Here is a 144,179-nt window from a genome sequence, read left to right on the forward strand (position 1 = left end):
TAAAATTATTTTGTATAGTTTAAGTAGTAAACATAAATAATAATAATACATTTATTATTTATTGCGAAAAACATGAAAACAATGTTATAGCAATCGTCCAGTTGTTTAGCTAAAATTTTGCATTATTCTAGCACCGAAGTCCCTCTCAAACATACAATTTTTGCGTTCACTCTCTCTCATTCATTCGAATTTATCCACCACTTTCTTGGTCAGTCAACCAATTAAGAGGTCTCCCAATTGTGTGCCATAAACTCGTCTATACTGTAGAACGCGTGTGAAGTCAATGTTGTTTTTAGACGAGTTTTGAATGCCTTCAGCATGAGGACACTTCGGCAAGTTGTTGACAATTCGAGCTTGCCTGAGAAGGCAAATGCTCGTGAGCTACCATCCTGTGTCTCCCATTTCGGTAGTCATCCCTGCCTCTAGTTGCTTAAGAGTGTAAATCACTACCTCTTATGTGTATTTGGATTTGAAAAAAAAGTTTCCAGAAAAAGGCAAGGTAATGCCAACAATTTTAGATTTTTGAAAGCTGGCCTGCACGACTCTCTCCATTGCAGTTTTGCAATTGTTCGAACTGCTTCTTTTTAAGGATGAAAGTTCTGGAAAAGTTTGCGCTTGTGCAACCTCTCCACAATGCCAATCCGTAAGAAAGGTGTGAGTAGATCAGTCCATAATATGCCGTCATCAGTACCTGAGTTTAACAGTCAGTATTCGGACAGTTTTCTCAAGACATAAATGCCTGAGGATAACTTTGAAGAAACATGGTTCACATCACGATCCCAAGTCAAACCTCGATCTACGTGTTTTCCAAGGACTTTCATTGAGTAGACTTCTGTGATTTCAGTTTCGTCTAACATGACTGTTGGACTACAATCTGAATCTATTTTTCACAAATTGAATGAATTTCGATGTCAAAGCATGTGTTTTGAGGTTGAGCTCATTGAAATTTTGAACTGCACTGTTGAGCTCAATTAAAGTAATTTTTTCAAGTTCTTCTTGTGATTTTCAGTTGAGACAGAGTCGTATCATCCTCAACACACAGACAACTTATTAGAATTCTATTAAATATGTTAAGATATGCTGCAAATGACATTGGATCACATTCATAGCACTGTAAAATTCATAGTTTCTGACAGTATATCTACTACCAAAAAGGTTCAAATACGGCTGAGAATGGATGCACTGTCAATCATTCCTGAAATGACTTTAATTATGCTTTAGGATTAAATCACATTTGTTGAAAGTGTTTTACATAAAATATGACATACATGAAGTATCAGCAAAGACAAGTACGACAATATTGACAATAATATTTGTCACAGATTTTGAATATTGTGAACACAAAACAGGTTTTTTAAAATATTTTTCTTCGAAATTACATATTATATTTTTTGTGATATCTGTTATTTCTGGAGCTCCAGCAAGCGTGCAGATGACATTATAATTAGCCCAATAAATTATAACAGAAAGGTATTTTGTTTAAGTAATTAAAGCAAGGATTTATTGTTTGGAGACATTTCATATAATCCATTGTTCACCAATATTATTTACTTTATTTATTGATACAAGTATGAATAAACTCTTAGCTGTCCTTCAGCATCTCGTAGCATACTGTTGTTGAAACCCCTTCCCAATCTTGGATGTTAGGGCACAAGAAATTATCGAACAGGTTAATAAAATTCTAGGCATGATTTTTTTTATGACAGTATAATGTATGGGTAAAGACTTAGTAATCAAACAAGCAAAGCGAATTCTAACTAAAATGCTAAGAAAGTGACACCAAGAAATGCATGCATGAAATGAAACTTTACATTAAAGTCAATTGAAAGTTCTTTTTCATAATATTGAACTTACATTTCACAAAATGTAATCGTAAATATGTGTCCTAAAATATAATGTTCATGTATATCAACGACCTATACACATCTATAGTGTTCTCATTGTGAAACACGGGATTTTGAATGTACAAGGTAAGACAAAAACAGATATGAACGATTGTGAGTATAATAATGTAATAAATCATCAATTTTACCTACAGATCCAAAAATCATATAAGTATTTATCTAAATATAATGAAAATTTCTGCACAGAAGGACACATAGTACATGAAATAGAAAAAGTATCATGGTATTTTTTGCATCCATTATGCATGGGTGTGTACATATAAAATTAAAAGTATGAAATATTGCATACTCATTAAGATAATTTACGAACGTTTGAAGGTCAAACTATCAAACTTATTGTGACTAATGCTATATGAATAGGAGGAAGTTCCATCTTTCGTTCAAAATGTAGAAATCTGTTTTTCCTTAAATAATAACAGGAGGATATTTTTACAAATTCCTAAGTTAAAACGACAGTATATTCATATTTAATGAAAATTCCAATTAAGGAACACTCAATATTCACCGTGGTGGTTATCTGGTCTTACAACAATCATGAAATTAAAGACCCAAAAAATGTCTTTTGAAAATCTAAGTAGACGCTCACAGACCCATGAAGGACAAAAATGTATAAACTTCAAAACACGAGTTACTTAAAGGACACGATGTGGATACTTCTATCATATACGAGTATTTTTAATCAACATGGGTAATAAATAACATGAAAAATGGATTGTACCGGGACTAAGACTAAAATCAAGATGGCCACATGTATAGCTAATTCTTGAGGGAAATATAGCAATACGAAATAGTGCAGAAGAATTGGTAGTCCTGGATTCAAAATGGCTGACCGGCACAATGACGTAATTTATGTAACTGCGTAATTAATAAAACCGATTTTAACAGAATTAATTATGCACTTATTATGTTCAAAATAAGAATAATATGTTATATTATAGGTACACTTTTTAATTGTATAATTCAGGCTATTAGAATAAAATATTTTGATTCTGGGTTGGAGAGTGTCCCCCTCCACTGCTTGAACAGCTACCGCCTCTGTAAACTCGTCCACTCTTCACTCAACTTCTCGTGCGGTCAGTTCAGTGCTCGTATACTCGTACATCAACACTTCCACAATGCAGAACGCAGCAGCTCCTCGCCCCGGGCCTCGCCGCTACAGATTCTTCGGTCTCGTTCCCCGCAGATTGCCTAATCTTCAAATTGACATCTACGGGAATGGGGTAAGTTCTTTTACGCGCATTTGACAAGGAAAAAGTGTTTTAGTGTGTCCGGCTACAGTGTTCTAGGCATTCTAATAAAAAACACACGTAATAATAATTGGTTTTTACTATCATTGGATTTGTAAAAAAAAATACTGTCAATTTTAATAACATTAAATTTGTATTTAGGTCTCGTGTGTGGTGACTTTGGTACACCACTTCAGAATTATGAAACGGTATTAAACATTTTACAAGTTTCAAAATATAATGTTTAATAATTTCTTAATATTAATTTTTGACACCTATGCATCGATATTAAGAATAGAAACTAAAAACCTAATGTGTAATTTCGATTTAGGGAAATATACATACGCGAGTTTAATTGGTTTTAGTTTATAGTTTTTAGTAATTTAAAGATAATTGGGTAACATTTTCCCCTTTAGGATTTCGTTTTCCAATAGGTAAATTGTAAATTAGCCATTTTGCTACGTTCTATGACCATTTTCTATTTGTATTTCCCCTTAAAAAGTTGTATATTTATACATATAAAAGAGTTAGAACTATCTACATTTAAACTTAAATATCTGTAAATTTAAAAAATCTTTACGCAAATTTAAAAATCGCCCTATAAATACGTTTTTAACAGTATTTATCTTCTTTTTATTTAGTTTTTATTATTACCACATAAATTCTTTGTTTATTAGTCAATTAATTTGATTAGCCTGCTATAAAAATAGCTATTTTCTTTTAGTATTTTAGCCATTTTCTATTTGTATTTCCCTTTAAAAAGTTGTATATTATAACATATAAAAGAGTTAGAACTATCTACATTTAAACTTAAATATCTGTAAATTTAAAAAATCTTTACGCAAATTTGAAAATCTCCCTATGGATACGTTTTAAGCAGTATTATTTATCTTATTTTTATTTAGTTTTTATTATTACCACATAAATTCTTTGTTTATTAGTCAATTAATTTGATTAGCCTGCTATAACTATAGCTATTTTCTTTTAGTATAGCCATTTTCTATTTGTATTATCCATTTTCTATGTATTTCCCTTTAAAAAGTTGTATATTATACATATAAAAGAGTTAGAACTATCTACATTTAAACTTAAATATCTGTAAATTTAAAAAATCTTTACGCAAATTTGAAAATCTCCCTATGGATACGTTTTAAGCAGTATTATTTATCTTATTTTTATTTAGTTTATATTATTACCACACACATTTTCGTGTTTATTAGTCAACTAAGTTCATTAGTCTGCAATAAAAATAGCTATTTTCTTTTAGATTTGTCAATTGCGTTTTAGGTTTATGTTGTTCATGGACGAACAAAACAAACTTATTCAGATGATTGCTAGGCCAATACAATACTATTATTAACTTCTTAATGATTTGAAAAAACGAGTTGAAATTTCGAATATAATAAAATAAAAACTTTTATATTCATATTTGGGGTTAGTTCGGCTATATGCCGCTCCTGGGCATTTAAAGAGATGTCCAAATGTAAGTAACACGCGGTTTTTATCGTAACCAATGTAAACGATTATGGGAACATGTACAGTATACACTTTTCGTACATCAGTATAGTAACTTAACTGCTTATTATACTGTTTTTTATTCATAATTGCGAAGTTGCACTCAATTCCCTCACATCTTTCTTGGAAGAAAAATTACCAATAATTTTATACGGTGAACGGCAAAGTACTTTTTATCAACATGCCTTTCGTAGTATCAATCACTAGCTGAGCTAGGAGCTGGAAAAGTTTGATTGCTGTCTGTCAGTCCTCATAATATTTCGAAAACAAACTGACCCACACACACGAAACTTTGCATGAAACTTTATTTTTTATGGGCACAGCTGAGTTCGTTAGCAAATGTATCTACATTGGTCTTATGAGTAACCATAGTGGCAACAAAAAATAGCAGAATGAATTAATTTGCAAAGAAGCTGATTATAATCATATTTAACATGTGACATAATAACGTAACATTGTAAGGCGTATCTCTAATGCAAATATTTCTAATGAAAGAGTTATAGACAAGAAATCTTGCATGATGCTTCATTTCTATGTAGGTAACGCTGAATTGGATGATGGTACATGTTACTCCATGGGATTTTGGTGTATGTCACTTCATGGCCTGTTGAGAACCTTATTAGCATGTATGTTGCTTGTATAAGGGACGGTTATATAAAAAGACATTAGGAACACCGCAGTTAAAAAAATTCAAATAATATACGAAAGGAAATTTTTAAACCATTATCTTCTGTCGCAGGCTAGGAATGCTCCTACGGATACCTATGTCTCTTATTCAAGGAGTGCTGCTTCGAGGCTGAAAAAGAGTTTGTTAAGAAGCTATATCAAATTTGGCTATGCATTCCTTTACGGCCTGCTCATGTCAATGGTCGCTTTCTTTCTGGCCACCGCAATTTGTAACTACATCAACTACACAAAATGCTACACACACCGTAAGTATGTCTGGTGTTTTAATATTGTAGTCTACTAGTTTCTGAGAAGTCTGATCTGAATATAAAGATGAATTAACTATACATAAAATATGATTTATTCTAATTATAAAAACCACGATAAATATCGTACCGTTCCAAAGTGATCGAAAATACAAAAATTCTTTAAACTTTAAAGACTGAGACTTTTATTTTTACAAAACTGAAAAAAACGGATTGTTATGGTTTCAACGTTAGGTTATGTTTATGACTTTTTTTCGTCATAACCTCCTAATTGATCTACAGTACAACTTATAATAAGTTATTAATGTAAATTCAACTTTCTTTTAGTGGAAGATGGAATGATTATTATATGCACTTTATTAACATTTCTGATACAAAACCGGTTCAATCACTGCTATCTATCTGTAGATACGAGTATATCTATGACATTCTATTTCAGTACTTCGATACAAATTGTTGCATACTTACCGCAGCTTGTTACAAAAATAGGATACTTTTCAGAATGGGAATCTGTTTTATTCTACAGTCATCCAAAAACGTTAAGAAATAAAGTTATGCGAACAAAAAAATGGATAACGAATAACTAGTTAATGGGTGACGATAATGTCGCCTAAATTATTGTTAAAAACAAATGAAGTCAGTCACAAAACAATTTTCACTCTTCTTTTTTGACACCTGAAGAAGATGACAGATTTCCATCCTAGAAATGAAGTGCTCTATTTTGTAAAATTAATTATAGCAGATGTCTGGAAAAATTGCAATCCGTTCAAACCATTCATAGTTTATTGTAAACTTGTGAATGTGTTCAACACAGATCTTTGAGAAGTTAAAAAATGTTATTGAAAACTCCATTAATGTCACTTTTTAACAATTTGTGGATATATGTATTAGTAGCCTTCAGTCATCGGAGTGGATTTAAACAATGTTCAACCAATAGAAACTTTTACTTATCAATTACATAGGCGTCGCAGAGTGGGAAGGGATTTGCTGTAAATGACGAAATTAGAATCACTCAATTAAATACATAGTTTGAAACCCGTTATATTCGCATGTGAGTATTTTATTTGTCAGTAACGTCTTCCAATGTGCGGTTTATAATTATAATATTAAAAACTAGCATTCAACTATGATTATACAAGTCTGTATAGTTATACCTCCCTGAGATAATATTCTGAGTACGTCCTAGACCATAATTAATTATGTATAAGTTAAGGTATTTTTCCTTCGCCAACAGAAACCTTAAGGATGCCTTTGGCCTGCCAGCCTTCACACATGGACTTCAAAGAGACCGAGGTCAACGTTACGATCACTATGGACACTTCCTGCAAGCCTGAACGTTCCTACCAAGAGCCGATACCTATTGACTGCGAATTAGGTTAGTACATGCATGCATTAGAGCTTTTTGTAATTGTTCATAAATTTATTTGAAAATTCTCTACTTTCTTCTGAATTTCATATCACCACAATCAGAACAATACAGTTAACTATTGTGTAGGTTATGAATCATGTGTAACTACATACAACACTAGAACATTATCCAGCCAGAATGGACGTTACCATAAATAACATTAATGTGTTTATGTGTGGTGGGTATTGTTTATAGTTTTATGCTTAGTTTTCAGTTTTTTTCAGGAATTTGTTTAACAATTGTAAATACCTATTGATTTAGTTAGGCAAACACCAAGCACATTGTATTACAATGAAAAATATTTAAGAAGTTCTTTTTTTACTCAAGGAAGACAGGAATTGGTTTCTAGCCATTCATCTCCAAGGGAAGTACATCCTCCCTTTGGTGCGAAACTGTAAACGGTAAACAGAAAGAGAATCCTCAAAATGTCGCATATTGCGGTAGCACTTGTTTGAGTTTAACGGATTAAAATATAATCCATACTGTATGAGTTATTATGGAAATATAATAAAATTATACTCTGCTAAAATTTTAATACTTGTATTTTTATGATACTTTGAAACAAATAACCATGGGTTTGAATAACATTATAAATAACTATGAGCTAATGTACTTTACAAATGTAACATTGTACCCTAAAACTGTTCTGTTTCACAAATAATACAGATATTTATCGGACGAATTTCCTTCGTTTTCTTATTAAAACTAAATTTAACACATATTAAAAAATGACCAAATATAATATTAGTAGGCAATCCATTCTGAGGCTCATGCTCTTTTTCATGTTAGGAACCAAACTGAACCAATCAGTGAAGGAACCAGGCCAAGTCTCTTGTTACATCCAGATTGCTGAATTCAAGAGGTGGAAGGAGGTGGTGGTGCGAGGTGCAGATTGTGACGTGGAACAATCTATGACTCGAGTCGTCGTGGGTAAGGATTTTTATAAACTTTTTACACCCTTGTTGTACCTTTTACATCATTCAAGTTGAAATATCACATATCATTTAGCTTTGATGCTTGATAATTAATGACTAAATGAATCAAGAACCTCAAATATTTCATCTTACTGGAAAAGAATCATTTTAGTTGTTGACGTTCCGTAAAAGTTTGTTTGTGAAGATGTTTTTCAGGAAATCTACTATGTTTTGATATTGTCTTTACAAAAAAAAAAAAAAAAAAAAAAACTGATTCACAACTGAATCAGGTTTTATTTTTGTAAGTTTAAATTCCAGAATATTTGTTTCTAATTAAATTTTCCTGAAGATAAAATAATAAAACTGGTTTATTTATCCACGTATATTATATAACCCATATATTATCCATATACGAGTATATAACTGGTGATTTTGTGCAACCTTTATACAAGGTTTAACCTGCACTACATCTTTGGTTTATGATTTCAGGAAACAAAAGTTTTTAGTTAAATGTAATAAATTCAATAGAACATAGTTTTTTAACTCTAAAATAATTTGTACAAAATAAAATACCATGACTTTATTCAGTTACATTTCATGTACATATTTGAAAAATCCTTTTTTAAGCTAATTTTCTGGTTAAAAATGCTTCAAAATATTATTTGAAATGCATGCAATTTCTCATAGAATGAGCATCCATTTTTCTTGCCTTCGGGAGATAAATTACTGCGAAGAAAATTTCAAAAGTATAAAACATAGCTCAAACATGTATTGCACCATTTTAATGTATTTTTACGTATGTAATATGTATAAATATATTTTATAATGTTAAAAATGATTGTATTCAGCGACAGTCCAAAATGTTTTTGTGATATTTCACACAGTTTTATTTTATTGTAATTATGATTCAATTTATCCTGTAGTATATATTGAAAAGTAATTTATTGTTGACGCAAAAATGTAATTTCCAGATAAAATAACTAGTAAAATAGCTTTTGTTAATTGGTATGCCAAAATATACCAATTGTGTTCAATAGTTATTCTTGGATAATTATTATTTCAAACACATTTTACCTCTGTTATTAAAAATACACATCTGTTCTTTACAAAACTGCTGATTAGGTTTGGTTTCGAAAGTTTTTGATTGGTAATTAAATTTATAACATACATTAAATATATTTATTCTAAATTTCTAATAACTATTAATATCTATCAAATGGTTTGTTCTGTTCTCAGTAGTATATATCTGTATATATTTGTCGGTTTTGCTAAATGGGACTTAAAATGTATTATTACATAAAAATAAAATAAGAAATTGTTAAAAAAACCGGTATATTATTTTGCAAAGCTTAAGTTAAATAGAACCGTTGGTCATACCAGCCGGTTAGCGCCGGTTTAAACATCTCGACCAAACATAAACTATAAACTTTTGAAATGCACTTTCTTTAGAATCAAACCAATGCTTAAGAATGACATACTAAATATTAGCCATGGTGAAATGTGTATAATAATTCCAACCGCTAAATAAATTGTAAATGCCGTCTAAAGTATTTTAGCACAATTTACATCAGACGCATATTTAGAAAGTAAAAAAATTAAACATACAAAATCGAAAATTTAAACAATTTTTGTGCTTGTTTTTCGTATTAAAATGTATTCCTCTACTTACAAATTAAACATCCTAGTCACGTAAAACGTTAATGTGAAAAACTTGCAAAAACTTCAAGTCTTTATATACACTTGAAAGTAGCAAAATCCTTGAGAATGTCCAAACCCACGCACAGAGGCACGCTTGTGGTCTATGATAGGCGTTAATATTTATTACTGAAAACACACATTTAGGCCCAACAACAATACTACAATAATTCAACAAAAATTACACACAAATTTCCATGGACTCAAAAACAGGTTGTATTCGCCTTTTCTATACATGAATTAAATATTCATTTATCAATAGTTTACAAGTAAAAAAAGAATTTACAAGTAATGTAATGACCTCCGTAACATCTTAAAATGTAAAAGATTCCAAATATATTTTCTGTTGTAGTCCAAGCTCAGTGAGCAGATATTTCTAGAACTAAAGTCATGCTGAGAGACACCCTGTCTAGATAATATGTGACATAATCACTCTACTGTGTCCTCAGATGTCACAAGAATGTACTACTACCAATGTGCCGATACCGGGAAGTACGAAAATGAGGAGCATATCCACATCGACCACGTCTTCGTCACCGACAAAGCTGCCATCATAGAAACCTCTCCTAAAGCTAAGAAATTAATCTCCTACCAGATGTTGACTTTCCCGTGGTAAGAGATGTGGTCAGGTTGATTTTAATATTTTGGTAATTTGATAAGTTTATGTTAAGTTCACTCTATTCCAATACAAAGTGTAGTGAGAAAAAGATATTATTTTTTCCAAAAAGTATTTGTGCAGTTAACTTTGGAGGCATTCTTATAAAAGTAAGTGGGTTTTTCTAATATAAATTTGATCTATGTGATTTTTGTACTGGGTACTGCTGTACTAAGTAATCAATAATATTAGTGCACATTATCTGCACAGGATAGAAGAATAACTTAGGATAGTGGAATACATATATCAGAAGTAAAATTTGTTTTAAAAATATTGTAATTTTTTTACGGTCGATTCTCTGAGGTTAAAATAATATTGTGAAGAAAAACACACTACTGATAAGAATCCGAGATTACAAATTAATTTTTAGTAAACTATATTTTATAAACTAAAATTTATACTAAATTTTAAAAATAATATAAGCATTTAATTTCAAATATCCAAAAATGTAATTTATGAATTCTTGTCCAGACAGTCAGAATTATGTTTTTATGCACTTTTTCTCACTACCAGATCATTGCAGTAACTTGCAATTCTTTATAAGACTTTCATAATCGATTTAAAATTTTGCTCTGAATTTCCTGATGAAACAAAATTATTATTACATTATCATATTATCATTACATATCATACATTATCACGTCCTATTTGACATACCGAATTTCTATTTAAAAATTTCGCTCTAAAATGAAAATGCCGAATACACTTCAGAATTATGCAATAAAGTGTCATTTTGAAATTTCCATCCACATTGGGATTTTATAGACCATTTATATATTAAGATGTCACTTAAATAAGTGAAATTGGCCTTTGGAATACAATAATTTAAAAATACTGCATCAAACTTGTTTTTTTTATTAGCAGCATATTTATTATCATTAGTCAGAACCTCTTACAGAATTCATAATATGAATATTGAGGCATTTTCATTTGGTGTCAAACAGAAATGTTTTAATTGGAATAGAGTTAGATTTATAAGAGCATTTAACGTTAAGTTTATTTACACACTTAATTTTAATTACTAACAATGTTTTAATATTTGTTTTACTTCGATATTATACAGGTGTCCCGAAAGTCTCTACACAAAGATATACCAATTTATTGCTCTAGTCAAGACAAAAACATTTCAACATATGAACATGGGGTTCCAATACTTAGTTTTCTATATGTATGTCTGAATTTGTTTTATATAAACAAAAACCATCTTGAAAACTAAAATAATTAAATTACACGAAATTATAGCCAACAATACAAAAGTGAATAAACAGCAGCTCCAGAATAACTTATGCTTATTGTGCTTAGATCCGAGGTTTTTTTTTATTTAAAGTTATAATGTTCATTAAGATCTTTTGCCAAGTAAATTTTGTTTTATCTTAAAGAATAAAAAAATAAATAGACATATTGTAAAAATCATATTAAGAACAATAAATCTTTATAATAGCAAAGAAAAACTAAACAAAACTTTTTAATAATTAAGAGTAACAAACTTATTTATTTACATTATTGCTTCCTTTATTTAAAACCACCGTTAAAGGAACCAAACAAAAGTTACTTTGACTATATTGACATCTGAGTATCAAGAGTATTAAACAACTAGCCCAATCTTACTGTAGTTTTGAGAATGTTTTTATAATTGGAAACTCCATAGGTAAGCTGTTTTATTGGGAAAGACAGGTGTTAAAAATAAAATATATAAACATAACCGCTAAAATAAATTCAATGAATATCAGGTATTTGACGCTAAATTAACCTTAGAAAATTCTGAAGTTTGTGTTTTAAATTCTTTTCCTTAAAAAACACAAAGATTTTCAAAAGTCATACTAAAGGTATTCTAAAGGTTCTGATTATTCAGTTTTTATATGTTGGCTGAAAACCTCAATGTGGGCCATGTTTATTTATTTCATTATCATGTTGTTTTATTTAGAAAATCAGCTCTAAATCAGTTATTTATGATTCGATTTAAATTATTTTGGTATCATTAGATTTCTGATAAAATTTTCAAAACAAATATCTTAGTTGTATTTCTTGAAAATAACTTATTTTTAAAATGTTTAAAGTTAAAAATGTTTTGATGGTTATCATTGTGAAAATATTAGAGATAACAAATTTTTTCAGTAATTGACCTTTGAGCTAAATTTGTTATAACTTAATATGTTGTTTTTAAGATAATAGTTGTTTTAATAAAGATCCTAAACATATAGACATATGGGAAACTAAGCATTCGAGACCCATATGTACATATGGTGAAATGTCTATGATTTGACCTGAGCAATAACGTGGAACAGTATACCCTTTTTGAAGAGAGTTACGGTACACTCTGTATAATAATCATTTTACCTAAGTTACTATTTATATGTTGTGTTACTGTGTTATACTTATTTAGTGGACCCAAAAAAATAATAAAACAGCGATAAAATAAACACATTTTATAGTAGTAACTATTACCATTACTAACATTATTTTATATTTTGTTTAATTTTTATGTTATTTAATAATTGCTTTTCCTATTTCCTTAATAATATGTTTTACTATGTTGTTATACTTATTTAGTGGACCCAAAAAAAATATAAAACGCTGATAAAATGTTCTTCATGTGTGTGTAACTTTTATTTGATCCTCTACTCATGTAACTTTATTATAACATCATATACTACTCAACTGTTAGGTTTTGTGCTTATTTCTAAAATTTCTGCTTAATTTCCAGAAAATAAAGTTAGATCAATGAAGAGGAAACATACTCTGATCTTCAAGTATTCATAAAAAATCGCTATTAATTAGTAACTGCACTTGAGTATTTATGAGAATAAATAATTTTTATTTTGCCTACAATATTTTTAAAACCGATGAAAATTCAGACCCGCTATATTTATATTTTCAAAATTTAACTTGTATTCTGAATCGCCAAGAAAATACTTTTCATTTTTGTAGTTTTTTCATATACATTTAAAAATGTTTTTATATTGTCAATACTTTATTTTACATTGTTTTTAAAAACATTCCACACTTGTTAACATTTTTAAAAACAAAAATACACATGTAGAAAGAAAAACTCAGAAAGAAATGAAAGGTATGAGTAAAGCGCATTGTAGGAGTAAGTATTGTGTAACAGGCTTCGCTTAAGTTGAATTCAAAATTTCAAGTAAACAGCTCATTTCATTAGGCTTTAGGCGTTACTATGTCATATGATTGTTTGCAAAATATTTTTCTGTGATTTTTTCGTTGGCATCATGGTTGCCGATAAAACCAATGTAAAAATATTTGCTAACGCTCAGCCAAATCCCACAGAGCGAAATTTACCATCATTGAACTCGGTGTTGTTTAATATAAAATACCTAGTCTGAAGGGTAGTCCGTTCTCGAGATGTCGGGCGGACAGACAGAAATAAATTAAAATTTTCTAGCACCTTGAATGGTAGGCTTTGCTAATGAATATCCATATTTAGATTGTTGCATTTATAAAATGTTTAGTTTTTGGCTGAGAGAAATACAATTTTTAACTGTATAATTCTGTTAAATAAATATAAAGTACCTCTATTTGTTCTAGTTTCGTCAATCCAGCAAATATTTCTAATTAAATATCTCGGGCCTATTATTTTGAAGTTCTTGAACGAGTTAAAATTTTGAAATTTGTTTTATTCTGCAGAAGCACTTAGTTTGAAAATGTTGCTTCCTAATTATGAAATATTTAGCCACAGTCTTTCTACTTATTAAAAAAATAATTGAGTTTTAACAAAAATATACATTGTATTAGTATGTTGAAAAACCACAAGTATCATAGGTCTTCTCACCTGTAGAATTGTTTAGATAAGTACGTTAGTTAATAATTTAAAAAGTATATTTTATATTCTATATCATTCCCCATTAATATGCTAAAAATTACATGTTGATTGTTTTATGTACACCTCACCTGTCGCCGTAAGGGATTCATGGCAATTTATACACTTATTTAGGTGTCTTATGGGACATTTACAGTCATGGGATTCCTAAAAACACCATAATTGTTGAATGGAATAAAGGATGGTTAGTGTTCTAGCAGTGCAAATCAGTAACAGTTTATTTTGAACAAAGATTTAGATCACGTCCCTCAAAAATGTCACTTATTTCAACATGTAAGTACGTATATATGTATGTATAACGTGTTTATCAAATCAATAATATCCTTATAAAAAACATATTAAAAATATATAGTTTTATTACATGATATTTGATATTTAAGAAAATCATAATAAAATATAATATGCGTCCCTCAACAGACTTGTAACTCATGCACGTGATGTAAAAAGTTCACTATTTCTATCTTTAGAAGATTTTATTAGGGCCTCCATATAAAAGTGACTAAACTACTGCACATGCCTGTTATTCCTCGTGGAGAGGATTATATATATATATATATACATATAAAACAAATATTCCCTCATATTAAAATCGATTGCACCACCTTAAAGAGTCGGAATTGGCTTTTCGATTGTTAACACGCGTATTACTTTGGGGCGCACGCGTGTTGCCAGTGGATCGCTAAGACACGATTTTTTGCATTTATAATACGAGTCTCAGTAAATATTGGCTTGATTATTAGTTGAAAGCTTTCTTTTTAATTTTTATATTCATCCGGTCAGAACTATGATCAAATAGTTCAGGAAGAGATAAATGCAAGTTGATGTCGCTTATTACTATTAACATTGCCATTCCCAAGTTTAACAGACGAATTTTTAAACAGTAATGATAAACCTGGTACTTGACATTCTTAACTGACAGCTATCTTGAAAATGGTTCAGGTCGCGAATTATTCTAAGTTTTTTACATCAAGAGCCTAATACACTGCCAAAAACCTCAAGTTTAACTCCCTAATAATAATGTTAAACCTCAGACACAGTCTTACGAGTATTGCTAATCAAAGAATGATAGGAAATGTTTTATTTAAAGATACAATCAGTATGAATTCGTTTTATTTTTGTAATTTATATGGTTTACTCCGATAAAAGATCTCTAACTTCTAATAGTTCATTATTCTAATATTCCAAAATAGAGTTGTTTAACTTTACAAGAAAAATAAAAAAAAAAACGTTTGATGTCCATTATTCATATCGTAAAAATTTAGTATTTCCCATATTTCTGTTACAAAATGCAAGGCTATACAAAAATTAGCAACGTTGTCATGTGTTGGAACTCATGGTAGTTTCACTTCAACAAGAAACTCCTTAGGGCTGACTGTTATACGAATAATATTGTTAATCCAAATTTTTACATAAAATATATAATATGTTAATCAACATTGATAAGTCAGCTCATTCAAGATGGTTTTACCTTGCCGTAAGAACATTTTAAGGTAGTTAATGCAAATACACTGCGCATAGACTTACCCCTGCTGTCTTTTTACGTGGTAATACACGACAATAAACAGAACAGAAAATGTTACGTTGATATATTTTCTATGTTCCAAGTGATGTTGGAGAAAAAGACACAGATTTTAGGTTACATATATAACTTTGAAATACCTTTGATATAGACAATATTCAAACAAATCAGTGCTCAGTTGTAATTAGATACTGTATTTGAAACTTGTTTTAACTCATTTTATATATTTTACCCCTTTAAATATTTAAGTTTTTCCGATTAAAATAAACTATAGATTTACCACAAATATTTATTTAATGGGAGGATGATCCCATTTTAAGTTTTATTCTGCGAGTCTGGCGCCAGTAACCTGTGCTAGGATCTCATCATTCAGAAAGGAGAGAGTCGATACAGGGGAAAATCGATGGTAGGCCTACTGGTAAAAGTTCTATGGTCACAGACAGGATTTGAACCTGCTCTATCTCTAGCTCAAATAAAAATCCAACAAATAGACTGTTTGGCAATCGGCGCTACCAACTTTGTTATACTGAAATCTTATTATCTTACCAGATGACAGGAAATGAATATGTACATTTAATCTGTGCACCAAACTATAACATCTATCTAAAGTTCTCTACTTCATTTATATTTTACAAGTAATCTAACTGCCACTGATAGCTACTGGATATCAGCTTCAGAAGAGTCGAGTCAAGGCAGCAACCTGAGTAAGTATCCGCTGGAGAACAGAACTGGAGTCCTGGACAATCAACTTGTAGCTGGAGGCTAAGAGGATTACGATGACGACTCTACCGGATTGTTAGATTTATTATAGCTATTAATCTTTCAGTTTCAGGGTTGCATATTATTTGAATTTTACAGTTCAAATACTCTTTTAGAGCTTCAATTTGGATATCGTTATGAAAATTTATTGGCAGAAATACAAATCTTTTATTCTTTATGTTTTATTCTAATTTAATTTATAGAGGAGTTGGAAAATGTAACTTTTTCTGCCAGTCTGCCGGTGCACTCTATGTTTTGAAAACGAAATCAACTATGGATTTTGCATGAAGCTTCTTTTTTATAAGGACAACGACGAGTTTGGTGATGAGGGATGTCAACCACATGCAATTTGGTTGAGCGTTAGAAAAATTCTTTATATTGGTCTTACGGGTAGTCAAAATAAATGTATACAGAGAGTGATAGTAATTAAATAAATGTTTAACACGTGACAAATAACAAGTGCAGCCTAACCATCTGCAGGATTTCTATCCATGAATGGATGTTATGAGAAGCTTATTAGTCAGATAGCTGGTACAGGTTTCCTTTTGTTTTCTGGTGGGAGGGGGGAAGGGGATGTAAAAATGTATCTTCTTTACAGTTATGTGTACAGTATCGGTCTGTCTGTCCGCACGACACGATTTCTGTTACGTAACACGTGGTGCGTCGTATTCCTACCATGTACATTTAAATGCTGGATGACAAAAAATATTATAAAAATGAAAAACATCTTAAAGGCAATTATTTGTAGTATCGAAACTCTAAATAATATTAAAAAGTACTTTCAAATGTTATACTGCTTAATGCACCCACATAGCGTACAAATACATATTTTAATTTAAAATAACAATCAATGGGATAAATAATGAACGCTGTGTGACAGCCGTAATTATTTATAAATGTCACGCTTAATCCTGTAACTGTTGTTGCGTTATACCACTTCAAGCAAGGTTGTGGATCCGTGCTTGCAAGCACACCTATCGCTTGACGTAGCTACGCCTTCCGAGGTCTGGTAGACTTTGTAAAAAATATCACAAGGGAAACTTTATCAGATCTTTACGTATATAAGCTGTGTTATTACAGATCTACCTTTTCCGGGTCTCTAAGGGCAGTCTGAACAAAGATTTTGATTTATTTTTAGGTTTAGAGTTTTGTCGATTGCAATGATGTATAAAAATATAGTTTAAAGACACATTTAATGGTGGAAAATTCTTTTTGAAAAGCATGTTATGAAATCTTTGCAAAAATGTCTAGGTACTGGTTAGGTATTGTACTATTTATTTTCCAATTGTTATTGTTTAGGAAATAAAAATATGTGAAAAAATTAAGTTAAGTTTAGAAGAAATAATAAGTTTTGTTCTAATAGTCATATAAGTTTATGCCTTTAAACAAATATAGCAAAAGTAAAGTTATAGCAAAATTAATTTAAGCTAATCAGATACATTTTAATACAGCGTTTGTATATTATACCAAACACGTGCCAGGTACTAGGTTCTCAAACTTCGCTGAGGTGCATGAAAAATTTCAAATCTATAGCTCATTTCATTCTTGAGATGTCATGCAGTCAGATAGACCGACAATATAGAACAGTAATTTTTAAATGCCCCGACAAACAAACAAGAAATTGTGACAGCCTACCAATTGATAGACTTCAATGACGCTCAGCCAAATTCCATGGTTGGACATGCAACAGCATAGAACTTCTTCTTTATGTAGAATTGAAGTTTCCTGTAAAATTTAAAGTTTATAGATGATTTTCATTGATATTGCCTACTACATGATACACCTCGTTTTTCTTTATTGAGTTAGGCTTTTTCATACTGTTTAAATAATAAAAGTACCGATAAAGTAAGGAGAGTACTACAACAAAAGAGTGTGGTCAAATAAGTTGTTGTCGCCAACTTTTAACAAAGACTTCATACTATGACTTTTTCTTTTTACCGTACGAGTAATATACATGTGTTAATACGTCACATCGTAAAGTTTCTTACGATTTTACTCGGCTTTTTTACAAGTTTATTTATTTTGCTATGTCCTTGTTGCTACCTTGGTTATCTATAAGACCTATGTAAGTATATTTACTAATGCTTAGCCAACTCCCATGAACTGTCATACACTATCATCAAACTCAGTATTGCTAATCTATAATCGAAGCAGTTAGTTTTAGAGATATAGTGAGGAGAGACAGACAGACAGAAATTAAATTTTTCCAGCCCCACGTCTGATAGGCTTCGCTAACGCTGAGCCATAATAAATTAAGTAGGCTACAGCAATCTTTAGTAAATCACTCTACTCGCAACTGGAAAAACATTAGGCTGACAAGTTGACCTGATTTACAGCACAAATTGACAGGCACAAGATTAAAATACAAAATATATGGACTTTCAGTAAACATTAACCTTTTTAGAGCAGGGGAGCAATAAAATACAATTTATACTGGAAGATGTTAGGTTAAATTTAAAAGGTGCTGCAGTGAAGTCACTGTTAAAACCCTCTTAGAATAGTTTGATCTATTAAGAAATTACTTAAAACTAAATAAAATTTTGATACAGCTTAAACTGATGAAGGGGCTTATCAAATAGCTTTAAGTGTTTGTAGCTACTAGGTTTAGAAAATCTGTGATGGGAAGGAGAAAGATAATGTCATGTGATTGATAGACACTTTGACTACTGTTTCTCTAAGTAGTCTCTTACGTAACTTAGTGTAGGTGGATGGTATAAACACATGAGTTAGAGTATGAATGTGAATTTTTACGGTGCTAATTTTACCTGACCGTTTATTTCGAAGTACTTCAATAATATAAATTGTCTTTTTTCTGCCAATTAAATACTTTCATAGCTATCCTGGAGTAACTCCAAAGTAGAATGTCGTAACTCAAAAAAGAATAGAACGGACCATAGTAAGTTAAGATAAAAATGTGAGAGATGATACTGGATTTTAATTTTCTAACATATACATTACACGTAAGAGGCACAGCGAATCAAATTTGGTTGTATGATTGTGTTGAAAAGTGAGAAAGTCTGTAGGAATACATAACGTTAAGTGTTCAAAGCCTAATATTAGTGAGATTAGCCTTATGCCCAAGCCCAAAATCTAAGGAAAAGCTGATTAAGAACATATCCCTTTATGAAACCCAAAGTTAAAGTTTAAAAATCATTTAATGAACATAGTTCTGTTGAAAATAATATTATTTGGGGTATCTGCGTGACACTACTACAGGAGTTCTACAGCAAAATCACAGAATCCTAATAAGTATTCAAATGATATTATTTATCCAAAAATTCCAAAAATAAAATTGGTAGGTTTAAAAACCTTGAAATTCAGCACCAATAAATCTATACTGGGAAATATTGAAAGGGAATATGGAAAAAATAAAGGGGTTCAGGAGAATAGGGCTTCAAGATGTAGGCTCTTCATGATAAAAACTATGAGACAGCTCGAAAGGTCAGATCCGTTGTCAAGAGGAATTAAAAAGAATTGAATGAGAAAAAACTTGAAAATTGCTGTGCACTACTAATTGTTTTTGAGTACACAATTTTTTCCATATTTCCAAAAAACGGAGCTCTTAAACTCAATGCACATTTTTTAAGAAACAATTTAAGTAATCTAATTGAAGTTTTACTTATAACTTAGTTCTAGTTCCTTACACGAATTAAAAAAAATTATGGTTGCCTGTAAAGTCGGTTTTACGGGCGAAGATTTTACGTGACAACGTCTTTTTCTCGGTAGAATATTTATTGATATGAATAGTATTAAATTGCACAATAGGAACAAGGAATTGAATGAAAATAAGAATTGCACAAATTTTAACTATAGAAATATATTTTGTTTACTAAAACATTGTACATAATTTGAAATTAATTAAAATTTGTTATTGTAAATGGTAAAGTTGAATAAAACATTTACTAAAATTGGAATTTGAAAATCTTGCTAAACACAGTTAAATTCTAACTCCGCGCGTGGTGATTGGTCGGTTTAGTTCGTTTGTTTGGTCGCACTGTTATGACAGGTTAGAGGTTATAATTTGTTATTTTAAATGTTTGACTAGCAATACGCGCTGTTTCTTCTCAATCGACTGAATTACGATTGATTGCAGAGTGATTTAAACTAATAATTTACTTAACACTATCAACATTTGTCAATAGTATGACATAACCTATAAACTCAGTTTCTCAACTTTTGTGTCAATCTAACAATTAATCAATCAATCATAGTTTACGATAATGAAATATCAGTGTACAATTATTTACCTTTATTGTTGTACATTTGTCAATAGTATGACATAACCTATAAACTCAGTTTCTCAACTTTTGTGTCAATCTAACAATTAATCAATCAATCATAGTTTACGATAATGAAATATCAGTGTACAATTATTTACCTTTATTGTTGTAGTTGTTGTAAATGACGAATCTAAGCACTCCACATTTTCACGAATAAACATAGTTATCTGCTTTATCCCGTGCGGCGGACCCACAGTTATCTGCTTTATCCCGTGCGGACCCACTGGACGGGCATCGTAACGTTACCGGGCGTTACACTTTTTCATGAGTGACTCCGAGCCGCAACCTAATTTAAGACGTTGTCACGTCAAAAATTTAAATTTTAACTAGTAACATTTAATATTTATTTTTTCTTTTCCTCTAAAAACGTAAAATATTTTTAAATTCATCAATAATTTATTTTGAGTATAGTTGACAGTCCATGTGTAAGTCCATGAAAAAGTTTAAAATATTACGCTGTCTCAAATAATTACAGAGGTATATAGTATTGAGCCAACATTGAGTTAATATAGCATTGGGATTCTCTGGAAACACTGTTTACAAATTACTTTGGACTGGTTTTCTCCATTCCGGATGTAGAGAGCAAATTCAACGGCAATCAGTTCACACTCGTTAACACTCAGACACAGCTTGTCATATAATAAAATCAAAATGATTGCACTTTAATGGCTGGGACTAAATATATTCAGAGATAATGTTTTATTTGATTAACACTCGCTTATTTAAAAAAAAAGACATTGTTAATGTAACTTGTGTTGTTCCCACAAATTTGTAATAATATATGGAATTAGTCAAGTTAAAAGGCATTTTACTTGCAATTTAAGTTAAGCCTATGGTTTTTATTTAAGTTTGGTCTAATACGTGTAGTATTACTGCAAACTTAAAACAATAGGTTGGTTCTGATTATAACCAACATCAATAAAAGTAATGACATACAATTAGGAGCATGTTAGTTTTACACCACATAAATATTTTACGAAAACAGCTCTTTTTTAACATCGCTACTAAGAAAAGTTATGAAGTGATAACTGTTATAATAATTAAATAATTCACAATATTGGATGCAGAGAAGGTTCTTTTACTGGAAACACCACATTTGTTTTATAAATATATGGAAAAATCTGGAACAACCAGAGTGTTTATCCATTTACATTCATTTAGGACAATGCATTTTACATGTACAAATTTGGAAGAGAATCAGATTATATTCACCCAAGAACATGGGCAGTATAGCAAGTTCATTTAAAAGCATTGAAACTGTAAAATATTCACTCTTTTTAAAGAGAAATACAAACGAGAAAATATTCATTGTCGAGCAATTATTTATCACAAAAGGTGTCAGGAGCCGGTAACAATAAGCCTCCCATTGTACAGGAGTAACAATACCTTTATCTGGAGTACCGGTCATTAATAACGCTTAAGCCTGGGAGAGACTGATGACAGCCTACGCACGTCACAATCCACTTCACTGCCGGTCAACAATATCATCTTTTCAATTTATATAAATTGTGCTTTCAAACGGTAAGACTAAATAATGCTGCGAACATGTCACTGTAACTAATAACGCTTAAGCCTGGGAGAGACTGATAACAGCCTGCGCACGTCACAATCCACTTCACTGCCGGTCAACAATATCATCTTTTCAATTTATATAAATTGTGCTTTCGAACCGTAAGAATAAATAATGCTGCAAACATGTCACTGTAACTAATAACGCTTAAGCCTGGGAGAGACTGATAACAGCCTGCGCACGTCACAATCCACTTCACTGCCGGTCAACAATATCATCTTTTCAATTTATATAAATTGTGCTTTCGAACCGTAAGAATAAATAATGCTGCAAACATGTCACTGTAACTAATAACACTTAAGCCCGAGAGAGATGATGACAGCCTACGCACGTCACAATCCACTTCACTGCCGGTCAACAATATCATCTTTTCAATTGATATAAATTGTGCTTTCAAACGGTAAGACTAAATAATGCTGCGAACATGTCACTGTAACTAATAACGCTTAAGCCTGGGAGAGACTGATAACAGCCTGCGCACGTCACAATCCACTTCACTGCCGGTCAACAATATCATCTTTTCAATTTATATAAATTGTGCTTTCGAACCGTAAGAATAAATAATGCTGCAAACATGTCACTGTAACTAATAACGCTTAAGCCTGAGAGAGACTGATGACAACCTACGGATGTCACAATCCACTTCACTGCCGTTCAACAATATCATCTTTTCAATTTATTTAAATTGTGCTTTCGAACCGTAAGAATAAATAATGCTGCAAACATGTCACTGTAACTTATAACGCTTAAGCCCGAGAGAGATGATGGCAGCCTACGGATGTCACAATCCACTTCACTGCCGTTCAACAATATCATCTTTTCAATTTATATAAATTGTGCTTTCGAACCGTAAGACTAAAAATGCTGCAAACATATCACTGTAACTAATAACGCTAAGGCCTGGGAGAGAAAGATGACAGCCTACGCACGTCACAATCCATTTCACTGCCGGTCAACAATATCATCTTTTCAATTTATATAAATTGTGCTTTCGAACCGTGAGACTACATAATGCTGCAAGCATGTCACTGTAACTAATAACGCTTAATCCTGGGAGAGACTGATGACAGCCTACGCACGTCACAATCCACTTCACTGCCGGTCTACAATATAATCTTTTAAACTTATATAAATAATATGTAAATATTATGTTGAATTTCTTAATGATGAATCATAACTGTAGTCTTTCCGGCTCAGTCGGAAGTTAAAATAAACTGCACCATATTTTTGTGACAGTTTTTTTACCATTTTGTACCACAAGTTTTGATTTTTTTACCAGTCAAATAACGGTTCAGATAAATATATAAATTTTGCTTACCATGATGGAAGATAACTAGACGTTCCGTTGCCCATGCAATGCTGGGTTGCAGATAATTAGTTGCAGGCGCGTGACTGACCTACTTGCCAGCCGTGGTGTCATGTACAATTTATGGTGATTTATTTTATTTTATTATATTATTGCATGTGTTGTCAAAATACTTAATCCATTCGGGACACCCTGTCATACACATTACATTCTAATGTATTTCATCCTGATATTTATAACTTCAAAAAATTTAGCATTAACTAAAAGTATTTTATTAATTTCAGTGACTATATATGAGTATACAAATATACTAACAGTCCATCTAAGATTTAAACTACATATACTTTATAAAACAATTAACAATAACATTCATAAAAATAAGCCGGTACTCCCGGAGGCTGAGAGGTCCTAGAGGTTAGTAGCTGTCAGAAACTAGTTTCAGTAAGCGTATAGTGTTTCAGAGTTAGATTAATTTATATTATACAGGGCCAGTGCTCATAAATGTTAAAGTACTGTTCTTATGAACTAAAACGGAGTCCTACGTATAATCTTCTGACTACTTCACACCATAACGTGTTGTTTATACAGGGAAATCCAGACCACCAAATTGTAAATGCCAAGTTCAAGTGCAGATATAAGAAACAACTTTTTTACGGCTTTTAGTTTTATGTGGAAGATTTTCATGAGAATGTTTTGAGTTATGGACACTTTAAAATTTTCAAAAAATTAAATTTTACGGTTTCCTAAAGCATTTGTTCGATTTGGCTATGTATGGTATTATTTGAAGGCACGCATCATGAAGTATCGAAATTGATATTAGTTATCTTTTTATACGAAGATCTGTAAGCTGATCTTCTCTTGGTTTCTGTAAAATTGTGGGATGTAGTTCGTACGAGAGTATTTAAGAAAATAAAAAGCATTCTTCTGTAAAATGTTCAAAATAAATCGTAGCAATTTTCCAATTGTAATCGTCCAATTAAATACCTCATTATATTAAACAACTCGGTATGGTAGAGTATTATTCAAGTGCACAAACATAAATTACATCACCTTAACCAATAAAAAATATCACCAGTAACAATAAACACAAACATTGATCACGGCTATCAATTGACATTGCTTTAAGTCGCGCCTGGAACTAATCAGCTGCAACCAGCAGTACACGGGTACGGCACGTTTTGTTGTCTCATCCATCATGGTAAGCAAAACATATATTTTCATGAGCCGTTATTTGACTGGTACAAAAATAAAAATTGGTGGTAAAAATGGTACAAAACTATGATGTAGTTTATTTTAATATACGACAAAGTTTTTTTTTCAAAACGTAGACCTGTGAACCAACTTTTAAATGGTTAATAACTTTTTTTAGTGATTGGTACAAAATTGTATTGTGTGGTAGAAAAAGGTATAATAAAGTAAAAAATTGTGATATACTTTTTAAAATAATTCGTGACGGTCGGCTCACAGCTCTATATAGGTAGCTATTAATTTATTACCATTAAATCCCTACCTTCAAAAATAGTTTATTATTGGCTTTTAAAATCTTTCATTTTCTCAATTATGTTTTATTATTTAGGTCCTTAATTTGTGGAGTTTGAGTAGAACGTCCAAATTCCATCAACAAACCTTCACCTACTTTGTTGTTCCATGTTATATCAATAAAATCTCTGATGAATAGGCTACTTTAACTCTGAAAAAATCGTACTGAGAAGCAGAATCTCTGTACTAGATATTCCACATGTACTCCAACTGATGTGCTATCTCAAAATATGAAGAAACTTAAATTCTTACCTTGCATTACTGCATTCAATCGTAGTCCATGGAATTAACTTTCTTAGTCAGAATAATAATCTCTTAAAAACTAGGATATAAATCACGAAACATCCTGTAGTAACGTTGAAGGCTGCTATTTTCGTTAATTAGCTCACAATATATGTATTCTATCCTGTCTCATACTGTAGCTAAACTAAGTCCCAGTTTGCTTTAATCTTACGCAAAGTAACACGTCGACTCATACACCAAACTTTAAATGATGATAATATGAGTAGTAAGGATTTGTATGTTCTAGGACAACCGTTACACGGCCAAGGTCACGTGACATCATTACAAAGGACAATGACCCCTCTCCCCCCCACCCCCTCGCCCACAGAGGTCAATCACCCCTCTCCCCCCTCCACCACTCGCCCACAGAGGTCAATGACCCCTCTCCCCCTCCACCCACAGAGGTCAATGACCTCCAAGGTCATCCGATGACCTTGACTTTGGACGTCAAGGTCACACTATGACGTCCTTGGATTTCAAGGTCACCCGATGACCTTTACCTTGGACTTCAAGGTCACACTAAGACCTTGATTTCAAGGTCGCTTGCAATGACTTTCCTTGTTAAGGTCAAGGCTGTATCATCGACTATAGTAACGCTCTGATCTCCTGATACTTGATATACAATATATATTTTTTGCTAAGATTAAAAAATCAGAGTTGCATTATTACGTTAGGAATTTTGTGTGATGTAATATTTATGACGTAAATATGACATCATTGTAATAGTTTGTGGTATTACTAATATTGTATGTTGGTACAAGACATGCGCAGTAAGTTGTTTACCTTCTGGAGTTTTTGATTCATTAATATTAATAAAGCGGATGACCAGAGTGATTAAGCCACGTGCAGTGCAAGTTTGTTGCAACAGTATAATAATGAGTAAACAAGTGTAGTTATGCAACGTGTGATGCAGCCTTGAGGTTTCTTTATAAGCTGAGGAGGAAGTTTGTAGCCAGCAGTGTTCTGTTCGTGCTTTTCAAGACACTCTAATATACAGGTCTGTATTTCATACAATTACATTCCATTATTTTCTTTAAGTTTTTAGAAAAATATGTTGTTTTTCCAAAACTAACTATTGGTAAATTATTTACCAATTGTGTTAACTAGTATTAATTTGGTTTTTTTTAATTCAGTCCATTTATTAAAAATTAAAAAATATTAAATTTCGTTTGTATTGATTATTAATGATTTTAATTTTGTGTTTTAGAAATGAATTCTGAAACAATTGTTGACTTGACACAATCCGAAGAGCATTCTTCGATACTACGTAAGCTTCTAAGTACTCCTCCACCTCCACCACTTAAACAGCAACAGCAACAGCAGCTGACACAACAAAAACAACAACAACAGTCTACTTCTTCATCTTTTGGTACGTCAGCAATGATGAGTTTCTTAACATTGACACAGATTATAGAAAATTTATGGATGATTCAGATTTTCTATCTTCATACTCTTCTAACATATAACATTTACTAACCACAGGATTGGAAAATGATACTGTTCTATAATCAAGTCAATCAGTTGTATCTTCATCATCATCAAAATTATTATGTCTCAATCTAAATTCAGTATCAATAACAGAAAAATATTTTTTAAACTTTTTCCAATTATCAATATCTAATATGAAAGTTTGATTGTTTAATTGTAAAACAACTTTTGTTTTATTTAAATGTTCTCGCACAAAAACTTGAAAAACATTGGTAAGTTGAAATCGCCTTTCTTTAGGAAGTTCCATATGTAATTGCCTGTATTAACACACACACACACACACACAAACTAAATAATCACTATATGAAATGTTGTTTGTTACTAATGATTTCGTTCACAAACAACTCGGTTTTATACTAAAAGTATGACGTAAATAAAAAAATATTCTTATGAATCACGATTTATAATTAATTTTAACCAATCATATCAATCCTATAATGTATACTTATATAATAACATATTTTAATCACCTGATATCTCTGGCGAATGCAAAGTACACAATTATTAGTATGCTGATGCAACAAAACAACCTTGCACTGCGCGTGGCTTAATCACACTGGTATTTTCTATGCTGATGCAATAAACAACCTTGCACTGCACGTGGCTTAATCACACTGGTATTTCCTAGTCATGCGCGTTTACACTGCGCAATCACCTAAGTTTTACATCGTTACGCTAACGTCACAGTTGTATGACGTACATCATAAGTAAACTACGTGTAGTCATGTGTTGTCACAGTTGTATGACGACTCAAGTTATATGACGAAATGTTCTTACAACTCAAGGTCAAGGTCACTGAGTGACCTTGAAGTAAAAAGTCAAGGTCATCGGATGAAGGTCATTGACCTCTGTGGGCGAGGGGGTGTAGGGAGGAGAGGGGTCATTGACCTCTGTGGGCGAGGGAGTGGTGGGGGGAGAGGGGTCATTGACCTCTGTGGGCGAGGGGGTGAAGGGGGGAGAGGGGTAATTGACCTTTGAGATGATGTCACGTGACCTTGGCCGTGTAACGGTTGTCCTATAACATACAAATCCTTACTACTAATATGTAGAAAATATATTCCATCTCGTTGCCCATTTAATGTTCAAAGCCCTGCTAGAGGAATCCTGTTAAAGGAGAAACATTCGCAAGTGTCACGGTGGTAAGAAATGCTTTATTGAAAAAGGAATCAGCCCTCCTTACAAAACTATTATTTAAAACATGTTTAAAGTAAAGCTGTAAAACTATACATATTTGTAATAAGTATAAATTAACCGTATAAACTGAAAAAAACGGAATTTATATTTAGATAAACGACTTTACGTTTAAAATCTAGTGTTACACACGGTTACTATAATAAACGGTCTTTACGCTAACCAAATGTTTTCCTGACTACGTTCTTGTATTCCAGTAATCATATTTTATTTCTAATCTAATTCATTAAATTTCCCTGATTTATTTTAAATTGTTTAAGAGCAGTTTTTATAGTGACCCATGCATTCATTTATTACTAAAGCAATATTGAAAGTTATCGTTTTAAACTCGTTTTGTATGGTTAGTAATTTTTATCAGTTAACAAGATTCTCCATAGACAGTATAATTTTTTGTATCATATGTGTACAGGGTTGGGCAAAAGTATGGAAACGGCTGTATATCCCCGGAACGGCATTCTCTACAAATACCAAATTCATCACACTATAACAACTAAACAAATGTGCTTTTAATGACCTTTAGGACTTCGTCCCTTTTTCCAAAATGGGGGATATGGGGTTTAACCCCCAAATTCCTCATTAGAAAGGTCTTGTTAAAAGAAGACAAATAGTGAAAACTAGAGGTTTTCATCTTGTCCCATAGCAAAAAGACGCTTATTTGAATATCAAAAACTCTAATCATATTTGTATCAGTACAAAACAAGGATAAGGTATAAGAGAATATAGGGATTACCTGGTAATTAAAGTAGATGCTCAAACTGCTCTTCTTGGACTGTCTGGCAGTGTAGCCTGGCGAATAAATGTGAAACAGCGAGTGCAAAAGATTCCTGGGAAAAATGTTTTCTCTCATTTTCTCAATATTCTGAGGTTTGTTTTGAAGACATTTGAAGGTATTTTGGTTTTCTAAAAGCACGCAATTCTATCGCACAATATATTTTTTTTATAATTTAAAAAAATACAAGGTAATATTATAAGAATACAATTTTTTTATGTGCAGAGTTCAGGTCTTCTTGATGAAATGGTTAAGAAGATAAAAATGCGTACTAACGATGCAAACGATTCAAATAAGCGCGTTTTTGTTATGGGACAAGATAAACACTTCTAGTTTTCACTATTTGTCTTCTTTTAACAAGACCTTTCTAAAATGATGTATCGCGTGATGGGGCGTGCCATATCTCCCATTTTTGAAAAAGGGACAAATTCCCAAAAGTCATTAAAAAGCACATTTTCTTAGTTGTTATAGTGTGCTGAATTTGGTATTAGTATAGAATGCCGTTCCAGGGATATACAGCCGTTCCGACACGTTTGTCCAACCCTGTATAATTTATCTTACTATGTATATGCACATGTACTTTACCTACATTATTAAAACTCAGTTTGTGATTACATATAAATTTAACCGTATTAAACAGTATAACCCTGATACGTTAAAACCTATCGTTATAACAAGATTGTTACTTGCTGAAACAAGTTATACTGATTGCCAAGTATAACAGGATGTGACGTGAAACACACCAACTGTTACCAGCCCAGACTCTGCCTGCTGAGTTGGCAAGCAGCTGTCTGTTATAGGCGTTGTTTGTTGACTGCCTATTATCTTCGCCGAGACGAGTAACAAGAGATAATGAATTCTGGTAATGAGTTCCTTGGATTCTATTTCCAAGAAATGTTGCTCAACAGCTCCTGCTGAGTGCTGGCCCACGTTTGTCGGATATCCGATATCTTCTGCGGGACACGACCCTTGCCCCACATTCATGGTTTTGTGCTGCCTACTCGGTTATCAGGAGATACACTATGATGTTGTACAGTATGTGGAAATTTGTGTGTATTTCTTCACACATTACGCACACAACTAGAGTTGTTTATACTTCATATCAACGTGTTAGGAGTACACTCTCACCCGTGCCGTTGTCGAATAGGGCTGAGAAAGAGTTTACCTGGCGGTACTATTATTTTATTTGATGTATTCGGTCATAATAAGTTTTCCTACTTTTTCACAGGTTTTATTGTCAAAGATAAGTCCATGTAAGATGATTTAGTGTAATTACTACGAAAAACACCGACTGCAGTTTAGAGTGCACTAAAGTGATGGAGTCCACTCCAGAGATTTGCCCGGGCGCATTCGGGGCCTTTGACTAGGTCCTAAGAACCACTTCAAGACCGTTTGACTAGGCCCAAACAACATCCTCTAGACCGTGTGACTAGACCTAAACTTTGTTTGAAGGTTATTTTTGACGATGGAAGGATTGTGAAGGAAACAGGATTTTTCCGGACATGTTGGTCCGAAGACCATCATATGAATTGGGATGAAGCCCACATAATACATCGGGAACCACATTTCTTCAAAAGGAAATTAATTGAGGCAACATACATTAAATTGGCAGACCAACCAATCAGTCAACCATCAGTCGAGATTAGGCCGCTTTGGTTTGCCAATTCTAAAAAATGAACTAAAGAGAATACCAAAAGTATCAAACGGATCGGATATTTGCAATAAACCAATGCGGAGTCACAATATGGTTTTTAAGAAGTTCATCTCGCATGAACCAATAATAACGAAAGGGCCCATTCCTGTTCCCCTTCCCTTGTATTTCCGCCATCTTGTTTTAGCCGGCCGTCACGGTTACCATTGGCTACCCCCTCTGGTCAGTCGTAGATGGTTAGTAGACGAGTGAAGACATATTGTGACCTGTATTCCGTAGTTTAGTTTAATGATTGGTGTTTTGTATAGTTTTTTTATTAAGTGCATGTCTTTAGTGTTAGTGAAGTTGACATACAACATGTAGGTTGTGATTCCTGACTCAGGCGTGCCACAACGCTTTAGTAAGATTTGTTTATTTTAACCTAGTTTGTAATTATGTATTAGGTTAGTTCTTTACCTGAAGAAGAGATCAGATTGCAGATCTCGAAACGTAGTGTTACTGTTTTCTTGTTTCACTTAACGATGGCAAATGTCCGGAAAAATCCTGTTTCCTTCATAGACCTAAACAACCTCCTCCAGATCGTTTGACTAGGCCCAAACAACCTCCTCCAGCAGACCGTTTTATTACGTATAAGCAACCTCCTCCAGACCGTTTGACTAGGCCCAAACAAACTCCTACAGATCGTTTGACTAGGCCCAAACAACCTCCTCCAGACCTTTTGACTAGGCCCAAACAACCTCCTCCAGACCGTTTGACATGGCCCAAACAATCTCCTCCAGACCGTTTTATTACGTCTAAGCAACCTCCTCCAGACCGTTTGACTAGGCCCAAACAAACTCCTATAGATCGTTTGACTAGGCCCAAGCAATCTCCTCCATACCATTTTATTACGTCTAAGCAACCTCCTCCAGACCGTTTGACTAGGCCCAAACAACCTCCTCCAGACCAAGACAAGGCGAGTCGGCCTAGAGTGAGAGGAGGCGAGAGCACCACGTACCCTCTCACACTCGCCTTATTTCAGCATGTGGTCGGTGAGAGTGAACTATGTTGAAATTGAAGTACTGTCTTAGTAATACCATACGACTTACCGAAGTGTAGGTTATTTGAGAAGACTGAAGCTACAAGTACTTTTTAATTATGATTTCTATTTAAAATTCAATCGTAATAAAACTACTTGGAGCAACGCATTGTATTACAAATCTTCCATATTGTACAAAGAGTTTACAACATAATACTCTATATAAATAAAAAAATGCCACCGTAACAAAATCACCCTGTGACGTTCCCATTTTCATGCCGACATGCGAATGATGGTATGAAATGCGATGAATAAGTCAAGATAAATTGGACACATGCATGCGTGTGTGTTTGTGTGTGTGTGTGTGTGTGTGTGTGTGTGTGTGTGTGTGTGTGTGTGAGAGAGAGAAGTTTCCAAAGCTAAATTTTTTATGTATTTTATGATAAATATATTCTTGAGATTGTTAAGCTACACAAAACAGTTTTTTTTATTGTGGACCATGTAGACAGAAGTAAAATACCATTGTTCATCGAATGATACCAAACAAGAAAACAAAAAAAGTATTATAATTACATTCCTTAAATTTGCAGTACATATAGTTTCAAACTGCACGATGAACATTCAAAGTTGAACCATACAATCTTGAGCCTTGCAGATTTCAAGCAATATTGAATAATCAATAAATATCAATTAAAACTTTTATAGCGGAATTTATTCACATCCTCAAGGTTGAATGCAGAGCCCGTCAGTATTTTGGTTGCAGAAATAACTTAATCTTCCAGTGTACAAAATCAATTAAAACCAAAAGAAAGTAAATTTCTACAGAATGTGCTAAATTGGTGTAAACAAAATTAAAATTTACGTGTACGATACTATTAGTTGCTAGTAATCTCTGACTTAAAAGTGAGACTACAAGTGTACGTATTTAGCCAAAATTTCATAATGTGCCTACTATTAAACTTTTATTTACGTTCCTGACGTTGAGTTAAGAATTAAGCAAATAATTATTTAAAAAAATAATATCGTTTTTTTTAACTCTTTCGATAATTTCCCGTTTAAAACATACCCTGTACGATCCCTGACTGTAAATACAACATATCTCATTTTATCAACAAATTTAAAGAATCGTCTTTATTAAATATTTTGAGAGAAAACTTGAATATTGACCACGGGCAGAATAAAACACAAATACTATACCAGTACAAGAGCTGATTGTGCAAAATGGTTCTCAAAATCTGATTTTGCTCAAACCAATAAAATAAGTTGTTCTGCATTCAGAACTGGACTGATATGGCCCTTTACCCAGGAAAACAACTATTTACAAGTAATAATACGAAGGCAAATTCCAAACTGATACAATGGTTTTAGTTATCCATAAGCGGAATTATTAGCTGAACTTTAGCGTAGTCTATCACTCGAGAGACTAGAAAAATTGCATTTCTGTCTGTCAATCATGACTGTTCACATATCTCGAAAACGAAATGGCCAAAAAACATGAAATTTTTCATAAAGCTTCATATATATAAGAGCAACACTATGATCGATGATAGTGTATGTCACGCCATGGGATTTGGCTGAGCGTTAGCGAATTTTTTACATTTTTATATTGGCAACCAAGATAGTAATGAAAAATACCAGATTTATTAAATTTTTAACCATCATATGTCATGCGAGTACAATAATATGAGATTTTAAAATGTAACATATTGAAACATATACCTTATTGACACAGTAAAAAGGAAAAAATAATAGATTTTGATGTTAAACATTGGTGACTTTGCTTTGTTTCAACGCAATTTATATTTATCTTTTATATTATATTACCTCACCGAAACTTTTATTACATTGATATAAAAACTGGCTCAGTTTCCAAAAATGTAGGTTTCTCGAGAGAGATCAACTGTAGAATTTAAATGCCTTATGAAACTTCATTACTACATAGACATCATTGACAAACATTAAGGGAGAGTACTACTACGAAAGAATGAGCTTACTTTAGTCATTGGCTTCCCAGTCTATAATCTTTTTATATTTACTCTGTAAATAAAGATATCACAACTTAAAATCCCATAGATATGAACTCAGATTGGTCTCAAATTTATTTTTTCTGACATTTTCTCGTTACCTTTAAGGTACCGGTTACACCAATGTACAAGTATTCTGTAACACTCAGCCATATACTGAGTTGAACTCAGTGTTGACTTTGTAGAAATGAAGCTTCATGCACACTTTCATGTCTATGGATCAGTTTGTTTCAGAGATATGTGCGGATAGAGTGAAAGGCAGAAATACAACTTTTCAGCCCATCGCCTTATAGGTGCAATACAATAAATACTGATTAAGTTTTTAGTATTGTAATAAATATATGTGACAATAATATTAATGTAATTTCATAACTAGTAAATACTCGTATTCATAATCACTTTTGACTAAATTATTTTATATTCTATGAGCATTTTCTTAACACTTACATTACATTTTCTGTAGAGCTGAAACGTTGATGGGTAAATAATATACAGAATGACATTATTAGATTTATTCTTACAATACTTAAATGAAATGATACAATATCTCTTTACAAGTACTTAAAATATGAAAATAAAATGTGGAATATAATTATTTAAAACTCATTTTAATTAAAATTTGAATTTCTCACTCATTTTGTCAAACAGTTGTCCATTATGTTCCCACCCCACAGGTTCATGGTGGTTATCTAACGATGATGCGTTCCTGATACCGTCCTACGGTGTATCATCGTTTGGTCTGGAAGGAATATTGTCCGGACCGGAGGTATCACCGATATCACTTTCCATGCGAGGAGAATCAGGAGGTATATCTAAAGGACAAAGCAATTAGTCAGTTTGTTTATGAAAAAAACATATTAGAATGAGTAGTATTACATTATCTTTAAATAATTATCCGTACCTATCAAAACGAAAATATATCTTCCATTTACGTTTCAGAGACTAACTTACACAGACTTTATTTGCGATCTGTAAAGTGCGTTCTTCGGTATTTTTGGCAGCGTCTTTGCCGCCAAATAATCCTCCTAATATCGGCAGAAAAGCGGTGGCCGAGTTTTTTTGAGTAAGTCTCGTACCCAAATATTCACTTGTACACAATCAGTCTTTCAAATGGCAGCGAAAAAGATTACTTTTTCTTTTTATAGAAAAAAATAAATCAATATTGAGGTCCAACCATTGTGTTTTGTTCACTTATGACAATACGCAGAGATACCTCTCAGTACACTTAGTCCTAAAATGACCTTTGCACTTGCTTCTGGCGTGGAAGGATACTTAAGATGTATAAGGGTTCTTTCAAACGGAGAAGATGCAGAGAAGATGCATATGCGGATGTGGGGCTTAAATATTGCCCTCTTCACACGAGCACATAATAAAATTACGATTTTTATCTATCTATCTAACTACATCTATCTACATCTGCATCTAAAAAGAAATCGGAGGAACAGGAGGTTATGGATAGCCCTAATTATTGTGTCTAGACCAATTATATGTGGTGTGGTTAACATTATGTACGGAAATCTGGGGAAGAATATTGATGTTATTCAACTTTTACATATGTCAATAGAGTGTGTGGTGATCTGCTGGTGAAGCTACAAACACACTTGCTAAAAACCCATGAGAGACAGTATTCAGCCAGTGGATAGACTAGCCATAACGTTGAGGATAGTTTTGTTACCAATAATGAGCATATAAACGGGTCAAAAATTACATTGCAAAATATTTGTGCACTTTAAACGACAATGCTCTATTTCATAAATTGACTGTTGTTGGATATTATTGGGTAGTGTGATTGTTACGAGGTTAATATCAAAATTGCAACCAGTAAACCCGCCTCATAATTATCTCTCTAGGTGCAATCAAGAGAATTGTAGATTTCATATAGGGCTGTCATTTCGAAGTATCAGACTAAAGATGAGTAATTAGTTTTGAAATGTTAATTTGTACAAGACCGGTGTTGACTCTTTAATATGATTGGTAAATAACTAATAGGCAATTCGGATTATAGGGGTTTAATATTTTTATAGCGATATTCTGGGAATATTTGAAAATTCTGAAATTCTGCCATAGTCAGGATTGCATATTGCAGATTCGTGACAACTCTTCCTGGAAGGATTTCATAACAAATGGATGCAATCGACTAGTATATTCTAGTATTTTAAATACTTCCAAAGAGTTTTATTACTTTTCTTAAGTTTCGTTTTACTTGTGTGACATTTTTATACTATTGAGTGACATTATATAAGCAGGTTAAGTGTAAGAAAGGGCCATGCGGCCCTAAATTAGCCTGTAAAAATAAAGAATTTTTCATTTCATTTTATATAACAGCTTATTAGAAGATATGTCATCCAACGTTAAAATCAGTTGTCTCTGACACGTTTTGTTTATGCTATTTTTAGCAGCAAAAGACAGAAACAGTAAATTTAAATATATTTTAGAAAATAATAAACATTTTATACATCATAAACTTTGACATTTTCAAAAAATAAAAAATATTTAATAAATAATTCATTTACAGATTACTATAGAAGATACGAATGGATTGCAATTCTACTCGTATAAGTATATTTTTGGTAATTTTAAGTATTTGTAGTGTGCGATTTCTATTCTCTACACAAGTTTCTACTTACAAATATATTTTTCAATTCAAATTGCCTTTTGAAAAAGCAAAAACATTAAACATATTTTACACCATCCCCTGAGTGTAATGATATGTTATTTAAATTACTGATTTTATGTAATAAGTAACAAAGTGTAAAAAAGAACTTAACACAAATTTATATATGAAATATACACCTACTAATGAATTAATATAAGAATTATCTGACTACATTACAAAGTAGTGAACTTTTTAGCAATAGGACTATTGCGTATGTGAAATTAGAATATAAAGTTTAATTTCTTATTAGATTAGTAGTAAAATTAGTTGTAAGGCTGGATTAATACTTGAATTATAATAAAACCATAGTCCAGTCCATTAATAAGAAAGAGCAAATCTTTCCCTAAAATAATTCTGTTTAATCCGGAAAACTACTACTACTGTATATACTTTAAATTTTTTTTGTAAATAATCGACTTGAATAACTTCAAATAAATGTAGGTATAACTTTATGATGGGTTGATGTTATTAAATAACTCTTTTACCAGTAAAACTATTGATACTTATGTTCACACTACAAGTCAAGAATTAATAAACGACATTGACAATTAACTTTAACTAAATTTTATTAATCGTTACAGCTTTTTTGATAAAAGCATTTTAGTCTAGGGGCAGAGAGTCTACTTGCATTGTGTATGATTGCGCACAACCTAATTTTACATGAACTAGATTGAGGGACTTCCTTTATGAACAAATCTTTTGTAAACCCCGTTAGTTCTAAAGGAAGGTGGAATTTGGGGTGGAATGGAAGGGGCGAAGAAAAGGAAACTAATCAAAGAATAATTAACTGTTTACAATATTATTCAAAGAGCGACACACGAAAAATAAAACTGAGAGAATAAAAATATAACAGTTATATTAACGTGTCAAGTTGAAACAAAGAGTATAAAAGTTGTCATATTCAGCCTTAAGATATCGGTGTTGAAATGGTTTCCTAGCGCAGATATAAATTTAATTTTTGTTTATGACGGTTGGTGTTAAGTGTTCTTAAATCTTTTGATACCTTCCATTTCAACCCCCATTGTGGCTGACAATTGATTTCATTCGTAAGGGAAATTCCCGATACGACGAAAACTATAGTTTGTGTGCTCATACAATATACGTTAGTTCTCGGGTCCTGGTTCACTACTAATAGGTAAATAAACGCTCAATATGTCATACCATTGTTCTCAGCAGGGCCATTGATGTAGTCGCCTTCCATCGTCAAGCGGTTCATCTGTCCTGTTGGCATAACTTTTTAATTGTATAATCTTGTTAACTTATAACTCAAATGTAATAAATAGGCTAAAACTTCAGCATTATAAATAACAAAAAATATAGTTAAGTAAATCCTCATAGGACGCAGGGTTTGCTACTTGCTAATGGCAAGAGCATACCTCCACTGAGTAGGGAGGACTGCAAAAAAATTGTAACGCACATCGGAATATTCTCAAAACCAATCGATTCACTGCGTATTAAAATTTAACAGATACCTTCCAACATGTCAGACTTTATGACAGGCTTCAAAGAAAAATAATGATCTAGCATGAAATGTAAACGTAGGGATTTAATTTCTTGATTGGATATGCGTCTTTTTTGTTGAAAAGAATTTATTTCGACTATTCTGACTCTTAAGGTCCAAATTTATATTTAATTATTAGTTAAAGGGCTCTATTAAAATCGGTTTAAAAAATGGTCTATTTCGTAGAAAACACTATTTTAAAAGTGTACCGAATGGACAATACACATGGGGTTGGATACCGCTGAGGTTGTAGTAATGAATACTTGAAATTCGAAGTTTACGTATATATTTAATATTGGCAAATAAACATAAAAGGACTACTTTATTTGGTAAAATAAAAAAAAGTATTGCCACCTTGCTGCCAAATAGAGTATGAATGAACTAAAATATTAAATCATGGGATGGGCTTAAATATTCCAATGTTCTATGGATTGTACCTTCGAAATTAATAATAAAATTATTAAAACTTTAAAAATAACTTCCCTTTACGATGAACTCGACTCACAAACGCGGGCGTCAGCATTATTGGCTTTACAATACAGCTGTAGTCGGAAAAGGGGAAGATTAGTAGACTGGATGTCTAAAACATGAAGTAATTGGGCTTGAACTCAAGAAGTGAGCTCGAAGATCGAACTGCAACTCGCGGACAAGGCGCGCGAGATGTAGCTTCGGTAGCGACGTTCGGCAGCTACTAAGTTCCCGAGAGAAAAAAATAATACGCGTGCCAATTAGGTTATCAATCCGCCAAGAATTTAGTTCCAAGAACATCGGATGTAACTTATACTAACCAGTAACAAGTAACTGGGTTGCGAAAATGTGTACTATATGAAAGTGAAGTAAGCACAAGTTAAAAGATTTCTCAGTACATCGCATAACATTTGTCATACATATAATACACGGTAGGTTACGTGTCACGTAACAATATTAGCTGATATTGCATGCAAAATTTAAAATACATATATAGCTTATTTCATTCTTGAGATATCCTCCGGATAAACAGATGCAATTCCTTTCAGAAAATGTTTTTATGTATTCCCGATGTTTTGTCAGTCTGCTTCAATGACGCTCAGCCAAATCTCACTTGTGCCTATGTATCACGATAGAAATTATTCTTTTATATGTAAAAATGAAGCTTCATGCTAAATTTAAAGTTCGTAGGTTATTTGTTTTCGAGATATCGGGCGGAAAGACAGAGAACATAAATTAAATTACAGCTCACAGATTGATGACTTTTACTTCTAGTCTTTTATATATTTATCATCAAAACATATATTACTCATTGCTTCATTGTTAATTATTCGTCCTGTTATAGACAATAAAGTCGATTGTATATTACAATAATAAATCACGTGAACTTTAAGTGCAATTACAAAATATTAAAAGGTTTTCTAATTTTATAGAAACACAAAATATTTAACTAACATTTGATTGGTGTTATTACTTGCCTTCAATTTCAGGTACATTATTCATTGCTTGATCGTTGAGGTCACTTCCTGTTAAAGACAATAACATCGATTATATATATATATATAAAATATATATATATATATATATATATACTATATATAATATATATACTATATATAATATATATACTATATATATTGTATATATATACATATATATATATATATATATATATATATATATATATATACTATATATACGCATTATAACAATGAGCCATGTAAACTTAATATGCTACTATAAAATATTATCTGTTTTCCTAATTTTATAGAAATACAAATTATTTGACCAATATTTGATTGGTACAATTACTTACCTTCAGGTTCTTCTTCATTATCCATTTCTTGATCGTTGAGGTCACTTCCTGTTAAAGACAATAACATCGATTATAAATATTATAACAATGAGCCATGTAAACTTAATATGCTACTATAAAATATTATCAGTTTCCTAATTTTATAGATATAAAAAAATATTTGACTAAAATTTAATTGGTGCAATTACTTACCTTCAATTTCTTCTTCATTATCCATTGCTTGGTCGTTTAGGGCACTTCCTGTAAAAGACAATAAAATTAACTGTATATTATAACAATCAATCATTTGAACTAAAGATGCATATTACTTTTACTTTGTCTTGGTATGTAAAAATATTAAGCACTTGTGAAATCACGTATTACAAAATAACTGTACAATTTTCATTGAAAACAAGTAAAAATAGCGATTTTTTATGTTTTAAATAAACATGTTATACAGCATAAATTCTGATGATTACAAAAATATCAAAGTTTTTAAATCTTATTCCTTAAAACGAGGAATAAATGCATTAAAACGAATGGATTGCAACTCTACTTGTATAAGTCTAATTTTTGTAATTTTAAGAACTTGTAGTGTGTGGTTTCTATACTCTACACAAAATTGTTTTAAAAATCAAATTGCTTTTTATAAGGGAAAAACAATAAACATCTCTTACATCACCCTTTGATTATAATTGCACGATATTGAGTTCTATGCAATAAACAACGAATAGTAATAAATCAACTAATACAACTAATTGACCAATATACGAGTAATATACATCTATTAATGAATGTATATTATGTATAATAAACAGTATCATTTTACAACATAAAATAGTGAATTTTTTAGCAATAGGCCTATTAGTGTATATGAAATTGGTATATAGTCTATAAAGATTTAATTTCTTGTTATAATAGTAGTAAAGTTAGTTATAAAACTGCACTTTATGCTTCAATTATAATCACGCCGTAGATGAGTCCATTAGTAAACAAAGCATATCTATTACTAAAATAATTAATTAAATCCCGTAAAGGTACTATATACTTTAATTTTCTTTGTGAATACTCGACTATATTTATATAACTTTATTACCGGTTGATATTATTGAATTTCTGTTCTGTCTGTGAAAGCCCTTGTTAGTAATGTTCACACTAAAAGTCAAGAATTAATAAACTACATTGACAATTAACTTCAACTTAATTTTATTAATCGTTACAGCTTTTTTGAAGCATTTCATAAAATCACTTTAGTCTAGGAGCCGAGAGTCTACTTGCATTGTATGTGATGCGCATAACCTACTTTTACATGAACTCAATTTGGGGACTTCCTTCAAGAAAGAGGAAGTTCGTTCGTAAGCCTCGATAGTTCTGGTGAGGGGCAGATTTGGGGTAGCTAAACATATTAAACAATAATTAATTTTTTTAAGGCAGACACTCTTACAATCGTACCCTCAGATTTATAAATATTAGTTATATCAACCAGTCAAGTTGAAACGAAGTGAATCAAAGTTGCTACACTCAGATCTACGGTAATGGTCTTTATATGGGTTCCTGGTGCTAATATAAATTTAAATTTTGTGTTTGAAGGTTTGTGTAAAGTATTTTAAGCAATGCAATTCCAGATCAAATATCATTTTATGTTCTTAAACCTTGTAATAGCTTCCATTTCGACCCTCACCAAGATTATTTTGGCTGAAAATTGATTTATTTCATACGGGAAAATACCTATACGACGAAATCTAGTTTGGAGCTTATACAATTTACATTGACTCTCGGCTTTTAGGATTACTATAATAGTTAAGTAAACATTCAATATTTCCATACCACCGGTATAAGGTATTCCATTGATGTAAATTCCTGGCATCGCCGGGTTGTTCTCCTGTCCTGTGGAAATTACTTTGTTTTAATTTTATAACTCACATATAAAAATAGGTTACAAATACAGCACTATAATTATTACATTTACAAATAATAAGAGCAGATAATTATGTAAATATTCATAAACAGTAGAGTTTGCTACTTACTAAGAGAAAAGGTAAAGGTAAGAGCATACATCCATCGAGTACTGAGGATTGCAAAAAGTGAATTTTTAATCGGGTCAGAATATTCTAAAGCCAATCGCTTTACCGTTTATTCGACAAATAGCTTCAAAAATTTCAGACTACATAACAGACTTCCGAGAAAAAGAATAATCTTCCAACAAGAAATTTAGACAGAGATTTAATTCGTTCAGTGGATATTGATTTATTTTAAAAAATTGCTTTCATGGTAATGATCTTTAATTTTGAGGCAAAACTATAGCTTTACTCTGCTATGTTTGATTTTAAAAACTTTACCTAACGTATATCAGCTTAGAATGCCGCAGAAGTCGTTTCATTTTATCTGTAAGGTATTGAAACCCATCGATTAACGAGTGACCTTAGGACGCCTCGTTCTTTTATGGCACAACGCAGAGTTTCCATCGCGGCTAAGGCACAAAGCGCCTCCAAACTACTGACATGAGCCAAACCTAGGGATATCACGATCTACAGCAAATAATAATAGCTTTTAAACGTATAAATAAGTAGCCACTTTTCGATCCTTGTCATGGATTTGCCCAATTGTACCACTAGTAGACTCAATAGATTGTAATTTTCTAGCACTTATGTTATATAATAATTTTATTTATTTTTCAAATAGCATATTACAAAAACTGATATTAGTGGACCCCGCTGACAAGTTCTAACTTAGCGGAGCCAAATGCATGTATGATTGGTGAATAAATGAATTATACTCTATTCTATATATCACTGTTACTGAATCAGGAATCGACGTGACATATAAAAAGTGAAGAAGGCATTATCTGACTGAAATTCCAGTAATGATTAAAACTCTTAAACTCTGTTGATCCAAAATAAGAACGGTCCACCATCTGACCTCAGTTCATCGGGTACTCATTTATCACGAATAGCTTGACTCTTCTGTGTTTTATTCTCAAAACATTGCCTAATATATCTCACCTTAGAATACCGCAGAGGTTGTTTTACTCTATCTCTGAGGTTGTGAAACCAACGGATTAACGCGTGATCTTGGGAACGCCTCGTTCTCCAATGGAGATAATCGCGGTGAGGCTTCAAATAAAATTTCACGTACAACAGCTAATAGTTTTGTGATAAATACATCATGATTGTTGCGACGCTAATGCTATAATGCTATTGTAAGCAGTGGAGGAGAGAAATCGGTCCTCCGATGTCGCTGTAAGGGAAATACAGACCCACTATCTTGCCGCACAGTATGGAAAAACTACTCATTAGCCTGGAAACTCCCAAAAAATGAAGTAATTCTTAAATATTTTTAATCCTAAATATTCTTAACAGTTGAACTTTAACAATATTCCTGCAAATATATGTCATTTAAAACAAGATCTGTATTTGCAATATGAAAATAAAAGTTGTATAATTTTAAAATTTATTCTGAAAAGCTTTCATTATACTGAGCTTTAATCTTGCGTTATAGATAGCTTTACTCTTCTGTGTTTTATTCTCAAAATATGCTAATTATAGAATAAAATTTGTTACACTATATTTCCTTATTACCTGGTTATATCTAAGTGTAATTTAATCAGTAAACTAAATTTTATATCTTGTAAAACTATGATTGTAGTATTTTAAAATTTTTTCACAAAATATATTTAATTTCTAACGGGGTCGATATTTGCGATATTGCATTAATAGATACTCGACCATTTGGTATATACGAAATGTGATTTAAAAAAAATCTAAAATGGGTCTGTTTAAAAAATACGAGTAAGTAAAATATTAAAAAATTTAAAAAATATAAAAATATTCTTTGATTAGACCGGCCACGTCGTCATGTCCTCGCCCATCATCACATAGATCTATTCTGCTTTTCCTTAAAGCGTTCTGCGGTCTTAGTAGCTGACAAAGTGAACTACAGTAGGTTGGTGCCGAGGCCAACCTTCAGTCTATATTGTCTATCGACCCTGTATGAGCGATTTATAGTCACCACGGTCTTCGATAGCTGCCATAACTGGGAGATCACAAGAGTGACTTGGGAATCCCGTCATCCTGGGAATCATTCGATGGACGGAACAAGTTCTTGATATCCGATCCTACGAAAGCAGCGGGTGGCTTGGAAATTCCTCGAAAGGAATGGGTTTTATTGAATCGTTTTCGAACTGGGGTTGGGAGAAGCAATCACTGGAAATTCAAGTGGGGTATTACTGACGACCAGACGTGTGATTGTGGCGCAAACTCTCAGACAATTGAGCACATTGTAAACGACTGCCCTTTGCGATTGTTTTCTGGTGGTCTGGCTGGTCTGAGTGGTTTAGAGGATGGGTCTCTAAACTGGCTCAGTAATTTGGATTTAGCTTTGTGACGGGAGATTTTAATATTATTTTTAATTTATGACTCAAGAACTTTGTTCTTACGTACTTTTTAATAATTGTAATTTTTAATTTATTTATTTATGGATAGCTGCCTTTGTCCCCCATACGATATATATATATATATATATATATATATATATATATATATATATAGTCACCACGGTCAATTCCACAGCAGAGCTGCACATTATCTGTGTCTCATCAACGGATTCGGTAACGCCGTATAATCAAACGCGGTTCCGTCGCCAAGGTTATCCACTCGACCCATTTGCACCTTCTTAATCTCATATATCAACATCGTTACCGCCAGTTTTCACGGTTAGCTGCTGTGAACACAGTAGTAATCAATATCTCAACTGCAACTGTCAATTTAGCCTCAAAGTCAATTGATTATCGGGGGCGTAAGATGGAGATCAATTCAGACATTACAGGTGACTAGAAAGCAAGTGAATCAAAAGAGGAGCGACGCAGTCTTACATTTTGGTAAAGACGCACCAAAATTAAAGTATGGGGAGGGGTTGTTTACAGATTAGGGTAGATTATAGTTAGGTTTCAGGTTGTTGAGTGGAAATAACTAATGATAATTTACTTCCAAATCAATGATGTTTTAATCTGAACTCTCATACACAGAGGACGCGATTGTCCGGAATGGGATTATCCGAATTACATTACAAGAAAGAAATTTAACGATCGTTATATATAATAATCTGATTTGAAACAGAAATGTACTGGACGAAAAATTTGTATGAATAAAAAAAAAATTATATCTATACATTATTACTTCAAGACATTCGTATTGTCTGACTGCAAAATGTCTTTCGGCAGTGAACAAGGCATAATTTACTACTGGAGGCAGACAATTGTCTGCCGGAGCGATTTTCCGTGCACATCTTGAAATATTAATATTTTTTTCTGAAAACATTGCCTTATTTTGTAAACGTTCCTACATAAATAAGTCATACTTAGTGCTGTATATACTAGTATGCTATTAGCCAGTTTTCCGTTAGAAAGTGATCATATTCTAGGGTTATCAATTGTAACACCGAACTCAGTGTAGAATACACGTACGTGTGAGTGACACCACCTCTTTCATCTTCCGAAATAGCCTGAATCTTCACCACAGGATCTCCATACTTAGAGCCAATCATCTCCAAAACGTCTACCACTTTCCTCTAGAAGTGTAAAAAGCGTGCCAGAGGCGGGAGCGTTGCAATGTTCGCGACAGTCGTACCATTCATTCGGTAAGACAGACTACTAGCGAAATTCAGATTGTTGCAAGGCCACTGCTCCAGTGAAACCTTTTACTTTTCCCATGTTACGATTCCGTAAACAATCCAGTAACAACCCATGACGTGCACTTGTGGTTGAAAGAACCCACACTTATACTTTAGTTTAAGCCTAAATAATATAATTGAGGTAAAATAAACTGTAGATATATCGTAATATATAATAACCTAGATACAGGGTGTTCATTTTAAAACTTCAAACTCATATTAAAAGACTTAAAGTCCAAGTATCAAAATTCTGTAAACGGGAGTCTATAGTACTAATTGGGTACTAGGTTAATTATAGTACAGCATTTTTATGAGCTTCAATTTGAGGTGTCACAAGGTATTAGTTGCCATTTCAATATTTTGGCTTTGGGTACGGGGGGCCCATGCACCACCCCATGGTGAGCACCCCCATTTAAAAAATATTTGTTTGTTCTCCCAATTAGTGCTATACACTCCCGTTTACAGAATTTTGATACGTGGTCTATATAAGTCTGTAATATGAGTTTAAAGTTTTCAAATGAACACCCTGTATAAGTGTGTGATGTTTCAACTACCACTGCACGTCATGAGGCTATTAATGGGCTGTTTACGGAATAGTAACATGGGAAAAGTAAAAGGTTTTACTGGAGCAGTGGCCTTACAACAATTTTGATACTTGGGCTATAAGTATTTTAATATGAGTTTGAAGTTTTCAAATGAACACCCTGTATAAGTGTGTGATGGTTCAACTACCACTGCACGTCATGAGGCTATTAATGGGCTGTTTACGGAATAGTAACATGGGAAAAGTAAAAGGTTTTACTGGAGCAGTGGCCTTACAACAATTTTGATACTTAGGCTATAAGTATTTTAATACAAGTTTGAAGTTTTAAATGTACACCCGGTATAGCCTAGAACTAGTATAAGATATACTACTTATTCAGCGTTTCTATATTTAGCCTGTAAGAGTGTACTCTCATTACCTACTGGCAAGGAAAACGATTCACAATAATATTTCCAATCTACAAATATTCCGCTTACTATACAAATAATCCAAGCAAGGAGGAATAGTCTAATACATATCATAACAGGCTTCGCAGAGGTTGAATGCAAAATTACAAATCTATAGCTGACTTTATTCTTGAGATGTCTTACGGACAGACAGACAGGAAATCTTGCAGAAAAGTGTTTTACGTCTTTCTGGTAGACTGATAACATTGTCAACTTGCTGACATATATTATAACAATGAGTCATGTGAACTTAATATGAATTACTTGTTTGTCTTTTTCTTAAGTATGTAAAAATAGTAAGCACTTGTTACATCACTTTTTATAAAATAACAGTATAATTTTCACACCAAACGAGTAAAAAACGCTAATTTTACCTTTTCTATTAAACATGTTTTACAGCATAAACTCTGACCATTAAAAAGATAAGAAATTTCTAATTCATTATACGAGTAATTAATAGAAGAAACGAACAGATTTATAAATCTACTGGTGTAAGTATTTCTCTTTTGTAGATTTAAGTATTTAAAGGGTGCGGTTTCTATACTATACATAATGTTCTATTTACAAACATATTTTTAAATTCGAATTGTATTTTATGATGGAAAAGCAATAAATATCTCTTATACCACGCTCTGATAGTAATTACACGTTATTTAAATTACTAACCAACGAAGTGTAAAAAATAAACTAATAAAACGAATTTACATATAAAATATTCTCTCAATTATTAATGAGAGAATATAAAAATTATTCGATTACATTATGTAGTAAACGTTTTAGCAATAGGCTTACAGCGTATATGAAATTTGAAAATAATATCAACATTTTCATTTCTTGTTAGGTTACTAGTAAAGATAGTTTTATTACTTCAATTATAATAACAATTCCTCTTGTAAATTATTCTTAGTATCATGTTAAATCCTTGCCTAATTAGCACAATACTCAAATAAATTATTTTATGTCAGTTTCTTAGCTAGCTTGCACTGTTATGTATCTATTAGATTTTTTCGTTCGTCAATCACTTATGTTTTAATATTCATGTTAAAATTGTGTTGTTTGAGTGAGTTTGAGTTATATTGCTGTTAATTTTATTTTTATATCCACACTGTTGTACTAAGTAGACATATTGAATTGCCACCTGATGCTTTCCTACAACTTGCATTATAACTAAGTTAGCGTATTTATTACTTTTTAAATTAATATTTGTATAAGTATTTTAGTTTACAAATATGGGCACTTGTATTTGCATGTAAATTGCTATAATAGCTGCTGCCGCTAGAAATAAATAAAGGACCCCATACACCTGCGAGTCTGCGGCCCCGGACCCGCTGATTATTCACCATACACCTACGTATCTTGCTCGCCCAGTTGCAAACATGAGTTTTTCGAAGAAGGTTGCAGCTGCGGTCATAGTGTTAGATAAGCTAGGTGTATTTAAGAAGAAACGGAAGAAAAGGGCAATGTGGTCAAAGAATTGGTTACTAAATAGAAAGAGAATTAGTCACATGAATTTATTGAATTTTGTTAGGAATGATAGTCACCAAGACTATCAAACTATTTAAGGGTGTCAGCTGAAAGTTTTAACATGTTATTGGACGAGGTTTAAACCGCTTATAACAAAAAAGATACTATACTGCGAAACGCTATATCACCAGAGGAACGCTTCACTGCTACTCTCCGTTTTCTGGCTACCGGACGGTCCACATAATAAATGCTATCGGCAAATTTCGATACTCTTCAATAAATGTTGTTAAAAAATCAGGGCTCATAAATAACTTGGAGTCAGCCATGTTAACTCAAAACAAACAAAATACCTTACCCTTGGCGGAACGAGTGGTGAGTAACGTTTGGCGTACAGTAGTGAAAACGGAATGAACAGATTTTTCGGTGGTGGGGGCACGAGTCAGATCCGTAATGCGCCATACACTGGCGAACTGATACTCGAGCCGAGCCGAGCAGAGCCGCACGACAAGCAGTGGCGGATCCGACTCGGCTCGCCTGAATTTGACTCGGCTCGGCTCTTTATTTTCCATACACTGACGGATTTGGTCCATTTCTAGGCGAGTCGAGCCAGGCTCGCAAGCCAGACTCGCAGGTGTATGGGGCCCTTTAATCACCCCACAGCCGAGTCCATTGGTAAAAAAGTACATTCCTAAAATTAATTTTAATCCCGCAAAGGAATGTTATATACTTTAATTTTTTTTGTACATACTCGATAGAATAACGTCGAACAAATGTTGATACAACTTTATGGCCGGTTGATATTATTAAATTAATGTTACGTCTGTGAAATCCATTGTTATGTTCTCACTACAAGTCAAGCGTTAATGAATGACATAACAGCGTTTTGGAAGCATTTTATAAAGACACTTTAGACTAGTAGCCGAGAGCCTACTCGCATTGTATGTGATACGCATAACCTAGTTTTTACAAGAACTCGATTGAGGGGCTTCCTCTAAGAAAGAAATCAGATCAGCCTCGTTAGTATTGGTGGAGATGGAATTTGGTGTGTATTAAAAGAAGAAACTTATAAAACAACATAATTTTGTATAAAATTTCCAAACTTCAACACTTCTAAAATAAAATCGTAGTTATATCAACGGAGCTTGTAGTTATAACAAATAGTATCAAAGTTGCCAAATTCAGCCTTAAGATATCAGTGTTGAAATGGTTTCCTTGCGCAGATATAAATTTAATTTTATGTCTGACGGTTGATGCTACGTGTTTCAACCTATAATATATGGGATCAGAGGAAAAAATATAAGTTGATGTACTTAAAGCTTTTGATAACTTCCATTTCGCCCCACACCAAGACCATTGTGGCTGACAATTGATTTCTCTTGAACGGGAAATTCCTGACATTACAGTTCATACAATGCGTGTTAGCTCTCGGTTTCTGGGTTACCATTACATGTAAGTAAACGTTTAATATCTTCATACCACTGGTATAAGGAATGCCATTGATGTAGATGTCTTGTACCATCAAGTTGTGCACCTGACCTGTGGACATAACTTTGTTTTAGTTTCATAACTCACACATAAAAATATGTAACAATACAAATATTCTAAATATTATATTTATAAACAACCAAAACAGGTAATTAAGTAAATGTGTATAGGCAGTAGAGTTTGCTACTTGCTAAGAGAAAAGGTAAGAGCATACTTCCATTGAGTAGGGAGAACTGCAAAATATGTATTTTTTATCGGGTCAGAGTATTCTAAACCTAATCGCCAATCGGCTAATAGCTTCCAAGATGCCAGGCTGTATGTCAGGCTTCAACGAAAAAGAATGGTTTAGCAACATGTAATTTCGAAATAAGGATTTAATTCATTCAGTGAAATAATTTATTCTAACAAGAATAGCTTTCATTATAATAACCTTTAATCACGTGCAATAAATGATATGTTTTATTCTCTAAATTTGGTAAATATAGCATACATTTTTTATGCTATATTTCTTTATTATCTGGGTAAGTCCACGTGTATTTTAATTTAAATATTGTATCTTGTAAAACTAGGATTGTAGTATTTTGGCATTATTTCAGCAAATATATATATATATATATATTATATATAATGTTATTAACTCCACTTATAGGGTTATCTATATATATATATATATGTATAATTTCTAACGGGGTGGATAGTTGCGAAATTGTATTAATAAATACTCCTCAAGGTATCTTCTCAAATTTGTCATGTTTTAGCCTTTTGTCATATTTTAACCTGTTCGTCAAGCTAATTCTCTTCTTCGTGACTCTGTGAGAGCGACTTATGGACACCGTGGTCGATTATATATAAGAGGATATGTTATCCAATGTTAAAAAATCTGTTCCCTCATGAATCGTATTGGCTATGCTCTATTTAGCAGCAAACGACAAGAAACAGTAAATCTAAATATATTACAGAAAGTAATTAAACATGTTATACAGCAAACCCTGACAGTTACAAAATACACCAAAATTTTAAATGTAATTCAATAACACGAGATCATTACTAGAAGAAAGGAATGAATTATATAAGTATATTTTTTATTTTTAAATATTCATAATAATATTTAATATAATATAAATATAATATAATTAAATATTCATAAATATTTTTTAATATTTCAGACTGTGTTTTATATTCTCTATACAAGGTTCTACTTACACATATATTTTTAAATTCGAATTGCCTTTCAAAAAAGCAAAAACAATGCACATCTCTTACACCACCCTCTGATTGTAATTAAATGTTACTTAAAACTAAATAATACAACGAATTGTGTTAGTTTCTTAGTAGAAACCTTTCTGTCCCTAAAATTGATTTTAATCACTAAAAGATAAAATATGCTTTAAATTTGTTTGTAAATGATGAACTTCGAATAGAAGTTGATATAACTTTATTGTCGGTTGATAATTTTAAATTACTGTTCTGTCTGTGAAAACCATTGTTAATCATGTTCTCAATACAAGTCAAGCGTTAATAAACAACATTGAGAATTAATTAAAATTTAAGTAGTTTATTATTTATAAGGGCCTATATTCGTAATTTTCTAACTTGTTATAGCTTTTATGAAAGATTTCATTAAAAACATTACAGTCTAAAAGCCGAGAGCCCATTTGCGTTGTATGTGAATGCGCACAACCTAGTTTACATGACATCGATTGAGGGAATTCCTCTAAGAAAGAAATCATTAGTCTAGTGGAGTGCTGAATTGGGAGTGCATTGAAAGGATACAATTATAAAACAATAATTAATTATTTATAACATTTAGAAAAGCTCGACAAATCTGTCAGATTTATGAATAATAGTTACATAGCCTGTTAAGTAAAATATGTCCTTACCATGGTTATCAGCATTGCCATTGAGGTGGAGTCCTATCGTCATGTCAATGTGTGGGGCATATTCTTGTCCTGAGGATAAAACTTGCTTTTATTAATAAAACTCACAATCCTTTAACATTAAATACTACTGGTTTAATATATATATATATATATATATATATATATATATATATATATATAAAGTGAAGATAGAAAGTTCTTTTTAACTGTATACCCCCTGTTTTGTGATTAAAGAATTCGATACAATTATTTGGGGAGTTTGGTTTTTAGTATTTTTTAATTTGGTAGGGGAAGCACATGGTGTTAAAAATGTTTTGAAACAACTTTAAAAGGTTACTTTATTGGACAACTTATTAATCTCCTAATAATGTTACCCAAAACAGTGGAGGATCTATCCTTTAAAACACTAAAATTGTATTCCAACTGTATATCAGTCGGTTTCGGCTCTGAAGGCAAAAATAACAAATTTAATTAATTTTTATTGTTGTTTTGAAATAATCTTATCCAAACAATCAACTCTCTATATGGTCTTATAAAATTGTTGGAGGTCCTGACACCCTTACCATCTTGCACTACAAAGTCCACTTACGGAGGATATAAGTTAATTTGCCTTATCTTCATGTTATGTTTTTAGCTTTTTTGAAATTTGACAATAATAATAATGCAGGTTTTTTCATGTTTATAAAACAACCTGGGACACTCATTTTGAAACACCCTATACAGTACCGAACAAAGAAATGATAGCTAGGAAGCATTATCTTTAACAATTGTTACTCAAGCATCAATTTTAAAGCTCAGATTCTATGATTCACTCACCTAAAAATTACTGTAATTTTGATTTGATTATAATTTTATTTATTTAAATTGTATAATGGCTTACACTAGTGTGGGAACGTTTGATATGTTAATGGTTTTGGGTGAGTGGTATCAAAACTTTACTGCAGCAACTGCATTGTACGTTGAACGCTTTCCTGAAAGATATTACTACTCTATAAAGATATTCGAAGCTTAGGTGACCGTGTTCGAGAAACCGGAAGTGTGCATTGTGATCGTAACAAAGATAAGAATACTACGAGGCCAGTTCGAAGTGAATAATCAGCGGATGTTTTAGCGGCTGCTCCACAAAACTTCTGACTCACTTGAACCCATAATTGGTCCCCACTTCTCTGAAGGTAATTTAAATTGAAATATGCGCAATTTTGTCTATTTTTGTATAGTTTCTATCTTTAGTTGTTATACTTTTAATAATCAGTGGTCCTGTGGTCTTGTTCATTCTGCATAAAGAAAAAGGCAAAAACCTAACAACTCCAAGCAATAAAATCATATAATATTCATTCAATAATATACCGTGTAGTCGTCATTTATGGCTGATTTACTAATAAAGCATAAACAAGTTGCAACGGAAACTATTGTTAATTTCCCTATCGTAAACACGTATAACTTTTAAAAGACTTACAAAATGTATTAGAAAGATAGTTTATTTGTAATAATTTCAACACAACGCAAGTCATTGTTTCTTTGCGTTATATATTTAAAAAAACAATTGATTGGTTAACGACCATAAAACCATTAAAAGTAACCCATAATTTACGTAACAGTTTAATGCGACTCTTTAATACGATTGTTAAATAACCAATAAATAGCCTTATTCGGATTATGGAGGTCGTATATTTTTATAGCAATGTTCTGGGAAAATGTGATAAAACCTGAACATTACGCTATAGTCGTGATTACAAATGCCAGATTTTTGAGAACTTTTCCTAAGAGGCTTTTACAACAAAAACACATTATCAATTAGCATATTCTAACATTGTAAATATGTCCAGATAATTTTATTTGCTTGAAATTGGTCTACTGTTGAATGACGTTATGTGGCAGTCGAAGACTTACCTTGGTGTTCAAGTGGAAAGGTAGCCGTTATATGGGGGATTCCATCTGTAACAAGATATTAGATGATATGGTAAGATCCTTAATCATTAAAACTCCTTCTAACTCCAGCAATAAAAAATCTACTACATATCCCGCCTGTGTAGGGTACGGTAATTGAAAACATTCCGATATATTTTTTACATTTTGTCGATGGATGAATGATTTCCAAACGATTTTTGTTATATATCAATAACAAGTTTACAATATTTTTTTAAAGGTTTAATTCACAAATTTATTACAAGGATCTGTTATTTGTGATCATTTTAACACCACACAAATCAAAGTTCGTTGGGTTTTAATTTAAAAACAATTAGTTTCTGAACGTCAATAAAATCTTAAAGGTAACCCATACCTGTTTAATAAAATTTGAGCCAAGGAGGCGTTTTCTCTCCGTATCTCTAGCAGCAATAAAGAGAAAAATACATTTCATATAGGCCTGTTATTTCAAAATAACAGACTAATAATGTATTATTAGTTTTGAATAATATGTACAAGACTGATGACATGTAGACTCTTTCATACGATTTTAAAATAACTAATAACCCAATAAACATTGAGTAGATTGTATTATTTTTATAGTAATATGGTATGAATATGTAAAAAATCTGGAAAATTTGACATAGTAATTTTAATAGCCAGATTTTTGAGAATTCTTCCTCAGAGGCTTTTACAACAAATACATACAATCAACCAATTTGTAGTATTGTAAATATTTTTAGATATACCATAGTTAAATTATGTGTAACAGTCGAAACCTTACTGTGTATAGGTATTACGTTAGCATCCACTGCGACCGCATCTGTAAAAAGAGCATTGATGATATATTATGATCCTTAATCATTCAAAGCCCTTCAAACTTCAGCAATAAAAAATCTATCAAATATCCCTTCTGTATGAAAAAATTGAAAGTATTCTTTATTTATACAGACAAAGTTAGGGCCGCATGGCCCTTTCTTACAAATAACCTGTGACAACGTACAATTTTAAATATTAGTTAAATTTTACCTTTAAAGAATTAAAGAACAGCAAAAATAAAGAAATATTTAGATTTAAACAAGGGAGTAAACTTAATTTAATATTTTAACATGTTAAAATTAAAATTTTACAAAATCCACAACCATTACATGGAATTACTTATCAAACTCTGCAGTCTTGTGCTGAGGCATTATCAAAATGTATGAGCCAGAGCGAGTGCTTCTTACACCTAAATGAGACACAAATTTAAAATATTCCGAAAAATATCTTGGAAAAACCACATTTTAATGTCAACTGGTTTTAGAATTTTGATAGATTTTTGATCTTTTAATTTTAGAATATTTGACTGAATGTAGTACAGTGTGATGCGCTGCTCCCGTCTCACATCGTAAACGTAATGTATACAATAGTTTTGAGTTTTTGCAGCTTCTCATTAAGTAATACGGTCATATTATTGATCACGGAGTTACAGTAATTGAACTGTGGAAGTACAAGTGATTAAGTCAAGAGCAGCTTCATATGTTCTAGTAAAAAAACGTTTTAAACGTTTGAATGAATGAATGCGAAAACCTGTTTATAAATCTCCGCAACAGCGTCAGTCCAAGTCAAAGATATTTCACCTTGTCGTAGTACGGCAGAGTGTTACCATTTACAGTTGGGGTTTATTGAGTTTCGTAAACGAGAGTGACAAATAATGATTGATTTCGTTTTTGTATGGTTTAGTCTCAGGCCATGATTTTCGGACCACATAACCAGAATCACTATTGATTTTGATGATACATTCATTAATTGAGTTATTTTTAAAGTGTGAATAGTTATGTAGGTCATCAGCATACATCTGATATGAGCTATGTTTAAGTACAGAATGAATGTCGTTCACGTACAGCACGAATAATAAAGGCCAAAAATCGATCCTTGTGGCACCCCACAAGTAACAATTTCCCAGTCCGAAGTCATGGCATCAACTTTTACACTCTGCCGTCTCCCTGACAGATAAGATCTCAGCCAAGTTAATACATGACTAGAAAACCCTATTAGCCTTAGTTTGGCTAACAATACTTTATGGTTTACGCTGTCAAAAGCTTTTGAAAAGTCGAAAAGAGTGAGAATTGTGCCCTGTCTGTGATCCATAGCAAGTCTAATGTCATCGGTCATCTTTAAAAGTTCAGTTTCTGTATTGTGGTTAGTGCAAAAATAAGATGGATAGTCACTAAATATGTTGTAAGATGATTCAGTGAGTTGGCAGTGCACAATTCTCTCTAAGCCTTTAGATAATGCAGGAAGAATATTTATCGGCCTATCATCTGAACATGATGCTGGTGCTGAAATCTTATTAAAAGGACGGACAGAAGCAGACTTCCAGTGTGATGGGAAAACGCCACTCCTAAGAGACTATTGGAAAGACAGCAAATAAAATATTCTTTATGAGGCGTATTGGGATGCCATCGTACCCAATAGCATTACTGCGAATACGGCGTATAGCTTTCAACACGTCACCTTGTATCACAGGTTTAAAAGTAAACTCAGGATAACAACAACTACTATAAAGTAATTTTGGAGATGTTTTAAGTAGTCCTGTATAGTGTACGCTATCTGCAAAAAATATCAGCACTATTTGTTTCATTTTGTCTATGGATGAATTGTTTTCTAACGATTGTAGAATTTACTTTGTAAGATATTATATTGGTGATAATATCAACAAAACGCAAGTCAAAGCTTCTTTCCGTTTTATATTTTAAAACAATGAATTTCTTAACGACCATAAAACATTTAAACGTAACCCACAATATATAACTGTTTAATTCAATTTAAGCTAAGGAGATGTATCTCTGCATAAATATATATTTTGTAGCAAAAAGTAGAATTGTAGATTTCGTATAGGGCTGCCATTTAGAAATATCAGACTAAAGATGTATTATCATTTTTTAAATGGTAATTTGTACAAGATGTGAAATGATTTTCAAATAACCAAAAGCCCCAATCGGATTGAGGAGGTCGTATTATATTCATAGCAACATTGTGGGAATATGTGAAAAAAATCTAAAATTCTGCCATAGTCGGGATTGCAAATAGCAGATTTCTTAAAATTCTTTCTGAAAGGATTTACAACAATCTGAACTAACATATTCTATTATTGTAAATTTTTCAAGATCGTTTTGTATTTTATGTCTTTGACATTGTTTTACTGTTGAATGATGTTATGTAGCAGTCGGATACTTACCTTGGAATCCAGGTAGGAGGTTAGCCACTACTTCGGCGTTCACACCTGTAAAAAGAGATTTCATGATACAATATGATCCTTAATCATTCAAACCCCTTGATTCCAGCAATTAAACCAATCTAGTAAACATCTTAGATTTATAATGTACTGCCACAAATTCTACATAACTATTTTAATTTTATCAGTAAATGATTATTTTTAATCTACGTTCAATATTTGTATCTATTTATTCAGCGACAAACATTGTAATAAATCTGAAAAAATGTATTCTTCCAATAAATTTACGCAATAAAAGAAATAATGTACCTAAATACCATACTCCAATACTTTTTTACTTAATCTTTAGTACGTAAAAATAGTAAGCATTAATTTGTCAAATCAGTTGAAATAAAAACCCCTTAAAGCAAGGAAGCAGAAAAGTGATGCATGTTTTATTACATCTAAATTTGCTCATAATTATTAGTAATAGTCAAACCATATAGTTCTAACAAAAAAAGGACTAACGTAAAAAAATGTAAACATACATAAAGAAAAAACAAAAAGAACCTCAAGCCACAGTGTTACTTACGAAAATTTCCCCCAAAATAAACACCCCTCCCTAATATACTCCTTACAGACTTTTTGGTGGATTCAAATAATTTTATCGAAATCTTTGGCTATAAAATAAGGGAGGTACAATTGAAACTAAGATTTCATTTTTACTTGTTATACCGCAACAATCAGTGGTCCTGGTGGACCGGTTCGCCCTGTATAAAAAAAAACAGAAAGCTAATTCATTCAAGTAATAAATTCATATAAATCAATATTCACTTAATAACAAACAGTGTGGTCGGTAATAACGGCTAATTTACTAGTATATTGTTCATAAGTTGAAACAGAAACGTAAGTTAATTTAATTGAAAAATGTTTTATTTGTGATCATATCTACAAAACTCAAGTCAAAGTTTTATTACGTTTTATATTTTGAATCAATAAATTTGTGTATGTCCATAAAATCCGTAAAACTAAGCCTTAAGATAATTGTTTTATGAAATTTGAGCCAAGGAGGCGTAGAATTTCTTCTGTAGTCGGAATTACAATTGGCAGATTTCTGAAAAATTCTTCCTGAAAGGATTTTACAACACATACACTCCATCAATTAGTATATTCTGCTATTTAAATATTTCCAGATCATTGTTTTTGTTTTATTTTAATGTTTTATTATTTGTCTGACATTGTTCTACTTTTGAATGATATTATGTAGCATTCGGATACCTACCTTGATGTTCAACTGTCAAGTTAACCATTACGTCGATATCACCTGTAAAAAGAAATTTTATGTTACAATATGATCCTTAATCATTTAAACCTTTTTAACTACAGAACAAAATGTATCAAATATCCCATCTGTATAGTGTACGGTTTCTGCAAAAAATTCCAGCACTATTTTTTTAAATTTTGTCGATGGGTGAATTTTCATTCAATCTACGTTAAAAATTTTTATATATTTATTCAGTACAGGTATGAAACACATTTTAATAAGTGTGGATAAGATTTTTTCGTCCAGTAAATTTACACAATAAAGAAATATAGTACCTTAAAAACATATCACAATACTTTTTTGTCTTAATCTTGGGTATGTAAAAATAATAAGCATTTGTAAAACCATACAAAATACCTGCAAAAACTTGGAAACACAAAAGTAATCTACCCCAAAATCTACCCGTTACAGATTTTTTGGGCTATTCAAATATTTGACAGTCAACCTTCGTCAGCTAATAAGGTGTACATTGTTCTTCTTGTAGACAATAGCAGTAATGCAGGTTTTTAAATTTTTATAAAACAACCTGTTGCACTAATTTTGAAACAGCCTGTACAGTACCGAACAAGCAAATGATAACTACGAAGTATTAATTATCTTTGATGATTATTACTCTTGCATCAGTTTTAAAATTCAGTTTCTGACACTCACTCGCCGTAAAATTACTATAATTTTGTTTTTATTGTAATTTTATTTATTTAAATTGTATAATTAAATATTCCATGGCGAAAGCGTTTGACATGTCTACGGTTTTGGGTGAGTGGTGTCAAAACTTCACTGCAGCAACTGCATTGTACGCTGAACGCTTTCCTGAAAGACAGTACTACTCAAAAGATATTCGAAGCTTAGCTGACCGTATTCGAGAAACCGGAAGTGTGCATTGTGATCGTAACAAAGGTAAGAATACTACGAGGCCAGTTCGAAGCGAATAATTAGCTGATGTTTTAGCGCCTGCTCTACAAAACTGCTGACTCTGGGTTGAGTGAAATGTTAGTTTTGAGAATCCTTCATGAAAGCAAGAACCCCGCCAAGATATCGGTATATCAAGATCTTAGCGAAAATATCTTCAACGTATAAACCTTTGTTTATGGGCATAACAGAGAATGAATGAAGACTAGATTTTTCACTCATGTCCTCTAGTGTGCTGAGGCAACACTTAGAAGTAAAGACGAGGTGAATAACATGCATTATTGGTCCATCGAGAATCCACATTGGATGCGCGGGGTAGACAATTAAAAGAATTGGGCGCTGAAGATGTGGTGTGGCATAATTGGAAACAGAATAATTGGCCCTTACTGCTCTAAAGGAAATTGAAATGGAGATATGCACAGGTTTTCCTATCTTAGTTTCTACCTTCACTTGTTATGCTGTAATAATCGGTGATTCTGTGAAAGTCTAGTTCAACCTACATTAAAAAAAAGAAAAACTAACAAATTCAAGCAATAAAGTCATAGAAATCAATAATAAAGTGTGTAGTTGTCATTTACCGCAGAATTACTTCCTTCTTCCCACGATTTTTTTTAATTCATCAATTTATTAGAAAGATATATTCTTTGTGGTCTTTTTACAAAACACAAGTAGAAGTAGTATTTTGTTTTATATTGTATAGCAAGCCTTGAAAATTAAATTCAAGAATTGTAAATAATCTTTACTTAGAGATATTATTTTTTAAGAAATTACTAAAAGTCATCTTTATATTATTCTAATTACAAAAATAGTTACTTCTTTTAAACCTTAAAAAAATCACTTGGTCGATTCTAAAACCTTCATCTTTTACTTTACGTCTGTAAATACACGTTTTTTCACCACACATTTTTTGGGCTCGTGTGTAAAGATGTGTATATATTTTCCCCAGGTAATGACGTGTTTCTTTAAAACAAACTCGGCCAGTTCTCTAAAAATGTTGTGTGCAGTTGTGTGAAGTAATTCGTATGAAAAGAAAAAGTAGTCGTGGGAGTCCAATTGCTTTTTTCAGATAAAACAAACTAAGACCAAAATTATCGACTGTTTTAATATCTATGAGCTCATCAAATTGCAAAGCTTATGACACTATAACGCTTAGTGTTAGTCTTGCTAATAAATTATCATAAATATTATTTTGTGAATATGCAATTCTCCGTTAAAAGAGTTATTGTATTGTGGACCAGTAGTTCAAAGCCTAGTTCCGAAATCACCCATCATTGTCTAATATTAATTAGCAACATCAAGTCTTTAAATATACGGGATTTTACAGTCTTTGAATTTCATTCAAACTTACTCCAGCACATTATCTATGTTTTTTTAACTCGACCGTTAGTTTTTTAATTCCAAAGATTTACTCCAATAATGTCTTATTTACAGATAACAATGAAGCTTGCAAGGTTCATGATCTCTTTAGAAAGTGTTTCAAAAGACAAGTGAGACTTGAAGGTATCTTCACAGCCCTTGAATATGTGAAGCCGAACACAAAATATTATCCGTAGTATTTTGTAATGTACAAATAACACTAATATGAGCAAGTAGTGATTCGCACTACAATTCTACCAATATTTATCAGACAAAACAAGAGTAATAATAACATATAAGTGTTCTCATATGCTGTTCACTTAATGTGTTAACTGTCTCTTTCGTTTTGAGTATATACATCAACGATATTTTTGAATCTCCTAAGACGGACGTGGACTCCAGACTCCAGACATCAAGTCGGTGACAGCGTCAGATTTCAGACACTGCACTTACCGGGAGATATAGTGGAGCTGACTCAACATTCGCATCGAATCAACCCTTCCTACCGCAGCCGTATCTTTATAGTTGAAAACCTAAATATCCGAGAATGCGCACTTATTTAACATTTCGCGGAACTCTGCTGAGGCCCGTGGACTCCCGGGGGTATGCGAATCAACTCTTTGGGAACCTCTGTATCGGAGAACATACATCGCAGTTGTTAAGGGCGGTTGTACAAGTGGTCACCTTGATTATATCTGCTGTTAAAAATATCTGCTTCGAATCAGCTGTAATTAAAAAGGAATGCCCATCATGCAATTTACAAATAAATGAATAAACTTCTACTTATTTCATTCTTAAAGGCCGACTGTAGAGAGACGACACGAGATTTCTCTTATAAAGACAATGACATTTTATGAAATTAATTATATGTATGATGTTTAACTTTAAAGATTTGGTAAATACGCACGCAAAAGCTTTTTAGTATTTTTTTTAAATATTTTATTTCATATTTATAAAACAAATCTCAAACTTTAAAATTTCCGGGTTGTTTATTATTACAGCAATAGTTTGGAAATATGAAAAAATCTTTAAATTCTGGCACAGTCGGGATTGCAATTGGAAGATTTCTGCGAACTCAAGAGGCTTTTACAACAAATGTATCAGCTAACATACTCTTGTATTGTAAATGTTTCCAGAGCGTTTTATTTATTTTATTTTGACGTTTTGTCCATTCATCTGACATTGTTCTACTGTTGAATAAAGTTATGTAGAAGTCTAAGACTTACTGTTAAGTATTATTGCATTAAATAACTTGTTTTTTATTGCCTAATATGAAAAGGCTACTTTTATTGAACAATAATTATGTATATATTTTTTGGGGCAATTTATACTCTATATTTGCCTTTATTTTACTAAACTGTATATACTGCATTAATTCTATATCTCTTTCTGCGGCCTAGTGCCTACAATACCATTCCTTACTGGATTAAAATATTCACGTACAGTGACAGACCAATGAACCATTGTTTCACGAATCATCTGTTTACTGTACACTCACCAACCAATCACAACGGTTGACTTATCAATTGCCCACCTTGCAAGCGTAGGCACGCTTGCTCATTATACTCTCGGTCCCGCCTGGGGCACTTATGTACACTCTAGCCACTGCTGACCATACTTACTCTCTCCCCCATGTGTTACTCTCTCACTTAAAATATTAGTTTATCTCTATTTGTTGTACATTTACATTAACATTAAAGTCAGTGCTCTGGATTGGCAATCTCTACCAGAATGTCTCTGCTCCCGGACACCCGCGTCTACCGTGCTCTACAGGACTGGCCACAGTGTTATGAACTATTCGTTTGCGGTCGTATTGTGCGTGAGTGAATCCGTGAAGGACATCTTCCGTCTTCACGCCTGCCTACAAGACAGCAGCCTATTTCCACACTTACTGATCACAACCTGGCCCTCAACAACAGCAGACTACGGTTACCCCTCATGAAAACAAAGGTAACTGTTTATTTCCTACACTTTCTTTGAATATGCACTGTTCATAAACTCATTATGTGTAACCTGGTGAACTCTTGTTAAAATCAGTGTGTTCGGCGTCTTCACTGCCTAGTGTGAAGTGGTCCTTCTTAATCGAGCCTCTAAAATATTATCTCACGGTTCTCATAACCAAAATTCATTCTTTTCACTTACCTTCGATTATCTGAGGATCTTCATCCATAGCAGCGACTGAATTGGTGATCTGATCTGTAAAACGAGATTTTATGATACGATATGATCCTTAATCACTCAAACTCCTTCACACCTCAGCAGTTAAAAAACAATCTAACACATATCCCAGCTGTATACTACTGCACGGTATCTGCAAAGAATTTCAGCAATATTTTTCCATTTTTGTAGATGGTTGAATTATTCTTTTTCTTAATTTTCAATCTACGTTCAACATTTTCATCTATTTATTCAGCACACACAAAAATTTTAATAAATGTGGAAAAGATTTTATTTTTTCAGTAAATTTACACAATAAAAGGAATAATGTACGTTTGAAACATATCCGTATGCTTTTTTTACTTTGTCTTGGATAAGTAAAAATAGTAAGCACTTGGCAAATCACTTCGTATAAATTATCTGTTAAAACGATCAACCACAAATTATATATAGCTATCCACCAAACAAATAAGAATCTTTTAAAACTTATGACTGTTCTAGAATATCTAAATTTACTCAGCATTTAAAAAAATAACAAAAAAACAAAACAATAATTATTTGTTTTTGTAATGTATGCGGGTCGATACTGTACTCTCTATGGGGTCGGGAAGAATAATTAAACTACACATTTAGAGTAACATTGCTCTAGGACCGCTCGTAAAGGAAACGGACGGGACGCGGAGGTTACATGACGGTGTCTGGTGGTGGACTCCGGGTGGACTGCTGGCTGGCCAGCTTGGACCGTTGGGTTGTAGGGTAGTGGCTGATGTGACGTCACAGGAGAGCAGCCTATGAGCATTCTTTATTCTTTAGACCACATCGTATGTTACATCGCCTGACAATACATACTGCCAACATCACTGGTGCAGACATTAAATATCACTATGGATACCTACCAACTTAGTACTTCTCACACTAAATACACTACAATCCTCCCCCTTAAATACATAAGTCCCCTACAATTTTAGAAATTTATCAATTACAATTTGTTTTACAATTCTCCAATTTTAAATCAATTACAATGAAATAAGAAAATTGAAACATTATACTCTTTTTATTTTTGTAAGTATAGATTATAGAGAACAAAATACAAACTCAATATAATCATTTAACACAAACACAAATCCACAAACACTTCAATCAAAACCAATAAATCAGAATATAGCAATTAATAACACATTGAATGAACACAATTAAACAAATCGATAATAATAATGCTTAAACAATATTAATTATATACAAGTCACAATTGGGTTGTATTTACAAGTCCATTTTGACTAAAGGTTTACGATCCCTTAGTGGGTATCGTCTAACAGGTGTCATTTGTTTGGGTGTGAAACGCTGGAACTGTTATTGTTTACATTTGTACGTGGGCTGGGGCTTTGCCCCTGAGCGTTTTCTGTTATTGTTATGGTTTTTGCGGAGAGGGGGGCAAGGTCGTTGCTAAAAGTACTGGCGACCTTGCGCTCGCTCTGTCCCGCGACTGTATATCGATCGTTTCCTGCGTGTGCTCTGTTGCCACGCTTGCGTCTGGGAGTCTAGGCATTGTTGTCAACTCAGACATTTCCGGACTACAACTGTAAACCTACCAACTGGTCGATATGTCGTTTTTCCACCTCATGCCCGTATTCAGTTCAACTAAATACGTGACTGGTCCTAATCGTGAAACTACCACACCTGGTATCCACTTATTTCCTACCTCTGTAATCTCTGGCTATGAATTGGTTGTCCAATAGCTAACTGTCTAGTTTTACTACCCCTATAGTACAAATCGTTATTTTTCTTGATTATCTGACATTATTGCTTTAACATTTGGGCGAATTAAATCTAACCTAGACTTTAGCGATCTGCCAACATTAATTGAGCTGGCGATAGATTGGTAGTAGAATGCACTGTATTTCTATAAGTGAACAGGAAGTTACTCAAAGCTAATTCTAAATCCTTGGAATTATGAAGAGCTGTTTTCAATTTATTTTTAATAGTTCTGACTGACCGTTCTGCCAAACCATTGGTTTCTGGGTGGTATGGTGGTGAAAACGTGTGTTTGATACCATTTGACATCAAAAATTCTTTAAAACTCTTGACTGGTAAAAGGTGGTCCGTTGTCGGACACTATGTGGTCTACAATACCATACCTACTAAATAATTCCCTTAATTTCACAATCGTGTGAACAGCTGCCGTTGAAGCAACGGGCAACACCTCTGGCCACTTAGAGTACGCATCTTTTACCACCAAAAATAACTTGGACTGAAAAGGTCCAAAAAAATCAATATGAATTCGAGACCAAACTCGTTCCGGAACATTCCAATGATGCAGGAAAGCCTTGGGGCGGTTTTGCTCGTTCCTCCAAACAGGCTGCACAGCTGTTAGCTAGTTGTTCTATGTCCCGGTCGATATTAGGCCACCATACATATGCACGGGCTAATGCCTTCATGCGAACAATACCTATGTGTGAAGTATGCAATTCGTTCAGAATGTTTATTCTGAACCTTTTAGGTATTACCACCCTGTACCCCCACATTAGGATTCCTTGCTCCAAGGTTAATTCCGACTGTCTAATTTCAAATGGCTTTAGATCTGGTTCAGTTACAATAGGCCAACCTAATTCTACATAGGATATTACCTTTTTGATTTCACTATCTACCATTGATTCTCTTTTTATGTCTACATAGCTTAATGGTATGTCATTTTCAGCTAAACACTGCAAATAGGTACCTATGACATTAATATTAAGGTCATCATCCGAGATTTCATCTTTAATCTCACTATTTACAGGTAATCTAGATAAAACCATCGGCATTGCCATGGTTTTGGGACTTAACATACACAATCTCATATTGGAAACCACTTAAAAACAAAGCGTATCGTTGTAACCTACTGGCTGCGAAAGCAGGGTAACCCTTTTCTTTGGTCCAAAAATAGCCACTAAAGGCTTATGATCAGTCTTTAACAAAAACTGTGTACCATATAAATATTGACTAAATTTCTTAAACACCAAATACAATGCTTAATGCTTCCTTATCTATTTGTGAATAGTTTTTCTCAGCGCTATTTAACACTCTACTTGCGAATGATATAGGTCTTTCTGTACCGTCGTATTGAATCTGACTCAAAACTGATGCAATGCCATATGGACTAGCATCACTGGCTACCACTAGTGGTAATGCAGGATCATAATGCGCTAAAACTTCAGCAGAGATTAACTTTTGCTTAATCTCTTGTAGTGCCTTCTTACATGCTAAATTAAATACAAAATCGGTATCCTTTCTTAACAACTGATACATTGGGGTTAAAATAGTGGATATCCTAGGAATGAAACGTGAATAGTAATTAACAAGACCAAGGAAGGCTTTAAGCTGTGTCACATTTTGAGGTTCAGGTGCCTTGACAATTTGCTTCAACCTTACTAGGTGCGGTATGCAACCCTTGTTTACTGATAACAAAACCTAAATATTCTAAACTGTCACAGAAAAATTTACATTTGTTTCTTGCTCACTGTGAACCCATTGTCTTCAAGTCTTTGACACACTAGTCTAAGTCTATGCATGTGTTCCTCATTGTTATTTTTTAACCTGTTACTAGAATGTCATCTAAAAAATACAGTTACCCCCGGGATACCTTGTAATGTTCGTTCTATTATTCTCTGGAATATTCCCGGTGCTGAACTGATACCAAAACATAGGCGATTGTAAGCATACAATCCTTTGTGTGTGCTAATTGTACAATACGTTTGACTATCTACATCTAGTTTAAGCTGCTGATAAGCTGAAGATAAATCTATTTTAGAGAGAATTTTTCTCCGTTTTGTAGGCTGGCAAATATTTCTTCAATTTTCGGTAACGGGTGTCGGTCTACCTCCAAGAAAGGATTTACAGTTATTTTATAATCCCCACAAATTCTTATTTTCCCATTAGCCTTAATAATTGGTACAATGGGAGTCCCCCATTCACTGGGTATCTACTGGTGAAATAACGTTCTCTTGTTTCTAGTCTAGTCAGCTCGGCTTCTACTTTTTTCTTTAAGTGTAAAAGGTAACGTCCTAGGTTTAAAGTATTTTTGGTACTACATTTTCTTTTAACTTTAATTTAACTGGTGCACCCTTGAAACATCCCAACTTATCCGTAAATACATTTGGAAACTCATTGTACAGTAATTCTACTTGTTTGTTGTTGTTGACAACAGACGGATTGACAGATGTTTGTTTGTTTACCTCTACAAGTGTGTTGTGGCTTCCACTGACAGGCGTGCATGCGTCTGCCGCGCTGCCGCCTGCAGTTGGCACAACCCCCACCATGCTCGTGCGATCAGCTGACTGTACATTGTTTACATTACTAGGCACTCTAACTGTTAAATCTAATGCTTGCATCCAAATCACGCCCTAACAAGGGATTAGCCCCATTAGCTACGATGTATAAAGCTAATTGTTTCTCTTTACCTTTATGTTGTACATTGACCATAACCTTACCTAAAGGCCCTGATCTTTTCATGTGTATATGAACTTAATACTAAGCTAGTTGGATACATGTTTATATTTCCTAACTTAGTCTTACAATCTTTTTCTGACATAACTGAAACACAAGCTCCACTATCGACTTCAAATACAATTTCCTTACTTTCCACTAATTAACTGTACCGTTATTGGCTCAATTTTATTAATCTTAGTTTCTATTTCTTTAACCGTAAATAGATTGGAAATGTCATACACATCGTCATTGTCTTTATGTTTCCAGTGATTATCTGAACCGGACTCTGCTGATTCTTTACTTTCCTCTACATAGTGCTGCCTACCTTTATAAACATTATTGCTTTTTATTGCTGTAAAACTGTTTCCCTTTAGCTGAAGGGCTCCTTAGACCTATTTGTTAAAAACATTTGGTTTGTTCTCATTAGGTTTTGTTAACATAATTTTTCGATCTACAAACTCTTTCAAGGTGTCCCTTCTTTTTTACAATGATTACACGTGTACTCACGAAACCGACATTGCGATGCTGTGTGTGATCCTCGCTTGCCGCAACAATAGCAGGTGATGTCTCCCAGCGCCTTCCCGCCGTCCGATGACCGTCTCGCTGCGATGCTCGCCGCCTGTGTCCTTTTCGGTATCGACCCGCTGCTCTGCATCGGTGAATACGTCCTCCTGCAGTTGTCATCTGGGCCGCCCCCTTCTCAGCAAATTCCATTGCAGTAGCTAGTTGCACGGCTTTTATATAAGTGAGGTTCTCCTCCCGAGAAGTCTTTTCTGTATCTGTTGGTCTCGCAGACCCGCGACTAATCTGTCCCTTAAGTGTCTGGCAATTTATCACCAAATTCACAATACTTAGATAACTGTTTTAAATGCACAATATAATCGCTAACCGTTTCATGATCCAATTGATTCCGCCTACTAAATTTAAATCTTTCCGTGATAAAAGAAGGCTTGGGAATGCAGATGATTCGCTATAGTGTCCACAATTTCCTTGTACGACTTGTCAGACGGTTTGTCTGGTGTAAATTTAAGTCTTTCAGTAACGTATAGGTCCTTACACCCATAACTGTCAACAAAGTGCTTAGTTTCTTTGAATTATCGATATCATTACAATCAATAAAAAAACTCAAATCTCTCTATATAAGACTGCCACGATTCTTCCGCACTATCAAAATAACCCATAGACCCGATAGTTGCCATTTTGTTTTCTTGTACACTCCGTAATAACTGTTTTAAAATGTCCCCGGTAAAAAATAATCGTCTAACGGCATTAATTGCAACGATTTAAAAATCAGCTTGTGCGCTGCTTACCACCAAGAATAGTTTATATCGATCGGCGTACCTTACTACTCCCGACCGTTGGAATGTCCGGAATGTCCCTTGCACATTCGCGGTTATTTGCACGTGTTCATTACGATAGTTGCCCTTCCGCACTATATCACTGTAATTCACTGTTTCAATGTCCCGAATGTCCCTGCACATTCGTTGTTATTTGCACGTGTTCATTACGCTTGTTGCCCTTCCGCACTAAATCACTGTAATTCACTGTTGCAGTTGTTTTTCCTCGTCGCCACTGTAAGCGACGTTTCCACTGTTGCAGTTGTTTTCCTCGTCGCCACTGTAAGCGACGTTCCACTGTTGCAGTTGTTTTCCTCGTCGCCACTGTAAGCGACGTTCCACTGTTGCAGTTGTTTTCCTCGTCGCCACTGTAATGTATGCGGGTCGATACTGTACTCTCTATGGGTCGGGAAGAATAATTTAAACTACACATTTAGAGTAACATTGCTCTAGGACCGCTCGTAAAGGAAAACGGACGGGACGCGGAGGTTACATGACGGTGTCCTGGTGGTGGACTCCGGGTGGACTGCTGGCTGGCCAGCTTGGACCGTTGGTTGTAGGGTAGTGGCGTGATGTGACGTCACAGGAGAGCAGCCTATGAGCATTCTTTATTCTTTTAGACCACATCGTATGTTACATCGCCTGACAATACATACTGCCAACATCACTGGTGCAGACATTAAATATCACTATGGATACCTACCAACTTAGTACTTCTCACACTAAATACACTACAGTTTTGGTAAATTTAAAAGTGTATAGTTCTAACATAAAAATGGACTGACGTGAAAAATATAAATATATAAAGAAAAAGTAAAAAAACTAACAACTTCAAGCAATAAAATCACATAACTAAATATTCTCTCAATAATATATTCTTTTTTTTATAATTTTAACACAACACAAGGTTAAGTTTCGTTGCGATGTATATTTCAAAACAATTAATTTTGCAAGTTACATAAAATCAGATATTCTGGTTTTACGCAAATAAGTTTGACATCTATATACACCCACGGACATTGGTATTGTTTAACTGGAAAGACGTCCAAGTTTAGTTTACATGAATGTAAGCAGATAATACACTGGCATGACTAATATATACACAGAAATACAAATATGGCTGTTAGAAATAAAATAACGTTAATTAACTACGCCTACAGAACAGATAAGAAGAATGATAATGTCTGTATGTGTATTATAGTATAAATTACAGAAATTTTATGATATCCAGCGACCGTCACGCTGCAAGCTCTTCAAGTTATAAACGAATTTGTATTTGGTCACCGGCGACAAAAAAGAGCAGCAACCACCGTAGCTGCCTCAGACGTCATCAGGCGACGTCGACGTCTAATTGGACGACAACAGCGACGCGACCAGCAAGGATGACGCACGCAGATGTCGGCGGCATAATGTTTCCATACGGCGCGATAAGGCGACGCGTCGTAAGTTCCATATTACTACTGAGCTACGGAAGCTTATACTTACTTATTATGTGAGTTTTTCTGTTTCCAAGATGGTGTCAGTTCTAACTACATCGGACAATCTGGGATCAAACTATACAACCTTATCTTATTTTGATGAAATCAAATAACTTGGGAAATTCGCTAACTCTCCCACTGAAGTCCACAATTGATAATTCATCAGCCTGTTGTGATGGTCAACGTGATTCATATTCCCTAAACTGGGGTGCTTTTGCACCTCTGATATGAATAACTCACTGGACATCACCAGAGCACTCATAAAATAATTCACTGCAAAGATCACTGATGAAGACTGAGACAGAGGACGATGTCGCTCTGTCGTGTCGCCGGTGTGGCGCTTCCAATACAAACATACAAATATTTGTATCTTGAAGCACTTGTAGCGCGACCGACGATAGCTACACGGTCGCTCTTGCTTCTCAGCTAGGACACTCACATTACTTACCAATGTGCTAGTATCTGTCGCGTTTGTCGGTCGCGTCGCTCTTGCCGGTGAGCTAGGGTGGGGTCTAAGGCTAGAAAGATGTGAATGTTCTGTGGATCAAGTTTTGACCGCGAATCATTTATAAGCTATTTAGTGGAGCACCAGGCCAATAATAAATGGCAATGTTTGTCTTCCCAACTTTTGATGAACATTGTGCAAGTTAGAGAGAATTGTGTATATCACTGCTGAAGTTGTCTTGAAGTTGTATGGATTTTAACAAATATGCCAACGGACAGAACTGTATAATATCTAAACTTCGGTTTCTGTAACGAAATTGTTACTTAATTTATGAATATATTAATATAACAAAACCTGGTATGGGTATTCTATTTAACGAAATTCGAATCTGTATTTAACAAATAAAGTATACCTTAAAAGCCCCTTCGCGGGTAAGAGAACAACGAGATTGAGAAATGTTTCACAATAATCCTGGACTTCCTAGTGTTTAATTTATTTTACCGAAATTGACATGGACTTGAATGGAATAATCAGGTTCAACAGAGTATCGAAGTAACGGCAGAACGTTACTTAATTCTCACTTACTAATATCCAACATAGTAATTTGATCACATGTGTTATTATTTTATTTTATCAAGGACATACATATTACAGTGTTCAGTTTACAGAAAGTTTGCCCACCATTTTCTTCAAAATCATGGCTACCTTGTAACACCATTATAAAAAGGTTTAAACTTTTAATTTAGGGAACCTATCACTACCTCACCAAGTCGGACGTGAAAGAAAAATCTAACATTTCTGTAAATGAATATGACTTGTTAAATTGTAACGATAAGTGATCAAAGAATATAATTTTGTTGATTGGAATAAATTTGGTTTATTGAATACAAATATGCAATATCTTAGCTTTAGAATATAAAAATATTCAAAAATATTAGAGCACGGAAAAGTCGACTGTGTCTATATCAGAAGGCTATACAACGGCAATGGAAAGGGGTTTCCATTAGTTTCTGTTACAGCGTGTAAATATTTTCACTGGTCTTGAGATGAATATAAGCCAGTTACAGTCCAATTTTTTTAACCGTAGACTCGAGCTGGGAGAGCGGTGATAGGCGAGGGGGTGCGGTGCGGGAGGATTGTAAAGGGCTTTCTGCAAACGTACGCTCAAGGTCACGCGCATTGTGACTAGCGGGATAGATGCGAATAGACGGTCAGACCTCTCATCGACTGTCAGTAAAGTTATATACCGTTACACAGAACTCTATGGTATATTTATTGTCGTATATCGACTGCCTGCCTGCCAGTTCAGTCAGTTCACTTGCCGCGACATCGACGATCGCTTCGTGTGAAAATTGCCTTATACACTATAACTTAGTGCGAATTTATTTTTAACACTTTAAGTTTTGCTTACTGGAGTGTGTTTTAGGTTAGTGCGGGCTTCTATATAATGGAAACAATTCGTATCGAAGGTAACTTCAGGGAAAAAACTTCACAGTCAGGCAAGAGAAATAATTTGGCGAGTGAGCGTGTTCATGCTTAACGAAACTATTGAGCCAAACCTTATACCGTTAAAGAAAGGTATAGAAAGAACAGCGGCAGCTTGCGAAGTTTCGGTTGAGTAGTGAAGAAAATTTGTAAAGAGAAGAAAGATCGGATGATACAACGTGCTCATTTGCTACACCCAAGAGAAAGAAAAGAAGTAAAATCGTCACAGATAATTGACGACTTGACAAATGTGTTAATAAGAAGAAAAATTTATAATTTTACAAATCCGAGCGTTCACTTCCTTCGCTAAAGTTATTAAAAAACACACTCGCAAAGATTTAAATTTCAAAGGTAGTGTATCAAGTCTTCGAACAATTATTAAAGAATTAGGATTCAAATGGAAAAAAAATTGAAAACAACAGAAAAATCTTAATTGAACGGAATGAAATAAGAGCTAAGAGGATTGATTATTTGAAAAAAAAATAAAAGAAATCAGAAAAGAAAACAAACCAGTTTCTGGACGAGTCCTTATGTTTTGTCTACTCACGTTTACTCGAAAAGGTTGGTGTGATGGTAGCTTAGAGGTTTACAAAAGTAATATAAGTAAAGGCGATAGAGCGATTTATAGTCCAAACAGGAGGGGACATGGGTTTCATTCGCAATGCATGTCTAGTTTGGAAGGCTGGAACAATCGAAGGTGACTATCACATGCAAATGAACCATGAAAACTTTGTGACTTGGACAAAAACACAGTTAATTCCCAACCTTCCACAAAATTCGGTCGTTGTCCATTGACAATGCTTCTTATCACAACGTACAAGTAAATAAAGCTCCAAATTCAAACTCGAAAAAGGCTGATATGACTAAATGGTTGGATGAACATGAAATTGAATACGACTCTTCATTACTAAAACCTGAATTGTACGAACTAATAAAACTCCATAAGGACAGATACAAAATTTTTGTTTTTGATAACCTCCTCCATCAATTCGGTCATTCAGTTCTTCGATTACCGCCATACCACCCGGACCTTAATCCAATCGAGATGATTTGGGGAATAGTTAAAAACTTTGTATGCCCAGGAAAAATATTACCAATAAAATAGCCGATACAATTCAGTTTGTGTAAAAATAAAAATGGATGCTATATCTGTAGAAGAGTGGAAAAAAAGTTTGTGATAAGGTAATAAAAGTGGAAAATGAGTATTTGGAGAAGGAAAACGTAATAGATGACGCAACCGAAAGTTGTATAATAAACATCGGTGATTCTGAGACCAGCGATAGTGAAGAGGGATAGTGACGCCAGTGATGGCGGAGGAACTCGCCGCTCCATTGTAAAAAAGTACTGTAAGTATTAAACAATATTATTTTAATGCAAAAAAGTTCAATGCAATCATTATACTTGTTGTAATTGCTCAATATTAATAGTTAGTTAAACATAGAATACAAGTGAGTTAAAACCGTTGTAAATAATACAGTTATTGCTACGGATAAAAGTATATAATTGCAATAACAATTAAACCCACAATATTTTTAAGACTAATAAATTAGTTAAATTAACTTGGTTCTTTCGTAAAGGTATTTTTATTGCACAATAAATTAATTTATCGAGTTAATACGTATCAGTGAGCCAATCAATGCGCCAACTACAGTTCCGGCAGAAACGTTCACTCATCACTTCATATGCTACTACAGGCTAAACTAAAATTCCAATAAAAAAATGATAAAATTAAAAAAAAAAGTATTCATCTATTTTCACACAACTTCCTCGCTGACAAATTTTGTCTGACCAAAAAAATAAAAAAAATCCTCGCTTACTACTTTTTTCTTGTCATTGTAAACGCTATGAAAAATGTAAACAATAATCAAAATTATTTCGAAATTTTTTTAATATTTAAAAATGTAACCAATAGATTGCCAATATTAAGAGCTTTAATTTGACGCATCTTACAGAATTGTACGACATTGGCTTCACTTTTAAATCGCGAGAGGAAGCGTTAAAGGTCACTGATTTTTGCAGTCCGTTTTCATACTCCGCCCGGGACAGTTTTAACACAGCAAGACTGACTTTTTCATGCAGGTTAGTAGTCCGCGGCCAAGTCTACGGTTAAAAAAATTGGACTGTACTCGGAGTTGAGACTGCTCCATGTTTATGTCTTTTTCACGATGTTCAGAATCAACGTCCGTGACAGACTCATTCCCTTTCTTATAAACGCAAAATGCATTAGATCGTTCTTCCAACCACCATTGAATGTTCTCGTCCTCGTTTACGATGCCCAGAATCAACGTCCGTGACAGACTCATTCCCTTTCTTATAAACGCAAAATGCATTAGATCGTTCTTCCAACCACCATTGAATGTTCTCGTCCTTGTTTACGATGTTCAGAATCAACGTCCGTGACGGACTCATTCCCATACTCATACCATACATCGCCACGTTACTACTAGTCAGGGTCATTAGACGGCATTACACAGATTTTTAAGAAGGACTGAAAATATAGATTTTATCGCTCTCTCACGGGTTAATATCATTAGAATCTTTAGACGACACGATTTTAACGACACCCCGTCGAGTCCATAATAGATAACTATATAATGCAATTTGCGCCTAAGAGGCGTAGCGTGTTATGCTAATCTGAGCACGACACCAGGCTACCTTATGCTACCTGTGAAATGAAAAAAAAGCTACAAATGATGTACGGATTAGGGTCCACTTTCACACAAACGTTGTGCTGTTGGATCCTAAATAGTAACTCATATTAGATAACTATTTAATACAATTTACGCCTAGAAGGCGTAGCGTGTTGTGTTAATCTGAGCACGACACAGGCAACCTTCAGCTACCCGTGACATCAGCGTGAAGAATAATACAATGACCAATTAGGTGTGGCTCGAGTTCTGTTGGCTAATACATAATGCTGCCCAATTATATCCCTCCTCAAGCTCCCCCTCAAAGTCCCCTCCCCAACCTATTTTTTATAGAAACCATTCGTGCATTGTGGGGTGCGATTGGGGCGACCTCTACGCCGAATGGCGCCCTCCTTTGTGGAGCGATTATTAGGGGCTGGATAATAATATGGCGGTTATAGCGGCATCATTGATATATCAATGAGCCTCAGGGCAGACAATCCAGTAGCTGAAGATTATAAAGTAACAGTGATTAGTAATAGTGATAAAGTAAAGTCATTTTAGACTTTCGTTGTCAGATATTTCTGTGTTTTACAAAATACTGATTCCAACACACATTTCTGACTCATATTCCCTGACTCATATTTCACTGCGCACAAGCGAATTATTTTTGAACTGGGTAAAAATTCTTCTTTATTCGATTGAATAAAAATCGGTTATTGCATTAAAAGAAAAATGGCTCGAACCCTATCACTTGTGCTGGCATGCTTTAAATATTTTCGTTGTAGATTTTAAGGTTTAGAAGTAATTTCGTGCAGATTCCATTTAATATAGGCTACGTTCCATTATAGGTAGTGATAATAGAGATGTATCATATTTTTAAATATTCTCCAAATACTGCTTTTCGAGCGCAACGAGTCAACGACGCAACTAATAACTAACTCAACCTCATTAATTTATTGGTCTTATTATTAAACACAATTTTGTCCATTTAATCTTTGCTGCATCTTTTATAGTTTCCAACAACCTGGATACTTATGGACCCCTCGCATACTAAATGTGACTATTATTATGATACAAGTAAACGAGTAATTTTCCTACTTGTCAACATAGGTCCCACCATCGCGTCTGCCACTTGTTAGGCTTAATTTAACGTACGTTTTACCTTTATTTACCCTTCAATTATAGTTGAAATGTCTGAGCAATTCCACTTACGCAAATTAACTTTACATGTTTTATATTAAGTAATGAAATCTAGTATTACGCAATATAATAGTGTAATGCTAATTGTACTACAACAAATCACTCTGACTTGTAATGCATAAGCTAAACTACATTTGTGATTAACCCCTTAGACTCTATAGAGTAGACATCACAAAATACAATTACAATGTTTGAAATGTAGTCCGTTATTTTCAACTTGATCGCAGGATTATAGATATCTTTCATTGTTATATTTTACAAAAACAGAACATCCAGTTACCTACCTAAAATTCGTAACATATAAAGATGGAGAATGTCCCAAATATTGTTTCCTTGTTGATGGTATGTTCACTCATCAGATTCCATTCTTATATTATGACATTGCCCTCTAATAAGTATGAGTGAACCAGTAAGTACCCTTACATATGCAACACAAGGTATTGCACCGAGACTGGATAAATTAGCTGTCTCTTATAATAAATATATAAAGATAATATATACGTAGCTTATAATATAGATATAACACATACTACAGGTCAGAAAATTACACAAGACTAAAAGGTAGCTAAAGAAAACTAAATATAAATATCCATGTGTTAAAAAGAGGCTTGAAAAATACTGAGAATAAATATGGGAACTGCCCGGGACGAGAATGAATCTTACAACCCCCTCCCCTGGTCAGTGTGTACCTTCAATACGGTGCAATATGATAAATAACCTTGGGAGATTACCTAACGCTGCATTTAACTCTTCACATATCACTTTTATTTTAATAATTACAAATTTTTAAAATTCAACCCAATAGCGGAACATTATATTTTAAAATAACCCACTTGATGTATTTTTCAAGGGTGTATATTTTTCTTGTGTTCAACATTTTTACTAAATGTTACTTTTACAATAGGTTTTCTCTGACTGTAACTTGTTTTACCTTATCAAGATGTTATATCAAATCATTTTGTCCGTTAAAATGATAAAAATAACATACCGACAACACGGAGTATGGAAGCACCAGACAGAACATATGAGCAGAACTCTCAGCTACCGCACAGACCTCTCCACTTGGCCTTCACAACATCAATCGGAGTTTTTCCTTTGTCCAAAAGGAAGCTATAAAGCAAGTTTCAGGTCTCTGTCCTCTCTCCCAAAAGTCGCATAGACAGTAGTTTTAGCCCTAAAATGAATATACTTCTTATTTGGACTATAGCGAAGCTACATACTAAGTTTCAAGTCTCTATGACCTTCTTTCAAGGAGCTATCGCACAAACGAAGGGATGACGACAAGATTCCAAGAATATGCTTTCGGTTCAAAAATAACAATAATAATTATATATTTCTAAAATCAAGGAAATGCAGCTTCTAACTAATCACAACGGTGTCGGCAGCGAACACAACTGAGATTACTACAAGAAACTAACTGGGAAATAGCAATGGCGCACTGGATACTTAGACCTACTTGACACGTCATAGATGTAGCGTGTGAACCCGCGTTGCGCAGACTTTTCAGTACTCAGTCACAATATATCTCAGTGACTCGTGCTTATATTCACATGCTGTTGAAACCCTCGTCATATTATATGTGTCCAACCGCTATGATTTTGGGAATGGTAGCTGACGTGGTTATTAATTTTTTTTTAGTTCTCTTTAGGACAAGAAGCTTTTAAATTGCACTTAGTCCTGTAAGAATCTTTGCGCTGCTTCCGGAGTGACAGGATATTCAGGATGGGTAAGGTTAGGGGCCGCCTTGTCTCCCCAGAAGAAGGGGAGGCCAGCTCTGAACCAGCCTTTCAAGTAGGCAGGGGGTGGCACACCCATGTTGGGTTCAACTGGAAAATATAAACCAGCCAGAAGTGATCCCTGTTGGGTAGTTCGTTGGTTATTACTCGTAATCCAATTGCCTCCAGCCCGTGTGTAAAAGCAACTACGGGAATAGTAATTAAAAAGCACAATTTTTTGTTAATATCCACACTTATATGGATAGTTATGTTGCTACAGTAAATTCTCGAGTTTGCACCAAATATTTTCCGATTTGTTATCATTATGGCGGATCTGTTATTACTCAGTAAAACAGAACAAACTAGGAATACCAACAATTTTTGACAATTTACCTAGCTATATTAGTAAAACTCTTCCTCTTTAACCAGAAAATCCAGAATGTAGAAAGGAACAGACGGAGAAGTGGCCGGTAGGAATACAGAATGAGAAAGAACTTGAAGATTATAAAGCCATTAAATTATTAAAAGTGAAATTTCACAAAACACCTGGATTTAGGTAAGTTTTCCAGTGCAGACGTAACACAAGACGTTTTCCCTAGTATAATATTTTATTTGATATAACAAACTAATGTATTTCGTCATTTAAAACAATATTTTAATAAACCATAACAATTTAAAACTAGATAAAGTTGATACAATGTTGGGTTAATGGTAAAAGATTTAAGGATGATGCATGCGATCCAATCAAGTCAACTTTGGATGAAAACTTGTTATTATAGTTTGAAGCATGGGAAACTGCTGTGTAATACTATCAATAGTGTGTTGGAGTTAGTTCACTTCTTATTCGAACTACAAATTTTACATTCCAGACGAACGCTTAGAGGCTCGTTTCAGGCAGTATCAACAAATAAGTGGAACCTGTAATATAAATATCTGTAAAGTTTAGAATCCGAGAAGTAACTAAAAGCTGTCAGTTTAAAAGATAGAACCTATAGTAAAGTCGAGCTCAAAGATTTGAATATTTTCAACGATTATGATTTTGATCCATATTTTAATTGTGATAATTCAGAAATGTATGGTATTCTACAAATAGAGTATCAGAGAGTGATTTCGATTCAATTCTTGAGGCAACGGATGTAATTGGACGTGTTGAGCGAAAAATATGGAAAACCTCAAAACTACATAAAATTATAATAGGCTGCGTATATCTAACCGCATGTTCTAATAACTACAGCAAATCGTCAAAGAAAATCTTAGTATACTTAGTACTTACTTAGTATAGTTATATTGAGATTAAAATTTAATAACTATTGTTAAAGTAAGAACCTCAAGTCTATATGTAGTGTACTAAGTACTTTCAAATGCCTTTTTGAGTGGAAAATTTAATGTATTTCAACGTTGGTCATACTAATCACATTTTTAATCATGAACATTCGATGTGCATTAAGAAGTATAAAAAATTACTAGAATGGAATATCCTAATATAAATGTACTTCGCTAAATTATAGAACCATGTATTCTACACTAAATCCAAGACAATCGTTAAAGAAAGGTAGGAACGTGAGAATAATAAAAATACTAAGTAGTTTAACAGGATATTTATACCAACTTAGTATTTAAATTAAATGGACACACGTGTTCAGTATGTATCATTGTATAATCACACATATTTGATAATAAGCCAATAGGTCTGCATATACAATAGTTATGATCGCGTGATAGACTAGTCGTATATTAGCGCTTAATGCTTGATTAACGGGGAGGCAGCGAAATGTAGAACCACGAGACGGCACGTTTGCAGGAGTCAGGTCTGTGTATGTAGTGCGGCCTTGGTCTGGTTCTCCTCCTAGGCCTATACGTCGCGTCGTGAGCTAGGTCAGGTTACTAGGGTGACTCATCCCCGCGCCGCGCTGCCATGTTCGTCCTTGAGAGCGCATACCGACCGGAACGAGGGGCTTTACCTCCGAGCCAATATACCCACTCTATTGGTCTTACGTGTTCCCTGGGTGGCGGCCATTCCACAATACCGTATAGAGAGATAGTTGTAGCTATCTGAGGCGGCTCACCAGGGAGCCCTGCGACCAGTCATCTCGCAGGGCCTACCGTACAGGACAGCTCATGCCACACGCCATCTCAACCTGTCTGACTGTATAGCGCTAGACCTTGGAGATGCTACAATTTAGATGTCCTGATATATTCTAATCGCATTAGTATACGAGTAGTTTTTCACGTGAACATAACTATCCTACATGCAGATCTATTGACTTAATATCGAATCTGTGTAATGATACAATGATACATACTGAACATGTCTGTCCATTTTTAAAATACTGAGTTCATATAAATATCCTGTTAGACTACGTAGCCTACTATTTTTATTCTTCTCATTTTCATACCTTTTTTAACGATTTCCTTGCATTTAGTGTAGCCTATAATGCATGGTTCTATACTTTACTGAAGTAGCCTACATTTACTAGGGTATTCAATCTCCAATTTTTTATACCTTTTCATGCTCATCAAATGTCCTGATATATTCGTGGAATTTTTTATAATTAGATAAATTAGCGTTACCATTTATTGCTAAGGGGTTGTACCTTTCTACTGGTTAGAGATAATAACTAATAATCCTTAAAAATGTTGAAATATTTGTAATTTTTCAATCTACATTATCTTGCAATTTAAAGAATCGAGTATCAGCTCATACTAAATTATTCACAGTAATTCAAAAATTGCTATAATACTTGTGATATTTCGGAAACCGTCACTTTTATAAAGTCAATGTATTTAAATCAGTTTAAAACACCGACAGAAATTTAGATCTATCAGCTCTGTTAATAAGTAGTCGATCACTTACCATCATCGTCCTTAGATTCACGATATTGATCGTATCGGGTCTGCATTCTTGCTGTACGGAGCACCTGCACATTTCAAAATTCACGTTATGTCATGGGTTTGTGGTAACTATACGTCCCTACATAACGATATAGGTAATGCTTTAATAATGTATAGGTGTACGACCATTCTAAAATTTATAAACTTAAAAAGATCTATATGTGTATTAGCTTGAAATATATACGGTACAAAATTACGTGCAAAAGAATGATGAGTGAATGCTCTATCAGTTTAATACGTTTATACTTTCCCATCAGTTGACATAAAACTGATATGGCATCTCTCACAGTTACAAAAAGAGTTTTGCGATTGTTTTGATATCACTATGAGCACTGTTACTCAGTCACAGACAATCCAATATTGTATACGGTTCAATTAAGCAAAACCCAGCAATTAGATGTACAGACAATCTTTTTAGAATGTAAATGAATCAGTTGATCATTTAATTTTTACTCAAGTAAGGACAGGGCCATTAAATAAAAAATATTGAATTTCCCTGTTATTGAATGCACACCATAGTTAACTTATGAGGTTTTGTTACAAATTTAGGTGTATTGAGAGCCGAAGTCTTATAATTTTCTTAACATAACAAACATTATGTTAACATATTAATTTGTATGATCAAGTAAATGACTTTTTAAGATCCCAAAATCTACTCCTCCTTCAATAATATAACAAATATAAGGGCAAATTTGGACAATTAAAAAAGGTATTATAATGCAAACGAATCAGTTGAATAACTAGTTACTAGTAACTAGTTGAATAAAAAGCAACACACATGAAAATATTTTGTTTTATAGTGAACAATATAGTTAGCATGATATTTTAATGAAATGTAGGTTTATTGAGGTTTAGTATTTACTGGACACATTTATATGATTTTTAAAATCACAAGATATACTCTTCCTTCAATAATAGGAGACTAGGCTGGATAGTGAGAGAACTAAAGACTAGGTACTAACACATTGATGTTGACCACTAAGTATTTTGTCAAAGCCTGTTTTTATGTAAAGCTAATCGGTTTCTATATTTTTGAGATGCTAATGAGAATGAAAAGGGAAAATAAAATTATTAAAATGCAAAGACATCGTCGTACGTACGACACCAAAAGCTCTCAAAAGTATAATACAGTACAAGAAGTAGATAGACTAAATGTACCTAATATATAATTTACCATACTATTATAAGATGTAATTTTCGACTCGTAATTATAAAATACTTGAGAGTTTTCTAAATAACCAATACAAATATTTTAAAAGGCTGTATAGAGTTTACATGCGTATTATTTATATTTTTGAAAATAACCCGTCAAAAATAAAGCTATAAAGATGTTTGAATTCACTAGTCTCGATGGGACTAAAAATCAAGATGGTCGACAGTACAGCCGGCTTTAAAATGTCAATTACCATACGTGTCAAAGTCCAGCCTAGTAGATACTGTCTGATACATTTCCAAACTAGCACATACTTCAATTAAGGTACTTTTGTTGGCTTCACTTACCTGTAGTTCCAAATGGCATAAAACACTCACTCTGACGAAACTTGCTCGAATGGTGTTTGACTGGAGTGGAGATGGCGAAATAACTCCGTTTCCCGCCACTAGAGCGCTGCTGTATGAAGGCGCGAAGGTAACAGGGCGTCGCGTCGTCGTAGGTATGACGCAATAGGGTGGTTGTAGAGTAGCTGCAGCCGGTGTCGGCGCTTCACACAAATATCAAAGGTGCGTTTTGTTCAAATAGTCGAATGTTGTTTCCTCTCTTCGGTAATACACTGGGGACCTCGTGGAGCCTACATTAATAAAACAAACAAATTAATAAAATAAACTTGATCGATGCAGAACTTATTGTATCAGGCATTTTTACTATCACACTTACGTATTAAATCACCGTATGTATTCTCAAGAAAGCTTCTTACTAAATGAGGTAAAGTTAAAACAACGAACAGCTTCAATTAAGGCAATGGTTCCTACTTGCCTTTAGTGAACCCGTTTATTTAGCTATTGGGTAAATAGTCATAACCTTTAAATATTTCATTTAATTCAAGAGCTGAAATCACGAAGAAATTGGTTTTAAGAAATTTACTAGGAGTAATATTTGCATTGTTCTAATTATAAAAATGCATATTTTTAGTCCTTAAAACCACTTTGGAAGTTTTTAAAGTTTGGGGTTACTCTTTAGTGAACTTAGTGTAGGTGTAAATAACAAAAAAAAATTAAAAAAATCAATCATGCCAACTTTTTTAATAATTTTAATACATAATTTTACCAGTAAGTTTATTTATTCTATTCAGACTAATGCAAAAATACTCCGGTGACGTTTTTTAATCAATTTCTGATAAGTTGGGTTCTAAGTTCTCAAAAATATGACACGAATTTCAGAGCAGTCCTCAGCAAATGCGTTGCCTGGAGCAACGTATTTTTTAATAAACTGCATAATTGACATACTGTGGACGGTAAATATTATTAAAAAATTTCTTCGTGCGACTAGCCAACTTTACAAAGGGGTGATTAACACAAGATTGACAACTCTGGCGCATCACCTGTTTCACAACGCTATCAAAACCTGCATCAAACTATCTTTTCCAACAGAATTGGGTTGATATTTAGCATATCATAATAATTGTAACCAGCAAGAATGAAAGGTTGGTTGTTGAATGGTGTATCAGTAAAGGGTCAACTAATTGACTCAATAAAAATGGTGTAATAAGTAATGTGTAATGTGAGTGATAAGCTCGATAAGCTCGTGGTCACCCTGTCCAGCCAGAACTGACTGCAGGGCCAGGTTGGACTGCGAGACTACTGCATGATGCACACATGCTGTGCTAGGTGAAATGTGAGTAATAGGCTCGTGGTCATCCGGCCAGGGCAGAGCTGACTGCATGGCAATGTAGGACTGCGATACTTCCAGAAGCAGCTGACAAGGCGCCGCTGCCGGAGGAAAGTAATTGATAGGCTCGAGGTCATCCTGCCAGAGCAGTGATGACTGCAGGGCAATGTTGGACTGCGATACTTCCAGAAGCAGCTGAGAAGGTGCCGCTCCCGGTGGAAAGTAATTGATAACCTAGTGGTCATAGTGTCCAGACAGAGCAGATTGCAGGGCAATGTTGAAGTGAACAGAGAAACCACTACAAGCAGCACACACGCTGCGCCCGGTGAAATGTGAGTAATAGGCTCGGGTTCATCCTGCCAGGGCAGAGCTGACAGCATGGCGATGTTGGAATGCGAAACCACTGCAAGCAGTAAAAACGCTGCGCCCGGTGCAATGTGAGTAATAGGCTCGAGGTCATCTTGCCAGGGCAGAACTGACTGCATGGCGATGTTGGACTGCGAAACCACTGCAAGCAGCACACACGCTACACCCGGTGAAATGTGAGTAATAGGCTCGTGGTCATCCTGCCAGGGCAGAGCTGACTGCATGGCAATGTTGGACTGCGAAACCACTGCAAGCAGCACACACACTGCGCCCGGGGAAATGTGAGTAATAGGCTCGTGGTCATCCTGCCAGGGCCGAGCTGACTGCATGGCAATGTTGGACTGCGAAACCACTGCAAGCAGCACACACGCTGCGCCCGGTGAAATGTGAGTAATAAGCTCGTGGTCATCCTGCCAGGGCAGAGCTGACTGCATGGCGATGTTGGACTGCGAAACCACTGCAAGCAGCACACACGCTGCGCCCGGTGAAATGTGAGTAATAGGCTCGTGGTCATCTTGCCAGGGCAGAGCTGACTGCATGGCGATGTTGGACTGCGAAACCACTGCAAGCAGCACACACGCTACACCCGGTGAAATGTGAGTAATAGGCTCGTGGTCATCCTGCCAGGGCAGAGCTGACTGCATGGCAATGTTGGACTGCGAAACCACTGCAAGCAGCACACACACTGCGCCCGGGGAAATGTGAGTAATAGGCTCGTGGTCATCCTGCCAGGGCCGAGCTGACTGCATGGCAATGTTGGACTGCGAAACCACTGCAAGCAGCACACACGCTGCGCCCGGTGAAATGTGAGTAATAAGCTCGTGGTCATCCTGCCAGGGCAGAGCTGACTGCATGGCAATGTTGGACTGCGAAACCACTGCAAGCAGCACACACGCTGCGCCCGGTGCAATGTGAGTAATAAGCTCGTGGTCATCCTGCCAGGGCAGAACTGACTGCATGGCAATGTTGGACTGCGAAACCACTACAAGCAGCACACACACTGCGCCCGGGGAAATGTGAGTAATAGGCTCGTGGTCATTTTACCAGTGCCGAGCTAACTACATGGCGATGTTGGACTGCGAAACCACTACAAGCAGCACACACGCTGCGCCCGGTGAAATGTGAGTAATAAGCTCGTGGTCATCCTGCCAGGGCAGAGCTGACTGCATGGCAATGTTGGACTGCGAAACCACTGCAAGCAGCACACACGCTGCGCCCGGTGAAATGTGAGTAATAGGCTCGTGGTCATCCTGCCAGGGCCGAGCTGACTGCATGGCAATGTTGGACTGCGAAACCACTGTAAGCAGCACACACGCTGCGCCCGGTGAAATGTGAGTAATAAGCTCGTGGTCATCCTGCCAGGGCAGAGCTGACTGCATGGCAATGTTGGACTGCGAAACCACTGCAAGCAGCACACACGCTGCGCCCGGTGAAATGTGAGTAATAAGCTCGTGGTCATCCTGCCAGGGCAGAGCTGACTGCATGGCAATGTTGGACTGCGAAACCACTACAAGCAGCACACACGCTGCGCCCGGTGAAATGTGAGTAATAAGCTCGTGGTCATCCTGCCAGGGCAGAGCTGACTGCATGGCGATGTTGGACTGCGAAACCACTACAAGCAGCATACACACTGCGCCCGGTGAATTGTGAGTGATAGGCTCGTGGTCATCCTGCAAGGGCAGAGCTGACTGCATGGCAATGTTGGACTGCGAAACCACTACAAGCAGCACACACGCTACACCCGGTGAAATGTGAGTAATAAGCTCGTGGTCATCCTGCCAGGGCAGAGCTGACTGCATGGCAATGTTGGACTGCGAAACCACTGCAAGCAGCACACACACTGCGCCCAGGGAAATGTGAGTAATAGGCTCGTGGTCATCTTACCAGGGCCGAGCTGACTGCATGGCGATGTTGGACTGCGAAACCACTACAAGCAGCACACACGCTACACCCGGTGAAATGTGAGTAATAAGCTCGTGGTCATCCTGCCAGGGCCGAGCTGATTGCATGGCAATGTTGGACTGCGAAACCACTACAAGCAGCACACACGCTGCGCCCGGTGAAATGTGAGTAATAGGCTCGTGGTCATCCTGCCAGGGCAGAGCTGACTGCATGGCAATGTTGGACTGCGAAACCACTGCAAGCAGCACACACGCTGCGCCCGGTGAAATGTGAGTAATAGGCTCGTGGTCATCCTGCCAGGGCAGAGCTGACTGCATGGCAATGTTGGACTGCGAAACCACTGCAAGCAGCACACACGCTGCGCCCGGTGAAATGTGAGTAATAGGCTCGTGGTCATCCTGCCAGGGCAGAGCTGACTGCATGGCAATGTTGGACTGCGAAACCACTGCAAGCAGCACACACGCTGCGCCCGGTGAAATGTGAGTAATAAGCTCGTGGTCATCCTGCCAGGGCAGAGCTGACTGCATGGCAATGTTGGACTGCGAAACCACTGCAAGCAGCACACACGCTGCGCCCGGTGAAATGTGAGTAATAAGCTCGTGGTCATCCTGCCAGGGCAGAACTGACTGCATGGCAATGTTGGACTGCGAAACCACTACAAGCAGCACACACACTGCGCCCGGGGAAATGTGAGTAATAGGCTCGTGGTCATTTTACCAGTGCCGAGCTAACTACATGGCGATGTTGGACTGCGAAACCACTACAAGCAGCACACACGCTGCGCCCGGTGAAATGTGAGTAATAGGCTCGTGGTCATCCTGCCAGGGCAGAGCTGACTGCATGGCAATGTTGGACTGCGAAACCACTGCAAGCAGCACACACACGCTGCGCCCGGTGAAATGTGAGTAATAAGCTCGTGGTCATCCTGCCAGGGCAGAGCTGACTGCATGGCAATGTTGGACTGCGAAACCACTGCAAGCAGCACACACGCTGCGCCCGGTGAAATGTGAGTAATAAGCTCGTGGTCATCCTGCCAGGGCAGAGCTGACTGCATGGCAATGTTGGACTGCGAAACCACTACAAGCAGCACACACGCTGCGCCCGGTGAAATGTGAGTAATAAGCTCGTGGTCATCCTGCCAGGGCAGAGCTGACTGCATGGCGATGTTGGACTGCGAAACCACTACAAGCAGCATACACACTGCGCCCGGTGAATTGTGAGTGATAGGCTCGTGGTCATCCTGCAAGGGCAGAGCTGACTGCATGGCAATGTTGGACTGCGAAACCACTACAAGCAGCACACACGCTACACCCGGTGAAATGTGAGTAATAAGCTCGTGGTCATCCTGCCAGGGCAGAGCTGACTGCATGGCAATGTTGGACTGCGAAACCACTGCAAGCAGCACACACACTGCGCCCAGGGAAATGTGAGTAATAGGCTCGTGGTCATCTTACCAGGGCCGAGCTGACTGCATGGCGATGTTGGACTGCGAAACCACTACAAGCAGCACACACGCTGCACCCGGTGAAATGTGAGTAATAAGCTCGTGGTCATCCTGCCAGGGCAGAGCTGACTGCATGGCAATGTTGGACTGCGAAACCACTGCAAGCAGCACACACGCTGCGCCCGGTGAAATGTGAGTAATAGGCTCGTGGTCATCCTGCCAGGGCAGAGCTGACTGCATGGCAATGTTGGACTGCGAAACCACTGCAAGCAGCACACACGCTGCGCCCGGTGAAATGTGAGTAATAAGCTCGTGGTCATCCTGCCAGGGCAGAGCTGACTGCATGGCAATGTTGGACTGCGAAACCACTGCAAGCAGCACACACACTGCGCCCGGTGAAATGTGAGTAATAGGCTCGTGGTCATCCTGCCAGGGCAGAGCTGACTGCATGGCAATGTTGGACTGCGAAACCACTACAAGCAGCACACACGCTACACCCGGTGAAATGTGAGTAATAAGCTCGTGGTCATCCTGCCAGGGCAGAGCTGACTGCATGGCAATGTTGGACTGCGAAACCACTACAAGCAGCACACACGCTGCGCCCGGTGAAATGTGAGTAATAAGCTCGTGGTCATCCTGCCAGGGCAGAGCTGACTGCATGGCAATGTTGGACTGCGAAACCACTGCAAGCAGCACACACGCTGCGCCCGGTGAAATGTGAGTAATAAGCTCGTGGTCATCCTGCCAGGGCAGAGCTGACTGCATGGCAATGTTGGACTGCGAAACCACTGCAAGCAGCACACACGCTGCGCCCGGTGAAATGTGAGTAATAGGCTCGTGGTCATCCTGCCAGGGCAGAGCTGACTGCATGGCAATGTTGGACTGCGAAACCACTACAAGCAGCACACACGCTACACCCGGTGAAATGTGAGTAATAAGCTCGTGGTCATCCTGCCAGGGCAGAGCTGACTGCATGGCAATGTTGGACTGCGAAACCACTGCAAGCAGCACACACGCTGCGCCCGGTGAAATGTGAGTAATAGGCTCGTGGTCATCCTGCCAGGGCCGAGCTGACTGCATGGCGATGTTGGACTGCGAAACCACTACAAGCAGCACACACGCTGCGCCCGGTGAAATGTGAGTAATAAGCTCGTGGTCATCCTGCCAGGGCAGAGCTGACTGCATGGCAATGTTGGACTGCGAAACCACTGCAAGCAGCACACACGCTGCGCCCGGTGAAATGTGAGTAATAAGCTCGTGGTCATCCTGCCAGGGCAGAGCTGACTGCATGGCAATGTTGGACTGCGAAACCACTACAAGCAGCACACACGCTGCGCCCGGTGAAATGTGAGTAATAGGCTCGTGGTCATCCTGCCAGGGCAGAGCTGACTGCATGGCAATGTTGGACTGCGAAACCACTACAAGCAGCACACACACTGCGCCCGGTGAAATGTGAGTAATAGGCTCGTGGTCATCCTGCCAGGGCAGAGCTGACTGCATGGCAATGTTGGACTGCGAAACCACTACAAGCAGCACACACGCTGCGCCCGGTGAAATGTGAGTAATAAGCTCGTGGTCATCCTGCCAGGGCAGAGCTGACTGCATGGCAATGTTGGACTGCGAAACCACTGCAAGCAGCACACACACTGCGCCCGGTGAAATGTGAGTAATAGGCTCGTGGTCATCCTTACCAGGGCCGAGCTGACTGCATGGCAATGTTGGACTGCGAAACCACTACAAGCAGCACACACGCTGCGCCCGGTGAAATGTGAGTAATAAGCTCGTGGTCATCCAGCCAGGGCAGAGCTGACTGCATGGCAATGTTGGACTGCGAAACCACTGCAAGCAGCACACACGCTGCGCCCGGTGAAATGTGAGTAATAGGCTCGTGGTCATCCTGCCAGGGCAGAGCTGACTGCATGGCGATGTTGGACTGCGAAACCACTACAAGCAGCATACACACTGCGCCCGGTGAATTGTGAGTGATAGGCTCGTGGTCATCCTGCAAGGGCAGAGCTGACTGCATGGCAATGTTGGACTGCGAAACCACTACAAGCAGCACACACGCTACACCCGGTGAAATGTGAGTAATAAGCTCGTGGTCATCCTGCCAGGGCAGAGCTGACTGCATGGCAATGTTGGACTGCGAAACCACTGCAAGCAGCACACACACTGCGCCCGGTGAAATGTGAGTAATAGGCTCGTGGTCATCCTGCCAGGGCCGAGAGCTGACTGCATGGCGATGTTGGACTGCGAAACCACTACAAGCAGCACACACGCTGCGCCCGGTGAAATGTGAGTAATAAGCTCGTGGTCATCCTGCCAGGGCCGAGCTGACTGCATGGCAATGTTGGACTGCGAAACCACTACAAGCAGCACACACGCTGCGCCCGGTGAAATGTGAGTAATAAGCTCGTGGTCATCCTGCCAGGGCAGAGCTGACTGCATGGCAATGTTGGACTGCGAAACCACTGCAAGCAGCACACACGCTGCGCCCGGTGAAATGTGAGTAATAGGCTCGTGGTCATCTTACCAGGGCCGAGCTGACTGCATGGCGATGTTGGACTGCGAAACCACTACAAGCAGCACACACGCTACACCCGGTGAAATGTGAGTAATAAGCTCGTGGTCATCCTGCCAGGGCCGAGCTGATTGCATGGCAATGTTGGACTGCGAAACCACTACAAGCAGCACACACGCTGCGCCCGGTGAAATGTGAGTAATAGGCTCGTGGTCATCCTGCCAGGGCAGAGCTGACTGCATGGCAATGTTGGACTGCGAAACCACTGCAAGCAGCACACACGCTGCGCCCGGTGAAATGTGAGTAATAGGCTCGTGGTCATCCTGCCAGGGCCGAGCTGACTGCATGGCAATGTTGGACTGCGAAACCACTGCAAGCAGCACACACGCTGCGCCCGGTGAAATGTGAGTAATAGGCTCGTGGTCATCCTGACAGGGCAGAGCTGACTGCATGGCAATGTTGGACTGCGAAACCACTACAAGCAGCACACACACTGCGCCTGGGGAAATGTGAGTAATAGGCTCGTGGTCATCCTGCCAGGGCCGAGCTGACTGCATGGCGATGTTGGACTGCGAAACCACTACAAGCAGCATACACGCTGCGCCCGGTGAAATGTGAGTAATAAACTCGTGGTCATCCAGCCAGGGCAGAGCTGACTGCATGGCAATGTTGGACTGCGAAACCACTACAAGCAGCACACACGCTGCGCCCGGTGAAATGTGAGTAATAGGCTCGTTGTCATCCTGCCAGGGCCGAGCTGACTGCATGGCAATGTTGGACTGCGAAACCACTGCAAGCAGCACACACGCTACGCCCGGTGCAATGTGGGTAATAAGCTCGTGGTCATCCTGCCAGGGCAAAGCTGACTGCATGGCAATGTTGGACTGCGGTACTACCGGAAGCAGCTGACAAGGCGCCACTCTCGTTGGAAAGTAATTGAGAAGCTCGTGGTTACCCTGCCTAGACAGAGCTGCTGCAGGGCGATACTTCCGCAAGCAGCTGACACAGCAACGCGCCCAGTGCAATGTAAGATATAAGCTCGTAGTTACTCTGCCCAGGCAGATATTATTCTGCTTCTGGACGTGGACTTTAGAACATCTTCTCTCTCCAAGACGAAAAATCGACTACACCAGAAACCGAAGATGGACATCGAGGCGAAGCCAGTCCCTGATGTCGGAGTGACCCTCCCGGAGGCGCAAGCGACCCTCCCTAACGCCTGCGTGATATCCAAGGGGAGTTCCAGTTTTGGCTCTCGAAAAGGCTTTTTTCAAGACCACTATAGCTTTTCCGCTGATTCACTTCTAGAAGCCCGGAATAAAGCTCCTGCAGCACCTGAGACCTACCTGAGCTCGATGGAGTCTAATCCGGCCATGCTGACCACTGCACTAACCAGCAACACCGTTCAACCCGGGTCAGAAGATCAGGACCAACGTGTAATACAAAGGTGCCAGCAGTCAGCGACCAGGTGCCAGGGAAACTTGCACCGGTGTAAGGCCCAAAAAGGCCTTTTCAAAGGTCACCCAACCGCACCGGAGACTTCTGCTCGGACTGCCCAGACGATGGACCTGGTTTCTTCTGGGACCCTATCCGAGTCTTCCTCTCGATCTTCTACGACTCTGTGGAAGCGACAAGCGGCTTCAGCTCCGGCACCTCCGTCGAAGAGTCGACGGATGGATTCCGTGGACGCCCAGGGCATGGGGTTGAGCGTGGCCTCCGCATTTCGCCCATCATCCTGGACGTGCCAAGGGATGGGCCAGCCACGCGGTCACTCAGAAGCAGCTCGTCGGAGGCGACCTCTCGGCAGTCTGCACAGACAGAACACTCCGGCTGAAAACGGTTACAGTAGCCCACATCAGGATTGTCCAGCGATACCTGCAGGAGGATAACATCAAGTTTCACACCTTCAAGATGGCGACTGAGCGCCTTTTTAAGGTAGTCAGGGGCATGCTGTCCTTCCTGACACCTGAAGAAGTCCTGTCTGAATTTCGTGCAGACAGATATGGTATCGTTGAGGCGAGACTGCTGAAGACTGCTCTGATACGACCAGTGATTATCTACGCAGCTTCAGCATGTTACATTCTCACCTTCAAGTCCGCCCGGAGAAAACTGCTCGCGGTCCAGAGCGTGTGTCATCGGCAGGCAAATGGGTCGCTCTGGTTCGTGAGGAATTCCGTCGTTAGGGCATCGTCCAACGTCCCTACCATCAGGAACTTCGTGGATGGACTTCTAGCATCCTTCGAAGAATTTTCAAAATACTCACAGTGGGAACACATGAGGGCAGGAAAGGTGTTGGTACTCGGCTGGCGGACCTCGCGTCGAATTCAACAGGCACCAAGTAAATCGTTCGTTGTATTTATCAAGTTATTTTAGTTTTAATTTCTTTGTTGCTTTTATTGTTTTTAGGTCTTAAAATTACTATATAAATAATACTTTCATTTTTTTTATTTTTTAAGAATATGAGTATAATTTAATTTTACATGTACACATTTTATTTATTCCAAATGAAATAAAAAAGTATCATAAAATAACTATTTCGTTTAATAATACAAATATATTCTGTAAATGCTTCAAATAATAATCAGTTTATAATATTCAATATTTAGTTCAATATTATTTTATTAATATCAATTTTTATTTTGTTAATCAATAGTACTTTCTAATGAAAATAGTCTAAATATTCCGTTTTTCTAAACACATACTTATAATATCTTATAGTAATGGTTATTTATATTGTTCTATACAAATTTACAGTAAGATTTTTTTGGAATAGATTTCCACCATTTACCATTTTCTGTATACTAGAGTAATAAAATATTATATTTATATGATGAATTTATTTCATAAGTATAACTTTTATTTTTCTTTTAACATTCAGAACATTTCTTTTTTTACAAAACAATGCTCTATTTTATTAAATCTCACACAATAATCTACAGTCATAATATGTGTATATATGTGTGTATGTATGTATGTATGTATATGTGTATGCGAGTTTGTGGTAATTTGTACATAGTATTGCTTATGTATGATTTGAATGATATTATAATCTATATGTTTATATTGTGATTTTTTTCTCTTAAAGCAAGTGGAGGTTGACTGTGGTGTATTATTACACTATGTTAGCTTTATTGATATGATTGTGTATATTTTAGTTTACAGATTGAATTTATTTGAGCTGATGGATCTATTTTGTGTTACTGTGTCACTTATGTGTTCTGGTATATCACTTGTTACAAATAATGTTAGTTTTAAGTTTTGTACAATAAATCTACACGGTGAAGTAGGATATGTGTGTGTGTGTGTGTTGCATGAAAGGGTTGCCTACAGTGACGCGGCCACGGTCTGTCGGTCGCGGCCCGCGGGGCCTCGCGGCGTGTTGTGGTGCTGGCGTCTGACGGTGCTGCCCCGAGCCGGCGCGTGCTTCCGTCAGCCCTCCCGGATCTTCTCTGCCAATCTCTTACTCCTTTCTCCAACTTCTTAAAGGCAGCTCATGTCAATGCTCAATCTCTTTATGGCCACATTGATGAATTTCGTTCCATTTTTCACTTATCTCCTGTTGACATTGTTCTAATTTCAGAAACCTGGCTGAAACCCCACCTAAGTGACAGAAGTGTTGAACTTCCAGGTTTTAATCTGTACAGAAATGATCGCCTGCACAAAGGTGGTGGCGGGGTGGCTGTGTACGTCAGATCACACTTCCTTGTCTCTGTCCTCCTATCATCAGATACATCCAGAGATGGACGGCCAGAATACATGTTTCTGGACGTCTGTGTTAATGGAACACACATTTTAATTGCTGTTTGTTACAGAGCTCCTCACCTGGGCTACATGGCTGAGTTCGAACATGATCTTCTAGGTTTTTTGGCTCACTACAGTCATGTTATTGTGATGGGAGATTTTAATACTGATTTACTCGGACCAATTACTTATGACCAAACTTTTTTAACTAATATGTTTTACTCGTGTAACATGACCATACTTCCTCTGCAAGCCACTCACCACACTGAGACTGCCGACACCTGGCTTGATGTCATTGCTGTCTGTGACCAAACCCTGGTTGCGCACCACGGACAACTTCCTGCTCCTGGCCTTTCCAAACATGACCTTATTTTTCTTGCTTATAAACTAAGAACTCCCAAGATCGAACCAAAAGTTATGATTTATAGAAACTACAAAAATGTAAATCCTTATTCCCTGCTTATCGATGCTTCTCTAACTCCATGGTATGAGGTCACATCGGCTGATAATGTGGACACTATGGTATCAAAATTTAATTCATTAATGAATGGTCTTCTTGATAAACACGCTCCATTTGTTTCAAAAAGAGTAACCAAACAGCCTGCTCCATGGATCTCAGAATTTATTCGACACCTCCAGAAGCAAAGAGATAGAGCTTTCCTTAAGGCTAAGCGGTCCAAGTTAGGTGATGACTGGGCTGCATATAAAAAATTAAGGAACAATGTGCAACAACAAATTAGAAATGCCAAGATCAGGTTTTACTACTCTTCCCTGTCTAAAAAACAATCTAGCAGAATGTTGTGGTCGAAATTAAAAGATCTTGGAGTTGGCAAGCCTAACACTTATTCACCGGTTACCCTTAATCTAGATGATATCAACAACTTCTTTGTTGAGATTCCTGTTGATCAGTCTGGGGCTCAAGATTATGTCTCCGAGCTCGAAGGTGCTACTTTTAATAAACCTGGGTCTCAGTTCTCTTTCACTCCAGTGACAGAGACAGAAGTGTTAAAGGCTATTATAAGGATGTCCAGCAACGCAGTCGGGGCCGATGGCATTCCTATAAGATTAATAAAAGACACTCTTCCAGTCACTCTTTCAACTATCACTGCTATATTCAATAAATCTCTGGCTACTTCAATGTTCCCACTGACATGGAAGTCTGCTTTAGTTCGCCCACTTCAGAAGTGTTCCTCTCCACTAAATCCTTCACAATTCAGGCCAATAAGTATACTCTCTGCTTTATCAAAGTGTTTGGAGCGGATTGTTCATCAGCAGTTTTCAATATATCTAGAAAGTAATAACATTTTATCAAATTTTCAATCTGGTTTTCGCTCCAACCACAGCACTACTACTGCACTTCTAAAAATAGTTGATGATATACGCCTTGGAATTGATAAGAGTCAGGTAACCATTTTAACCCTTTTCGACTTTTCAAAGGCTTTTGACTGTGTTTATTATCCCCTTCTCCTCATCAAACTTAGGAAGGATGGTTTCTCTGATGGTAGTGTCAAGTGGGTTGAGTCTTACCTTTCGGGACGGCGCCAGTGTGTCAGATCAGGTGAGAAGCAGTCGAGATGGAGACCAGTCACTCGTGGAGTTCCACAGGGTTCAGTCCTTGGGCCACTTCTATTTTCACTGTACATCGATGACATTACTACTCAAATTACCCATTCCAATTTTCACTTATATGCAGATGACTTACAAATATACCGCCACTTTTCCTTAACAGAAATGCAAACTTGTGTGACTCTCATGAATTCCGATATTGACGCTGTTACTCACTGGACTTGGAAACATGGACTAAAATTAAACGTAGACAAAACTCAGTGTATTATGATAGGTCATCCAAAGCTTGTTCGTAAAATTGACTTTACTACGGCTCCCAAATTAAAACTAAATGATCAAGAGCTAGAATACTCTGAGAAAGTTAAAAATCTAGGACTTATTATTGACAAACACTTGAGATGGACTGAACAGGCTTCTTTGACATGTAATAGGGTCTTTGCCGGTGTTCACTGCCTTAAGCGGCTGGCTTCATATCTACCACAGCAAGTTAAAATAATGCTGATAAAGACTCTTGTACTGCCTCAATTCAACTACTGTGACATAGTCATTAATTACATGACTGTGGAGCTTTCAAATAGACTCCAGCGTGCTCAGAACTTTTGCATTAGGTTCATTTTCAATCTCAGACGTGATGATCACGTAACGCCCTACTTCAATCAATTATCTATCTTAAAATTAAAAGACCTTCGAGACTATCACTCACTCATTCTGTTGCACGCTCTTTTAAATACAAATTGTCCTAGTTATCTTTCAAACAACTTTCGATTTATGTCTGAAATAAGTGAAAGAAGTACAAGGAGGGGTACATCCTTATTATCTATCCCAATTCATCGAACAACTACCTTTAGCAAATCGTTTACAGTTTCTGCCTGTCGATTGTGGAATGCTTTACCCGTGAACATCAGAGCCATCGATAAGCGCGCTCGCTTTGGGGCGGAGGTCAGGGCCTTGATGCTGGGGGCTCAGGGGGTATAGCGATTGGCGGCTTTGGTGTGCGGTACTTAGGGCAATTGCATGCAAGTTGAATGAATGCGAGTGTGTGTCTTGCGATATTATTGTAAATTTGTATATAGTTACACTAATTATTGATGATTGTTTTTATTTTAAGATTCATTTAATATATAGTGTAAATAAATAGACTAAGTTTTAGTTATAAATATATTCATATATATATGTTAGTTTAATTTTTATGAGGTTAAGTGGTAGAGAGGACTTTATAGTCCTAACTTCGCCTCTAATAAAGTCATTTTTTTCATTTCATTTCATCTGCTACGTGGCCAGGAGGTCCCCCAACTTCGTCTTCCCATGGACGACTGAACTACACTACAACTACACTGCTACTAATACTACATAACTGACAGGTAGCAAAAGCTACTGGGTCTTTGACCCTTATTGGACACAAGGTAAAGCCCCAACGGCAGAAGCCTTACAAGAAGTGGTGGGTAAAACCACCACAATCACAATGGTTTGTTCTTGGAATTGCCCAGGTAGGGCGATATTACCGTAATCAACTGACACAACGCCGCGCCCATTGCAATGTAAGAGATAAGCTCATGGTCACTCTGCCCAAGCAGAGTTGACTGCAGGGCGATATTACCGCAAGCAGCTGACACAGCGCCGCGCCCATTGCAATGTAAGAGATAAGCTCATGGTCACTCTGCCCAAGCAGAGTTGACTGCAGGGCGATATTACCGCAAGCAGCTGACACAGCGCCGCGCCCATTGCAATGTAAGAGATAAGCTCATGGTCACTCTGCCCAAGTAGAGCTGACTACAGGGCGATATTACCGCAAGCAGCTGACACAGCGCCGCGCCCATTGCAATGTAAGAGATAAGCTCATGGTCACTCTGCCCAAGCAGAGTTGACTGCAGGGCGATATTACCGCAAGCAGCTGACACAGCGCCGCGCCCATTGCAATGTAAGAGATAAGCTCATGGTCACTCTGCCCAAGCAGAGTTGACTGCAGGGCGATATTACCGCAAGCAGCTGACACAGCGCCGCGCCCATTGCAATGTAAGAGATAAGCTCATGGTCACTCTGCCCAAGCAGAGTTGACTGCAGGGCGATATTACCGCAAGCAGCTGACACAGCGCCGCGCCCATTGCAATGTAAGAGATAAGCTCATGGTCACTCTGCCCAAGCAGAGCTGACTGCAGGGCGATATTACCGCAAGCAGCTGACACAGCACCGCGCCCATTGCAATGTAAGAGATAAGCTCATGGTCACTCTGCCCAAGCAGAGCTGACTGCAGGGCGATATTACCGCAAGCAGCTGACACAGCACCGCGCCCATTGCAATGTAAGAGATAAGCTCATGGTCACTCTGCCCAAGCAGAGTTGACTGCAGGGCGATATTACCGCAAGCAGCTGACACAGCGCCGCGCCCAGTGCAATGTAAGAGATAAGCTCGTGGTCTCTTTGAAAATGTAGAGCTGACTACAGGGCGCAAGCAGCTGACACAGCGCCGCGCCCAGTGCAATGTAAGAGATAAGCTCGTGGTCTCTCTGCCCATGCAGAGCTGACTGCAGGACACGACAACCTGTCTTCTAAGAATAGTACACAAGTCCGTCTCTGTTTCATGCTATTCCTCGGCTGATTGAGATTATAACAATCCAAGTATTGTTTTCATTATTTAGTCAAGGTCCCGTTAAAGTAATACAATTAATCTTGCTTAATATTGCAGCATAGCCAAAAACTCATAGAAATTTATATAATAGCTCCGATTATTCTTCTGGAGTTTAGTAACATACAAACAGTTTATTCAATAATTCAATAATTCTTTTGGTGACCTAAAATGTTAAATTGTACTAAATACTAAACATTGCACTAAGTATATTAAACTTATTATCCCTCTTTTGTTCCTCTTGATTACACTTACTATTATTTACTAATAAGTAGTATCTTCTTGTGTTATATAAATATTATTTAGATTTCATGCATAGGATAGGAAATGTATGGATAGCTGCAATAGGCTATATTGCAATATGAATCCTAATTATGAACTATATATGACAGTTTTAAAATTGAATTGCGATGATATAAAAAATTGTAATATATAACTAAAATATATACATAAATTTGATATTTAGAACGAAAATATATGGTTGATTCAAACTAGGTAGATACGTAGTGCTATTTGCAAATTAAAATAAATATCATCCTTAGAAATAAAATGTGTGCTATCAGTTTTTACCGATAGTTGAACATTAATTAACTATAGCCTACTTTTCAACGTGGACAGTGAAATTGCTTAATCGGATGGAACTAAACCTAAATTGAACCTTGAAAACGCAATTTAAGTCTGGAGTAAATTCATTTAAAATTAATTCAGAAAAAAACAAGTGTTATTGCATTTTAAATGGATACAGCGTGTTTTGAACGGTATGTAATGAAATAAACAAAATCTGGGTCCAATCACTATTTTTTATTTGTGAGTACATGAATTGTTTTTTTCAATAAGAAGAATGTATACTAAATGAATTTATTACGGTAGTTGCATCTGTATATTATGAAATAATGTATAACCAAGCAACACTTCACTACACTACACTTAATTACAAATGTCCATAGCCTCAAAAAACACTTACCATGACAGCTGACCGCTTAGGCCACGTGACCAAACAGGACGCCCCTGATTGACTTGCTGGAAAAGTCACTGTATGAGTCAACGGAACTCTTAAAGAAAACACGTGTTGATTGACTAATCAATCTTTCACATTGCTTTATAATACAAGAATGCATGTCTTCTTTGAAAATGGTTTGTTTATTATGTGTGAAGTTGTTTTAGACCTGTCTGTAAATATTTTGATTCTGTCTCTACATGTTAACTTGATCATTTTGTTAAATATCTGTCGGACAACTTCCGGTGAATTATCTTTCTTAGTTACAATTTTGACATCTCTTGTACCATTAATCTGTATTGAAATGTTTGCTAGCTTAGGGGGAATTTCCCAATCAGTAGTTCTGATTTATTTCAGGAGAGTCTGGGATGAAGTTTACCATGGAATCTATGACCTCAATATACAGTGGAGTCTTTTTAAAGTTCCAGTAAGGGTTAATATTGGTCAGTAGTTGTAGGAATAAGCATCTGTGTCGATTTTGGTTATCAATATCTGTGATAGTGTTATTCAGAAGTCTTTCCGTGAAAACTTTCCTTCACAGGTTTAAAGATTCTAAAGGTGATTCAGATTGTATGGCGATGATTTGAGGGCTCCTAAAACTATCCAGAGTGCTTGGTTTTGAATGTTTTATATTTCAAACAATCTATGTTCTGAACAGATCCCAAACAGGAACGAGCAGTAATCAAGTTTAGATATAATTAGGAAATTTCTTCCACAGATTATCATCTTGACGATATTCAGGTCTTTACTGTATTTGTTCGTTAAGTTGTTTATGTGTTTTTAATTTTAATCGATTATCGATCGCTATACCGAGCATTTTAACTCTTGACTCAATTACGAGTTGTTGACCTTCAACTTTAAGCTTTACAACATTGTTTATCCTCTTCTTTCTAGATAAACCATAGCTTTGAATTTATCCACACTTAAACTAAGGCTCATATTATTGAATAAGTTATCAATATTTGTGAGTGCAGTCTACATTTTAACCAGTACTTGATTAATTTTCTTATTACTTGAGTACAAAGCCACATCATCAGCATATTGTAGAAATATGACTCCTCCAGGCAAACAGTTGTTTATTTCTGCCAAATATAATGAGAATAGCAATGGGTTCACGGTGCTTCCCTGAGGCAGACCTCTACAAGTCACTTTAGATATGATGTCTTGGTTTGAAACCAAATTAAGTGATCTATCCACAAGCTACTTTTGACAATGATTGATAAACTTTTTGGGAACACCATAAATGTACATTTTTCTAAACAGATTGGGTAAATTTACACTGTCATATGCACATGATATGTCTAGACTTGTTAATATTAAAAGTTTGACCAGTTTTAGGTTTAGTAGATAGTCGCCACATCCTTTGTTTCTCCTAAATCCATACTGAGTTGAGGGAATCAGATTGTATTTCTCTACATACCATTCTAGTCTTTTCTTCACCACGCCATCACCTTAATAAAAGTGTAAATCAAAGAAATCGGGCGGTACAATTCCTCGTAATATTTCTCTTTAGCTAGTTTAAGCAGAGCTATGACTTTTATATCTTTCCATTTTTTGTGGTAAGCTTAGGTTGTCATTCCAAATATTATTATAGATATTCAATAGTACTTTTAAGGCCTCCTCAGGTAGGTGAGTAATCATACTATAGGAAATTATATGATTTACCGGAACAGTGTCTATTTTCTTTGTTTTTAGAACTGCAATTAACTCAGTCATTGTGAAGTTTCCTTCAAGTATGTGATCTGTACCCTTAATTTATGGTGTGGATATCTCTTCAGCTTATGGAACATGATCTGGGACGATGTGTTTCATAAACTTCTCTGCCAAATGCTGGTCTTCTTTAATGCGTGGTATTTCATTATTGCTTTTGTTTGTTTTTCAGTTTTCTTATAACCTTCCATGCAAATTTGCTATTTTGTTATTACATATGTTTGCACATAATTTATGCCATCCTTCCTTTTTTGCCCTTTCGATTGTGTCTTTGGCTTTTAACTGAGCTTCTTGATATGCTTGGTAACTTGAAAAGTTCATATCCATCTTAAATTTCTTTAAATTAAGCCTTCGTTGAGCAATTGAATGAGCACATTCCGCAATCCATCATGATTTTGGTGTAAAGCCTGTTTGGTTGCTTACACTAGGATTGTTCCATTAATTTATCTGCTGCATTGTTCATGACTTTTTCTAACACTTCTATTTGGTTCTTAAAGGGCTCGTGGACAATATTTTTCATATTTTCTTAAACTAATCTTAAGTATTTGTTCCAATTTGCTTTATGAAAGTTCTTTTTGGTGTTTATATCTTGGATGGTGAATATTTAATGGAATTTAGAGTCATTACGGTTGAAAAATGGTTGCTCCTCATCGCATCAGATAGGACTTCCCAGTTATCAAGGTGTGTGTAAAGTTCAGGGGTTAACAATGTTAGGTCTATGATTGACTGATTATGAAATAAGTTTTTAATATTTTCCCCTACCAAAAACGGGTTGAGTTTTTCCCGTCTTTACTTTGTATGTTTACTTCATACGGTCCTTTGTTCGATTTGTTGTATAATCTCAAGTGTCTAGTGTTAGGTTCTTTTTGCCACATGACTTTAGTCCAAATTGGAGGCATTATGTCTAGGATTTAGTTCTGAGGGATTAATAAAATTATCACCTTCACTGAACTTTCTTTTCTGTTGGCCTGCATTAGTAGTGTTATGGTCTGATTTAACTGTAACATTTTCTTCAAAACCATGATTGATTTTTTATTTTATATGTCTACACCTATAATCAAAGCAACCACCAGTTTCCATTTCCAAATTCTGGGACTCAATATCTCCAGGAAGGAGTTAGCTGAACCTAACATTTTGTCAGGACCATCTTACTGTAATAATTTAAAATGTGTGTAAATTTTATGTATATTTTAACAAAAAAGAATAGAAATTTGGAAATAAAAACAATTCAAGTCAATTAATTTAGTCAATTTGAAATTTGACTAAATGTCTAACTTAGCCTAGAGTGGCACACACACACCACACACCTAAGTTAAACCATAATTGTTTGAGGTTAATCAAATGGAAAATGCAATTAAGGTCAGTTTTAAACAGGCAACCACAGGTATACAATCTAAAATCTCAAGGTTTTATCTATAACCACACAATTCGCCATCTTGAACTCAAATGAAACTGTTCTTGAATATCACTCAATTATTCAATCTTAGCAACGCAACACAATAACCAATTTTGTAAGTTATGAGCATAGAGTTCATACAAGCACAACGTGTGTAAATATTTACTACTTATATACTATGTACAAGTGCCAACATGCACTTGTTGTATTATCATACTAAAATAATTAAACTGACAAGAATGTCGTAACTATACACTTACTCTTATCCAACTAAAATAAGTTTATTTAATAAATATAGATATGCATGCATGTAAACTCTTTATTTTATACAAAGATCAGTATGGCTCTTATGAGAATGTTGATACGTTAGTCATACAATAGATATAAATAGCAAGTGGAATATTTCCAAGGAAGTAGGCATATTTGAGGAACATACTATTTTAGTGTTTTTGTGAACTTTTACTCAGTTGTAAAGCTTTTGAATAAAAGGAGCACAACATTTTAAACAATAACATCTATTTACGATAAATTAAAACTAAAAGAAACGTCTACCTGTTAGGGTATTGAACGACGTGTCTGATTGTATCCTTGGTTGTAATTTAATTTTTAGAAAATACAAATATATGTAATCCTGATTGATACATTACTGTGTATCCTTGCTCTTTGATCACTGTTCGCTATATTATCCTACAGTTGATTGAGTCTAGGAATAATATCAACCGTTATTTATAAGTATATTATAACAGCCGTATCTCTCATCAGTTTCTCCATGATTCCACATCTACAAAACATTACACTCAAGCCAGAATTTGATGGTACATTGCTTTGTGGTTTCATGTGGGATCAGTGGCACACAAGGATTAATTATCTCGAATATTCGATACCTTGATACGAATATGTCTAGAAGTATTCATATATTGACTATTGATCGATGGTGAAATGTTATGCGGAATCTAGAATATTCGATATCTTAATACGAATATGTCTCGAGGTATTCATGTATTGACTATTGATCGATGGTGAAATGACAGGCAAAATTCAGATTAGTCGATACCTCAATACGAATGTCTCGTGGTATTGATGTATTGCCTTTTGACCGATGATGAAATGAGATGTGGAATCTCGAATATTCGATACCTTGATACCAATATGTCTCTTGTATTGTATTGAGTATTGACATCGGTTTACATCGAACAGCTGAAAATGTTTAAGACAATAATTTATTAAAAACGCATGAGTGCTGTAATGCGTTTTTGTAGAAACTTCCGCAACTTTAGGAACAAATGGGGTATTTTATCGGATAGAAAAATCCTTCCTTAGCGCACCTCTAGTAACTTTACTCATTCTTGTTGTAATGAGTGAAGTTACTATTTTTAAAAGTAATTTGTATATACAAACAGTAAACAGTGATATGCTTAGGTTATTTAACACATTTTTGGCTCGTTAAAGATTTACTATTAAAAATCATTTTTAGCTTAGTACAAGTTATGAAATAATTGAGACTGAAAGTGGCAAAATTCAGTTTGTAAGAACAGCCTAAGCATAATTAGACATGAAGGAAGTGCTAATGTAAACTTAATGAAGTAAGCAGTTAAGTTTTGTTTAGATATGGTTAGGGTAAAATGTTTGAAATTATATTTAACACTATGAATGACATCGGCTTTTGACAACGTTTTCCGAGCCCGACCTTGAATCGGAGATAACGGCTGCACCTGGTGGGCAGCCAGTCCCCCCCCCCCCATAACTACCGCAACGTCACGACCGCCATGTTGGTGTCATCTATCTATGTCCTTGAATTACAATGAAGCAAGCAAATAAGAGCCACCAGTGGTGTAACCGATCCTGCTCAGTCGTTCTCGTTCACTGCCGCGACCCGTTCGAAAGAAACGTTCAGTGCAGAGTTACTGAGCCTACCCGCTAGAGCGTGCCACAAGTCAAGACTTGTCCTCGTATTATGTGACCGAACGAAATGAACGCTAAACGAGTGATCCAAAGGATTCGCTTGAAAAAAAGTATGCATATATAAACGATAAATGTATTAATTCCGGAATCTAGTATTTGTCAGTAATATCCATCAAAACTGATAAAAATATTAATTGTAAGTTACCAGATACTTTGCTAAACATTTGAAATTAATTCTTCATGAGCATAGGGCTTAATGGATTAGAGTTATTAAACATTTATTGTCATAAGCAGTAATATATTTTAGAAGTCGAACCGATTTATTTTCCCCAGCTTCAATACAATTCAAACCCTCGAAATGTATTAAGGTTAGGATTTTATTCTAAATCGGTCAGCAGCGAACGAGTGAATGAAATGACTATTCAGTTCATTTAGTTCACACAGTCCCCAGAACAAAATTAGCAACATTCTCACAAGAATCATACTGATCTTTGTATAAAATAAAGATCTCTCTCTCTCTCTCTCTCTCTCTCTCTCTCTCTCTCTCTCTCTCTCTCTCTCTCTCCCACTCTCTCTCTCTCGCTTATTTTTATGTGTAGAACAAAATCCCAAAGTATTAAAACACTTTTACTAAACTCTTTGTATATAACCCGTAACCAATCTACATAATGTTAGTTAGTTGAGTATAATCTAGAGCTACGTTTTCTATGAACAATGATAATATATGAGCTTATTATAAGTTTTAACGATTCTTAAAAATAAATTTTCTGATGTGAAAGAAAATATCAAACTTTATTCAGTTGGCGGGAAAAAGAGAACGAACCATAAGGAATGAACGGATCCTTTGAAACACTCGTTCCGGATCACTCGTTCATCTGAACGGGTCATAAGCGAACGACACACCACTAACTAATCCACCAATTTTTGTCTTTGCGTATCTTCCTCTGCTTTCACTTTATCTACTTTTGTTCTTGTACTTGGAGTTTTCATTTCTTAATATAGCACTGATCATATTATTGGTTTAACAAATTAGTAATTTAGATAATTCTTGGTTTAGAATAAAGCCTTTTCGTTAGTTTATATAGCTATAGTAATTAAAAATAGATTCTGACTATTACCAATTAATACAAACCTTATTGTATTCATTGCTATTACAGCCACTAATTGATAAGCTACACTAGACCTAAATTCGTCGTATTTATCAGGAATTATGAGCTGGTACTGCAATTTTATATTCAGGGCGTCTAGCTAGACGCCTGTTTAAGTGGTTTCGATGAAAACTTAAATTAAAGTTTGTTTTAAATTATACGCCTAGTAGGGTTAGCCTATGTAAGCACGTGGCTATGTTAAATACTCGGAGAATATTTTTTTCTCTAAAACCTTTATATTTGAAACAAAACTTGAAATTAAGTTTTTCCATTTTTGAAAATGTTACATGCGCCTAGCCTTCTTAGGCTATAGTCGTATTTAAAATTGTTGTTGTGAACGAGAAGTATATTTTTAAAATGTCCTAAGTAAAGAAGATTTATTCGTTTGCAATGCATTCTAGAATACAAACTCTAGCTTGGCATGAGATTCCGTGGTTGGGGGGGGGGGAGGTCAAGAGGGAGAAGAGTTCCCAATGAATGAAGATGAGCAGAGTGGAGGGAGAGAATGTTGCCGGTTATCTGTGCCAGACAAAATGGCTGCCAGCCGCTGTCCACACCCGCCTCGTTTACAGTGGGCTTGTGAGTTTTGATGTGTAACTTCCGTGTTACAGGGCGATTCACTGTTCTCCCAGTCGCGGATTTAAGAGAGGGTCACAGACGTCATGACCCACCCCAATTATTCAAATACAGTCTATAATAGTGTCATAGTTTTGATTTCATATAACAGCAAATTTTGACTCCACGCTGAGTAACAGTGTATTTTAAGGTGTGTATTTTATTTCAATTCCCTTAGGGAGAGCCCCTGGTTGAATCCCAATTTCATAAGTGGAAGTCAGCTCTCAGATCTTTCAGTCATGACATCTCCTTTAACTTGATGTTAAATCCATCGTCAATTCTCCGGGAGGAATTAAGAGGCTAAACGAGATTTAAATAAATTATTTGGAAGTGAAACGGTTCGCGCATGGAGTGGTGGTTTGAGGAGAAGTAAGGGCTAGGGGGAGTAAAAAGAGCGGGATAGCAGGATGCAGCCAGTAGGCAGCACTATTGCAAATATCGGCCATATCGATCGATATCATCGAGCCATTTGTGGTTAGAGGTACAGGAAACATTTAGCATTTCAAAACTATCTTTTCAGGGTGGATGTGGGTTTGAAAACTAGGGGTACAATTTTAACTTTAAAAAAGTACAACTCACATTTGATTTATCGACGGTTTTATGTGTTTGGAAATATCTGATAGCAATTTAAATCTTTAGCAGTAAAAATATTTCACATTAAAGGTATTAAGCCTCAGTTCAGACTAAAAAAAGAATCCAGTTTGGTGGATTGCATTAGATTCTACATTTTGAGTATTCATTATATGAATAAAGCCACGGTGAGTGTGTAAGGTACTCGCACGTGAGTATGCACTGGTAGGCTACGCGTATATACGATACTCGGACACCGAGACATGTAATGGTATACCGCAGCTATGCTGCGGGCACTCTACACTCACAGGCCTCTATGAGTGAGTAAGGTACTCGCACGCGAGTATGCTCTGGTACGCGTAGGCTATATACTATACTTGGAGACCGAGGCATGTAATGGTATACCGCGATTATATTCAAATCAATTCAAATCGAATCGTTTAATTGCAGTTGACAATTTACATTGCATAGCAAACGTCAATTTTCATGTCTAAATTTTTTTCATTCAACCCACATCAAGGCCACATTTAAACTTACAACATTCAAACATTCACTCCCCATTCATTCCATGCCAATTACGCCCACTTTCGGCGCTGGAGTCAGTTTCCTCATCGCGTGGTCTCCCAGTTGAATGCCAGAAACTCATCAACACTGTAGAAAGCGTTTGACGCCAGGCAGAGTTTGATACGAGTTTTTAACACCTTGGGCGTTGAGGCATTTTTAATTTTGTTTGCAATCTGTTTAAAATGAACACCTGCCTGCGAAGGCAAATGTTCATAAACCACCGTTCTGTGCATTCCCGAACGGTAGTTATCTCTGCCTCTTGTCTCGTATTCATGTATGTCTCGTCCTCTGGTTAAGGCACATTTAGACAAACAATATAAGGTTGTTTCTAGGATGTAGAGACATGGCAAAGTTAACAGTTGCAAATTTTTAAACGCTGTCCTGCACGACTCACTGAAGTTTAAATTAGCGATAATGCGAATTGCTTTTTTTTTGTAATTTAAAAACTCTCATAAAATGGTTGTTTGCACAGGCTCCCCACAAAACGATTCCATAGGAAAGGTGGGGATAAATTAGCCCGTAGTACGCCGTAATCAGTACCTGACTTGGGCAATATTTTGCCAAAGATCTTAAGACATAAACTCCTGAGGATAATTTGGCACAAACATAATCAATGTGGTTTTTCCATGTCAACCCTCGATCAAGTTGTATTCCAAGAAACTTTGAAGAATAGACTTCTTCCAATAATGTATCTGCAAGCATAACAGCAGGACCTCTTTCAATATCTGTAGAGCGCATTGAAAAGGAAATTTGATTTTGATGAGTTTATTTGAAGATTGAGGCTATTATTGAGGCTATAATAATATGTTGGACACAATTGTTAAGGTCAACAAAGGTCTGTATTTCTAAATTTTGTTTTGTACTTCCTCTAAAACAGAGAGTCGTGTCGTCTGCGTACTGCACAAGCTTTCCATGCAGTAGTGATGATTCAATGTAATTAACATATATCAGGAAAAGAATTGGACTGAGTATTGATCCCTGGGGAACTCCATATCTCAGTGCAGTAGGTTTTGAAATTGAAATTTGGATGACCTGTGTTCTATGGTTTAGGAATGAACTAATCCATAAAAGTAGCACGCCTCTAATGCCGTGGGATTCTAATTTGTCAAGCAGTGTTTTGTGGTCAACACAGTCACATGCTTTGGAAAGGTCAATAAATACACTTAATGCGTGATTATGACCTTCTATTCCCTCTACAACCATATCGACAAGATTCACTATAGCGTCAGTTGTCGACTTTCCCTTTCTGAAATCAAATTGGTCGTCTGAAAGCTGGTTGTGCTTGTTCAATAAATTTAGCATTCTTGACAAAAAGAGTTTTTCGAATATTTTGCTCAATACATGCAAAATAGAGACAGGCCGATAGTTATTTACTGAATTGGGGTTATCTTTCTTATGAATTGGATGCACTTTTGCCAATTTTAGGAGAGAGGGAAAGACTCCTGTTAGAAACGATAGATTAACTAATTTGGTCAGTGGCTTCACTATATGCTTTGAGCATTTTTTTATGAGCCACATTGACATAAAATTAATGTCATTAGACTTTTTGTTTGGAAGTTGTTGAATCATTTGATTAATCTCTTCCTCAAACACAGGAGCCAGCACCAATGAGGTTGCTGGGCTCTGTCTACGCCTGGGGTTTCCTTGTGGAAGTGATGAACGAGGATCTCGCCCACCAGCAACAGATGCTATTAAACTCGCTAGCGACCTCTGAGGCATCACTCACAAGTCTATCCCCTATTTGGACTTTTATTTGATTATTTTCGCCACTTTTGTTGTTTATAATGTCCCAGACAGTTTTGGAAAAAAGAATTAATTTAGAAACATCATATGCTTTCGCAGAAATGATTACTTTCCTATAAGTTATTTTGTAAACTCGAAAAAAGGCTTTAAATTGTTCGTTGGTCGTGGTTCTATTGATTTCTGAAAAAAAACTTAAGTTTTTCCCTTGAAACAAGGATGCCTTTTGTAATCCAAGTATTTCGCGTCTTTTTTTGTACCGATTTTAACTGTTTTAGTAGGACAACAGGTATTGAAATGGAAATTTAAATATTCATTAAAAGTTGTAAACTGCTGTTCTACCGGTTGTATCGAATTTAGAAAAACCCATTTTTCTTTAGAAAGGGAGGCGTTGAGGAGAGCAATATTTCCAGGCCTTGTGTCTCTTATTATTTTGGGAATTTTCGGTTCTTTTTTGAATATTTTACCTCTGATAATAGCCCCTTGGCCATAGTAGTCAGAGATTGCTGTATTGACCACAGTCACTGCGACATCAGAGATATTAGTAATAATGTTGTCAATAGCCGATTGAGTATTAGTGGTTACTTTCGTTGGAGATTTCACTAACAGTTCAAGATCAAATGATCTTAGCAAATCGACTAAACGCTTGGTAGATGGGTGATTTTTGTTTAGTGCATCAACATTAAAATCACCCATCAGAATGTAATTTTTTTGTTTACCCAGGTCCGTAAGTAAAGCTTCTAAACTATAAAAGAAAAACGTCTTCGTTTCCTCCAGGAGACCTGTATATTCCTATGACGACTAATTTTGATTTGTTTGTTTGAAGTTTTGACCCCGACTGCTGCAAAATGTTTTTCAGACGTTCCTTTGATTGTAAAGTTTGTGAAGATACAATTTTGTTTTAAGAAAATTGCAACACCGCCTCCCTTAGAGACCTGTCTGCAGTATGAGTTTGCCAATTTATAATTTTGAATTTTGCACAGACCAATATTTTCACTGTTAAAAACCGTTTTCGGTTACAACGAGAATATCTGTTTTTCAGTTCTTCAGCCATAAGTTGAAGTTCTTCCAATTTGTTAGTTGCTAATTGGGCATTTTTGATGAAGTAGTCGTAATGAATCATTATTGTGTATTTTTTGTTTGCTCCGATTTGAGTTGGCTAACTTAGCCCTTTGCCGAAAAGTGGGCTCCCTAAAAAAAGTCGATTGCGAGTCAGTCTGGTCATATAGTTAGCGATATGTACTCGGAGGCCTCTGAGGCACCAGCAAGAACCCCGACTCTGGGCGACATTGAAGCAGCCTGAGCTCCGTTGACTCCCTGTGGCACGGCCGCAGCAGATCCGGACTTATCGCCACTGTCCAGCACAGGGTATTTCCTCAGAGCTTCAGCGTACGAAATGTGCTGCAGTCTTCCGGAGTGTTGGTGCTGAGGGTTGACTGCAGCTGGCACCTGGCTAATGGTGGGAGAGGAGGAGACTGTTGGAATCGCCAGGTCCGGTGCACCCGTAGTCTTGAGAGGTCTCTCCAATGCGACCCTCACAATCATCATAGCCAGCAGCCGCTTGCCCCTCATTGTGAGATGTTGTCCGTGCCTCGTGAAGAACTTTCGGCCGATCCCCCCCCCCAATTTTAGCACTCTGGCATTATATCGAGCAGGCCAGTTCCTCGATGTAAACATTGACGATGACGGTCTCATCGTGGACAGGAAGGTCTGGATGCAGATCATAACGGTGCGGCAGGGTGGCAATGACGAACTCGGCATCGGCTTGTCGGGCAGCAATAAATCCTTCTAGGTGGCGGTATATATTTCTCTGGGCACCGACTGCCAAATCATTTGTGCCGGCAATCAGTACCTCACATCGAGGTCCAGGTCCAGGGGATGACTGGTTCAGCTTGATGATGTCCAGCAGTCGGGCACCAGGCATGCACACGCCGCCAATCGAGGTCGCAGAGTCGGTCAACTCCCGCACAAGTCCCGTGATATGCCGGGCGTGACTGTCACCATTAATAATTATTCTTTTACTGTGGGGAATGGATGTCTTAAAGGAGTTTGTTTTTTTTTCTTTAATTTTATGCCTTCTTTCTGTAGTTATTATTTTAGGGACATATTGCGGGTACTCTAAATTTACAGGCTCTTCAGAGTGTGTGAGGAACTCGCACGAGAGTATGCACTGGTATAGCGTATATACGATGCTCGGAGACCGAGGCATCTATTGGTATATCAATGGTACTATTGTATACCACGACTATTCTGCGGACACTACACACTCACTCACAGGCCTCGGTGAATTTGTAAGGTACTCGTACTCGAGTATGCTCTGGTACGCGGATATACGATACTCGGACACCGAGACATGTAATGGTATATACCGCGACTATGCTGCGGGCACTCTACACTCACAGGCCTCTATGAGTGAGTAAGGTACTCGCACGCGAGTATGCTCTAATACGCGTATAAACTATACTTGGAGACCGATACATGTAATGGTATACCGCGATTATGATGCGGATACTCTAAATTTACAGGCTCTTGCGAGTTTGTGAGGAACTTGCACGAGAGTATGCTCTGGTATACGCGTATATACGATGCTCTGAGACCGAAACATGTAATGATCGAAGCAGCCTGAGCTCCGTTGACTCCCTGTGGCACGGCCGCAGCAGATCCGGACTTATCGCCACTGTCCAGCACAGGGTATTTCCTCAGAGCTTCAGCGTACGAAATGTGCTGCAGTCTTCCGGAGTGTTGGTGCTGAGGGTTGACTGCAGCTGGCACCTGGCTAATGGTGGGAGAGGAGGAGACTGTTGGAATCGCCAGGTCCGGTGCACCCGTAGTCTTGAGAGGTCTCTCCAATGCGACCCTCACAATCATCATAGCCAGCAGCCGCTTGCCCCTCATTGTGAGATGTTGTCCGTGCCTCGTGAAGAACTTTCGGCCGATCCCCCCCCCCCCAATTTTAGCACTCTGGCATTATATCGGGCAGCCAGTTCCTCGATGTAAACATTGACGAGGACGGTCTCATCGTGGACAGGAAGGTCTGGATGCAGATCATAACGGTGCGGCAGGGTGGCAATGACGAACTCGGCATCGGCTTGTCGGGCAGCAATAAATCCTTCTAGGTGGCGGTATATATTTCTCTGGGCACCGACTGCCAAATCATTTGTGCCGGCAATCAGTACCTCACATCGAGGTCCAGGTCCAGGGGATGACTGGTTCAGCTTGATGATGTCCAGCAGTCGGGCACCAGGCATGCACACGCCGCCAATCGAGGTCGCAGAGTCGGTCAACTCCCGCACAAGTCCCGTGATATGCCGGGCGTGACTGTCACCATTAATAATTATTCTTTTACTGTGGGGAATGGATGTCTTAAAGGAATGTTTTTTTTTCTTTAATTTTATGCCTTCTTTCTGTAGTTATTATTTTAGGGACATATTGCGGGTACTCTAAATTTACAGGCTCTTCAGAGTGTGTGAGGAACTCGCACGAGAGTATGCACTGGTATAGCGTATATACGATGCTCGGAGACCGAGGCATCTATTGGTATCAATGGTACTATTGTATACCACGACTATTCTGCGGACACTACACTCACAGGCCTCGGTGAATTTGTAAGGTACTCGTACTCGAGTATGCTCTGGTACGCGGATATACGATACTCGGACACCGAGACATGTAATGGTATACCGCGACTATGCTGCGGGCACTCTACACTCACAGGCCTCTATGAGTGAGTAAGGTACTCGCACGCGAGTATGCTCTGATACGCGTATATACTATACTTGGAGACCGATACATGTAATGGTATACCGCGATTATGATGCGGATACTCTAAATTTACAGGCTCTTGCGAGTTTGTGAGGAACTTGCACGAGAGTATGCTCTGGTATAGCGTATATACGATGCTCGGAGACCGAGGCATCTATTGGTATCAATGGTACTATTGTATACCACGATTATTCTGCGGACACTACACTCACAGGCTCTTCGGTGAATTTGTAAGGAACTTGCACGAGAGTATGCTCTGGTATACGCGTATATACGATGCTCTGAGACCGAAACATGTAATGGTATACCGCGACTATGCTGCGGGTAGTCTACACTCACAGGCCTCGGCGAGGGCTGGCTACAGTCCAAAATTTACTAACTATAATCTATAAAATAAATTTTGAACTTCTTTTAATTCCATGACCTTACATTTTGATGTAGGCGAATTAAATAAGATGCATCATTTGTAAAGATATAAGAAAATTATAAAAGAGTACATATGACAAACTATATTACACATGTTTTTGTTATCTTGGACCATGTAAACTGAGGAGATTTTCCTATGAATGATACCGAACAAGAAAACCTATATTTTCCATATATATTATGACTAGATTACTACAATTGGCAGAACTTCAAGTTTAAAACTGCATAAACGTTATAGAAAGTTTAAAATCTTAAACCTCGCAGATTCCAATTAATGTTTTATTTAAATAAAAAATATAATTGAAAAATGGAAAAAATATAGATACAGAATTGATTAATATTCGTCAGATTGAATACAGACGCCGATAGTTTTTGGGTTGCAGAAGTATATCATTTTCCAAAACAACGGTATTCATTAAACATAAGAAAGTAGATTTCTTAAAAATGTACTAAATTGGCGTATTCAAAATGTAGTCAACATGTATGATACTTTTAGTTGCAATTGATCTAAGAACTATCGACGCAAATACGAGTACTAATTATAACACTGTCAGCCAATGTGATAAAGATACTTAAAGTGTGTATTATTATCCAAATTTTCAGCTTTCGTGTAGAGTTTAATTTAACTGTTATTTTCTTGTCTGATAGTGGATTATGTTTCTATAAAGTTACCGGATAAAATAATATAGTTTGTCATTTTATCATTTTTTGTAATTTTATCACATATGCCATCTCTTAACCCCTACAAAATAATAACAATAATAATAATAAACAAGACTAACTATCGGTTTCTTTCTTAATACTATTCTTAAGACAAATTTCTCTACCGATTTCTCGAAGATTTAGGAAGCTTGCCTATTAATGCAATTGGCATGGCAACTTGTAAAAGATATGTATGCTGAGTTTAGCTCTATTTCACCTTCCTGTGAGTGCAGCGTATGGAATCAGATGTTGCCACAGACTTGTCTCCTGGTTTGTCTGAAGATATAAAAAATATCGGCTACGAGGGAGCTCAAAATGAACTTTTTACATCGTTTCCACATGATAGACAACTAGACTACATTATATAGGTGAAGAGGTATTCTCACTATCTGGTCTACAATTAAGTGCACTACGATGTCTAATCACGGTGGGTCACTTGAGTTTTCTATTCAACGCAGCTATAATTAGTGGGAAGGGTTAGTTCAATATGAATGTTAAGTTTAGCTCCACTTCACATTTCTCTTTACTCAGCGTCTGAAATCTGAGAGAACACTGTACTAAGAGGAAGGTGAACTCAAGCTAAACTCAACATTAATTCTGAATTAATCCTTCCCATCATTGCTACATTATATCTAAGGGATAATTTACAAAATGCATAGTCATAGTTTCTATCACTTACATGACATAATCTAGCTACCTCTCAACACATACGATCTAAACATAATAATAGCAATAGCTACCAACAATTGAAACTCTTTTAAACTTCATCATAAATTTATGTTGCATCCTTAGAATAAGAGAACTTTAAATTAGTTTTAAGCAATTGGTTAGGACATCAAGCTTTTTTATTCTGTATAAGAGCTTTTTAACAGTGACTATTGCAGCGCCTTTTAATCTATAGTTTGACATTAACATGTATCAGTATAAATGGTATGTTACCGCAACTCTGTCCAGCTCTTTTAATTTTAACTGAAAACCTAATTTTTTCGTTTTTAATATTGTGTTTGTATTTTAATTTAATGCAGGTAATTTGATTATTATTAACTCAAGCCATATTGTCAACATGATTTGTGTTCTTTTTGAGTTGAGTGATTTATTAATAATTGTTTTAGTCTACTTAACCTATAATTAAAATATACCTGATTAGATTTAATGTATTTTACTTACCTTGACTATTTTTACTTAGCTTGACTTATGACAATCACAAGCATTTCTTTAACACTGTTTGTCATTTGTCAAATAATCACTTACAGTCCAATTTTTTTAACCGTAGACTCGAGCTGGGAGAGCGGTGGTAGGCGAGGGGTGCGGTGCGGGTGGATTGTAAAGGGCTTTCTGCAAACGTACGCTCAAGGTCACGCGCTTGTGACTAGCGGGATAGATGCGAATAGACGGTCGGACCTCTCATCGACTGTCAGTAAAGTTATATACCGTACACAGAACTCTATGGTATATTTATTGTCCTATATCGACTGCCTGCCTGCCTGCCAGTTCAGTCAGTGCACTTGCAGCGACCTCGACGAGCGCTTCGTGAAAATTGCTTAGCCTATAACTTAGTGCGAATTTTATTTTTAACATTTTAAGTTTTGCTTACTGGAGTGTGTTTTTAGGTTAGTGCGGGCTTCTATATAATGGAAACATTCGTATCGAAGGTAACTTCAGGGAAAAAACTTCACAGTCAGGCAAGAGAAATAATTTTGCGAGTGAGCGTGTTCATGCTTAACGAAACTATTGAGCCAAACCTCATACCGTTAAAGAAAGGTATAGAAAGAACAGCGGCAGCTTGCGGAGTTTCGGTTGGAGTAGTGAAGAAAATTCGTAAAGAGAAGAAAGATCTTGACACCACGGATGATACAACGTGCTCATTTGCTACACCCAAGAGAAAGAAAAGAAGTAAAATCGTCACAGATATTGACGACTTTGACAAATGTGTAATAAGAAGAAAAATTTACAATTTCTACAAATCCGAGCGTTCACTTCCTTCGCTAAAGTTATTAAAAAACACACTCGCAGAAGATTTAAATTTCAAAGGTAGTGTATCAAGTCTTCAAACAATTATTAAAGAATTAGGATTCAAATGGAAAAAAATTGAAAACAACAGAAAAATCTTAATTGAACGGAATGAAATAAGAGCTAAGAGGATTGATTATTTGAAAAAAATAAAAGAAATCAGAAAAGAAAACAAATAAGTCGTATATATGGACGAGTCTTATGTTTTGTCTACTCACGTTACTCGAAAAGGTTGGTGTGATGGTAGCTTAGAGGGTTACAAAAGTAATATAAGTAAAGGCGATAGAGCGATTATAGTCCACGCAGGAGGGGACATGGGTTTCATTCGCAATGCATGTCTAGTTTGGAAGGTTGGAACAACCGAAGGTGACTATCACATGCAAATGAACCATGAAAACTTTGTGACTTGGACAAAAACACAGTTAATTCCCAACCTTCCACAAAATTCGGTCGTTGTCATTGACAATGCTTCTTATCACAACGTACAAGTAAATAAAGCTCCAAATTCAAACTCGAAAAAGGCTGATATGACTAAATGGTTGGATGAACATGAAATTGAATACGACTCTTCATTACTAAAACCTGAATTGTACGAACTAATAAAACTCCATAAGGACAGATACAAAATTTTTGTTTTTGATAACCTCCTCCATCAATTCGGTCATTCAGTTCTTCGATTACCGCCATACCACCCGGACCTTAATCCAATCGAGATGATTTGGGGAATAGTTAAAAACTTTGTAGCCCAGAAAAATTTTACCAATAAAATAGCTGATACAATTCAGTTGTGTAAAAATAAAATGGATGCTATATCTGTAGAAGAATGGAAAAAAGTTTGTGATAAGGTAATAAAAGTGGAAAATGAGTATTTGGAGAAGGAAAACGTAGTAGATGACGCAAGTTTTATAATAAACATCGGTGATTCTGAGACCAGCGATAGTGAAGAGGATAGTGACGCCAGTGATGTGGAGGAACTCGCCGCTCCATTGTAAAAAAGTACTGTAAGTATTAAAGAATATTTTAATGCAAAAAAGTTGAATGCAATCATTATACTTGTTGTAATTGCTCAATATTAATAGTTAGTTAAACATAGAATACAAGTGAGTTAACACCGTTGTAAATAATACAGTTATTGCTACGGGTAAAGTATATAATTGCAATAACAATTAAACCCACAATATTTTAAGACTAATAAATTAGTTAAATTAACTTGGTTATTTCGTAAAGGTATTTTTATTGCACAATAAACTAATTTATTGAGTTAATACGGTATCAGTGAGCCAATGCGCCAACTACAGTTCCGGCAGAAACGTTCACTCATCACTTCATATGCTACTACAGGCTAAACTAAACTTCCAATAAAAAAATGATAAATTACAAAAAGAATATTCATCTATTTTCACACAACTTTCTCGCTGACAAATTTTGTCTGACCAAAAAATAAAAAAAATCCTCGCTTACTACTTTTTTCTTGTCATTGTAAACGCTATGTAAAATGTAAACAATAATCAAAATTATTTCGAAATTTTTTTAATATTTAAAAATGTAACCAATATATTGCCAATATTAAGAGCTTTAATTTGACGCATCTTACAGAATTGTACGACATTGGCTTCACTTTTAAATCGCGAGAGGAAGCGTTAAAGGTCACTGATTTTTGCAGTCCGTTTTCATACTCCGCCGGGACAGTTTTAACACAGCGAGACTGACTTTTTCATGCAGGTTAGTAGTCCGTGGCCAAGTCAACGGTTAAAAAAATTGGACTGTACTAAACTATTGAGACAAAAAAAACACTTCTCCAAAACATACTGAGACTTCTCATATTTGTTTATTTCCAAGTATAAACGATAACAATGGGACAATAAAGCAAAATACGTAGCAAGTAGTTGTGTGTAAACAAACACTAATGTGCATGTAAAAACATCACGGAAATGTTTTCAAAACCTTCTTGACATGCATTTCAAAAAGCCTTTTCCAATAATTAATCTTTCTCTAAATAATAGATGTTTTATATTAATTCAATCAACAGACATCTAAAATTTATAATCAATAAAAACCTAAAAATCTAAGTAAAAACAAAACTTTTAGGTTTGAACTGCCTTTGTAGACAGTATAACCCTTAATAATTTCCTCTTAATAATATTTGTTTCCAAAACTAATAATTAAATTCAGTGAACATTTTTTTTTTATATTTCATCTAACAGGCCTGCCATAGGGCCCGTAAGCTTCGAGGCCTAAGTCAAGCGATAGGTCTACTTGAAAGCACGGTTACTGTATCCATGCTTCAACTGGTTCACGAAAAAGCGGAAACAAGACTAAGTATTATAATTATTTTGAATTACCATTAAACCACACGTCGTTGTATGTTTTCATTGGAAACCAATATATTTGTTATGCTATGCATTTTTAACGGCATAAATATAAAAATAGGAATATAATTTAAAAAAAATTTTGTATATACTTTTACAGATTATTAAACATTTTGATAATAAAAACTAATTGAAATTCAGATATTTTTTTGGGTATTTTGATACGAATTTATTACGTTTAATTACATGTTCTAGTATTTATATATACCGTACTTAGTACAGTCCAATTTTTTTAACCGTTGACTTGGCCGCGGACTACTAACCTGCATGAAAAAGTCAGTCTCGCTGTGTTAAAACTGTCCCGGCGGAGTATGAAAACGGACTGCAAAAATCAGTGACCTTTAACGCTTCCTCTCGCGATTTAAAAGTGAAGCCAATGTCGTACAATTCTGTAAGATGCGTCAAATTAAAGCTCTTAAAATTGGCAATATATTGGTTACATTTTTAAATATTAAAAAAATTTCGAAATAATTTTGATTATTGTTTACATTTTACATAGCGTTTACAATGACAAGAAAAAAGTAGTAAGCGAGGATTTTTTTTATTTTTTGGTCAGACAAAATTTGTCAGCGAGAAAGTTGTGTGAAAATAGATGAATATTCTTTTTGTAATTTATCATTTTTTTATTGGAAGTTTAGTTTAGCCTGTAGTAGCATATGAAGTGATGAGTGAACGTTTCTGCCGGAACTGTAGTTGGCGCATTGGCTCACTGATACCGTATTAACTCAATAAATTAGTTTGTTGTGCAATAAAAATACCTTTACGAAATAACCAAGTTAATTTAACTAATTTATTAGTCTTAAAATATTGTGGGTTTAATTGTTATTGCAATTATATACTTTACCCGTAGCAATAACTGTATTATTTACAACGGTGTTAACTCACTTGTATTCTATGTTTAACTAACTATTAATATTGAGCAATTACAACAAGTATAATGATTGCATTCAACTTTTTTGCATTAAAATAATATTCTTTAATACTTACAGTACTTTTTTACAATGGAGCGGCGAGTTCCTCCACATCACTGGCGTCACTATCCTCTTCACTATCGCTGGTCTCAGAATCACCGATGTTTATTATAAAACTTTCGGTTGCGTCATCTACTACGTTTTCCTTCTCCAAATACTCATTTTCCACTTTTATTACCTTATCACAAACTTTTTTCCACTCTTCTACAGATATAGCATCCATTTTATTTTTACACAACTGAATTGTATCGGCTATTTTATTGGTAAAATTTTTCTGGGCTACAAAGTTTTTAACTATTCCCCAAATCATCTCGATTGGATTAAGGTCCGGGTGGTATGGCGGTAACCGAAGAACTGAATGACCGAATTGATGGAGGAGGTTATCAAAAACAAAAATTTTGTATCTGTCCTTATGGAGTTTTATTAGTTCGTACAATTCAGGTTTTAGTAATGAAGAGTCGTATTCAATTTCATGTTCATCCAACCATTTAGTCATATCAGCCTTTTTCGAGTTTGAATTTGGAGCTTTATTTACTTGTACGTTGTGATAAGAAGCATTGTCAATGACAACGACCGAATTTTGTGGAAGGTTGGGAATTAACTGTGTTTTTGTCCAAGTCACAAAGTTTTCATGGTTCATTTGCATGTGATAGTCACCTTCGGTTGTTCCAGCCTTATAAACTAGACATGCATTGCGAATGAAACCCATGTCCCCTCCTGCGTGGACTATAATCGCTCTATCGCCTTTACTTATATTACTTTTGTAACCCTCTAAGCTACCATCACACCAACCTTTTCGAGTAACGTGAGTAGACAAAACATAAGACTCGTCCATATATACGACTTATTTGTTTTCTTTTCTGATTTCTTTCATTTTTTTTCAAATAATCAATCCTCTTAGCTCTTATTTCATTCCGTTCAATTAAGATTTTTCTGTTGTTTTCAATTTTTTTCCATTTGAATCCTAATTCTTTAATAATTGTTCGAAGACTTGATACACTACCTTTGAAATTTAAATCTTCTGCGAGTGTGTTTTTTAATAACTTTAGCGAAGGAAGTGAACGCTCGGATTTGTAAAAATTGTAAATTTTTCTTCTTATTACACATTTGTCAAAGTCGTCAATATCTGTGACGATTTTACTTCTTTTCTTTCTCTTGGGTGTAGCAAATGAGCACGTTGTATCATCCGTGGTGTCAAGATCTTTCTTCTCTTTACGAATTTTCTTCACTACTCCAACCGAAACTCCGCAAGCTGCCGCTGTTCTTTCTATACCTTTCTTTAACGGTATGAGGTTTGGCTCAATAGTTTCGTTAAGCATGAACACGCTCACTCGCAAAATTATTTCTCTTTCCTGACTGTGAAGTTTTTTTCCCTGAAGTTACCTTCGATACGAATGTTTCCATTATATAGAAGCCCGCACTAACCTAAATCACACTCCAGTAAACAAAACTTAATGTTAACTTTTAAACTTTTAAAATGTTAAAAATAAAATTCGCACTAAGTTATAAGGCTAAGCAATTTTCACGAAGCGCTCGTCGAGGTCGCTGCAAGTGCACTGACTGAACTGGCAGGCAGGCAGGCAGTCGATATAGGACAATAAATATACCATAGAGTTCTGTGTAACGGTATATAACTTTACTGACAGTCGATGAGAGATCCGACCGTCTATTCGCATCCATCCCGCTAGTCACAAGCGCGTGACCTTGAGCGTACGTTTGCAGAAAGCCCTTTACAATCCACCCGCACCGCACCCCTCGCCTACCACCGCTCTCCCAGCTCGAGTCTACGGTTAAAAAAATTGGACTGTACTGACGTGCCTTTGCTCACAACGCGTCGTGGAACAGGCTTCACTGTGGTTGCATGCAAAGTCTGTAGCTCATTTCAATGTAGAGACGTGCTGCGAACAGACACACCAACATAAGATAAATTTTTACACCCCGCCTAACCCCGATAAACAAAAGAAAACCTGTAGCAGACTTCTGAGTAATAAGCTTCAATGGCGCGGAGACAAATCATAATATGCAACCTTAGATATAAATCGAGCGGATACTTAGGCTACATGTAACCGAGACAAATCATAATATGCAACCTTAGATATAAATCGAGCGGATACTTAGGCTACATGTAACCGAGACAAATCATAATATGCAACCTTAGATATAAATAGAGCGGATACTTAGGCTACATGTAACCGAGACAAATCATAATATGCAACCTTAGATATAAATCGAGCGGATACTTAGGCTACATATAAAAATATGATTATTCTCAATTTGTTTAAAAATGTTTACTCTGTGATTTTATCGTTACCATTATTAATACCCATAATGCTAATATAAACATGTTTATTAACGCTCACCAAACCGCATACAGATCCACCATGTATCATCAAACTCGTTGGTTGTTGCCCATATAAAAATTAAGTCTCGTCCAAAATTTCAACTCTGTAGCTTATCTCGTTCTAATTGTATTGCATAGACAGACAGACAGACTGAGATCAATTAAATTTTAACAGTCACTCGAGTAATGAAATTAGAAGGAAAACGTTAAGAATATTGTAGAATAGAAATTGTATTTATGCCAACAAATGTTCTTAAAGAATTTCTATATTCACAGTAAACTTAAAGCCTTAACAGAGTAATATATTGTCAAATTCAATAAAGGACACTCCTGAAATTGACAAATTAATAGGTATAATAAATCTGACAGCACGGCGGGTCCGGTAAATTCATCGTAATCCTCTTAGCCTCCAGCTACAAGTAGATTGTCCAGGACCCCAGTTCTGTTCTCCAGCGGATACTTACTCAGGCTGCTGACTTGACTCGACTCTTCTATAACGATTAATGACAGTCCCATTACTGGAAATTTGAGTCGATATCTTGTAGCTAGCGATGGCAGTCAGGTTAAGTGTAAAAAATACATAAAGCAGACCCACTCAGATAAAAATATGGTGTACATATGAAACGTATCAACAGATTAAATTCACATTTACTTATTTTCGGTAATCTACTAAGTTTTAGTATGAAAGACCGCAAATATTTTATAATAACACAAATTTTTAGGGATAACTTGATGAGTTAAAAAAACTTTCAAAATAGAATAATTATAATTCTAATTATAATAGAACAAAAATTAGTTTGAATTTTGACTATTTCAAAAATACGTTGGAAACAATATATTTTACGGAAAATATTTATTTTTTTGCTAAGAAAACGTAAAAAAAGAAAATATATCAATGAAACATAGGTGAACATAGTTTAAAATATTGTATCATTTGTATAAAAATGTAGATTAACGATTCTTTTTGTGGTAACATAAAGCCGTCCTCCCACCTTGCAGACTCTAGTGAAACCAACTTGATTTTTATAACATAAAACAATAATAAATCTAAATTTATTTTCTTAGCGATTCAGAAAACAACTTTAGTTCTATGGAAAAAATTAAAACTGCTCTGTGTGCTACAAACATCTATAACACATAATTATTTATTCTAATAAATACTCATGTGCAGCATAAAATTAAGGGAGAATTCTTCATGAATAAATTTAATATCAAAATATGGTTAACCATTTTTGGGTTTAACTTTAATTTCTAGAAATTAAGCAGAAATTTGAGAAACATATAAGCACAAGGACCAAACAGTGAAGGTGTAACTTATATGACTTTATAATGGTATAGTCCGGTAAAATAAGGATGCAACCTCGGAATGAAAGATAATAAGCTAAAAATTTGCATACGTCTTTATTTTGATGATATAAAACTTACCTCAAAAGTCTCATATAATCACGTGTACGCGACTTGCGATATTTAAGGTCAAAGGTCACGAAAATCAGTTTTTGAATAGGTAATAATTTGAAATATAAAAAACGAGGTAAGTAATAATTATAATAGTAAGTGAATAATTAACAATATAACTTATTAATTTATGGTATTTTACTGGCTGACCTCGCATTATCGTATATACAGGTAAGCGGTCCCCTACTCTTTGCGCTGTATCTCAAAAAGTGTTGAACGTACATAAAATTACTACAGACAAAAGTTGAAGAGAATTTTCCGTTCTACAATTTCTGTAACTACCTCCAAAGTCATTTAGCGTAAGGGAAACGAGATATTTGCATAAAACTGATTTTCGTGACCTTTAACCTTAAATATCGCAAGTCGCGTACACGTGATTATATGAGACTTTTGAGGTAAGTTTTATACCATCAAAATAAAGACGTATGCAAATTTTTAGCTTATTATCTTTCATTCTGAGGTTGCATCCTTATTTTGCCTTATTTTACTGAGTTAGTAAGGATTGAATAAAAGATATGCACACACAAAGAACATTTTATCAGAGATTCTTTTGCTCCATTGTATAAGTATAACAATATAGTAGTAATATATATATATATAATATATATATATATATATATATATGATATTGTTAAGATAATTGTTATACATAATACCTCAATTTAAATAAAATAAAAATATTTTTAGTAAGGAAAGTAGTTACTACTACAAAATGTGTGCGTATTTCGTTGCTGTTTAGTAACTGCTTTAGGGTCTATCAAATAAGTATAACAACAGAGTAATATATCATAAATTAAGTATGAAAGTAATTGAATAGGTCAAGTGATAATTATGTAACATAAAAAAGTAATGTGTCAATAAAAATAACGTAAAGTGCTCTTATAAATCTAACTGTATTCCTATTTAAATATTTGAAGGCTAACATATATTTCTCATTAATTTGAAAGGGTCGTCTGCTAATAATTTGAACATTTACAAATTACCATCCCATTAGCAACTTTGTTGTATTAAACAGTTGATAAACTAATCTATATTGTACACTTCTTCAATGAATTGAATTTTTAGAATTATAGATTGATATTTTATTTATTTTAACAGGATTGATAACTATAACAAGTACCGAAATGAAATTTATTTTAGAAAACAAACTTATTTTTATTATTTTAATTAAGAGCACAACTACGTTCTGTAGATAACAGTATATTTGGCTCATTGCACTTTATTTGGGAATAGAATGAACATAACTTAAGGTTATCATTAAAATATAAAAATCAACCTAACCACATCTCTCACAACGGAAAAATTAACTTCCGGGATTAAAAAATCTTCTTAGCTTTAGAGGAGGCTTCTATGATGGTGACCTTGTCGGTGACGAATACTTGGTCGATGAGGATATGCACATGTTTCTCGTAATTCTCGGTACCGGTACATTGGTAGTAGTAGTAGTAGTAGTAGGCTACATTCTTGTAACATCCGGGGACACAGTAGAGTGATTATGTCAGACGTTATCTAGACAGGATGTCTCTCAGCATGCCTTAGTTCTGGGAATTGTTTTCTCACTGAGCTTGGACTACGGCAACAGTGGCGCACATAGTAACCGTAATAAACAACATGTTCATAAACAAGCTTTTAAGGAATGTTCAAAAATTTTAACATATCTACTAGTAAAATGGAATATTTAATGTTTTTACTAGTATGTAGTCAGTTAAGATTTGTTTAGAAATTAATATTACAGCACTAGAGTTGAATAATGCCGTGATATTACAATTTGAATGATGTAAAAAGTACAACAAGGGTGTCAATGGACAACATTGAAGGTCTCAAAATATCCTTACCGACCATGATTTGAGCCTTAGATTCATCCAGGTGTCCATCTGCAGTTAATCACCTTCGATTTATTCCTTTTAAATTCAGCAACCTGGGTATAACATGATACTTGGCCTAGTGCCTTCAGTGATTGGTTCAGTTTGATTCCTAACATGGCAAAAGAGCATGAGCCTCAGGAATTCGACCATAGGTTTTCTTACCAGTATTCTATTCGACCACTTTTCAACATCTGAGTTTTGACGTGACAACGTCTTAAATTAGGTTGCGGCTCGGAGTCACTCATGAAAAAGTGTAACGCCCGGTAACGTTACGATGCCCGTCCCGTGGGTCCGCCGCACGGGATCCGCACGGGATAAAGCAGATAACTGTGGGTCCGCCGCACGGGATAAAGCAGATAACTATGTTTATTCGTGAAAATGTGGAGTGCTTAGATTCGTCATTTACAACAACTACAACAATAAAGGTAAATAATTGTACACTGATATTTCATTATCGTAAACTATGATTGATTGATTAATTGTTAGATTGACACAAAAGTTGAGAAACTGAGTTTATAGGTTATGTCATACTATTGACAAATGTTGATAGTGTTAAGTAAATTATTAGTTTAAATCACTCTGCAATCAATCGTAATTCAGTCGATTGAGAAGAAACAGCGCGTATTGCTAGTCAAACATTTAAAATAACAAATTATAACCTCTAATCTGTCATAACAGTGCGACCAAACAAACGAACTAAACCGACCAATCACCACGCGCGGAGTTAGAATTTAACTGTGTTTAGCAAGAATTTCAAATTCCAATTTTAGTAAATGTTTTATTCAACTTTACCATTTACAATAACAAATTTTAATTAATTTCAAATTATGTACAATGTTTTAGTAAACAAAATATATTTCTATAGTTAAAATTTGTGCAATTCTTATTTTCATTCAATTCCTTGTTCCTATTGTGCAATTTAATAATATTTATATCAATAAATATTCTACCGAGAAAAAGACGTTGTCACGTAAAATCTTCGCCCGTAAAACCGACTTTACAGGCAACCATAATTTTTATTTACTTTTAGTAAAAACGATTTTCGGAGTTAGTTGATGTATTTTAAAAACATTTATTTATTTGTTATTTATAGTATTATTGTTGCTCACACTTATGTATTTGTTTCAAAATATGATCAAAACGTTTTTGTTTAACTTTTTCCAACAAAATATAATTATTGAGTTTTGAAAAGTAGTGTTGTGATTTTAACTCTTTAAACTCAAACAATAGTAACAGCAGTAGTAGAAATTTTAAGCATTTACTCTTTCTTTACCATTAAAAGGGTTTCGCCCCAAAGGGGAGAGGGAGAGGATGAACTTCCCTTGAAGTAGATGGATTTTAACAAATCAGTTAGTGTCTCCTCAAGTAAAAAATTACTATACATTTTAAAATTATTGTGTTTATCCTAAATACATAACCTACACAAGTGATGATTCTGTTGGTGATGTGGACAAAATCAAAAGGAAGTAGAGCAACAAGGAAATTCTCAAAGAAGTTTAAAAAAACATGTTTAAAAACCTAAGATGCATGCACTAACCTAGTTTGCAGTCAATCGGTATCGGCTCTGGGTAGGAAGGTACAGACTTGCAGGAAGTATTCATTGTGTTCGTAGCGTTGACCTCGGTCTCTTTGAAGTCAATGTGTGAGGGGTGACAGGCTAGAGGCATCCTTAAGGTTTCTGTTGGCGAAGGGCATTAACTGTTACTGATTTAACAAATACATTATAACCTCCATATAATTATTTTCGTGAGGGATATTGAGTAAATATATTACCTCAGGGAGAGACAATTGTACAAATCTAAATAATCACTTTGTCACACAGTTGAATTTTAGCTTGTATAATTTAATAATAAACTGCACATAAGACTTTCTTGACAACCAAAATACTCTCAAGCGAATATAAACAGTTTCAAACAATGTATTTAGTTGAGTGATTCTAAAAATATCGTTATTTAGCCTCTCCCCAAAACCTTACACACTCTGGAGACGCCTATGCTATTGCTACGTAAAAGTTTGTGTAAGTTGAACAGTATATAAATACGAGAGCTGTTCAATAAAAAGTTACTATAATCTTTTTGGCAACATACCTTTAATTATCCTCATAATTTTGATCGACCTTCTCAAAATAGTATTCCTTGAATGTTATGCCAGTCTTGAAATTCACATTGGAAACAATATTTTGGGAGGTTTCTCAAAGTTGCCTTCGCCACTGCTTCTGATGATGGATAAAGCCTCCCACGAAGGTATTTAAGTTAGGGAATAGAAAAAAAGTTACAAGGACTAAATCCAGACTATAGGGAGGTGAAGCATGCAATTCGTGTTGACTGGAGCACCGGGTCCACCTACCTTTGAAATTGGTTGTCTCCCCTCTTTAAACATTTTAAACTACATTTGAGCTGTACTATAGAGAAGAATATATTATCTATATGTTTCCTATAACATTGTATAGGCCTGTGATAGGAAGATTGCTCACGTGTTATCTCCATTGTAGCGGTAGGCGACACTGAGCATGTCTCAACTTGCCTGCCACTAACAGGTGGAACCGGAAGTCCCAACAATGAGACTACTATGCGTGATTGTTTCACATTAAGCTAATGTAATATCTTAAGATTAAATTTTAGCGTGCAAAATCATGACCGTATAAAAATTCACTCTTTATTGAACAGACCTCGTACATTCCGATGCCTGAAATCCATTGCTATATATCCATAAATCGTTCAAAATGTTAAAATGTCAGATTAATGGTTGTTTAAAATAAAATAGTTTTACCTATTTATGGATAAACAAAACAAGATTACATCATTATAACGCCAGACATACTTACGGCGTGTTTCGCAACCATAGGACATCGTGGTACCTTGGTGGGAGTAGCATAATGGGAATGCTCACTGCTAGAAACATGCCGACAACGTATTTTAAGTATAGGGTCACATAACCTCCGAACATTTTCTTCAATTTCCTTACAACCTTGCTCGTACAAGAGCGATAGATACCGGGATGTTTCTCTCTCTGCAACACAAGATAGTGGTTTTAAGAATTCCCTTCATATGTTCTTTTAATTGTTTGCAGTGCGGTGTTTTAAATCTATGTGTTTTATTTGAAAAATCACTTAAACAAGCAACACATGCTAATAAGCCTTTCAACAGCCATGGAATGACACAGTGTTGCATACATAGAAATTAAGCTTCTTGCGTTGTTCGCAAATCATTTTTAAGATATATACAAGGCAGGAGTACGCCACAACACGTGTTGCATATATAGCCTATTATTTCATAAGACCATAGGCATTATTTATGGCACATGTAAACAAATACTATTTTTACCTACTGAATAATCTACAAGTGTTAATATGTCACATGTTAAAATCTCATATGGTTGTAGTCAGCTTGTTTACAAATGTATTATTCTGCTAATTTTTCGATGACATTATGGTCACTCATAAGACCAGTATAAAAATGCTCGCCAACATTCAGCCAAATTCTGTGAGTGACATTGACAATCATCGGACTTGCCTATATAGAAACGTAGCTTCATCTCGTATAGGTCAGTTAGCTGTCGGGATATCGTGTGGATAAACAACAGATTTTAACACTTTCCAGCTTCTCGCCAACGTTCAGCCAATCATGAACACCGCAAAAAGCTTGTAAGGAAAATGTAATTTTACCGCACGCCTTGTAAAATTGATAATAGTACGCGAAAGATCATTGCAAGCCGGGCCGTATGGATAGTTACCGTACCTCACTCCCCCCCCCCACCATACGGCGTCAGTGGCGCGGCGTAACCACATTATCTTATCAGCTGTTTATCAGTGTGAGGCGACACGACGTCACGATTTTGTTCTCCGACGTTCGATTACACGTTTTCATTTAATTATTGCTTTTTGCTTACGTCTGTGGCTTAGTGTTACATGTGTAATTTAAATCGTAAAGGTAAAGAAGATAGAGGAAGACAGATAAGAAGTAAAGATGAACAGTAACGATCACTATTGTTATATTGAATCTATGATCCCATCACTTATCATTTCTCCGTTACACCTGGCAATACCGTGTCACAACCCAAGCTTGCATTGTTATTTCTCGTACTACAGTAGGTTTCTTTCATGTAAGCTGTGAGACAGTTGAATTCAATTATATGTTACATGATAAAGCGTTATAGCGGGCACCTCAGTAGTTTTATACTGACCGTTAAATTGACTGTGCGAAATGAGTATGCTGTAAATATTCTCCGGGGGACAACTTCTGTCTGCACACTCGCGTTGAACCTACACCGGTTACTATAAAAGCATTGTGTCATTTACATCTGCGGCATTTCACTAACCGCAAATCTTGGGTTATTACCGAGGCCGTTAAAGTGGGGGGGGACCCCTCAGGTTAACGGCTGTTGCTAGCCAAAACACAAGAGAGTACTTACTGGCCATGACCCGCTTTAATTGGAAGTGGCTGGAACAGACCTGGCCTTCCTTCTTCCGAGGCGACTCCACTGCGATATTTTAGTGCCCGCTGTCCTTCGACAGGAGGTAACCGCTACACCCAAACAATGCTCATCCTGAACATCGTGTCTCCCCGGTAGCTAGTGCAAAGATCTTTGTAGGACTTTGTTCAATGAGATGTTTCCTCAGTTTCTTGTCCTAAGTGACAAACAGTACTGTATGGATCTGGGTCTACCTGTACAAATGTAACGTTTCTGAAGAAAATTAAAGTGTTCGCGGAAAATGTGTTAAGATTGGTTTCTGATTAAAGCAAAAGTGTTTGGGAGTGTTTTTTTCGCTTTCTCACAATATGAAAAGCGTACAAAATTGATTGAGAAAAACATCCAAAATACAATCCTAAATCACGCATCTAGTTTATATTAATTTCTAAACATGGATATGTTCTAATTATATTTCTGACCACAAAAGAGCAAAACCTGAAAAACTAACTGATTGCGTTCTAGAAGATATTTGAGACAACATGATCTGCATGTAATAAAAAAAGCACTGTCTGAGATTGAAATATAAAAAAGTGATTTTTGTTATAATCAACAGAATTACTGAAGAAGGAAATGTGATACAATTAAGTTTTCATAGTTATTTCAGGAAGTTTTCAAGGAACACATGTAATTCGCGAAAAAGTACAGATGTATGTTATATATGGACGCGAAGAAAATTATGGGTCCCAAAATAATCCATGAGGAGCACCTATTATACATCTAGATCGATATAATAATATTAGGGAACAAACAAAACAATAATAATAATTAATAAAACCCATATAAAAAATATGTTATAAAAAACCTTTTCTTAATCCCGAATTAGCCAAAAACAACATTATCAGTATCGGTTCACGACATCCCACATACTCCTCTGAAAATTTCGTTTTCATACCCATCCAACCTACTCCTACACTACTCACCCTCTCTTTCAAATCGTGGTTAATATTGGATGCTTATTAAAAAACTTTATGGTGAGAAAGATAGCCAATTTCAGTCAAACAAGGGAAATTTTTTAAACTTCAGCCACCTTTTATAGTGTGAACCTCCGCCAACCATCCGCGGGTTTTACTATACAATATCAACTTCAGACTTTCCGACGATCACGGCATATGATTTTAAAATTGTTATCCTTTCGTCCCTTCCAGCTGTGAATCAGAAAATTCCGAGAATTATAGAAGATTATTAAAAAGAGGTTTTATTTAGTATTTACACATCAGTCTCACTTTGAAGGGTGTTATTGGATGCTATTTAAAAAGAGATAAGAGATATTACGTTAGTAGTAGCTGTTTCCCACAGTTGCTTCTTGATATTTATAGTATGAATTTTCGAACATTTAAATATCTTCAGTCATCCTTAAGGTTTCAACTCTTTAAATATAATTGTAGACTATACAAATGCGCCTATTGCCACATGATAATAATAATAAGTGCCTATTGAAACTGTGTGACGCAATAACTCTTAACATGATTGTAAAAGTTTTTATTTCTATCTCCCCTCTCCCACTATTTCTAATACCTTCAAAATTGTGAATGTTGTTGTATACTCAAAGGAGATTTAATTTTAGTACTCAACTAGCTACTTTAACGAATGCTACAAAATTAAAAATTATTTGAATTTCAATCGTATTTGTTATGTTTGTATTCTTAATTTTATGTTGATTACTGCCTTATATTTTAATACTCGCCAATATTAAAAAAAAATAACATTTTTTAAATTCCAGTTCTTATTTTACACCGACAAAAGACCTCCATATAATTTGCCAGGCTATACAGTTTCGGTTTTACCCCTATCACACGTACCACCCTCAAAATGTTGGGAGTAACTCAATATAGTATCATTAAATCGGGTTTAATTTAATTCAAGCAAAGTTACCTATACATCCCTTACAAAACCAAAATATGAATATTTGAAAAACGTAAGCACTTCAGTTTTAGTTTTCCTCTATCTTTTTTACATTTTTATAACAATAAACCTATGATTATATTTAATTGCTTCTAGTGTTTCTTCAGACAATCCTACGACACCTCATATTCTACTATTCTGAAAAACTTGTCTACCCGTCTCCTACATATTAAGGATACCCTGCAGGTAGAGGAGATATTGAATACTTCCTAAAACAATTTATAAAATACACGTTTCCCTCGATTGCTCAAATAACGGAAAATATGAATTTGTTAAAATGTCAATCGCCTCTAGCTAATCTTTCATCCTCGATAAATCTTTAATAGTTTACTACATAAAAATGTAAGCAGTGATTATTATAGTCTTGTTTATCAAGACCTTCTAACTACACCAAAATTGCCATAATTCTAAAAATTTCAAATACTCATCTGACCCCTTCCACCACATTTCTACTGCAGTTACCCTCAATAAGGTGGATTGTTAATACTTTAAAAAGGTATATTTATAACAAAATCTCGATCACGATAATCCATATACATGTACATAAAACAAAGTCGGTGTAGTTGTAGGTTTGGAAAGTTTTTGAAATGTGGAAGATTGTCCAATGTAGGCCTATCAGAATTGTATGTTTGTCCAGGAGTACCTACAATTTTGCAACCTCGATCTACAATATTGTGAGCATTTCTCCTATTAAATGTGTTTTTCCTTCCGAAGGTGCTTAATGAGAGAGAACAACGTTCGTGCACTACCTCGTTACAATTTAATTTGGTAAATTTTTCAATGTGACCTATTGTAATTTTGGTTAGTTTATAAATTGTGGACAATTGTCCAATGGATCAAAATTGTATGTTTGGCCAAGAGAACATACACTATACACTATTGTAACTTCAACCAACAGTACAGGTTTGTAAAACTGTCCAATAAATCAGTATTACATTTTTTGCCAACAGTGTGCAATTGGGATATAGGCCAATTGCTAAAACGAAAAAGATTTTTCCAATCCGGTGTGACTGACTATCCACCTGACGAAGAAGATAGATTCCAATTCTCCAAACGTTGAGTTATACCTTTTGTAACATATAGAAATGGCAAGCGCCCAAAATCCTGTTATCGTTTCAAACCTTCCATCGTCGATAAGAAACTTTCAACATATATTCTATTGATTGTGGCTAGGCAAATTCAACCTTAGTGTCAAAAATATAACTTACTGGAACCAGAAGTGCTCATGCACGTGAAAACGCGATAAAATTGCATGCTGAGCCGCGAGTAACTGCTAGTCTTAAAAGTATTTCTAATTATATTCAGCTACCATCTCAGATATTAAAAATACCCGATATGCAATTATTATTAAGTATTAAGTTTGGATTTCACTCCCCCCTCACCAACACCATCAACGTAAACTACATACCAGTAATCCCTTATAAGCAATAAGTGGTGCAGGCTTCTTTAATACAGATGTTACGTACGTTTCCCACAGTAATATTACAATCAAAAATATTAATTTTTGAATATTTATACAACCTCCAGCCATACCTGCACATTTAAGCTATTACCACAATATTTAACAGGTACCATATTAAATTGTATGCAGTGAAAATTTCAGTAAGCAATAAATTACGTTTTAACGACACTTAACTGCCTAAGTCTATAAAAACCTAGATTTATCACTCCATCTAGCCTTACTAACCTGTCAAATTAAACATGTTTTAAATATTCACTGAAAGGGATTTATTTTTCTACGACTAATAATTATTTGCTACATCAAACCGTTGTAACTAAAACAAATATTTTTCAAATTTGTAATTATAATCAGCCCTTAAATTATATTGTAATCGTCACCAACGCTATAGGGTTTTCTTTCTAAAACTAACTATTGAATATCACAGTACTTATTAATAGTTACAAACATCACCTCAATTTTCATAACTCTAAAATACTTTCATCCCTAACCGTTAAATAACCTACAACTCAAAAAATGTGTGTTTTGTATCATTCCATAAAAAGGAGGCAATAATTTAATATAATATTTGTAACTCTCACCAGTCTTAACACATTGTGGTAGACGCGTTACTACGATAAGCTGAGAAACATTACTCGATATCACTCAGTATAGATCAGCAGTGAAGGAGTTGAACAAGGTTACAACTCTATAAAGAGATCACTATAAAGAGAACTAACTGATGATCACAGTACTCATTAAGACTAACAACACTCCAAAAGCCATGATTCTAAAAGCTTAGATTTCATTCCATTTCATACATTACGCACACTAACCTTTCTGTTCAATTACTTTGACTTTTTCACACAAAATTGTCTTATTTACGCGAAAGGGTGGCAATGTGAAGCCTCATTGAAGAGCATTAAACATTCCTCTTCAACAGCGTAGGAGGCATGTTTCTTATTTTCTAACTTTATAATTTAAATAAAAGTTTAAATTCTGCAGCCAAATTACTGTTGTTCATAACCGGTTTACAAGAAGATTTAATCTTTGAAGGTATGTGTAGTTCAGTAAGGGCTTGCGCATTTTAATGGGCGTTTACAAATGGTCCGTTTCCAAACGGTCCATTATCAACTGGGGAATGCGGCTGGTCAAGGTCGTTCCACACTCACACGCACGAGTGCAGGGTAATGACCAACCGAACTTTTGTCCCGTTCTTCACGTAGTGCGAACAGTCCCAAGCAGACGCAAATTTCTTGTATTTAAAACTGTATTCCAAATATAATAAAATATGGCAATTGGCCCAGGCGAGTCCAAACAGAATAAGGAGAGTCGGTAAAGTTTAATATCGACTATACTTATAAATAGAACAACGGTCACAGACACGATTTGAGTATGTGCTATCTCTCAATAAGACCCAAATTCCAACATCTTAGAGTACGTGGCCTAGGATCACCCAAATGATACCAAACAGCTAGAGTACACTGAAATTACTGCTTCGGGATAATGAAAACACGAACTTCATGTAGTCCTCCTAGCAACGGCTGGTATTTTCGAGTTTGGGCGAGGCGATTTGATCCGGCCCTTAGTCACAATTCCTATTTGATAATGGTACAGCAACATCAATTTAAAACTTTATCGACGCGGAAATAAACCATTACAATAATTCAAAACGTATTTAGTTAATACACATTTTTAGAGGAAACATTAGGAGATTTTAAAATTGATACAGCGTAGACAGTTAGACGCACTGCTATTGATAATGCGTAGTGCCGGACCTAAATGGAATGGTAGAGCAATACCACGGCAATTAGGTGAACACCACAAACTCTGAGAATTCCAATGTGTGAAACCAAATCATATATCCTCTCTTAATATCATGCTAGTGTTAAAAATACAATTATACAAGACGTGTAGTGATGAAGCTCATTTACACCTAAACGTAAATTCAGGATATATAACAATAACATATGTAAATACGATCATATTATTATGTGAGGATGTGTAACAATAATACTCACACAGACCAGGTACTTTGATTCAGATGAAAATAACAAAATAACGCTACGGCATTGAACTGAAACTTGTTTATTGAAAATTATTTTCCGTTAGATTTAAGACGGTTATCAGATAAAGGAATAATGTAGGATATGATATATTAAACCTGACTAGAAAGTATTATACAGGGAGCTCTCGAACTGTCCTGTAATATTTTGGAATTTTGTTATTCGTGTGAAAACAAAAAAATAACATGAATAAACTAACATTAGTATGAAACAGTTATTAATGTTATGTAGGATTCAAATGTTTACCCATTACACTGTGAAATATGTATTTAATATAAGAATTTCTAAAAATTAACAATATTTAGTAATTTCTGCTAAGTTTACATTAGAATTAGGGAATAAACTATGGTAGTTGTACAAAATAATTGAAAGCCACTTTATAACTTCATCCGAAACTTGAAAAAACACATTTTGTGGATAAACTGTTATTTGTTATACAAATTTAAAATTATACAAAGTAACTGTATTTGTACATGTTTCTATTGATATCTTGTAAAATAATTTAGTTATTTAATGAACTTGTTAACTGTAAAAAAAGGGAAGTGCTAAAGAAAAGAAGCTATTTTTATAAGCTAACTTTAGGGAGGCGAGTAATTGCAAAATATTTAATTTATTCACAATGATATCTGAATCTATACAGTGTAGCAATAAATGTTTTATATTCCTACTAGAAGTGGCAAAAACATGGCCTAATCAAACAAAATCTTCATGTGAAATACATAACGACTGGAGAAATGAGATCGATAATGCTCGATTGAAATCTGATCCTTTCAAGATGTGGGTGTAGAGTTTGGCTCCAGTTCACATTGATCTCGGTGCAGCGTCTTGAATCTGACGCTGTCACAGACTTAAATACTGGAATCTGAAGTAATTTTCGTCTGAACAGTTCCAAAAAATTGAGAATTTCTCAGAAATACCTAGACTACAAAACATAGTGTAATCTAGGCGAAGAGGTATTACACTATATTACTCATATCTCCAGATTCCCGGAGTTAAGGTCATGTTCCAGACGCTGCACTAGGAGGAAGGTGAACTGGAGCTAAACTCAACATTCACCTTGTTTTTACCTATCCCACCATAGCACGTTAGGTGTAGATTTCAACGTGTTTAGTTAAGTTCTCAAGTTTTCTGTTACACCTGGGGTAATTGCTTTTCCCTTCATTTGACCTAGAGACTGTTCTTTCTGAACCCATCCACTATTTGAACCTAAAATCTGCAAAACACAATCTGGAGTCTTCCTTGACAGACACACCTATACCGTTTCTTTTATAGATGCTCCAGTAGAAAAGAAGAATAAGACGGTAAAATACAATTTTAAAAGCTAAAACATAGCTTCCGTATACTTCACATTGGTTGATATAATATAAAAATATGTATTTTCCAAACAACCAAATAAATGCTCACTACGAATGATCATAGCGAAACTCTACCAAATATTTTCACAAAGTTTATGCTACTTTTGTATACTTTACATGTACGTCCATCAGTTTGAAAATAGCTGTGGATACCAAACACAACGTGTTGAAAGAAGTTATATGAAAGCTATAATGAAAAACGTTCAAAAGGTTATGCTATGTGCGATTTCAGTTGGTACAGAAAAGTAATCTTATGAGGAATTGCAACATAAAATTAAGAATCATGAAAGAGGAGTTTTAAAACACTTCAGAGCAGAGAAATAATGGTGCACCTAAGGGAATAATACAAAAATTACCGTACGGCGTTCGTGCGCATTAAAACAATGTATTACAACGATGCAAATATTTTCATGCAAGTTCTTTAATTGAGTATATTTGTAACCAACTTGAAAACCACCACGAAACCAGACTTATTGGTTCGCTAGTTAAGGACGTGATCAAAAGATTATGAGCCATTACGCCAAACTTATTAGGTCTTGTACAAAACTGAATGTTGTCAAGATTGACGACGAGTAGCCTGCGTTAGGTCTGAAACAGAAAACATTATGTATACGGTTAATGTGAACTTTGTAACACGTGCTCTCCATTTGGTGTAACAGGCCGTTATTATGACACGAATAGTTTAATGTTTGTCTACATACTATTATGGACGGTTTTGGAACGTTCAGTCTTAAGCAATAGATAGGATATGTGGGCTCGCCAAAGTTCGGGCATCACCGTCACGTCTCGGCAGACCCGAACTCTAAAGCCCCCCACACACCTTCGAACATTTCACCCAACCTGACCTGGCGTCGTACCCAACGCCCAACCTGTCAAGTTAGACGTTTACCCCCACACTGTCGAACGTGCGATCGAGCAGGTTGGGTGTCTTGTCAGTTGTATTATGGATTTCGAGACAAGTGTAGCTGTTTGTGCTGGCGCTTTTTGTCTGAAACGACAAAAGAAGAAAAAAAGATCGACGCTTGTGGTCTAAAAAAATGGTTTTTGGACCGGAGTAAGTTTAGCCATATGTCGCTTCTTGCTGAAACTTGCCATTAGTGAGCCTCAAGACTTCAAAAATTATCTAAGGATGAGCGAGGAAAGCTTTGAATATCTATTCGGAAGACTGTGTGAGCACATAGAAAAAGAAGATAGCCTTTTGAGAACCTCAATTCCTGCAAAAGAACGTCTTGCAGCCACTCTCCAGTTTCTAGCCAGTGGTAGGAGCTACGAGAATCTGGAAGTTTAGTTGTGCAATATCTCCGCAAGCACTAGGAAAAAATCATACCAGAAACTTGTGCAGCTATTTTTGATGTTCTAAAGGAAGATTTCTTAAAGGTAAGTACAAATATTTGTTAATTAGTTTTAAACTCACTCTTTTCTTCTTACATTATTATAATCCATAATTTACACAATTGTTTTTTGAGCGCAAAATTGGTTATTGTCGCGCGAGAATAAAGCAGGAGGGTTACGAAAATGAGTATAACCATCTTCCGAGAGCGACAATAACCTATTTTGCTTCAAATTTATCCTATTACGTTCTTACTTATTTTTTAGGTCTAAAAAAAACACACATAATTTCAGAAAAAAAATTTATTTTCAAATCTATCTTTTATAAACTTTTCAAAAACATCAAATTTAAAGTCATCAAATAACAAAAAAAAAAGCTGTAACAGAAGATGCTGTTGTCAATGTAATAGCCTATTATAAAAACAAAACGAACAAACAAAGATGAAAAAGCAACTTATTTATACATTGTCCTCGCTGACACCGGGTAGATTCAAATACTGTTTGAGTTCATTCCGAACTTCTTGTTGAGCAGTTTTTTCTTGAATCGCTAGTGCTTGACCTGCGGTAGGTTTAGTTGCTGCCGTTTGACTTTGAGCAGGTTCTGGTTAAAGAAAAATTCTTAGGACAACGTACAGTTTGAGGTGAAATATCTACTTTTTGTTGCTGTACATGTTTTTGCTGTACTTGTTGTTGTAGATGTTTGTCGTTGTACCTGATGTTGAGTAGGGTTGATTTGGCTTTGCACATAATATGGGTCAAAACTGAATGTCTGATGTTGATAATTTTGATCTTGTAAGAAATATTCAGCGTCAGCCAGCCTATACGGATATGGATTGTTGTTTTGATTAGTGTCCATAAAATGGTTAAGTGATGGTATATTCCGTTGGGTTGGCTGTTTGTTCTGTCAATATGGCCGCAGATGCTTTCAAACTGCCTAACTTACCGTGGAACAAAACATCAGATATAAGCTTTTCTGCAATTACTTGTTGTTGACGGTCCATATCTTCCAGTTGGAAGCCCACGTTGTTTCCAAAAAGCCCGGAACTTATTCTGATTACATAGGACAGACGTAGCTGTATCCAAAAATCGTTCTTGTTTCTTTTCAAAATCAGATATCTTTTTTCGGTTTGTTCGAGTAGTTGATCCTGGGTTAGACCTACTTGATACTGATGGGCGACTTACTGGTGTACTTGATGGTGATGGGCGTATATCAGCGTGTATCCCTGTAGATGCGTCCATCTTGAGCCTGTAAAAAACACAAAAACTGGGTTAAAACAGTTATATATAACAGCAACGTCAATCAATATTACCTCAATATAACATTGTTAATTTTAATATATTATAATTTTAACTTTTATGTTTACTTTTTGCAGTTTTCCTTGCAATGAATCTGGACTGGGATGAACATAGCTGTGGACTTCAAAAAGTACTGGCAAGTTGAAAACTGTGTCGGCGCTATAGACGGAAAACACATAGCGATTCGTCAACCTCCGAAAAGTGGGTCATACTACTACACAACTACAAAGGGTTCCACAGCATTGTTCTTTTTTGCTGTGGTCAATGCTAATTATGAATTCATCTATGTAAATTGTGGTACTAATGGAAGAGTATCCGATGGTGGCGTACTTATGGGAAACTGATTTTGGAGAGTTGCTGGAAAATAAGGAATTGCACTTGCCGTCACCAACAAGCTTCGATGACAGGAGAGACGTTTTTGCCTCCCTTTTACATTCCTTGGAGATGAAGCTTTTCCTCTGAAGGAAAATCTTATGAAGCCCTATCCAAACAAAGGAATCACCCACGACGAAAAGATTTTCAACTATCGGATGTGCCGTGCTAGGAGAGTGGTGGTGGAGAATGCGTTTTGGCATCTTAGCGACTCGATTTAGAGTCCTTCTTTCGACAATGAATGTTAGTGTAGAGAGTGGCAGAAATCATTGTTTTGGCGTGTTGTACTTTACATAATTTTCTACGCCAGAAAAGTCCAACCTACCTAACTCAAAGTAGTGTGGATTGGGAGGACACTTCAGCAGGCCAGTTAAAATGAGGGTGAGTGGAGGCAGAACACGCAAGAACTTCTTGGGTTTTAAAAGAATGAGGCGGGATGGCAGAGAACAATCAATTGCCAATGCAGTTCGAGGTTGGTATAAAAGTTTCTATAACAACGAAGGAAGTGTTGATTTCCAAGAAAAAATGATTAATAAGCGTTGACAGTTTCGGTATTGAGTGTAAACAAGTGCGATGATATAGTTAACAACAACAAAAAATTATAAAATATGTTGATTTTGCTATGTAGTCCTATCTTTTTCAATTTGATAACTAAATATTGGTGAACTTTGTACATTTTTTCTAATTCGTTTAGATACCATAACTGGTGTCCTTATTTATATTTTAATTCGCTAACTTTGGAAAAAAGCAATGTTGTAGTTTTTATTTAATTATATTGAACTTAGAAAAAAACTAAAAGTGTATTTGTTTTCCCTTTAACGTATGCCTAAAATTACTGTATTGCAATTATATATTTGCAATTTTGATTAATATATTCATTCTTGAAATTTAACTTTTATTATGTAAACTTATTAGATAAAAAATTAACTTATATTACCCTTCAAACATGTGCCAAAAGAGCTTTTTGTCACCCCACGATATTTTTTAATATTGAGGTATGTTACTCTGAAGGACAGTTCTAAGTAAAAATAAATAGGAAGGTAGATAGAAGTAAAACCAAAACAGATGAAATTCCTAGGAAATATACGCGTTTATTCATCACCATGAGCAATGCTCAAGGCTACACCTCTGTGGGGTTAAGTTAAATGACTGAATATCTATAAATGTTAGAAAACTTGCACAACATTAACACGCAAAGGATATGAGTTTTATCCTAATTATTTATTATTATTTATTTATCATAATTATTTAAATAGTTTTTATCTTGGGGGCAAAATTATAGTCTATTGCAACGTACTACGAAATTAAGGAATAAAGTTGAATTTTTCAAACATCATTGACATAATGTTATACTGTTGTATATATATAAATTAATTTTGTGCTGTTTTTAACTTTAATATAATTTATTGTAATCTAACTTAACCGTACTAGAGGTGTTGTCCAAATAATGACCTAGCGCTCAATCCTAAGTAAAAATAAGGAAAGTAATAAACAGTAAATTGGTAACAATTAAACTGACACTTACTTTGGTTATTTCGTCCTGCGTTTCCGCTTCCACGTCGTCCACTCCTTCTTCATCTTCTTCAAGGGACGCAATACTTCTGGATCTTTTGCCGATCGAAGATACACCTTTCCTGACTACCTCTTGGTCTGTTATGAAAAAGCAGTAAATCAAAATACCAAAGAGATGGTTCATACACATCATCCTGACCACTTCCGGTAATCTTTGATTTTTCAACCTTTTTCAGCTCTCTTCGGAAACGATGCCCTCAAGGTTTCGATTTTGGATTTGACAAATTTCTCGTCGCAATCCGGATTAACTTCCTTGCATTTTTCAACGAGAACGGAATATCCTTCTTTTCTGATATTTTTGTTGGAATAATTTTTACTTTTTATGTCCCATTAAAGCTCGTTGCTCCCTATAAAGTTCAATAAACTCACACCAAAATGGTTTTATTATCGTTAAACGACATTATGAAAACTGGCCTCGCTCCGAAAAAACAAATAACAAAATCTAGTACTACGCCACTGCACTAGGGAAACTGAGGTCTAGCCAGTCGAGCCGCTCGACAGTTCCCCCACACACAGCCCAACATGACAGGCGCGCGGTTGGAGTTGGGTGGTGCTGTCGTACCCAGCATCCAACCCAACAAAAACCATCGCGCATGTTGGGTTGAGCCCACACACTCTCGAATATGTTCGACAAGACGTTGGGTTCCCAACTGCTCGACCAACATGTTCGATAGTGTGTGGGGGGCTTAAGCGAGCGCTGAGACCACTTACGGATTGTAAATACGCCACCGGCTCTGGCTCTTGATGTTAGCCGCTGGGCGACCCTAGTTGATTTGCCTCGGCGGTGGTACCAGAAATCGCCAAGCTCTTTTCTCGTTTTTAAAGCAACGGCTTTCTTTATTTGTAATTGTTGTAGAGGATAATATGTTTGGCATTCTTTGAATGCTCAATCAACAAGCTCATTTGTTAAAACAATAATCTTGGATTGAAAAAAATTACTTGTAATTTGCTCTACAGATTACATATACAGTATTAACAAATAATTATATTTAATAATAAATTAAAATGTTTTAAAATCCATGTAAAAACATTTTTAAATATCCCTTCCGACTTAGTCGGAATGCCATCTTCGAAATGTCAAACTGAAGCTGTTTATCACTTTGGATGTTTGATTCACATAACACTGATGTGACAATAACCCTCAACGTTGGTATGTAGCCTATTATTGTCGTCACGCTTTCAAAAATTTAGAAATTCCATAATATTTAAGCCTTACTAGACAAAAATTGCCACAAGCATATACATTTCTTTGTAAAAACTTGTCTTAGTTACAATTGATCCCAAATAGTTATGTTTGTAAACGTGTTCACTTATAACGGTTCAATTGTAAACTTCTATGTATTTAAGCGGCCACCATATTGAAACCTGAAAATTTATCAAAAATAATTAGCAATTGATGTTGTTCTTTGTTTCAAGGTTATTTTTGACGATGGAATGATTGTGAAGGAAACAGGATTTTTCCGGACATTTGCCATCGTTCAGTGAAACAAGAAATCAGTAACACTTACGTTTCGAGATCTGCAATCTGATCTCTTCTTCAGGTAAAGAACTAACCTAATACATAATTACAAACTAGGTTACAATAAACAAATCTTACCAAAGCGTTGTGACATGCCTAAGTCAGGAATCACAACCACCATGTTGTTTGTCAACTTCACTAACTCTATAAACATGCACTTAATAATAAACTATACACAACACTAATCATTAAAACTGAACTACGGAATACAGGTCACAATACGTCTTCATTCGTCTAATAACCGTGTTTAATTAACGTGTTACTTAACGTTTTACTGATTTCTTGTTTCACTGAACGATGGCAAATTAATGTTGGTTAGAATAACTAAGTTTTATGAAATTTGTATTTTTTATTTATCTTATAAAATAAATTATTTATATGAAACCTACACGCAACAAGCTTGAAAATTTAAATTACATTCTATTCTTTGCTTCAAAAAGAAATTGCAGTCAGCAGGGCTCGATCCTCTGTCGTATGAACTTCAAGTCCGTAATGCTACCACTGATCCACATTTGAGTTGAATGACCGTCGCATGGCAGGGCCTAGTATCAAGGGCTGAGCCATTTCTTTGATCTCAGCGCGGTGCCGCCACGGCAGGCGGAGTGGCGGGAGGGGGGTGCCGTGACGTCGCTGGCCTGATCAGGCCAGATACCGCCACCGTGCCTGCAACCGCGTTGCAACTTGCAGGGACTATCCGTGTTGACGTTGAACATGTCGTTTACACGCTGCTGCACATGCCGAAGGGATTTAAACGAGGTTGATCCTCAGTGATTTGATGTGGATTTAGTTTATTTATGCAGTGTCAAAATGAGTTGTTGTGATGTGGCTACTTGTCCAAATAACTCTAAAAAGACTAAAGGAAGTGAACAGCGAGTAGTGTACCATAAGTTTCCAAAAGACAGTGAGACTTGTAAAATTTGGTTATCAAAGTGTAAAAGAGGAGACGCGGTAAATTGTAAGTATGCCTATGTGTGTAGTGATCATTTTGCACCATCTGACTACAATGATGACATGAAAAATCGCTTATTAGGGCTGCCTCAGAAATTTTTATTAAAGCCCTTTGTTGTACCGTCAATAAAACTTCCCACTATCAGTAATGACGATGACGATGTACACAATGAACAGATAGAAAAACGACGTGTTCGTAAAAACGCAATTGAAAGATTAGACAGTTTAAGTCCAAGAAAACCTCGAATTAAGCCGCTAAATACAGACCGATTAGACGAAAGTAACCTTGTACAACCGAGTTCTGTTTGCGAAAAATGCTAGAATCTGTTAGAAGAAAACAACAATTTGAAATCTTCCATTGATGTTTTAGAACAAAAACTAACTAATCTGAGAAGAGAGCATGATATATTATATAAATCCATTGCGAAAAAAAAGGAAAATGCATTCTAAAACCTTAAGAAGGTATGCAAAAACTGTCAAAACCCTGAAGACAAAACTTTCTTATTACAAAATCAGGTATGAACAAAATTCTAAAGTCACAGATTATGTTTCTAAGTTTTTGTCTCCCCAGCAGATTAAGCAATTACAAGGAAAGGGCAAAATAACTAGATGGTCCAGTGAGGATTTATCGCGGGCAGTTATGATAAGGGCTCTGTCTCGTAAATCTTATGATTTTTTGAAGGAGAAAATGGAGTGTGCAATAAGATGTGTGAAAATTGAAAAAAAGTAGATTCGACGGATATTATTTCTTTCTAAAATTATTCATTTGTATAGAAAAGCCTAAGGGAATATTAATAATATTTTATTCCAATTCTTCCAATGAAACTTATAGATAAACTAATTTACTACAACTTTGCCGCTAAAAGTTTGTTTTTAACAAAACATATAACGCTTATAAACTTTCAATGTATTGCATTTCGGAGTTCAAACACGCCTTTTTGTGGTTGTACAATTTTCAAATCGATATAAACTGAAATATATTTATACTGCTAGTTTCAGCAGATCACACAGTTTAAGAATATATAAGGATGTCCTTAATTATATTATTCTACTGATGTGTAATAGCGTGTAAACCATGACGCTCCCATAGTAGCAAGCGGGTAGACGTATGCGGTCACGTGACCAGGGGGTCACGCCAGCAGGCAAAATGGTGCAGCCCTTGATACTAGGCCCTGGTCGCATGGTAGGTACCAGTACACAAGTCTCAAAGATTGCGCCTATGAGGAGGTACATGTTAATTCATGTTTAATACTTCTTAGTTATGAAAATAAGCTTGATGTGTCTTACTCACTTGTATGCCCAACACATCCCAATTGAATTTATTGATAATGGACCCATTGAAGAGATACTAATTATTGCCAATACATTACATTTTACCCATTTTATTTATGTAACATAATAGTAAATAATAGTAAGCCACAATTCTTCACAGACTTGCTGTTGTAGCTTATAAGCATTTGGATACCATAGTAAAATAATCTTCAATGAAGACTAAATACTTGAATCTTAGACAGAGTTATGAAAGTAGCGTCCACAAGCATAGCCTGGGAGAGTATAAACAATGACATCGTAAACTGTCACTGTTATAAACAAAGGTACTTGGCGCGACGCCCGACTCTAGTATGAGTCATTCCTTTCCCCCTCCACTTGTCGATCAAACGCGGTGACTGACTGCTCGCGTACCGTTTTCAGAGCCGAAACTCAACAAGCTCAGGAGTAGTGATGGGCTTACCTCCTATATTCCAGTAGCTGTTATAATTGTTACTGCTACTTTCCAATAATTGCGATTCCAAATTCTTACTTCGCAATTTCACGATTTGACTTGTTAGTCATATTATGAGTTATTCAAATGAAAAATGGATAGTGATCGTTTGTATGTTCACTATTTATTACTATTATGCTATCACTGTTACGATTTTTAATGACGTAGGACTACACACTCAATTTATTTACAGGTATTTATTTAATTGCCTATAACCACTATTTTTAAAATTAAAGGACGCATCATATATATTGAAAAGTTCTATTTATTCTGAGAGAACGAATAAACTAACACCAACTGCATTTTTTACCTGATCTGTAGTTCAATAACTGATAGCGTATAATTCACAATTCAATATCACTACTGATCTAACAGCTACAGAGATTTCGATTTCTTACATGCACTATCATTTATTGACTGATAGCGATGTAATTGCTGTTACAATTCAATATCACTGCCGACCTACCAGCTACAGCGATTTCTTACATGCACTATCATTTATTGACTGATAGCGATGGAACCGCATTCACAGTTCAATATCACTACTGACCTAACAGTTACAGAGATTTCTTACATGCACTATCATTTATTGACTGATAGCGATGTAATTGCTGTTACAATTCAATATCACCGCCGACCTAACAGCTACAGAGATTTCTTACATGCACTATCATTTATTGAATGATAGCGATGTAATTGCTGTTACAATTCAATACCACTGCCGACCTACCAGCTACATCGATTTCTTACATGCACTATCATTTATTGACTGATAGCAATGGAACCGCAGTCACAATTCAATATCACTACTGACCTAACAGCTACAGAGATTTCTTACATGCACTATCATTTATTGACTGATAGCGATATAATTGCTGTTACAATTCAATATCACTGCTGACCTACCAGCTACAGCGATTTCTTACCTCATATATCGTCAAGTAACTGAGCGATGGAACCACAGACACAATACAATATCACTGCTAACGTATCAGATACAGAGATTTCTTACCTGCACTATCATGTATTGACTGATAGCGATGGAACTACACTCACAATTCAATATCACTGCTGACGTATCAGATACAGAGATTTCTTACCAGCACTATCATGTATTGACTGATAGCGATGGAACTACAGTCACAATTCAATATCACTGCTGACGTATCAGATACAGAGATTTCTTACCTGCACTATCATGTATTGACTGATAGCGATGGAACCAGTCACAATTCAACATCACTGC

The 144,179-nt window shown here is 35.6% G+C and overlaps 3 protein-coding genes across 3 annotated transcripts; 2 read left to right on the forward strand and 1 right to left on the reverse strand.

The window, feature by feature from the left end:
• The first annotated feature begins 2,926 nt into the window (after positions 1–2,926).
• Positions 2,927–12,836, forward strand: LOC124357268. Its single transcript, XM_046808841.1, has 5 exons — positions 2,927–3,124; positions 5,385–5,577; positions 6,812–6,952; positions 7,775–7,915; positions 10,044–12,836. The coding sequence occupies exons 1-5, from the start codon at positions 3,020–3,022 to the stop codon at positions 10,208–10,210; spliced, it is 747 nt and encodes a 248-aa protein (XP_046664797.1). The 5' UTR covers positions 2,927–3,019; the 3' UTR covers positions 10,211–12,836.
• Positions 12,837–29,652: 16,816 nt separating this feature from the next.
• Positions 29,653–31,489, forward strand: LOC124358306 (proline-rich receptor-like protein kinase PERK10). The gene is made up of 2 exons (XM_046810604.1): positions 29,653–29,822; positions 31,030–31,489. Exons 1-2 carry the CDS (start codon positions 29,653–29,655, stop codon positions 31,487–31,489), a joined length of 630 nt encoding a protein of 209 aa, XP_046666560.1.
• Positions 31,490–39,074: 7,585 nt separating this feature from the next.
• On the reverse strand, positions 39,075–79,401 carry LOC124358307. The gene is made up of 12 exons (XM_046810605.1): positions 79,341–79,401; positions 61,718–61,771; positions 57,269–57,310; positions 56,011–56,055; positions 53,575–53,613; positions 52,776–52,820; positions 50,886–50,954; positions 48,997–49,056; positions 41,227–41,286; positions 39,613–39,660; positions 39,421–39,468; positions 39,075–39,130 (listed from the first exon to the last, which is right to left on the reverse strand). Exons 1-12 carry the CDS (start codon positions 79,384–79,386, stop codon positions 39,075–39,077), a joined length of 612 nt encoding a protein of 203 aa, XP_046666561.1. The 5' UTR covers positions 79,387–79,401.
• Positions 79,402–144,179: the final 64,778 nt, after the last annotated feature.

This window comes from Homalodisca vitripennis, chromosome 3, assembly GCF_021130785.1.
Source record: "Homalodisca vitripennis isolate AUS2020 chromosome 3, UT_GWSS_2.1, whole genome shotgun sequence".
Lineage (NCBI taxonomy): Eukaryota > Metazoa > Arthropoda > Insecta > Hemiptera > Cicadellidae > Homalodisca > Homalodisca vitripennis.

Bases quoted from the DNA above. Each gene is read 5' to 3' on its own strand.
- LOC124357268 (XM_046808841.1), top strand. From the start codon at position 3,020: ATGCAGAACGCAGCAGCTCCTCGCCCCGGGCCTCGCCGCTACAGATTC. The intron at 3,125-5,384 runs GTAAGTTCTTTT...CTTCTGTCGCAG, and splicing joins TTGACATCTACGGGAATGGG to GCTAGGAATGCTCCTACGGA. The intron at 5,578-6,811 runs GTAAGTATGTCT...CTTCGCCAACAG, and splicing joins CACAAAATGCTACACACACC to AAACCTTAAGGATGCCTTTG.
- LOC124358306 (XM_046810604.1), top strand. From the start codon at position 29,653: ATGAGTTCCTTGGATTCTATTTCCAAGAAATGTTGCTCAACAGCTCCT. The intron at 29,823-31,029 runs GTATGTGGAAAT...TCGTTTGACTAG, and splicing joins ATACACTATGATGTTGTACA to GCCCAAACAACCTCCTCCAG.
- LOC124358307 (XM_046810605.1), bottom strand. From the start codon at position 79,386: ATGCAGACCCGATACGATCAATATCGTGAATCTAAGGACGATGATG. The intron at 52,821-53,574 runs GTAAGGTTTCGA...ATCTTGTTACAG, and splicing joins TAACGTAATACCTATACACA to ATGGAATCCCCCATATAACG. The intron at 49,057-50,885 runs GTAAGGACATAT...TTATGTCCACAG, and splicing joins TGGCAATGCTGATAACCATG to GTCAGGTGCACAACTTGATG.